At 46.8% G+C, this 124734-nt stretch overlaps 3 protein-coding genes across 6 annotated transcripts; 2 read left to right on the plus strand and 1 right to left on the minus strand.

Annotated features, from left to right (window-relative positions):
* The first annotated feature begins 20218 nt into the window (after positions 1-20218).
* Positions 20219-33653, plus strand: CDA (cytidine deaminase). 2 transcript variants are annotated; one of them, XM_044278614.1, is made up of 5 exons: positions 20219-20465; positions 23081-23325; positions 24041-24152; positions 28777-28834; positions 32755-33653. In XM_044278614.1, exons 1-5 carry the CDS (start codon positions 20338-20340, stop codon positions 32860-32862), a joined length of 651 nt encoding a protein of 216 aa, XP_044134549.1. In that variant the 5' UTR covers positions 20219-20337; the 3' UTR covers positions 32863-33653. The 2 variants fall into 2 exon arrangements, with proteins under 2 accessions (XP_044134549.1, XP_044134548.1); XM_044278613.1 differs by having other exon boundaries at positions 20221-20465; positions 23078-23325.
* Positions 33654-38431: 4778 nt separating this feature from the next.
* Positions 38432-79956, plus strand: AGMAT (agmatinase). 2 transcript variants are annotated; one of them, XM_044278615.1, is made up of 7 exons: positions 38435-38901; positions 46120-46322; positions 76840-76888; positions 77220-77415; positions 78335-78514; positions 79445-79529; positions 79722-79956. In XM_044278615.1, the coding sequence occupies exons 1-7, from the start codon at positions 38558-38560 to the stop codon at positions 79793-79795; spliced, it is 1131 nt and encodes a 376-aa protein (XP_044134550.1). In that variant the 5' UTR covers positions 38435-38557; the 3' UTR covers positions 79796-79956. The 2 variants fall into 2 exon arrangements, with proteins under 2 accessions (XP_044134551.1, XP_044134550.1); XM_044278616.1 differs by lacking the exon at positions 78335-78514 and having other exon boundaries at positions 38432-38901.
* A 14000-nt stretch (positions 79957-93956) lies between these two features.
* On the minus strand, positions 93957-121603 carry DNAJC16 (DnaJ heat shock protein family (Hsp40) member C16). Of its 2 annotated transcripts, none has more exons than XM_044282500.1 (15): positions 121411-121603; positions 114378-114560; positions 108439-108505; positions 107874-108207; positions 101968-102152; positions 101775-101879; positions 101234-101392; positions 100989-101119; positions 100689-100869; positions 99773-99955; positions 99157-99233; positions 98214-98294; positions 98041-98139; positions 97788-97955; positions 93957-96138 (listed from the first exon to the last, which is right to left on the minus strand). In XM_044282500.1, the coding sequence occupies exons 2-15, from the start codon at positions 114542-114544 to the stop codon at positions 95748-95750; spliced, it is 2328 nt and encodes a 775-aa protein (XP_044138435.1). In that variant the 5' UTR covers positions 114545-114560; positions 121411-121603; the 3' UTR covers positions 93957-95747. The 2 variants fall into 2 exon arrangements, with proteins under 2 accessions (XP_044138435.1, XP_044138434.1); XM_044282499.1 differs by having other exon boundaries at positions 121433-121602.
* Positions 121604-124734: the final 3131 nt, after the last annotated feature.

Genomic DNA, 124734 nt, shown 5'->3' on the forward strand with positions numbered 1-124734 from the left:
TGCCTTCAGCAGTTGTTATTGTTAATTTATGCATAATTAATATGCTTTATAATGTGTAATTCTCTATTCATTGTGTAACTGCACCATCTAGTGGCCGTTTACATACACTGCAGCTCTTCACACTAGAAGTTTGACCCACTTCAGCTTCCATTACTTGTAGCCTATGAACTCTAGTGACATCATCAGCCCTACACATAGCAGTCATTCACAGCCACCATTACAGAGGTATCCACGTGGTCTGGTAGTGTCCTGATCTATCCTCTTTATCTAAGCTTACAGTAGCATCGCTGATATGTCTCACACGGTTTGCATCTGTATGCATGTTGTATTATATGTATTTTCATATGTCAGACTACATTAATAAGTGCATTATTTTTCTGGTTCTCAGTTTTACCGTATACCTTGCAATAAAGACGAAGTTGGACGTTACTCCATTGTCAATTCATTGCCGGGATAAGGTTTAACTGTCTGTCAAGCTATGTACCTTCATACATAAGGAGGACAGAACAGTAAAACGGCGACTTCTTACAAGCTGGATACGAGGATCTGCGATTCCTTAAATCCTGGCCGCAGTAAAACAGCGGCTCGTACAAGCTGCATACGAGAAAATGTGATTCCTTAAATCCTGGCCGCAGTAAAACAATGGCTTCTTACAAGCTGGATACGAGAAACTGTGGTTCCTCATATCCCGGCCGCAGTGAGTCAGCAACCTCTAACAGGCTGGACCGCATGATACTGAACCCTGCAAGGTGCTACGGTGCAGCATCGTCACCCACGACAGTTGCAAGTGTGCAAACCTGTCCACAGTGTCATTATGTCGACCAGAAAATCCGAACTGTTCGAGACAAGGTCTCTCATCTAAGCTAGCTCCAGAAGCTCAAAGAGATCAGTGAGCAACTCCACAGTCGCCATTGCCCGCGCAAAAGCTGAAGCCACTAAAATCCGCGTGACATTTGCCAAACAAGAAAGACAATTAAAAATAGAGGAAGCACGCATGGAAGCAGCTCTGGAAAAGTTAACTGTGGAAAAGGAAGCTGCTGTAGCAGAAGAAGAGGCTTTGGAGGAAGCAGCAAACTCCACAAGCGATAGACTCAGCATAGTTGGGCCTGAACCTAATCATCACAATACCTCCAACACACTTCAGATTACGTCATGCAGCATGCTGAGTCAGTGGACGACCTAAATTCGGGTCCAAGAACAGCGTCAAGCCCTGCTAATGAGCCACAGCAGACTACTATCACACAACAAGTGACCCCAGCTAATCAGAAACCCTGCATTGAACGAGACAACAGTTTCATAGAGCATCAGCCCCCAATGCAACCTGCATTCAGACCTACAAATGATCGCGGTATAGTCAAATCCTTTAAGAAAGAACAAGTAGATGGCGGCTATTACAACAACAATCCACCAAACAGAGATCCAGGTATGTCCGATTTTCTAAAATTCTTTGCCCGACGTGAGTTAATAACCAAGGGGCTCTCCAAGTTATAGTTCATGGCGATCATCATTCAGAAATAGAATCAGAGACCTAGACTTGTCTGCATGTGAAGAAGTTGATCTTCTTGTCAAATGGCTAGGAAATGAGTCAGCAGAACATGCAAAGCGGATTAGAACCATTAATATTAACTACCCAAACACAGGGTTAAACATGATATGGGAGAGACTTGAGGAATGTTACGGCTCACCAAAAGTGATAGAGAACGATCTCTTCAAAAGAATTGAGGATTTCCCCAAGATCCAAAACAAAGGTTTCCAGAAGCTGAGAGAGCTGGGTGATCTGCTGACAGAGCTCCAAGTTGCCAAAGGAGACTTACAAAGTCTGGCATTCTTAGATACTGCGCGTGGTGTAAACCCCATAGTACAAAAACTACCTTACAACCTGCAAGAGAAGTGGATTGCTGAAGGCTCCATGTATAAGCAACAGCACAACGTCCCATTTCCTCCATTCTCATTATTTGTGGACTTTGTGCACCAGCAAGCAAAGACTAGGAATGATCCCAGCTTTGACTTCTCGATGTTTGACAACACTTACCCCAAACCAGGTAGGCCTGTCTCACTTCGTAAGATGAAAGGTACACCTGTTGCAGTACACAAAACCAGTGTATCTTTTTAAGACCCCTCAAACAAAACCTACAGTACCGCAGAGACTGTAAAGATCTGAACAAAAGACCCATGCAGAGAATGTCCTCTACATAAGAAACCACACTCATTGCTGAAATGCAGAGGATTTAGAGAAAAACTTCTCAGGGACCGCAAAACCTTCCTCAAGGAAAACCACATTTGTTACAGGTGGTCTTGCAAAAGACTGTACAGCGAACATCAGATGCTTGGAATGCAACAGTGAAGAGCACAATACAGCCTTACACCCCAGCTCCATACACTCTCACACCCTCAGACCAGGCTGTAGATCACGGCGGGGAGGAGAGAGACACCGTACCTCCTGAAGTAACACCCCAGTGCACCCAAGTCTGTGGAGAAGGTCTTAGTAATAAATCCTGCTCAAAGATTTGTGTTGTTACAGTTTATCCCATTGGTCATAAAGAGAAAGCGGTAAGGTTGTGCAACACGCCAGACCTGCAGGGTATGACGAAGTGAGGTCACAGTTATGGGCAATCGAGGGTACTCGCTATATTTGCGGAACCCTGGGCAGGCGCGTGGCAGTGAAGGAGAGGTAGACACAGTTCCTCTGGGGCACGCTCTGTAGATAGGGACCAGGCCTGATGGTAGTTGAGGTGCCCTGGATGTTACAGGTATTTTGTGTGCCTGGGGCAAGGTCCCTGTGGGATTCGTGACGCCAGTGCCTTTGGCCGGTGGCACGCCGGTTGGTGGTTGGAATGATGAAGGTACACAAGTATGCAGTGAACCAAACATAAACTTTACTGGACAATCCAACTTTGTACAGCAGGTGTAGCACAGTCTTTAGATTATTACAGTTCCACAAGAAGGGGCTTATTCACAAATATGGCAGGCAATAATCATGCAAGTTACACTGAGGGTAAATTCCACAAGCACTCAGCAGCAGGTTGTACTTTGACACTGTCCTTTCTAGAACTCCTACTCTGGCTTGATATCTCCCAAGGCCCGGATGCCTAAAAGGGTGGCTTATATCCTTGGTTATCTCCTTCCTCAGGTATTATACTGCTTGCAATGGTTTCTAAGTTCCTCTGCCTATCAGGGGCACTTGGCTTACCCTGGGACGCCTCCTCCCATCAGGTGGATACTGTCGGTTTCTCCCAGGAGGTTGAATCCTGCAACTGGGGTATCTCTTCAGAGCTAACTTAGGCTCTCTTGTTCTTCAGGCAAGCTGGAGCTTCTCAACAGCCTCCTGGATCTCACTAGCAGCCTGGGCTATCCAGCTGCATGTCAGGAGCAGGCTTCTTAACCTGTGTCTTCTCAGACTCCTGGCTCTGCACTCCCTCCCCCTGTCTGGGCCTGGACATTTATACTAGGGGCTCCCTATCTCCCTCTAGTGTCTGGGATGTCTAACTACACCCAACTAGGCCTGCTGCTGCATTAGACAGGGGTACATTGCATATAACAACACATTAAAACATACATTAAATGCAGAATTAAATATGACATTTCTGTTCCTTGTGAGTAGGAGTAACGCGCACACCAATTGACCCTTGTGTAGTGCCCACCCATACCTAGTGGGACACTACAGTTGTATGACATCCTTGATGATCAAAGTAATAGATCTCTTGCTAACTCGGCTTTCTTTGATATCTTCAATATTAAAGGGGTTGTCCAGGTTCAGAGCTGAACCTGGACAGCCCTCCATTTTCACCCAGGCAGCCCCCCTGACATGAGCATCGGAGCAGTTCATGCTCCGATGCTCTCCTTTGCCCTGCGCTAAATCGCGCAGGGCAAAGGCATTTTTCTGAGTTCCGGTGACGTACCGGGGCTCTCTATGGGGCTGACAGGAACCCCGGTGACGTCACCGGCACTGATGGGCGGGATTTGGCTCTGCCCTAGCCAGTAAAACGGCTAGGGCAGAGCTAAAGCCCGCCCCTCAGAGCCGGTGACGTCACCGAACACACTGCTGGGCGGAAGTTACCGCCCGGCAGTGTGTTATTGTAAACACAAGAGCCTGTGCCCTGCGCGATCTAGCGCAGGGCACGGGAGCGCATCGGAGCATGAGATGCTCCGATGCCAGGCTCAGGAGGGCTGCCGGGGTGAAAATAAGGGTATGTCCGGGTTCAGCTCTGAACCCGGACAACCATTTTAAAGGACACTGCTCTTCATATTCACTTAAAACTTGCAGAGGTATGAGTGAAGAAAAAGGCAGCTACTGGCTTCCAAATCGAATCCATAAATGGTGAAGCATCCCTGACTGTACCTACCTTGATCGAATGCAATCGGATGCCAAACAACAGAGAAGAAATTCCTACACCTGATGCAGCATTACATCATGGACATCTGAAATCCATAGCACATCTCATACCTGCACTCGACCGAGAGGCCCAAATAGTACTTCTACTCGGAAGAGATATCATAAGAGTCCACAAGGTGAGAAAACAAATAAACGGTCCTCACAGTTCTCCATATGCTCAGAAGCTTGACCTGGGCTGGGTCATTATAGGTGATGTCTGCCTAGGAAATATTCAGAAGCCAACCACAATGAATTCTCCTTACACGAATACCTTAGAAAATGGACATCCATCCCTCTTTCAGCCTTCCTTCAGATTCCTTGTCAGAGAAGCCGGCAAGTGTGCTGTATCTTGACTTAATAGAAATTGAGAATCATTCTTCTGGTGGAGACCAAGACCACTTGGGGTGCCCGGTGTTCCAGAGGACAAAGGAAGACTACAAGATAGCTCCCTCTATTGAAGATGAGGCCTTTCTCAAACATAATGGAGCAAGGATTACTCAAGGATTAAACAAACACCTGGGTTGCACCACTGCCTTTCAAAATACAGAGACGCCATCTTCCCAACAACAGAGATCAGGCCTTCAAACGCTTCCGTTCACTCAAATGCCACTTTCAGAAAAGACCAGAGATGATGGAACATTTTTTCTTATTCATGAACAAGATATTGGATAACAGTCATGCAGAAGTAGCTCCACCCCTAAAGGAAAAGGAAGAATGCTAGTACCTACTAATCTTTGGCGTTTACCACCCTAAGAAGCCAGGACAAATCCGAGTAGTATTTGACTCCAGTTCACAATATGAGGGAGTCTCTCTCAATGATGTTCTTTTGACAGGACCAGACCTCAACAACACACTTCTCGATATCCTCATCAGATTCCGCAAAGAATCCATTGCTGTAGTTGCCGACATAAAACAAATGTTCTATTGTTTCCTAGTTAAAGAAGAGCACGGGAACTTCTTAAGATTCTTTTGGTTCAAGGACAATGACCCTACCCAAGACATTGTAGTATATTGCATGAAGGTGCATGTTTTCGGCAACATCCCATCTCCTGCAGTTGCTATTTATAGACTAAGACTTTCTGCCAAAGAAGGTGAAAAAGACTATGGGGAGGACGTTAAGAAGTTTGTTGAAAGAGACTTTTATGTAGATGGCGGCTTAAAGTCGCTGCCCTCACCAGAGGCTGCAATCAGTCTACTCAAAAGGATTTAAAGTATGCTTTCCTGTTCAAACCTCAGACTGCATAAGATATCTTCAAACAGCAAAGTTGTTATGGAAGCCTTTCCTACTCAAGATCATGCCAGTGATTTGAAAGATCTAGACTTGGCGATGGGCCTGATACCCATGCAGCGCAGCCTAGGGCTCAGCTGGGACCTCAAATCTGACACCTTTACCTTTCAGGTTGACCAAGAACAAAAACCCTTCACACGATGTGGAGTCTTATCCACCATTAACAGTCTGTATGATCCACTTGGATTTCCATCCAAGGTAAGACTCTGCTCAGAGAGTTAACCACAGATCTATGTGATTGGGATTCGCCACTTCCCTCAGAGAAAGAGGCACGATGGATAACATTGAGAGACTCTCTAACGGCATTATCTAACTTATGTATATATAGGCCATATGCCCACTTGTCTCCTGCAGAGGTTCAGTCCAGACAGCTGTGCATATTTTGTGATGCTTCAGTAAAAGCAATCGCTGCAGTCGCTTACCTTAAAACTATAGACATTAAAGGTCAAGTCCAAATTGGCTTTGCAATGGGCAAGGCAAAGCTGGCACCAAGTCCTGAGCTTACCATACCAAGACTGGAACTTTGTGCTGCTGTTCTAGCAGTAGAACTACAGACCTTATAGTGTAAGAAATAGATATAAACTTGATAGTACTAGTATTTCATACAGACAGCAAAGTAGTGTTGGGCTACATTTACAATGAGACTAGGAGATTTTATGTCTATGTTCATAACAGAGTTAAGAAATGAAGAGGTCCACATAGTCTACCCAGTGGCGCTATGTACCAACTGACCTCAACCCAGCAGACCATGCTACAAGAACTATTCCAGCAGCCCACCTTAAAGATACTACATGGCTCACAGGGCCACCATTCCTCTACAAACCTGTACTTGACACTCTTGAGAAAGACACATTTGAGCTGCTAGAACCAAATGTTGATGCAGAGATTCATTCTGTACTCACCACAAGATTCAACAAGTTTTCTACGTGTATATCACTGAACAGAGCTATAGCTGGTTTGATTCACATAGCCAGATCCTTTAGAGACACACATACAAGATCAGAACATTGCAAAGGTTGGCATTAGTCATAAGGCCCATACAGTGGATGAGCTCACACAGGCCAGAGATGTTATCATCCGTTGTATCCAACAAGAGGTTTATGCTCAAGAATTTGAACTCCTCCGAAATCAAAAGAGTGTTCCTAAAGACAGTTCCTTAAGGAGACTTGACCCCTTTATAGATGCTAATGGACTGTTGAGAGTTGGAGGAAGTATTTCGAATGCGAAACTCGAGAGTAATGAATGTAATCCCATAATACTCCCAAACAATCATATTGCATCTCTACTTGTGAAATACTACCATGAGAAGACTAAACACCAGGGACGTTTGTTCACTGAAGGAGCTGGATTCTCGATAATGGGAGCAAAAACGCTTGTGAGTTGTCTTATTTACAAATGTGTCACTTGCCAAAAACTACGTGGTATGTTTCAGTCATAGAAGATGGCTAACCTCCCTGCTGACAGACTCAGTACAGAACCCCCCTTTACTAATGTTGGTCTTGACGTGTTTGGCCCCTAATCTGTCACCACACGACACACTAGAGGAGGCCATGCAAAAAGTAAACGCTGGGCAGTCATATTTACGTGCATAAGTATCAGGGCTGTGCATATAGAAGTTATCGAGTCTTTAGATACATCCAGCTTTATAAATGCTCTCAGATATTTCATTTCCGTTAGAGGCCCAGTTAAACTAATCCGCTCTGATAGGGGTACCAACTTCGTTGGAGCCTGCAAAGAACTGCATATTCCCTCAAACATTGACAATGACCATGTAGGGAAATATCTTGCTGACCGAGGCTGCAAATGGACATTCAACCCCCCACATTCCTCTCACATGGGAGGCTCTTGGGAACCTAGGATTGGCATAGCCCGCCAGATCCTTGATTCTGTCTTTCTACAACTGGGAACTTCAAGGCTGACCCATGAGACCCTCTCAACTTTCATGGCTGAAGTAGTGGCGATCAAAAATGCCAGACCTTTGACTTCAATATCCAACGATCCAGAGCATCCTTTCTTGCTCACCCCTTCCACTCTTCTCACCCAAATGGTCGGTACAGCATCTGCTCCTCCTGGTGAATTTAGTACTAAAGACTTGTACAAATGTCAATGGAGACGAGAGCAGATGCCTTCTAGAATAAATGGAGGAAACAATACATCTCTACACTACATGTCCGGAATAAATGGAAAACCAGCAAACCCAACATGGAGGTTGGTAATGTTGTCCTTGTCAAAGACTCTCAGTCAAGAAGAAATGACTGGCCTTTAGGACTGATAACTAAGGTGTTCCCAAGAGAAAATGGGAAGGTCAGAAAGGTTGAAGTTAAAGTCTGCAGGCAACATGAGCCTAAACTCTTCCTCAGACCCGTTACTGAACTGATTTTGTTGCTCTCTCCAGAGGTGACTTAATTGTGGTATCCTTAAGATACCAGGCGGGCAGTGTCATGCCTTCAGCAGTTGTTATTGTTAATTTATGCATAATTAATATACTTTATAATGTATAATTCTCTGTTCATTGTGTAACTGCACCATCTAGTGGCCGTTTACATACACTGCAGCTCTTCATACTAGAAGTTTGACCTACTTCAGCTTCCATTACTTGTAGCCTATGAACTCTAGTGACATCATCAGCCCTGCACATAGCAGTCATTCACAGCCACCATTACAGAGGTATCCACGTGGTCTGGTAGTGTCCTGATCCATTCTCTTCATCTAAGCTTACAGTAGCATCGCTGATATGTCTCACACGGTTTGCATCTGTATGCATGTTGTATTATATGTATTTTCATATGTCAGACTGCAGTACGCAGCCCTGCAGGGTATTGCGATGGTGAGGTCACGGTTACTTAGGCAAACGAGGCAAAAATGTAAAATAGAAACTGTGCTAAATAAACAATTTACATCACAAAAAGTGTAATAGCAAGTGATCAAAAAGTCACATGCACCCACAAAATAGTGCCAATAAAACCATCATCTCATCCCGCAAAAATCATACCCTACCCAAGGTAATCGCCCAAAAACTGAAAAAATGATGGCTCTCAGACTATGGAACTAACATTATTTTTTTTGCTTCAAAAAAGAAATCATTGTGTAAAAAAGTATACATATTAGGTATCGCCGCATCAGTGACAACCTGGTCTATAAAAATATCACATGATCTAACTTGTCAGATGAATGTTGTAAATAAAAAAATAATAAAAACGGTGCCAAAACAGCTATTTCTTGTTATCTTGCCTCACAAAAAGTGTAATATAGAGCAACCAAAAATCATATGTACCCTAAACTAGTACCAACAATACTGCCACCCTATCCCATAGTTTCTAAAACGGGGCCACTTTTTGGGAGTTTCTACTCTAGGGGTGCATCAGGGGGGCTTCAAATGGGACATGGTGTCAAAAAAACCAGTCCAGCAAAATCTGCCTTCCAGAAACCGTATGGCATTCCTTTCCTTCTGCGCCCTGCCGTGTGCCCGTACAGCAGTTTACGACCACATATGGGGTGTTTCTGTAAACTACAGAATCAATAAATATTGAGGTTTTTTTGGCTGTTAACCCTTGCTTTGTAACTGGAAAAAAAATATTAAAATGGAAAATCTGCCAAAAAAGTGAAATTTTGAAATTGTATCTCTATAGTCCATTAATTCTTGTGAAACACCTAAAGGGTTAATGACGTTTGTAAAAATCGGTTTTGAATACCTTGAGGAGTGTAGTTTCTACACCTTGGGTGGTTTCTATTATGTAAGCCTAAAAAAGTGACTTCAGACCTGAACTGGTCCTTAAAAAGTTGTTTTTTTAAAATTTCAAGATTGCTTTTAAACTTCTAAGCCTTGTAACATCCTCAAAAAATAAAATATAATTCCCAAAATGATCCAAACATGAAGTAGACATATGGGGAATGTAAAGTAATAACTATTTTTGGAGGTATTACTATGTATTATAGAAGTAGAGAAATAGAAACTTACAAATTTGCAAATTTTTCCACATTTTTTCATGAAGTACAATATGTGACGAAAAAACATCACCACATAAAGTGACACTGGTCAGATTTGCTGAAAATGGCCTGGTCCTTAAGGTGAAAATGAGCCCAGTCCCTAAGGGGTTAAGCAGTGTTTCCGCATTAACCATACTTCCCTAGATTATCAATTTAATCAAGTTACATTTTTTTTTACTTCTTTTATGCACTTTTAGCCATTTTTAATTTATTATGCAATCCACTGTTTTTTAACACTCCACATTTCATTATATTATTAGCCAATCATAATCTGGAAAATTGGGCCTCTTTCACATAGGCGAGATTTCCACACGGGCGCAATGCGTGAGGTGAACGCATTGAACCCGCACTGAATCCTGATCCTAAAAATTAATGGGGCTGTGCACATGAGCGGTGATTTTCACGCATCACTTGTGCGTTGCGTGAAAATCGCAGCATGCTCTATTTTCTGCATTTTTCACGCAATGCAGGCCCCATAGAAGTGAATGGGGCTGTGTGAAAATCGCAAGCAAGTGCGGATGCGGTGCAATTTTCATGCATGGTTGCTAGGAGATGATCGGGATGGGGACCCTATCATTATTATTTTCCCTTATAACATGTTTATAAGGGAAAATAATAGCATTCTTAATACAGAATGCTTAGTAAAATAGGGATGCATAGGTTAAAAAAAATAATATAACTCACCTTAATCTACTTGTTCGCACAGCCCGGCGTCTCTTCTTTCTTCTTCTTTGCTGTGCAGGAGGAAAAGGACCTGTGGTGACGTCACTGCGCTCATTACATGGTCCGTCACATGATCCATCACCAAGGTGATGGATCGTGTGATGGACCATGTGATGAACGCAGTGATGCCATCAAAGGTCCTTTACCCAGATCCTGAAGAAAGAAGAGAAACCGGGCTGCGCAAACAAGTGGATTAAGGTGAGTTAAATCATTTTTATTTCTTTTTTTAATCCCTCCAGCCCAATTTTAGTAAGCATGTTATAAGGGGAAATAATACAATCTACACAACACCGAACCCAAACATGCAGATTTTTCAAATCTACGCACCAGCATTTTATCCAGCCCAAATTAATGACGCCCGTATGAAAGAGGCCTTAGACAAACTCCAAAATGTTAAAAATAAATTCTCATTATACCGTAAAATAATAAAATTCTCACTCTACCCCTAGATGAATACTTTAGGGGGTGTAGTTTCCAATATGGGGTCACATTTTGGGGTACCTCAGGGTAACTTCAAATGCGACACAGCGCCTGAAAATTATTCCAGTGAAATCTGCCCTCCAAAAACCATATCGTGCATATGATGCAGCAGTCGACAACCACATATGGGGTGTTGCCGTATTCAGGAGAAAATGGGTAACAAATTTTGTGGTGACGTTCTCCTGTTACCCCTTGTGACAATGAAAAACTTGGGCCTAAAGTGACATTTTTCAATAAAATATGTAATTTTTCTTTTTTTACAGCCAAGGGTTTATAAATTCTATGAAAAGCATATTGGCCAAAGTGCTCATCTCACTACACCCCTTGAAAAATTCCGTAGGGGGTGTAGTTTTCAAAATGGAGTCACTTTTTGGGGGTTTCCACTGTGGGGTACCTCAGGGTACCTTCAAATGCGACACAGCGCCTGAAAATGATTCCAGTGAAATCTGCCCTCCTAAAGCCATATTGTGCTCTGCCGTACGCCCATACAGCAGTCGACAACCACATATGGGGTGTCACTGTGAACTGCAGAATCAGGGTAATAGATAATGAATTTAGTTTGGCTGTTAACCCTTGCAGTGTTACAGGAAAAAAAAAAAAGGAAAATCTGCCAAAAAAAGTGAAATTTAAAAATTTCATCTTCATTTTCCTTTATTTCTTGTGAAGCACCTAAAGGGTTACCAACGTTTGTACCATCAGTTATGAATAACTTGAGGGGCTCATTTTTGTATGGTTTCTACTATGTAAACCCCACAAAGAGACTTCATAACTGGACTGGTCCTTAAAAAAGTGGGTTTTAGAAATTTTCTTTAAAAAATGTAAGAAATGCTTCTAAAATTCTAAGCCTTCTAATGTCCTAAAAAAAAAAAGCAAAATGATGCCAACATAAAGTATACATATGGGAAATGTAAAGTAATAGCTATTGTGTGAGGTATCACTATCTGCCTAAGGCCTCATGCACACGACCTTTCCATTTTTTGCGGTCCGCAAATTGCGGAACGTAACAGGCGGCCCATTGTAGAACTGCTTATTCTTGTCTGCAAAACGGACAAGAATAGGACAGGTTATAATTTTTTTTGCGGGGCCACGGAACAGAGCAATGGATGCGGAAAGCACACGGAGTGCTGTCCACATCTTTTGCGGCCCCATTGAAGTGAATGGATCCGTACCCGAGCCGCAAAAACTGAGGCTCGGATGCGGACCCGAACAACGGTCGTGTGCATGAGACCCTAAAAGCAGAGAAATTCAGATTTAAAAAATGAAATAAATAAAAAAATTCGGTCAATTTTGGATTTTTTTTATAAATAAAGGTAAAACATATTGACTCAAATTTACCACTAATCTCAGAATGGTTTTAGATAAGTAAAAGCGTTGCAAAGTTATTACCACATAAAGTGACACATGTCAGATTTGTAAAAATCAGTCTTGTCACGAAGATGCAAAATGGCCTGGTCATTAACCACTTCAGCCCCGCTAGCTTAAACCCCCTTAATGATCAGACCACTTTTTACACTTCTGCACTACACTACTTTCACGGTTTATTGCTCGGTCATACAACTTACCACCCAAATGAATTTTACCTCCTTTTCTTCTCACTAATGGAGCTTTCATTTGGTGGTATTTCATTGCTGCTGACATTTTTACTTTTTTTGTTATTAATCAAAATTTACCGATTTTTTTTTTGCAAAAAAATTTCATTTTTCACTTTCAGTTGTAAAATTTTTCAAATAAAACTACATTTCTATATAAATTTTTCTCAAAATTTATTGTTCTACATGTCTTTGATAAAAAAAATCCAATAAGTGTATATTTATTGGTTTGCACAAAAGCTATAGCGTTTACAAACTATGGTGCAAAAATGTGAATTTCCGCATTTTGAAGCAGCTCTGACTTTCTGACCACCTGTCATGTTTCCTGAGGTTCTACAATGCCCAGACAGTAGAAACACCCCACAAATGACCGCATTTCGGAAAAGTAGAAACCCTAAGGTATTCGCTGATGGGCATAGTGAGTTCATGGAAGTTTTTATTTTTTGTCGGAAAATGATAAAAAAATTTTTTTTTTTTTTTTTTTACAAAGTCTCATATTCCACTAACTTGTGCCAAAAAATAAAATTTTACATGAACTCACCATACCCCTCACGGAATACCTTGGGGTGTCTTCTTTCCAAAATGGGGTCACTTGTGGGGTAGTTAAACTGACCTGCCAATTTAGGGGCCCTAAAGCGTGAAAAGAAGTCTGGAATATAAATGTCTAAAAAAAATTTACGCATTTGGATTCCGTGAGGGGTATGGTGAGTTCATGTGAGATTTAATTTTTGTCACAAGTTAGTGGAATATGAGACTTTGTAAGAAAAAAAAAAATAAAAAAAATTTCCGCTAACTTGTGCCAAAAAAAAAAAATCTTCTATGAACTTGCCTTGCCCCTCAAAAGTGATCATTATAGCGCCACAGAGATTTTACAGTGTTTTTGCAGTGATCATAAAAAATAATTCTGTCACTGCGGTGGGGCGGACTGAACGCAAGTGTGCGCACAAGATCAGGCCTGATCGGGCGAACACTGCGTTTTTTGTAGAGCCTGTCATATATCTTCTATATGAAAGAATCTTCATATAAAAGAGAGGATAAAAAAAAAATAGAAAAATTATATTATCCTTCAGGCGGACATAAAAAAACGCCTCTAAGTTCTTTTTATCAAGTATCTTAATTTGATTTGTGCAAGCAGTGAAACAGAGGAACAATTGTATATGCAAAAATATATAATCGTTTATTATAAAAACCAAGAATATAAAACAATACAACTGCAAAACAAATGATGAAGTTACAAAGTAACACCCAAAATGTACCACATGGTGGTATTGACACACCCCTATCTGATCAGCACAGTATGATTTAATGATTTATGACGACCAGTGTCATACTTTTAACAAACAGACTCGTATACCAAGAAAAACTTAGGATCTTCTGTTATCAAACAGGTTATAGCAATAAAACATGGATTTACAGGAAAATAACTGTTATAATTATCCCTTGACTCTGTTTTCCTATGACCAATCAAAAATATATGATATTAATATGATAAAATATTCAGCTCGGCAATCAGACTATGGAAAATAACTTTCCAAGGGTTTAGTCCTCTTTTCAGATAATGCCAGATCTTCCATTGACAATATGCATCTTTGCTAAGAGAATAATCAGCATTATGAAGGCACCTAACACTATATGTTCCCACAGTATGGGGACTCTTGGCTATATACCGAGAGAAATATCTTATTAATATCATGAGCAGTAAACAAAATATACGTTACCGGGTCAAAGGTAGACAGAGTTCAGATAGGACCAGTTCTCAAGAACTTTCCTTGTAATCCAAAAATAATAATCCAAGTTTCTTCTGATAAAGTTTTTCTTTTTGATTGGATGGATGGATCTATGGAAATATGGATCTTTTTTCCTCTCTCTCTAGTTCTCTCTTGCTACCCCGCACACGAGTAATTATCCCCCCCCCCCCCCTTATCTAAGAATCATCCCCTTTAGATTAGGGATTCCCAATCAGGTAAGATGGGTGTACTTGCATGCTAATAACACCATGATGTCATATCAACTCCTAATATGGTAAAGAACAAATAATGAAATAATATAATATTGTCCATCTGCCTCCATAAGGCACTGCGGTATTGTAAATGAACATCACAACTTTAAGCATTAAAGGGACACTGACAGGCCCAATTAGCATATTTAGTTATATATATGTCAGTACAGGTCTTATAAAGTCTATTAAAGTCATCTAAGTATCCCCCCTGTCCACCTTATAAATACGGAAATATAAAGTTTTATAACCTGCTTGTCCGGTCACCAATCTGCCCAAGGGGCGGCGTTTCATCTGAAAATGCGCCCAGCCAGCTGCTCCCAACTGCCGTTCTGAAGCCCCGCCCAACTCATCAATATTCACTTCGCTGGGCGGTGGCTACAACTCTCCATGGTCACGATCCTGCGCATGGGCAATCGAATCCTCCTGGCATCGTTCATGTCTAATCTTCTGCGCCTGCGCCCCGCCGTGGTTAGATCGCGCCTGCGTACACACCCTGCCTGGGTCCCCGAGGCCGCTGCAGCCTCTGCCTCATGCGCATGCGCCAGGCACTGTTCATAGCAGCGCTTCAGAGCGCTGCTCACTCACATCTCAAAAGGGGTTAATGATAGGTGCCCATGCGCAGGATCGTGACCATGGAGAGTTGTAGCCACCGCCCAGCAAAGTGAATATTGATGAGCTGGGCGGGGCTTCAGAACGGCAGTTGGGAGCGGCTGGCTGGGCGCATTTTCAGATGAAACGCCGCCCCTTGGGCAGATTGGTGACCGGACAGGCAGGCTATAAAACTTTGTATTTCGGTATTTATAAGGTGGACAGGGGGGATACTTAGATAATTTTAATAGACTTTATAAGACCTGTACTGACATTTATATATATAACTAAATATGCTAATTGGGGCTGTCAGTGTCCCTTTAAAATGAAATATCTAATAATATGTTCTCATGACCTTCTTGACCTATCTATATAAATCATTGAGGAAGGTCTTTTCCCTGACACTTTTAATTACCTATAATCTGGACTTGTTGGAATTGACTGTCTTCTCCTATCTTTTTTAAATATAGGTTGACTTGATGAAAATTTTATATAGCGGCTTTGATGCTTGGCATCGGAACTTGTACATTTCACTTATCTACATCCATGAATAACTATTGTTTTGAAATAACATTTACTCTTCCCAGAAAATCCAATTAACATAAACTTACTTGTTTCTATACCTTCTACAATACCTTCTAAATGGTAAATACATGGTATAACATATATATAAATCGATACATTGTTACACATAGATAACACATTATATGAATTATTGATTAACATATGTTATAAACTAAATATACCATGCAGAGATATATATAAAAAAATTATGAATATATAAATTGAACTTCATATAGCAGGAGGTGTGCCTCAAGGATATGAGACCTTATCAAGTAACCTTGTTCCCTCCAGACAGATATGTCTTAGGGAGTTGACTTACTCCTTACAGATGGTCCCATATCTTTAGCAATAACTTTTAAACACAATGTCCGTTTATGTTCACAATTATTTTTTTATTAATTGAACTTGCCATGAACTCATCTTGGCTTCCTCAGCCACATAATAGAACTTTGGTTCAGGCTGATTTTATTCTTAAAGGCAATGAGATGAGCATTCATTTTGATTATAATGTCATTAGATAATATTGTATACGTATGAAAATGCACAGCAAGCCTATAGAATATGTCCTATTCTTGTCCGCAATTGTGGACAAGAAAAGGCATTTTCTATATAGTTCTGGCAATGTGCGGATCCGCAAAATGCGGAAAGCACATTGCCGGTGTCCGTGTTTTGCTGATCCGCGGTGTCCGTGTTTTGCGGATCCGCAGATCCTTGGATCCGCAAAACACATATGGACATCTGAATGGAGCCTTACAGGGGGGTGATCAATGACAGAGGGGTGATCAGGGAGTCTATATCGGGTGATCACCCCCTGTAAGTCTCCATTCAGACGTCCTTATGTGTTTTGCGGATCCGTGGATACGCGGATCTGCAAAACACATACGGACGTCTGACTGGAGCCTTACAGGGGGGTGATCAATGACAGGGGGGTGATCAGGGAGTCTATATGGGGTGATCAGGGGTTAATAAGTGACAGGGGGGGTGTAGTGTAGTGGTGTTTTGTGGTACTTTACTGAGCTGCCTGTGTCCTCTGGTGGTCGATCAAAGCAAAAGGGACCACCAGAGGACCAGGTAGCAGGTATATCAGACGCTGTTATCAAAACAGCGTCTAATATACCTTTTTGGGGTTAAAAAAAAATCGCATCTACAGCCTGCCAGCGAATGATCGCCGCTGGCAGGCTGTAGATGCACTTGTTTACCTCCGGTTCCTGTGAACGCACGCCCCTGTGTGCGCGCGTTCACAGGAAATCCCGCCTCTGGCGAGAGGACGCACCGGCGAGTCCAGGAGGAATAACAGGGCCGCTGCCAGGACGCAATCCTGCGTACCGCAGTCCTGAGGCGGTTAAGGGGTTAAACTCCTCAGAACACCTGCTGCCTGTAATTACCTGTTGTGTGTAATTAGCGGGGGCCCAGATGAGATAGACGGAGTGGGCAGTTTTCCAAAAAGTGATGTTATACAGAGCGCTGCTCTAGTCTAGGGCACCACCTGCTCCCCAGTGTCACGGCCTATAGTGTACGAGGTGACACTGTTGCCACACTTGTGGTTGCCCGCGGCAACGTGTTGCTGAGGGAGCATGCAGTGGCAGTGTCTCGGCCTTCTGTGTGATTGCCGTGACATGGTTGCCACGCATGCTGTTGCCGGTGGTAACGTGTTTGGTATGCTTAAGTGTGCACTTCCCCTTTAAGTTGTAGCCTCGCTCTGTCTAGTGCTGTAAGGGTTAACTCCCTGACTGGGTGTGGTCACTTGGCTCTTATCTTCTGTGGTTTCCTGGCTGGAGTAAGTTGTACTTCAGCTGTGGTTGGTGCTGGAGCTCTGCTCCAGTCCAGGGTGTTCCAGCTGGCAACCATGTTCTCACAGCAACACATTGTCACCCCGTACACCATTGGCCGTGACACCCATTGATACCTGGGGAGTCCCACAGAGGTGCCGTCCAGTGTTATGTCTGTAAAGTTTCACCATTACTGGGCAGTTCTGCAATTTTCTAATATACTTGTGCAAAGGGCGCCTCCCCCCAGGGCCCTCTCTATCCCGCGCCCCAGGTGTAGGAAATGCCGAGGGATATGTTGTGGCCTAAAATGTCTCTTGTGTGTCACGGTGCTCCTACCTAGATACAGCTGTACCCCAGGCTTTGACTCCGAAACAATAAATAGGGGCGTTATTGAGGGATTTAAAGAGTTCAGACCTTGAGATGAAGTTCAACGGCAGCTTTACTTGAAAAAAACATTTCTCCAAACAGTTTCAGGCTTTGTCTTGGTTCCAGCAGGCTCTAGCATAAACTGGCAGGCAAACTCAGCTCTGCTATATCCTTCTCTCACTCTGCTGTACTGACAGGCTGACTGGGTAACTTGGCTTCTTCTTTACGCTGCACTTCACTTTTTAGTCGGACTTATCTTCAGCCAAAGAATAGGTTAGAATCCTGGCAGCTCCAACATGGAGTCTCAACCAGCACAAACCAGAACTGCCCCACTTCCTTCTGGTAGCAAGCAGGACTGGCCCACTTCTGACCAAAAGGGGGGGGGGGGGGGAATGGAATGGTGAGGTCCATTCTATCTTACTATAGCTCTGCCATGTTTCCTGTTGGTGAACCGGGCACATTGCATGAACAGTTATATAACATTATTATAAATGCACAGTGTTGAGGGACCTGGAAATTAATATATAGGTGACATAAATATTAGACCATAAAAGACAGTAGCAAGGTGCAGAAGTGGTAACACCACTCTGGGGTGTTACAGTACACTTTGTATATTTCAATTTCCCTCCTTTTTCAATATATCTGTTTGCTGTCTGTGAATGGGGGGGATCTTGTTTGCAGATCTAGCACTCCTCAGAGCAGCTGTGTCCAGTCTAGATAGGTAATCAATATTAGATTAGTGGGAGTCCGATCCCTGGCGCCCCCGCTGATCGGCTGTATGAAGAGGCCACATCGCTCCATCAGCACTCTGCCTAGGCCACGTGTCGTCACGTTCAACAGTCACGTGGCCTTGGTGCTGATCAGTCCTTTTTAAGTGAATGGGGCTGAGCTGTAATACCAAGCACAGCCACTATACAATGGATGGCGCTGTACTTAGTAAGGTGCGAGGAGCTCCAGTCAGCACTGCGGCCTGTCTTGCCTAAATTTCTTTGTAGATTTCTGTGCATATCTGCACCAAAAAATGCAATACATAATTGTGGTTTTTAGTGTGGATTGATGCGGTTTTGCCTCAGACTTCAACCTTCCATTGAAAAGGTTAAAATCCGTACAAACAATGGGACACGCTGCAGGTTTCAAAATCCGCACGGCAGGTCAATTTCCGCACGGAACGAAAAAGCAAAGTGTAGGTGAGATCTCATACCTGCCCGATCTCATACACTTTGCCGGTACTGTAATATAATGCGCTTTTTTTCTGCACGGAAAAACAAGTGTAGTCTGCAACGTGTTCAGGTAACCAAAGGGTTAGGGTGTGACCCTCATGGTGCAGCTGCCCACATGCAGCCAAGCCACGCCCACCCATGGCAACCATTGGCAGTATGAGTTTGCGGCAAACTTGTGCGCCCATTGGTTGCCGCAGGTGGGCCCATCCTTACACATCAGCAGCAGCACAAATCTGTCTCTCCTGATACTTTGTTACAATGTATCAGCGCTGGTAAAAATGTATCAGTCTGGAGTCCAAGCGGATCCGTCTCACAAATGCATTGCAATATGGGATCCGTCTCTCTGGGGTCATCCAGAAAAACGGATCTGGTATTTTTTTTTTTCACATTTAAAGGTTTGCACATGCGCAGATCTGGAAACCGGATCCGTTTTGCTGGAAAACTTGGCATTAATGCATTTCAATGCATTTCCGGCATTCTGTCAAGTGTTCCGGAATTTTGGCCGGACAAAATATCGCAGCATGCTGCAGTATTTTCTCCGGCCAAATACCGTAAGAGGGACTGAACTGAAGACATCCTGAACGGATTGCTCTCCAATAAAAATGCATGGGGATAAAACTGAAGCGTTTTTTTCCGGTATTGAGCCCCTGTGATGGAACTCAGCGCCGGAAAACTTTAACTCAAGTGTGAAAGTACCCTAAAAAGACGAGATAAGGCTGGGCTGAAAACTGCAATTTTGTAATATACTTTGTGCTTCAATTCCTCTGCGTTGTAAGATCTTTGGCGGCAGTAAGTGAATGGAAACATTTTTGTTTACTTCCAGAGGCTGATGCGTCTCACAGCTGAGGGGTCGTTACATAGTTTCCAGCCAAGGCAATCCTCTGTGAGGGAAACAGCCTGGACTACCTGCACTGATACATTGTAACAAACTATGGGGAAAGGAGAGCGATGTGTGAGGCTGCAGTGTTTAGCTCAGAGAGTATTGTCTAGACTGGATACAACTGTAACGAATATCAGCTGTGGGATGTATTAGGTCTGCAAGCAGAACGTTTGCTGTTTACTGACAACAAGCAATGATCTTGAAACGTGTAAAACTTGATTTGTTGCAGAAGCCGCAGCCACCATTGTCTTATGTGAGGTGCGACCTTCAGCACTCCAGCTGTTGTGAAACTACAACTCCCAGCATGCACAGTTGCTCAGCTGCTCTCTGAAATCACATAGAAGTGAAAGAAGAGAATGAAGCACGCTGGGAGTTGTAGTTTCAAAACAGCTGATGTGCCGGAGGTTGCTGACCCCTCCAGCCATGACTACCACCCCTATTGTTCCACGCTGCTGTTTGTGCAGTCCTGGGGGGGTCCAGGGACAGCTTAGCTGTTTGTCACTCCTCATCCAATGAGCTCTGAGAGCAGCGGACGGGCGGACGACGCCACCTCAGGTTATGCTGCTGCCTTTCCTGGGACGTCTCAGTCTGTGGCTGAAGCAGAAGGAGGAGGAAGAATCCCAGCCAGAGCTACCGACAGGTATACAAGGACCATACACTGACCCGGCATAGCAGAGCCGACCGGGGGATACACAGCCTGCATTATTATACATCGTATACTGCATACATATGACACTATATAATATATACCGCACATATATACCTATACACCGGTGTACAAGGACCATCCACTGACCCGGCATAGCAGAGCCGACCGGGGGATACACAGCCTGCAGTATTATACATCGTATACTGCATACATATGACACTATATAATATATACCTATACACCGGTATACAAGGACCATCCACTGACCCGGCATAGCAGAGCCGACCAGGAGACATAGCCTGCATTATTATACATCGTATACTGCATACATATGACACAATATAATATATACCTATACACCGGTGTACAAGGACCATACACTGACCCGGCATAGCAGAGCCGACCAGGAGACACAGCCTGCAGTATTATACATCGTATACTGCATACATAAGACACGATATAATATATACCTATACACCGGTATACAAGGACCATACGCTGACCCGGCATAGCAGAGCCGACCAGGGGATATCTGCATTTATGGATCTGATGTGGGATCTGAATAAGTTTAGGGGGTCGGTTCTGGAGTATGACTGGGTTTAGAGATCTGGTCTGGGGGCTGAATCTGTTCAAGGGTCTTAGTTTTGGGGTCTGGTTTTCCTACTAATTACAAATAATAGTAAATCATAATCAGATGAGATCTTTGCTGTCGCTGTTGACCACTGACCCCGGTAAGCAGGCTTATAATAAAAGTATTTTGGGGTTATTTAGCAGAGCGGCGCTGTGGAATATGTTGGCGCTATATATTATTATTATTACTACACCAGTCTCGTCATAGATTGGGCACATCCTCCCCCAGTCCGCGCTCCTACTTTCTACTGACTGGAGTAGAATTCAGTTGTCATTTACACCTGCAAATGATTGTAAATTTGAGGGGGTTTGGGGGTCCCTGCCCCTCCTTAGTGTCGAGGGCAGAGTGAAAATGGGGTCTTGCAAGTTTTTTTTACGCCAAAAACTGAGCCTAGTGCAGTAGCCCAGAATAAGGTACTTGCAAAACCGTTTAATGTTCTGATGTATTGCAACCAGTGCCGTTTTTAATGGATAAGCGCTCAAGCGCACAATGCACGTATTTTTTGTCTGCATCCCATCCGCATCTTTTGCAGGTCGGACTCGGACCCAGTGGGGCTGCAAAAGATGCGGACTGCACTCCATGTGCCACGTTCTGTGGCACCGCAAAAATATAGAACGTGTCCTATTCTTGTCCTAGGACAGGCATCCTCAAACTGCTGCCCTCCAGCTGTTGTAAAACTGCAACTCCCACAATGCCCTGCTGTAGGCTGATACCTGTAGGCTGTTCGGGCATGCTGGGAGTTGTAGTTTTGCAACAGCTGGAGGGCCACAGTTGGAGGATGCCTGTCCTAGGAGATAGACTTGGGTCCGCCCCTTGTTTAGGGAGTCTAGTGTTATTATCTGAGGAAGAGAGCGGAGCGGCATGTGCTCGCTCCCCAGAAGATTAGTCCTGGTTCCCAGAAAACCGCTATGTCTGAGACATTTGCAACAAGAAAGCCGTCTCTGCTCTACGGTCCTCCGGAGAGAAGGAACCAGGGGTCCACAAGCTGCATGGCTGAGCAGTGGCGGCATCTCACTGGACGGCAGCATCTCCCTCAATGGCTTCTTCTAGTTACAGAACATAGTCGTTAAAAAAAAAATTTGAGATTTTTGGATCAATTTCATGAAAGAAGCCCTTGAGGGAGATGCGGACATCCGAAGATGTTTTTGAAGTTTGCTGAGCACTGGATGTGGCTCCACCGGTGGGACGGACTGCTGCAGTCCTCGCAGGGGATGTTGGTGCTGCTTTTGAATACTCTTTCAGCATTGGAGTCAGTCAGTAAGGTATTTGCTCTTTACACACGTCCGTATGTATTTTGCGGTCCGCAGAAAACGGACCCACGCACATGACCGTATGCCCTCCGAGACATATGGTCTATGAGCGGACCATATGTCCCAGAGCGGCATGGATGGTGTGCACGAGAGCGCACAGAGTCATACTATGATGCTGTGCGCGGCGGGCCACCCACGAGACTACTGTCCCGCAGTCATATGTCTTATGAGTGCCGGGACAGGAGTCCCACGGGCGGCCGGATGCACACCGCATCATAGTATGACTCTGTGCGCTCCCGTGCACACCGTCCACGCCGCTCTAGAACATATGGCCCACTAACGGACCATGTGTCTCAGAGAGCATACGGTCGCGTGCATGGACGCTTACATCCGTGTAACAACGCCTGTCCTTGTTTGCAAAACGGACAAGAATAGGACATGTTCTGTTTTTTGGCGGAACAGACTTGCGGACATACGTATACTGAATGCACACTGAGTCATTTCCGTTTTTTGCGGCCCCGTTAAAATGAATGGTTCTGCATACGGGCTACAAAAAAACTGCCAGCGCCCCCGGATCGGTGTGTTCTCTACTGTTTACTGAAGAATCTCACTTGAACTGTAGGTCAAAAAATAAAAAACTTTTTTTTACAAAATATGCAATAAAATAATAAAAACCGCCCCTCTTTGAGACGTGCTGATATCTTCCTTGTTGCTTGTTCCAGTAGGAAAATTCAGGGTAGAATTGCGAGCTCCGTTAAGAAGATGAATGAAGATTTGGGCTACCAGGAAGACGGCGTCCTCATCAACAATGGTCATCCACACTTCGGCGAACCTGACCGCGACTTGGAGCCGGAACTGATCCGAAAACTCGTACAAAAGAGCCACGAAGCCAAAGCCTTCGCCCACTGCCCGTACAGCAGATTCCGGGTCGGAGCGGCTCTCCTCAGTCAGGACGGGAGGATTTTCCTGGGTAAATATGAAATTTTACTTATCCCTTTAAAATGTAAAGGGCACTAGCACCCCCGCCCCTTTAATACAGGAGATCCAGGGGCCCGCTGGGTGGTAGGCAGCCCCCAGTCTTCTAAAGTGAACCCCAACATCTGCATTCAGCAGATGGGACCCTTTAAAGCAGGCATGGTCAACCTGTGGCCCTCCAGCTGTTGTAAAACTACAACTCCCACCATGTCCCGCTGTAGGCTGATAGATGTTGGCTGTCCGAGAATGATGGGAGTTGTAGTTTTGCAGCCGCTGGAGGGCCGCAGGTTGAGCATGCCTGCTGATACTTGTTACATTGTTGCGCAGGATTTCCTAATAATTGTTACAGGAGACACAAGGAGGATGGGAAATGTCATAACCTAAAGCTGAGCCACATCCGTGAAGCAGTGCCGACCCTGCGATATGAGTCAGCAGCGGCCATGGCGTAATGTGTGCGTCAGACGCAAGATTCTCGTAAATCCCCTGCAGACGTGTCAGTGCAAACGTCTCCCAGCTGAGACATTTCCTGGTTTGGGTAATTGCAGCATGATAGCCCGTCACCAGTAGGGTTATCCTCCATCATCTCCTAGTACTGAGAGGTTGTCACAGCCCCTCCCATCACTCGTACCGCCATCTATAATGCCATGTTGCGGGGGGGGGGGGGGCGCCTCCATCCGTCCGACCTATATGACGCCTGATTGATTTTGCAGGTTGCAATGTGGAGAACGCCTGTTACACGCTGGGGATCTGCGCGGAACGTTCCGCCATTCAGACGGCCGTGACCGAGGGCGCCAAAAAGTTTGTTGCCATAGCGGTAGCCAGGTAAGTGACACCATGTCTGGAAACAAACTTAAGGAAAAAATGTCTGCTTTCTGGTAGAAACAGCGCCGCGCCTCTCTGCGGGTTGTGTACAGTACAGCAGCTCAGTCACACTCACTTCAATGGATATGAGCTGCAGTACCAGACGCAGCCTGTGGGTAGGTGTGGCGCTGTGGCTGAAAGAAAGCAAGAAATGTTTTATAATACCCATTTTAACCTCCTCCTCATTGTTTTAGCCTCCTTTGCCCGTTCCCAGCCTCTATCTTACTTCCTCCAGGGGGGTTCAAGGGTTCCACTAAGGGGGGCGGTGGATATATTCTACAATACTGCCCCTAGAGGCGGTCTGCCGGACCATGTATGGTCTCTAACATTTGTCAAGTTAAGGCCTCTTCTTCATGCTTGCAAAATGTCAGTACTAACTGTAGATCCGGCATTCTATTCATGAACCAGAAGGCTCAGGATGAACTTAATCGCTCTCTGTGAGGTTACAATAGATTTCTCATCTATAGAAATGAACCCCACGGGGGATGCAATCATCCAGATCTGAGCACAGGTGACCGCGGCAGGTCCAGTCCAAGGTCTCAATAAACTTTAGGGGCGAGCCGTAAATTCTTTCGTGCCGAATCGGGAGTTTTTTTTACCTCTTATCAGACAGAAAATCACAATTAAGATTTATAGATCCGTAAAGATTTTACTGATATTTTAACAAAAAGCCTGGTCACGTTATTACATTGTATCTAGCGCTGATAGGCCCCGGCCCCTGCCCCCAGGCTCACCCACCTGACACTTTGTACATTTCTGTAAATGTTTTGTTACTTTGTTGCATTCCTCTCAGGTTGAGAATAACCTCTGGTCTCCTGCTGCCACCGGAGGGGTATCACCCAGCTTTCCCCAGACCCAGAATGGCCTAATCCGGGTTACATTTGCTTGTTCATTCTATAGATCACATTCTGCTCCTGAACCAGGAAGCTCAGGATGAACAGATCAACAGGTCGCTCTCACCTAGACGATGCTGATATATAATATTTAATGTGGCTCCAAACCACTGATGTCCAAACAAAACAACTCCATAAAGTTAAGCCTCATTCCCACGTCCGTGCTTAAATCCGTAAAAAAGGTGGTCAATGATGGATCCGTGTTGGGTTTGTGTGTCCGTTTTTTGCTGTCTGTGTGTCATCCGTGTTACTGACCCTGCGCAGATGAAAAATAATTTTCAAAGCATCTCTTCCTAATGATCCGTGAAACACGGATGAAGCACCGAGGGCATCCATGTTGCATCCGTGGTTTTCACGGACCCATAGACTATAATGGGCGTGATGGATCCGTGAGCACAGACAAAATAAAGCGTGCATCCGTGCTAAAAAAACACCAGGCATATAGGGGGGCATTTACTAACCGCAGGTTGGTGGGGGGGAAAAAAAAAAGTTGCAAGGCCACGTTTTGTGACTTTTTAAATGCCCGTGTGACAATGTGGCACATTTACTAAGAATGGGTTTTTAGGCCGGTCTTATGGTAGTGTTCCCCTGTGCTGCCATTGGGTACGTCTAATTGATGAGGAGCCATGCGCAGTTCTTGTGGTTGGCATAAAAACAACGCCATAAGTTTTTCGCTAACATTTACGTGTAAATGTTAGTAAATTTTCCAGGGCTGAAGTCCTAGCCCCAGCACGGCGATGGACACGCTCCCGCCCCGCCCAACTGGCAGACATGGCACAAAACCAACAGCGCAACTAAATATTGTTGCACGTGTGGTTAAAAAAAGGGGAGTCCCTTAGTAAATGTGCCCCAATGTGTTTTTATATTTACCTAAATGCCCTTTTTGGAGCACCGAGGGGCTGGCCATAGCTCTAGGAGTACTGCTAGCACAGAGCACCGAGGGGCTGGCCATAGCTCTAGGAGTACTGCTAGCACAGAGCACCGAGGGGCTGGCCATAGCTCTAGGAGTACTGCTAGCACAGAGCACCGAGGAGCTGGCCATAGCTCTAGGAGTACTGCTAGCACAGAGCACCGAGGGGCTGGCCATAGCTCTAGGAGTACTGCTAGCACAGAACACCGAGGGGCTGGCCATAGGTCTAGGAGTACTGCTAGCACAGAGCACCGAGGGGCTGGCCATAGCTCTAGGAGTACTGCTAGCACAGAACACCGAGGGGCTGGCCATAGCTCTAGGAGTACTGCTAGCACAGAACACTGAGGGGCTGGCCATAGCTCTAGGAGTACTGCTAGCACAGAACACCGAGGGGCTGGCCATAGCTCTAGGAGTACTGCTAGCACAGAGCACCGAGGGGCTGGCCATAGCTCTAGGAGTACTGCTAGCACAGAGCACTGAGGGGCTGGCCATAGCTCTAGGAGTACTGCTAGCACAGAGCACCGAGGGGCTGGCCATAGCTCTATGAGTACTGCTAGCACAACGCCCCTGTGCTCCGTGTACGCCCCCGCCCCGGCAAATTTACTAACATTTATGCCTGGAAAAAGGCGTAAATGTTGGCGAAAAATGACTCCAATCAGATTCCATCGTTCGTTTTTTAGAACTCCTAAGGCAGTTTTCCTTTACACCAGTTTTGGTAAATCTCCTAAATTTTCAGCACAGAAGCGCGCTGTACGTCCTCTGTGATTCTGCATCCCTCATGCACATTATAGTCCGTGAAAAGCGGGGAAGCGACATGGATGCCATCCGTGTTTGGTCTCTGGTTTTCATTGGTAGGAGATGTTCTGGAAACTAATTTTCAGCCTAGCAGTGTCCGTGAAATACACGGATCCTTCACGGATGAACTACGGATGTCATCACGGACAAGCCACACACCCCCGTCACCTCTCCCGACATGTCTGTTTTAGGAAATAATTGTATGGCCTCATGCACACGACCGTTGTTTTATTCCGTGTCCGTTGTTCCGTTTTTCGTGATTTTATGCGGACCCATTGAATTTCAATGGGTCCGTGGAAAATTCGGAAAATGCACCGTTTGTCATCCTCGTCCTTGATCCGTGTGTCCTATTTTTTTCACGGACAACGGTTCGCGGACCCATTCAAGTTAATGGGTCCATGAAAAAACACGGATGCACACAAGATTGTCGTCCGTGATCCGTGTCCGTTTTGACAGATTTTTTTTTCACTTTCCTTCATGTCTGGTGATCCTCCAAAAATCAAGGAAGACACACGGAAACAAAAACGGACACGGATCACAGAACAACAGAACCCCGTTTTGCGGACCGTGAAAAAATACTGTCGTGTGCATGAGGCCTTAACTGTAGGTTGTGCTGCTCCTCTATTATCCCTATTAGAAATTTAGGAATAAACTGCCAACTGGGCGTTAACAGTTGGGGAGGGGGGGTGACGATGGCAGACTGTGCACGGACACACCCCTTTGATGACAATGGTGGCGCCCAGTTGGCAATTTATTCATCAATTTATAATAGCCATAATAGAGGAACAGCACACAGTTACGGGTCATGCACACGACCGTATATATTTTGCAGTCCGCAAAACACGGATCCGCAAAAAATACGGATGACATCCGTGTGCATTCCGTATTTTGTGAAACGGAACATCTGGCCCCTAATAGAACAGCACTATCCTTGTCCGTAATGCGGACAATAATAGGACATGTTCTATTTTTTGGTGGAACGGACATGTGGACATACGGACACAGAATACACACGGAGTAACTTCCATAAATTTTTTTGCAGACCCATTGAAATGAATGGTTCCGCATACGGTCCGCAAAAAAAACATGGAACGGACAGGTGGACATACAGAAACGGAATGCCCATGAAGTAGCTTCCGTTTTTTTTGCAGACCCTTTGAAATGAATGGTTCCACATACGGTCCGCAAAAAAAAAAAAAAAACGGACACGGAAAGGAAATACGTTTGTGCGCATGAGCCCCAATACAGTACAGATGCTCCAGAATTATTACATGGGGGGTGCAAGCAGTTCCTAAAACAGACAGGAGAGGGGGGGGCAGCTTTAATAATGGCGGATACCAGAGAACAATAGCTGCGTTTTAATTCCACAATAAGCTGACCGCTGTGAATGATTGCAGTGAGCTGACCCCGGAGATTAATGATTTATAACCGATTTAACCCTGAAGCTCCAGTTACTTATTAACCACGTACAATCCGTATCCTCCTGGTTGTCACTGATCTGTTATGACATGGAAATATCTACGGAATGTATGAACAACTGCTGTGTAATGTATACCCCGCCCGGGGGGACCTATATACAAGGACAGTGCCCTCCCGATATAAAGTGTCAGGTTTGGTAAATCATTAGGATCACAGCACTTCTGTTTCCTTTCTGCATAAATGTATAGGGTACCGTCCCTTTAATAGCCATGGGGCCATTTCTGTACTATCCTTTTTCGGTCAAAAAGTGGGGGCAGAAATATAGTAAAAACATCTTCTGTAATAAAGCAGCAAGCGGCACAGGGGTGCACAGCTGCTTCCCTCTGCTGCTGTCCCCGGTGGAGTCCTGCCTATCTGGTTCCTGCAGTACAATATACCCTCCCTCTTGTAGTAAGGGGACATTGCTGCCCTCTAGGGGCCAACTGCTATATTACAGAATCTTTTTTTTTCAATACGGATATAAGAAGGGTTTTGTCGGTGATGACGTTGTCCCTCTTTTCTCTTGCAGTGATGTGGAAGAAGAATTTATAACCCCGTGCGGCGCCTGCAGACAAGTCATGCGGGAGGTACGAGGGTTATTACTGATCAATTAATTAATTGGTCACCTGACCATATTATTCTGATTGTAGGGAGTGCACACGTATCGTATAGGGGGACGACCTTCAGCCCTATAGAAAACATCGCATTTTTCTTTATATATTCCTAATATTTGACAGTGTGTAGCCATCTGCTCTGTGTCCAGATACTAAACAATGCAGCTCTCTCTTCCCCTCTCCCAGGCAGAAGTCCAAGCACAATTTCAAGGAACAACAAACTCCATTCACCTATCAAATAAAGGTGTGGACAGGAAGCCAGTCTCTCTGTGTATTCCTATGGGAGCCTCAATGTCAGTCTCATAGGAATGAATAGAGAAGTAACTGACTTCCTGTCCTGTGTCAGTTGGAGATCAGAGTGCTGGTCACATGACACAGCTGAGGATGAGAAGGGAGGTTATAACTTACAAATACAGTCACCGGTAAGAAGATTAAAGACTATGTGTACTTTCGGAGGCAATTTATTTATATTTTTTTATGACTGTATTTTACTCATTTTGGGCTAATTTTTTTAATGGGTCTTTATTAAAAATATTGAGCAGTTCTGTCAAAAGAGTTAATTGTTTGTCTAGCTGTGTGCATCCTAAATTACTAATAGGTCATAAACACTTATGTAAGCCACATTCTTATCAGTAAGATAAGAACTGAGCAATAATAAGTGTAAGGCCGAGTTCACACGAACATGTGTGACCCGCGCTCGTGCTGCGGTCTGCAAATAGCGGGCCGCAATGCACGATCGCCGGCCGTAGGTCAGCCGCATCGGATCTCGGACCCATTAACTTAAATGGGTCCGCGATCCGCCCGTTCCGCTAAAAGATAGGACATGTTCTATCCTTTTGCGGAACGGAGGTACGGGACGTAACCCCACAGAAGCACTCCGTAGTGCTTCCGAGGGGTCCCGTCCCGTGCGGCCGTTCCGCGATTCCGGATTTGCGGACCAATTGAAGTGAATGGGTCCGCATCCGTGATGCGGAATGCACACGGAACTGTGGCCAGGTATTGCAGCCCGCAATTTGCGGGCCGCAATACAGCCACGGATCACACACGTTTGTGTGAACTAAGCCTAAATAAGGTCAGAGAGCATAAAATGAGGAGCCGTCAGATATGCTGGCTGACAGATTGAAAATTTAGATCCCTCTGTTAGAGCATCTTAGCTCTGTACAAAGAAAAGGGCTCCACATTTGTAATAAATACCCATTTAATAAATGATTTTTAGCTCAAAATGAGTACAATGTAATAATTAAAAAAAAATCCTCTAAAGGTGTACATAGCCTTTAACCCCTTAAGGACCCATGACGTACATGTACATAATTTATTTGTGGGACTTAAAGACCAATGATGTACATGTACTTCATGGGGTTCGGGCGGGTGCAGGAGCTGCACCCGCCCGATCAGCGGCAGGGGTCCGGCTGTCACTGATAGCCGGACCCCTGCTGCATGTGCCGGCATCGGTGAAATCACCAATGCCGGCGCATTAATCCTTCATGTGCCGCGGTCAGCGCTGACCGCGGCACGTGCGATGTCGGGCGAGGATCGGCGCTGCCATTGGGTCCCCGTGCTGCTGTGACGGGGACCCGATGGCATGGAAGGCAGCCCGATGCCTTCCTTAGACATCGTGGCTGCCTTCCGATGGAGAGCCTGTGAGATCCAGCCCCCTGGATATCACAGACAGGAAGCTGTATGAGTAATACACACAGTATTACTCATACAGCCAATGCATCACAATAGAGAAGTATTGGAATGCATTGTAAAGGGGATCAGACCCCCAAAAGTTGAAGTCCCAAAGTGGGACAAAAAATAAAGTGAAAATATAAAGTCCCCCCCCCCCAAAAATGTAAAGTTTCAAGTACAAAAAAAAACTTCATTTTCCACAAATAAAGTAAAAATAAATTTGTAAAAAATAGGTGGGAAAAAAAAGTAGACATATTAGGTATCACCGTGTCCGTATCGACCGACTCTATAAACATATCACATGACCTAACCACTCATATGAACACTGTAAAAAATGTTTAATAAAAACCGTATAAAAAAAGACATTTTTTGTCACCTTACATCACAAAAAGTGTAATAGCAAGCGATCAAAAAGTCATACGCACCCCAAAATAGTGATAATCAAACAGTCATCTCATCCCGCAAAAATGGTACCCTACCTAAGATAATCACCCAAAAACTGAAAAAAACTATGGCTCTCAGACTATGGAGACACTAAAACATGATTTTTTTTTGTGTAATCATTGTGTAAAACCTACATACATAAAAAAAAGTAGCCATATTAGGTATCGCCGCATCCGTAATAAATGGCTCTATAAAAATATCACATGACCTAACCCCTCAGGTGAACACCGTGATTTTTTTTAAATAAAAACGGTGTAAAAAAATAACATTTCTTGTCACCTTACATCACAAAAAGTGTAATAGCAAGCGATCAAAAAGTCATATGCACTCTATAATAGTACCAATCAAACCGTCATCTCATCCCAAAAAAAATGAGCCCCTACACAAGACAGTCGCCCTAAAAGTAAATAAAACTACGGCTTTCAGAATGTGGAGACACGAAAAAATCATAAGTCATCAAAAAGTCATATTTGGTATTGTCGCGTCCGTGACAACCTGCTCTATAAAAATACCACATGATCTAACCTGTCAGATGAATGTTGTAAATAACAAAAAATAAAAACTGTGCCAAAACAGCTATTTCTTGTTACCTTGCCTCACAAAAAGTGTAATATAGAGCAACCAAAAATCATATGTACCCGAAAATAGTACCAACAAAACTGCCAACTTATCCCGTAGTTTCCAAAATGGGGTCACTTTTTTGGAGTTTCTACTCTAGGGGTGCATCAGGGGGGCTTCAAATGGGACATGGTGTCAAAAAACCAGTCCAGCAAAATCTGCCTTCCAAAAACCGTATGGCATTACTTTCCTTCTGCGCCCTGCCGTGTGCCCGTACAGCGGTTTACAACCACATATGGGGTGTTTCTGTAAACTACAGAATCAGGGCCATAAATATTGAGTTTTGTTTGGCTGTTAACCCTTGGTTTCTAACTGGAAAAAATTATTCAAATGGAAAATCTGCCAAAAAAGTGAAATTTTGCAATTTTATCTCTATTTTCCATTAATTCTTGTGGAACACCTAAAGGGTTAACAAAGTTTGTAAAATCAGTTTTGAATACCTTGAGGGGTGTAGTTTGTAAAATGGGGTCATTTTTGGGTGGTTTCTATTATGTAAGTGACTTCAGACCTGAACTGGTCCTTTAAAAAGTGGGTTTTAGAAATTTTCTGAAAAATGTCAAGATTTGCTTATAAACTTCTAAGCCTTGTAACGTCCCCAAAAAGAATGGCCTGGATAAGTAAAAGCTTTTTAAAGTTATCACCACATAAAGTGACATGTCGGATTTGAAAAAAATGGCCGGGTCCTTAAGGTGAAATATGGCAGGGTCCTTAAGGGTTTAAAGGGAACCTGTCACAGGGATTTTGGGTATAGAGCTGAGGACATGGGTTGCTAGATGGCCGCTAGCACGTCTGCAATACCCAGTCCCCATAGCTCTGTGTGCTTTTATTGTGTAAATAAACCGATTTGATACATATGCAAATTACCCTGAGATGTGTCCTGTCCCTGACGCCTTTCACGTACAGGACACATCTCAGGTTAATCTGCATATGTATCAAATCGGGTTTTTTTACACAATAAAAGCACACAGAGCTATGGGGACTGGGTATTGCGGATGTGCTAGCGGCCATCTAGCAGCCCATGTCCTCAGCTTCATACCCAAAATCCCGGTGACAGGTTCCCTTTAATTTTACTATGGTTTACATCATACAACAGGTTAGAAAATAAAGATTTTCGTGGAAGTGCTTCTTTAAGACCAGCGTACTGTGTTTTATTCTTCCAGTTTGGCTCGGAGCTGCAGATCATCCTCACCAAGCCCAGTGGCTCCTACCTGGTAAAGACACTTCAGCAGCTGCTGCCGATGTCCTTTGGACCCGAGAACTTGAAATAAGACCATGGAATGAGATGAATATTTACCCGATGTATATAGTGTTATTTATGGGATATAGGGCTGATCCTAGAGGTAGACGGCGGCTGTGCGATCCCCCTGCGATGGGGGGGGGGGGGGGGCGGTCTCATCGTCTGGGGTCTATGACAGCTCGACACCCCACAACTCCTCCTGAGATAGGGGGCTAACGCAGCTTTCCCAGGGTCCTGAATGACTTATCTGGGGCAATAATACATCCCAATCTCCCATACTGCTGTGTAACATACACAGATATTGTAGGGCCCTATTGCAATGCGTACTATGGGCCCCCAGTGCTTTTTCTGACCGATTTACAAATTATTTTATGACGTAACAACTGCCATAAATTCACCCTGATACACCTCTGATTCCCTTCATGATAAAACTGTTTGCCAGCAGTCACCACTAGCTGGCGCTCAGTGCATAGGAATTTATACAGTTACCATTAAACTCAATGGAAGTCAGTCAGCTCCCCCTAGTGGCGACTGCAGGAAATGCTGTGGATTTATGTTGTGAAGCATAAGGAGTTTAGCGCAGGAACCTGTCTCACCACCAGCCCCATAGCAGTGGTATGGTAAGCCTTTATGGTGAGTATTTGTCAAAGAGAGGAGTAATGGCGGCCATATTTGCTACTCACTTTCAGCAACAGAAATGGCTAAGACACAGCTGAATGGAATTTCAAACCAGTTGACACGAGATGAGTCCAGGACTGATATTATTGTTATGATCTGTAATCTCCAGTGTAAAATTAAATTAATAAATCCAATATGATAATAAATGTGGCTCGAGCACCTTTCTCAAATATTCCGGTCACAATGAAATATGACAAGACTGGAAATCAAGGATGAACAGCACTCGTTAGTATAAGAGTAGTGGGTGCTTGTCTCCATGGGGGTGGTAAAATCCCCCAAAGGTAGTTGTAAACAATAAAGATTAAAAAAAATAAAAAAAACGGAGACAGCACGTCCAAACTTGTGGAATTTAATCCAGATGCAACGTTTCGGCTTACGGAAGCATGCTTGTCAAAGGCTTCCTTAAGTCGAAACGTTGCATTTGGATTAAATTCCACAAGTTTGGACGTGCTGTCTCCGTTTTTGTTTTTTTTCATCTTTATGACTGGAAGATGCCCACCAAGGACATTCTTCCCCTCCCATCACTTCTTGCCTAGTGTTCCGGTATTTGGGGAAGACAAAATGGAAAAATGTGCAGTACCAGCAGTGACCTGCAGATGTCACCTGAGGCCCAGAATCCTCACTGTATAAAGCAGGGCTCTCCATCCAGCGCTTGGTTTTCCTGGAACCAATTAATATTATAACTTGAGGGGCCACTGTATCTGTCAGGGACATGTGAAAATGGCTTAATGTGCCATAATGTGACTAAACCTCAATCAATTGCCTTGAAACTTTGCACAACCTACGTTCCAAGCTTCCCAAACCTATCCTGGAAGTTTCATGGATTTTGGTTGCCCACAAGGCAAATGAGTGACATTAAGCTTGTTTTTTGGGGATCTTAATGTGGCTTAACGTACAAAAAACAACTCAATTTCCCCCAAACTTCCCATCCTACTAGACTCTCTCTATGCCAACATATTCTAAAGATTTGGGGTCATTTGAGAAAACATACCAAAAGTTATTCACATTGAAATCCCTAAAACATTGAATGTGAACAGCTTAATGTAAAAAGAGATTAATGTACCGTAATGTACATAAATTGCCTTCAAAATTTGCACAACCTAAGGCTACTTTCACACTAGCGTTCGGGGCTCCGCTTGTGAGTTCCGTTTGAAGGCTCTCACAAGCGGCCCCGAACGGATCCGTACAGCCCCAATGCATTCTGAGTGGATGCGGATCCGCTCAGAATGCATCAGTTTGGCACCGTTTGGCCTCCGCTCCGCTCAGCAGGCGGACACCTGAACGCTGCTTGCAGCGTTTTCGTGTCCGCCTGGCCGTGCGGAGCCAAACGGATCTGTCCAGACTTACAATGCAAGTCAATGGGGACGGATCCGTTTGACGTTGACACAATATGGTGCAATTTCAAACGGATCCGTCCCCCATTGACTTTCAATGCAAAGTCAGGAGTCCCCATCAGATCGGAGTTTTCTCCGATCCGATGGTATATTTTAACTTGAAGCGTCCCCATCACCATGGGAACGCCTCTATGTTAGAATATACCATCGGATTTGAGTTACATCGTAAACCTCAGATCCGACAGTATATTCTAACACAGAGGCGTTCCCATGGTGATGGGGACGCTTCATGTTAGAATATACTGAGAACTGTGTACATGACTGCCCCCTGCTGCCTGGCAGATGCTGCCAGGCAGCAGGGGGCAGACCCCCCCCTCCTCCTGTAATTAACTTATTGGTGGCCAGAGCGGCCCCCCTCCCTCCCCAGTATTAAATATTACCAGTGCGGCGGCCTCCTCCTCCCTCCCTCCCCAGTATTAAATATGACCAGTGCGGCCTCCCCCTCCCTCCCCAGTATTAAATATTACCAGTGCGGCGGCCTCCCCCTCCCTCCCTCCCCAGTATTAAATATGACCAGTGCGGCCTCCCCCTCCCTCCCTCCCCAGTATTAAATATTACCAGTGCGGCCCCCTCCCTCTATATTTATTGGTGGCCGGGCCAGTGCGGATTCCAAGTATTGTGAGCAGTGCGGCCTCCCCTCTCCCCCCCTAATTAAAATCACCCCCCCCCCCCCCCATCATTGGTGGCAGCGGAGAGTACCGATCGGAGTCCCAGTTTAAATCGCTGGGGCTCCGATCGGTTACCATGGCAACCAAGACGCTATTGCAGGCTGCCGGCCGGGCGCTCCTCCTACTGGTAAGTGAAAGGTCTGTGCGGCGCATTGCCTATAGCACAGACCTGTCACTTACCAGTAGGAGGAGCGCCCGGCCGGTCAGACATCGCAGCTCTTCAGGTAAGTATAATGCTTGTATTTATTGCCAAGTAACCATGGCAGCCAAGACTGCAATAGCGTCTTGGTTGCCATGGTAACCGATCGGAGCCCCAGCGATTTAAACTGGGACTCCGATCGGTACTCTCCGCTGCCACCAATGATGGGGGGGGGGGGTGATTTTAATTAGGGGGGGAGAGGGGAGGCCGCACTGCTCACAATACTTGGAATCCGCACTGGCCCGGCCACCAATAAATATAGAGGGAGGGGGCCGCACTGGTCATATTTAATACTGGGGAGGGAGGGAGGGGGAGGCCGCACTGGTCATATTTAATACTGGGGAGGGAGGGGGGGCCGCACTGGCCACCAATAAGTTAAATACAGGAGGGGGGGGGGGGGGGGTCTGCCCCCTGCTGCCTGGCAGCATCTGCCAGGCAGCAGGGGGCAGTCGTGTACACAGTTCTCAGTATATTCTAACATGAAGCGTCCCCATCACCATGGGAACGCCTCTGTGTTTAGAATATACTGTCGGATCTGAGTTTTCCGAAGTGAAAAATCAGATCTGAAATAAACAGTTATGCAAACGGATCCGTTCTGAACGGATGCAAGCGTTTGCATTATAGGAGCGGATCCGTCTGTGCAGACACCAGACGGATCCGCTCCTAACGCAAGTGTGAAAGTAGCCTAAGATCTCTTATTGAGTGACGTTAGGCTCGCATGGCCCCTACTACCTTTTGTGCAGCGGCATTTAGAAATGTAAAGGATTATTCACAAAGCTAGCCGCAGGATCAGCCATAGCTCCAGCTCAGGTCTTAGTCTATCTTGAATGCGGTGACGCTTTGGGGATCCCAGCATACATCTGTGGTTGTCCAATGAGTCCCTGCACCTTGTGAGGAGGAGTAGGCTACCTCCAGGTACACCTGCATATAATTTATCGACTGAATCAATATGCTCCCATTTGGAGACTCAAATAAATAGAGCTAGGACCACACTTTACAGAGGTGCCTTGACGGTGGCGGTGTGGCTTCTACAGATTTTTGGCCAAAAGTTTGTGCAACTAAAACCTCAGCTTTTAATGTATACTGTTAAACAGGGGTCAAGTCCTGGGGAAAAAAGTGTGGGAACTCACCCAAGATCCACTGCAATTCAGTGCAACATAAAATGTAAACAAAATCTGGAATTTGCGCTATATGTCTATTCAGACATAATTCGTCTCTTTCATATTATAAGCTCCCTTATATATAATTTACTTACAGTTCTGAAGACTCAGGGGTGCTGACAGGCTTTGCCTCAGGGGTGCTGACAGGCTTGGCCTCAGGGGTGCTGACAGGCTTGGCCTCAGGGGTGCTGACAGGCTTGGCCTCAGGGGTGCTGGCTGGCTTGGCCTCAGGGGTGCTGGCTGGCTTGGCCTCAGGGGTGCTGGCTGGCTTGGCCTCAGGGGTGCTGGCAGGCTTGGCCTCAGGGGTGCTGGCAGGCTTGGCCTCAGGGGTGCTGACTGGCTTGGCCTCAGGGGTGCTGGCAGGCTTGGCCTCAGGGGTGCTGGCTGGCTTGGCCTCAGGGGTGCTGACAGGCTTGGCCTCAGGGGTGCTGACAGGCTTGGCTTCAGGGGTGCTGACAGTCTTGGCATCAGGGGTGCTGGCTGGCTTGGCCTCAGGGGTGCTGGCTGGCTTGGCCTCAGGGGTGCTGGCAGGCTTGGCCTCAGGGGTGCTGGCTGGCTTGGCCTCAGGGGGTGCTGGCTGGCTTGGCCTCAGGGGTGCTGGCTGGCTTGGCCTCAGGGGGTGCTGGCTGGCTTGGCCGGGCAGAAGGAGTGTGGGAGACTGTGAGGCCTTTTTTCTCCAAGCTGCTCCGGAAAAAAATATTTTTCATTATACCATCAATCAGACCCCCAATGTTAATCAGACCTCAGCCAATCAGACCTCAGATAAGAGCCCCATGCCTCATAGCAGCCCCCAGTGCCTCTCACCAGCCCCCAGTGCCTCTCCATCAGCCCCCAATGCCCCTCTCACCAGCTCACAGTGCCTCTCACCAGCCCATGGTACTGAAATGGACCTCAGGAGCAAGTCTGGTGTTTCTCCTACTGAAGATCTCATGCCTATCACTATTCAGCTGTTGCTCTTATACCCAGTGTCAGCCTGTGCTACTATACATCTGAGTTGTTTTTTTGTAGATTAAGCCACATTAAGCTCCCCAAAAAACAAGCTTAATGTCACTTGTTTGCCTTGTGGGTAGCCAAAATCCATGAAACTTCCAGGATAGGTTTGGGAAGCTGAGAACTTAGGCTGTGCAAAGTTTCAAGGCAATTGATTGAGGTTTAGGCACATTATGGTACATTAAGCTACATTAAGCCATTTTCACATTAAATGTTTTAGGATGTGCCTATCTGTCACCAATTGCTGCAGAACAATTCACAGTTCTGCCAACAGGGGGAGCTGTTACATAGTATCTATCACCTAGTGCTGCACAACAATTCACACTTCTGCCAGCAGGGGGAGCTGTTACATAGTATCTATCACCAATTGCTGCACAACAATTCACACTTCTGCCAGCAGGGGGAGCTGTTACATTGTATCACTTGCTCTGCTCCCCTGCAGCTACAGGTTAGCTGGCTATTGACATAAGATAACTGTTTGCTGGGCTTGGTTAAAAATACTCCAATGACCTGGAAGTGTCTCAATTTAGGGGAGGAGAGACACATTTTAGCCGCGGTCAGTCACCAAAGAAGAGGAGATCGCTGCTGCACAGGGTACAGACGACTGCACCTTGAACGCAGGGACAAGAGTCTCAGCATGGCTAAAGTAATGACCATCTGCAGAGCAGTCGGCAGAGCCATCTCCCAGGGGCCTGCTTTTGGCCCTTTCGCTCCGTGCACCCAGAAAATGCATCTACTATCATCTTCTCATTCATTTCTGGGGTCCCTGCTGGTCTGTGGGAGCAGAAAGCTCCAGTCGCCCCCTGAACGCAGGATTTCAGACACAAGGTTTAACGCCCCTCTGAGTGCCGAAGAAGTGGCTCGACCAGTTGGAGTTTGCACTATGCTGCGCCTTCCCTACCAGGAGTCTGCGGAGGGGCTGAAGGCGGCCTTTATTGGGGTCCCCCTGGATACAGGCACCTCTAACCGACCTGGAGCAAGGCAAGGAAACCACACTGTGTCGCCTCTAGAAATGACATCGCAGGACGCTTCCTATAAAGCTCGTATTTGTCTGATCTCCCCCATTGTCTGCTAGACTCTAGAGTTACAGGAGAACTCCCCCGTTCCCAATGTGCAAGTCTCCTGCAGAAGTTCCCGGCTGTCACCACCAGGGGGAGCCTACTGCATACATATTTTATATGGTTGCCATTGACATCAATAGGAGCTGTATAAGGCTACTTTCACGCTTGCGGCAGTGTGATCCGGCGGGCGGCCGCCGGATCCGCCGATCTGCTGCTGCCTGAAAGCATTTGTGAGACGGATCCGGATGCGGATCCGTCTCACAAATGCTTTGCAAGGACGGATCCGTCTCTCCGCTTGTCATGCGGACCGACGGATCCGTCTTGTACATTTTTCGCATTTTTACCGATCTGTGCATGCGCATGCCGGAACGACGGATCCGGCATTCCGGTATTCTGAATGCCGGATCCGGCGCTAATACATTCCTATGGGAAAAAATGCCGGATCCGGCGTTCAGGCATGTCTTCAGTTTTTTTCGCCGGAGAAAAAACCGTAGCATGCTACGGTTTTCTCTTTTGCCTGATCAGTCAAAACGACTGAACTGAAGACATCCTGATGCAAACTGAACGGATTACTCTCCATTCAGAATGCATGGGGATATAACTGATCAGTTCTTTTCCGGTATAAAGCCCCTGTGACGGAACTCTATGCCGGAAAAGAAAAACGCTAGTGTGAAAGTACCCTAAATGTTTTTATATATCCATTTTTTTTTTTGCAGCCTCATTGAAGTACGGGCCGCAACTGCGGCCTGTATATGGAACCATTCATTTCAATGGGTCGGCAACAAAAACGGAAGGTACTCCGTGTGCATTACGTTTCCGTATGTCCGTATTTCCGTTCCGCAAAAAAATAGAACATGTCCTATTATTGTCCGCATTACGGACAAGGATAGTACTGTTCTATCAGGGGCCGGCTGCTCCGTTCCGCAAAATACGGAATGCACGCAGACGTCATCTGTATCTTTTGCGGATCTGTTTTTTTGCGGACCGCAAAATACATACGGTCGTATGCCAGAGGCCTTAGGCTGTAATGTGTGATACTGTCTGCTGAGCTGCTGTATCCAATCCTAGTATGTGGGATACTGTCTGCTGAGCTGCTGTATCTAATCCTAGTATGTGGGATACTGTCTGCTGAGCTGCTGTATCCAATTCTAGTATGTGGGATACTGTCTGCTGAGCTGCTGTATCTAATCCTAGTATGTGGGATACTGTCTGCTGAGCTGCTGTATCCAATCCTAGTATGTGGGATACTGTCTGCTGAGCTGCTGTATCCAATCCGATCATGTGTGATACTGTCTGCTGAGCTGCTGTATCCAATCCTAGTATGTGGGATACTGTCTGCTGAGCTGCTGTATCTAATCCTAGTATGTGGGATACTGTCTGCTGAGCTGCTGTATCTAATCCTAGCATGTGGGATACTGCCTGCTGAATCTAATCCTAGTATGTGTGATACTGTCTGCTGAGCTGCTGTATCTAATCCTAGTATGTGGGATACTGTCTGCTGAGCTGCTGTATCTAATCCTAGTATGTGGGATACTGTCTGCTGTATCTAATCCTAGTATGTGGGATACTGTCTGCTGAGCTGCTGTATCTAATCCTAGTATGTGGGATACGTTCTGCTGAGCTGCTGTATCTAATCCTAGTATGTGAGATACTGTCTGCTGAGCTGCTGTATCTAATCCTAGTATGTGGGATACTGTCTGCTGAGCTGCTGTATCTAATCCTAGTATGTGGGATACTGCCTGCTGAGCTGCTGTATCTAATCCTAGTATGTGGGATACTGTCTGCTGAGCTGCTGTATCTAATCCTAGTATGTGGGATACTGTCTGCTGAGCTGCTGTATCTAATCCTAGTATGTGGGATACTGTCTGCTGAGCTGCTGTATCCAATCCTAGTATGTGGGATACGGTCTGACAGGTTTTTCCTGTGGATCAGTAGACGTCTGTTGTTTCAGGTAATGGTCACACCACTTGCCTCAGGTGTTGCTTATGGGGTCATTTAACATTCCTTATTTAGGCCCCTTTCACACGAGCGAGTTGTCCGCACGGGTGCGATGCGTGACGTGAACGCATAGCATCCGCACCCACTCATTTCAATGGGTCTGTGTTGCGTGAAAATCGCAGCATGTTCTGTATTCAGCATTTATCACGCAGCCCTGGCTCCATAGAAGTGAATGGGTGTTCAGTGAAAAACGCATTCCATCCGGAAGCAAGTGCGTTTTTCACCGATGGTTGCTAAGAGATGTTGTTTGTAAACCTTTTAGTTTTTTTTTTTTTATCACAGACGTGAAAAACGCATCAAAACGCATTGCTTCCGCGTGGAAAAAACTAAACAACTGAACGCAATCGCAGACAAAACTGACTGAAGTTGCTTGCAAAATGGTGCGAGTTTCACTGAACGCATCCGGACCTAATCCGTATCATTTGTGTGAAAGGGGCCTAATAGTTGCTTTTCCCACAATGCTGTGCGGTTTATAGCTTCTGTTTGGATCGCTGGTGTGGCGATCTCAGCTGAGTTCCTGGTGCTTCCATTGCTCCTTTGAAGTCAAGTCTTTCCTTTCCCTTCTTGTATTTTGTGTGTTGCATTTCCCTATTGTTTGTATCAGGCCTCCTGTTTGTCCTTCCTTTTGGAGGAACAGGTTGTCTCAGTTCTGACATTAGTACCAGGGTCCTATAGGGTGAGTTAGGACTAGGTATTCCTGCGTATGAACTCACCTACCTCTGGGGTCTGTTCATACTGGTAGTCAGTCAGGATTTTGGTTAGGGTTTTAGGCTGGGTTCACACCTGAGCGTTCCGAAAGGAGCGCTCTGTATGCGCGATTGTACCGGCGTTTACAATCGCGCATACAGAGACAAGCGAACGCCCATTGTCGCGCGTTCCCGAATGTCTATGTACGGGAACGCGCGACAAAACGCCCCAAAGAAGCTCATGTACTTTTTTGAGCGTAGGGCGTTTTACAGCGCGATCGTACGCGCTGTAAAATGCCCAGGTGTGAACTATTCCCATAGGGAATCATTGGTTTCTCCTGGTTGAGCGTTTTACAGCGTGTAGGAACACGCTGTAAAACGCTCAGGTGTGAACCCAGTGTTAGGGTCCATTCAGACGTCCGTAGTGCCCTGCGGATCCGCAATACACCCGGCCGGAACCCCCATAGAACTGCCTATTCTAGTCCACAATTGCGGACAAGAATAGGACATGTTCTATTTTTTTCCGGAGCTGCGGACCAGAAGATCGGGGCCGCGCTCCGGAAATGCGGATGCGGAGAGCACACTGTGTGCTCTCCGCATCCATTCCTGCCCTATTGAGAATGAATAGGTCCGCACCCGTTCCGGATATTGCAGAACGGATGCTGACCCATTCCACGGACGTGTGACTGGAGCCTTACTAGGAGGTGTCCATCTTCCTTCCCTAGTTCTCAGGCCTGATTCCCTGTTTCCCTCCCACACCGAAGCGTAACAGATACTGTCTGCTGAGCTGCTGTATCTAATCCTAGTATGTGTGATACTGTCTGCTGAGCTGCTGTATCTAATCCTAGTATGTGGGATACTGTCTGCTGAGCTGTGTATCTAATCCTAGTATGTGTGATACTGTCTGCTGAGCTGCTGTATCTAATCCTAGTATGTGGGATACTGTCTGCTGAGCTGTGTATCTAATCCTAGTATGTGTGATACTGTCTGCTGAGCTGCTGTATCTAATCCTAGTATGTGTGATACTGTCTGCTGAGCTGCTGTATCTAATCCTAGTATGTGTGATACTGTCTGCTGAGCTGCTGTATCTAATCCTAGTATGTGGGATACTGTCTGCTGAGCTGCTGTATCTAATCCTAGTATGTGGGATACTGTCTGCTGAGCTGCTGTATCTAATCCTAGTATGTGGGATACTGTCTGCTGAGCTGCTGTATCTAATCCTAGTATGTGGGATACTGTCTGCTGAGCTGCTGTATCTAATCCTAGTATGTAGGATACTGTCTGCTGAGCTTCTGTATCTAATCCTAGTATGTAGGATACTGTCTGCTGAGCTTCTGTATCTAATCCTATCATGTGTGATACTGTCTGCTGAGCTTCTGTATCTAATCCTATCATGTGTGATACTGTCTGCTGAGCTGCTGTATCTAATCCTGTCATGTGTGATACTGTCTGCTGAGCTGCTGTATCTAATCCTGTCATGTGTGATACTGTCTGATGAGCTGCTGTATCTAATCCTGTCATGTGTGATACTGTCTGCTGAGCTGCTGTAGGGGTGGGCGATATGGCCTAAAATCTATATTGCGATATAATTTTAAGCATGTGCGATATATATTGCGATATATTGTTTTCTATATTGGGGGGGGGGGGGTTTAAATATTTTTTTTTTTACTTATTAACTATTGGCCTCATTAAGGGCTAGAACCCTTGTCATATTCACCCTAATAGAGCTCTATTAGGGTGAATAGGACTTTACACTCTCCCTGCTGCCCTGTGCATAGTACACACAACAGCAGGGAGCTGACCATGGCGCCAGCCTCTTATCTGCCCCCCCCCAGCCTCTTATCTGCCCCCCCCCCAGCCTCTGATCTGCCTCCCCAGCCTCTGATCTGCCTCCCCAGCCTCTGATCTGCCCCCCTTCCCCAGCCTCTGATCTGCCCCCCTTCCCCAGCCTCTGATCTGCCCCCCTTCCCCAGCCTCTGATCTGCCCCCCTTCCCCAGCCTCTGATCTGCCCCCCTTCCCCAGCCTCTGATCTGCCCCCCTTCCCCAGCCTCTGATCTGCCCCCCTTCCCTAGCCTCTGATCTTCTCCCCCAGCCTCTGATCTGCCCCCCTTCCCCAGCCTCTGATCTGCCCCCCTTCCCCAGCCTCTGATCTGCCCCCCTTCCCCAGCCTCTGATCTGCCCCCCTTCCCCAGCCTCTGATCTGCCCCCCTTCCCCAGCCTCTGATCTGCCCCCCTTCCCTAGCCTCTGATCTTCTCCCCCAGCCTCTGATCTGCCCCCCTTCCCCAGCCTCTGATCTGCCCCCCTTCCCCAGCCTCTGATCTTCTCCCCCAGCCTCTGATCTGCCCCCCTTCCCCAGCCTCTGATCTGCCCCCCTTCCCCAGCCTCTGATCTGCCCCCCTTCCCCAGCCTCTGATCTGCCCCCCTTCCCCAGCCTCTGATCTGCCCCCCTTCCCCAGCCTCTGATCTGCCCCCCTTCCCCAGCCTCTGATCTGCCCCCCTTCCCCAGCCTCTGATCTTCTCCCCCAGCCTCTGATATGTCACCCTTCCCCAGCCTCTGATATGTCACCCTTCCCCAGCCTCTGATATGTCCCCCTTCCCCAGCCTCTGATATGTCCCCCTTCCCCAGCCTCTGATCTTCTCCCCCTGCCTCTGATATGTCCCCCTTCCCCAGCCTCTGATATGTCCCCCTTCCCCAGCCTCTGATCTTCTCCCCCTGCCTCTGATATGTCCCCTCTGGTAACGCAACGCAATGTATTAATCATTGGTGGCAGTGGCCACAGGGTCCCCCTCCTCCCCCCCATCATTGGTGGCAGTTTGCCGTTCCGATCGGAGCCCCAGCAGTGTAATGCTGGGGCTCCGATCGGTTACCATGGCAGCCAGGAGTCACGCTGCTGAAGTCCTGGCTGCCATGGTAGGTTAGTGAGCAGAGAGCAGCGCATTATACTCACGTGCGCTGTGGCCGCCGTTCGCTCCTTCTCATAGGTCTGTGCGGCGCATTGCTAATGCTGTAAGCATTAGCAATCCGCCGCACAGACAGAAGAAGCAGCGACCGCCGGCCACAGCGCACGTGAGTATAATGCGCTGCTCTCTGCTCACTAACATACCATGGCAGCCAGGACTTCAGCAGCGTGACTCCTGGCTGCCATGGTAACCGATCGGAGCCCCAGCATTACACTGCTGGGGCTCCGATCGGAACTGCAAACTGCCACCAATGATGGGGGGGGAGGAGGGGGACCCTGTGGGATATGGCCGGCACATTCATTGGTAGCGCAGTGGCCACAGTCCCTCCCCTCCTCCTCCTACTCTGTCCTCATTGGTGTTCAGCGGCAGCCGCGCACAGTGGGGAGGGAGGGACTCCCTCCTCCTCCCTCCGCTGTGCCGGCCGGCTCAGGAGAAAATGATCATATCGCGGTCCGGCGATATAGGCGATATGGCGAAAATCCATATCGTGGCCCAAATTCATATCGCATATCGCCTATATCGCCTATACCGCCCACCCCTAAGCTGCTGTATCTAATCCTTTTATGCGGGATACTGCCTGCTGAGCATGGGACCTAAGCTTACCATCTGCCGAGCCATGTGTGTAAGGCCTCATGCACACGACCGTTGTTTGGGTCCGTAAACGGCGGCTTGGATGCAGACCCATTCACTTCAATGGGGCCACAAAAGATGCCGACAGCACTCCGTGTGCTGTCTGCATTCGTGGCTCCGCAAAAAAATATAACCTGTCCTATTCTTGTCCGGGCATTTATATTGCCGGCTCCCATTCCGTTCCGCAAATTGCGGAAGGCAAAATGGGCGGCTTCAGTTTTTTGCGTATCCGCGGTTTGCCGGCCGTGTGCATGGAGGCCTAAGGCTATAATGTGTGATACTGTCTGCCGAGCCTTGTATGTAAGCCGATCAGGTGAGATACTGTCTGTGTATCTAAGGCTACTTTCACACTAGCGTTCGATCGGATCCGTCTGCATTATTTTAGCATATAACAGCTAAGTGTGAAAATAGCCTCGTACGGATCCGTCCAGACTTTCAATGTAAAGTCAATGGGGGACGGATCCGCCTGAAGATTGAGCCATATTGTGGCATCTTCAAACGGATCCGTCCCCATTGACCTACATTGTAAGTCTGGACGGATCCGCACGCCTCCGCACGGCCAGGCGGACACCCGAACGCTGCAAGCAGCGTTCTGCTGTCCGCCTGTCCGTGCGGAGGCGAGCGGAGCGGAGGCTGAACGCCGCCAGACTGATGCAGTCTGAGCGGATCCGCTCCATTCAGACTGCATCAGGGCTGGACGGCTGCGTTCGGGTCCGCTCGTGAGCCCCTTCAAACGGAGCTCACGAGCGGACCGACGAACGCTAGTGTGAAAGTAGCCTTAGCCGATAATGTGTGATACAGTCTCGGTGAACCACATGGCACTACACTCCCCATCATGGAATATTCTTTATGATTAACCAGGTTTGGACCCCGCCACATCAGAGCTGAATCCTGCATGGTGCGGACGTATAATGCCACCACTAGGGCGGCGCCATACAACTCCCTCATGGTGGCTGATATTGGAGATGTCCACGTCAATCTGTATAACCTTAAGGACAGCTGCAGGAGGATTCGAGGAGCCTACCAGAAGATCATGGCGGCTGGATGTATCCCGCTGACCCTGGGTAACATAGTAACAGTTTATAAGGCTGAAAAAAGCCCCCTGTCCATCCAGTTTGGCCTGTCATCCTGCAAGTTGATCTAGAGCAGGGGTGCACAACCTTTTTTGGTCTGAGGGGCGCATTGTACACAGGCCGATGTAAAGTGACTGGGGAGGAATGATCGCTATCACAGTCATTCCTCCTTCACTTAGTTACATTGACTATCAGTAGCACATCCCTGATTACACAGACAGATGTGCGGCACGATTATACCGCCAGTTATCAGGAGTGAGCGTCCCTATGAAGACGTGTTCCCAGTAATTGACCTTAATATATCGCTGCTGGCCCTGGAAAAATACTAACAGTGGCCCCGTTTTGTAGTCGGGTACAAATTGATGGAAGTCCGGGCCAGCAGTACCGTATTGTGGCACATTATACCGCCCCACAGTTCATCACACAATACTGCCCCCATGAGCACAAAATACATCCCCAAAAACTCTCACTGGCCGGCGGCGCCCCCTCTGCAACGTCAGCTAATTCATTCAAGCCACGCACCTGGAATCTTCAGTTCGTCCGGCTGAAATCTCGCGCAGGCGCAGTACCGCCTACTGCCTGCGCGATCCAACCGCTCCTGAGGGCAACAGCGATAAGAAGACGTCACTGGGCTCTGCGCATGCCCAGTGACACTTTTGAGGCTGTTGCCCACAGGAGCGGTTGGATCGCACAGGCAGTAGGCGGTACTGCGCCTGCGCGAGATTTCAGCCGGACGAACTGAAGATTCCAGGTACGTGGCTTTAATGAATTAGCTGACGTAGCAGAGGGGGCGCCGCCGTTAAACTAGGCTGTGGGACGATACTGCATAGCGAGGAGGCTTGCTTGGGCTCTAAACTATGGCGGGCTAGGCACTGCAGGGGGCGTCACTGGGCTCAGAGGGTGAAGAATAACGCCGCTATGGGCACCTTCAGGGGTCATTTGCATATGACACGAAAATAAGAAAGAAAACCACTGCAGGAGAGAAGGTAATTTATTACACATGGCAATGGTGAGAGCTTAATATGGTCAAACCAGGTGACAGATTCCCTTTAAAGGGATTTCCCAGTAAAAATGAATTTTTAACAAGTTCTTGCAGAATGGCCCCTGAAACCGAAGAGTTATACTTACCTGCTCCCGGCACTGATTACACCTGTCAGTACATGGCCATGGTCACATGTACCTCTGCAGCCAATCACTGGCTTCAGTAGTGATGTGGCCACAAGAAGCGTGTCACTGCTGCAGCCAGTCATTGACTGGAGCGGTGTATGTGACCATGGTCATGCACGGACAGGTGTAAAAGTGCAGGAACCGGAAGATGGAGGCAGCGGGGGCAGGGCGGCATGGAGCAGGGAGGCAGCGGGGGCAGGGTGGCATGGAGCAGGGGGGCAGGGTGGCATGGAGCAGGGAGGCAGCAGGGGCAGGGTGGCATGGAGCAGGGAGGCAGCGGGGGCAGGGTGGCATGGAGCAGGGAGGCAGCGGGGGCAGGGCGGCATGGAGCAGGTAAGTATGCATCTTCTGGTTCAGGGGCCATGCTGCAGGAACTTGTTCATAAATCAGTGATTTCCCTCACTGCAGAGGCCGTGCTCCCTGGTTATTACCGCCTCCTGCCAGTTACAGGCGCCCTGCAATAACCAGTAAGCACTTTCTCTTACTAGTGGGGAAAGCGCTTATTGGTTAACACTTTAAAAACCAGTCCTGAAAAGACACTTTTTTTGTGTTTTTGTGCAGCTGGTGGTTCGAACGGTTGTAACTTTTTTATGTGTTGGGACTACCAAAACAATTTTTGCAACAATTTTTTACTTGACACATAGGGCCTTATAATTAATTTTTTCGTTTTATTTGGGAAAAACTGCACAAAACATTTTTAAAAAGTATTTTTTTTCAAACTATAGCTCCTTATTCTTTAAATATGCAAACTGACACCAAAATAAATTATTATAATTAGTTCCCTATTTTGTGTCGGTCATTTGGTTATATTTATATGTATAGTTAGTTTCACATGAATGGGCCGATAATGGCAACGGTTTTGGTTGGTGTGGGTGTTTTTTTCTTTCTTTTTTAACTTAATTTTTAATATATTTCTGCTACAAATAATATCCCCCAAGAGGTCATAAAAAGACCTTCGGGGGACACTGACACTTTTTGTGAATTTTTCACTGTTTCCATTTTATTTATTACTTTTATTTGTATTTTAATAATATTTTATTGTATTCCTTTTTTTATAATTGGTTTATTACTTATTATTTAAATATATTTTTGCCACATAATATCACCCCCAAGAGGTAATAAAAAGACTATTGGAGGACAATGAACACTGTACTATTTTGCACTTTTTATTTTTTTTATTTTATTTGTATTTTATTATTTTTTTTAATTTTAATTTAGATTTTTATTTTTTATATATATTTTTGCCAAATAATGACAAGGGATAATAAAAAGACTGTTAGGGGGCAGTGAACACTTTTTTACTTAGCAATTTTTCCTTTTATTTGTATTTTTTTATTTTTTTATTTTCTATTTTTTTTCCACATCATATTTTATTTTTGATTTATAATTTTTTTATTTTATTATTTTTTAACTTATTTAATATATTTTTTCCACATAATTTGTCCCCAAGAGGTCACTGAAAGACCTTTGGGGACAGACATTTTTTTTGCATCTAAAGGAGCCCCAGTTACAGGGGAAACCAGCCTACGGTGGGTGCATTGTACACAGGCAGAGCTGATCAGGTCTCCTAACCCTGCAGCTCTGCGCTCCTCTGCCCCCAAGCCGGGTCCACCCTACGAAGCGCTGATAACTGCTTCTGCCTTCTCCTCGGCTCCCCCGCTGTCACTGACAGCTGACGACCCATCCTGCTCTAGAGGAAGGCAAAAAAAAACTGTGAGGTAGAAGCCAATTTTCCTCACTTTAGGGGAATAAAAAATTCCTTCCTGCTCTAATCAGTCATCAGACTATCTCCCTGGATCAACGACCCCTCTCTAGTAGCTATAGCCTGTAATATTATTACACTCCAGAAATACATCCAGGCCCCTCCTGAATTCCTTTATTGTACTCCCCATCACCACCTCCTCAGGCAGAGAGCTCCATAGTCTCACTGCTCTTACAGTAAAGAATCCTCTTCTATGTTTGTGTACAAACCTTCTTTCCTCCAGACGCAGAGGATGCCCCCTCGTCACAGTCACCGTCCTGGGGATAAATAGATGATGGGAGTGATCTCTGTACTGACCCCTGATATATTTATACATAGTTATTAGATCTCCCCTCAGTTATAACCCATTCCAGTTATTACATTAGTTGCCCTCCTCTGAACCCTCTCCAGCTCTGCTATGTCTGCCTTGTTCACAGGAGCCCAGAACTGTACACAGTCCTCCATGTGTGGTCTGACTAGTGATGTGTAAAGTGGTAGGACTATGTTCTCATCACCGGCATCTATGCCCCTTTTGATGCAACCCATTCTCTTATTGGCCTTGGCAGCAGCTGCCTGACACTGGTTTCTACAGCTTATTTTTTTTTAATCAGATCATTTTTATTTGCCTTAACACACAGTACAAAAGTACAAAACATATAAAGCAATAAACCCCTCCCTCCCCCGTGCAGTGTCCTCCGTTCCCTCGGTAAGGCCTCTTGCACACGAACTTATTTTCTTTCCGTGTCCGTTCCGTTTTTTTGCAGACTGTATGTGGAACTATTCACTTCAATGGGTCCGCAAAAAAAAACGAAGTTACTCTGTGTGCATTCCGTTTCCGTATGTCCGAATTTCCGTTCTGCAAAAAAAATAGAACATGTCCTATTGTCCGCATTACGGACAAGGATAAGACTGTTCTATTAGGGGCCAGCTGTTCCATTCCGCAAAATACGGAATGCACACGGACGTCATCCGTATTTTTTGCGGACCACAAAACACATACGGTCGTGTGCATGAGCCCTAAGTTCTAGACTTGATTCCTATCGACAGTTAACCACTCCATCCTCAGCTGCTTCATTCAATGATCATCTATGGGCAGTCCTACTTCACACCTCCCAACTTTGTAAACGAACAAAGAAGAACACTATGTGCGAATCGCACTGCAGAAAATTGTTTCCGCACTAGGCCACGCCTCTAACTCCGCCCAAAATATAACTATACACCTAATCCCACCCAGTCCCCTTAATGCCCCCACATAGTAATTATTCCCCCTTCATGCCACTGCACAGTATTTATGCCCACATTGTGTCTTCACAGAAATATGCCCAGCTGTGCCCCCCAGTAATATGCCCACAATGTGCCCCCCAGTAATATGCCCACAATGTGCCCCCCAGTAATATGCCCACAATGTGCCCCCCAGTAATATGCCCACAATGTGCCCCCCAGTAATATGCCCACAATGTGCCCCCCAGTAATATGCCTACAATGTGCCCCCCAGTAATATGCCCACAATGTGCCCCCCAGTAATATGCCCACATTGTGCCCCTCACAGAAAGTAAAAAATAAACACCACATACTTACCTTCTTCCTAGCAGCAGCAGCAGGACATCGGCTGCTCTAGTCTGTGAAAGAGGCGGAGCCGACGCTGACTGTCAGCTGGCCCCGCCCCCGCACAGACCAGAGTGTGGAGAGCCAGCATGGGGGAGGGATAATGGAACAGGGAGCTGCCAGAAAGCGGGACATACCTACCCCTTACGGGACAGCGGGACAGCGGGACAACCACTGTAATCCAGGACTGTCCCGCCGGATCCGGATGCTACTTCTCTGATCTAGGTTGACTATTCCCATGGTGTCTACCAACCATAATCTCGTCAAGTTCTGGGAGGCTAAACCAGATCTTACTATGCAATTCTCCCACTGTTTCTGGAATTTTTAAAGTCTTCCTGTTTTCAGGTAGATTCCCCTTTCCAGCCGAACCAGATGGATTACAGCCCCTATCAATTCTTGCTTGTTTGGACCAATCGATTGAATCCAATATTTCTCAACTAGTTTCCTTGAACAATACAGAGTTTTTGCTATCGCCAACCTACACCCCTCCATTACTGCTAGATCCTTAGTGTGGCCCAGACCACCAACCACTGGTTTCCTAGGAACTGCAATATTGTACTCGGTATCTACCATATTGACCAGTAGGTACCCAATTCTCTGCAGGGCCACATCATATGTATAAGATCTGCCTCGGCCTCTGTACAGCAAGGGCAGTTAGTGCTGGGTCGGATCCCCATCCTATGGAGCATTAGGGGCGTTCTATACACTCTATGTAACAGGAATAGTTGTGATCGACGCTGGGCCTCACTGATGGACAACAATGGTGTATTTTCCAGGATGGCTTACCATTGATCAGAAGTTAAAGGTCCCTCATCCTTTTCCCATTTTCCTATTGGATCTGCGATGCACGGCAGCGGCAAGGGGTCCCTTTAAGATGATATTAGATAAGTCTACTTGTTTTCGTGACGCCAGTTGCAGTAAAGCAACAAGGGCACAGGGCCCCTTTTAGTGATACTGTGGATGGTACCCAGGTGTAGGAATGCCAGTGGTGTAGGGTAGCCTATACTGTCCCTTAATGTTGGTGCACGTGTCACAGTGCTCCTACATGGATACGCTGAACCCCAGGCGTTGTCGTCCGAAGCAGAGCAAGGGGGTAGCTGATGGAGGGGATGAAGAATTAATTGAGTCCAGACCTTGTGATGAAGTTGATAACAGCTTTACTTTAATAAACGTTTCTGCAAACAGTTTCAGGCTTTGTCTTGGTTCCAGCAGGCTTTGGCATCAACGGTGGCAGGCAAACTCCTCTCTGCTACATCTGTTACTCTTTGGCTCTGCTGTGCTGACAGGATAGCTGTATAACTTAGCTTCCTGTGGATGCTGCAACTTCTCTCTGTAGTCTGACTCTGAATTATGCTATACCAGGGAGTCTCTCTCTCCTGGCTCCTGAGGCTCTTAAGCTGTGGCCTCCATATCCAGCTGAGCCGAAGGTGCTCCAGCTGGCCAGGGCAAGGCACGTGTAACCGGGACGTGCACCTGCTGCACACCCTTCCCCTGTCTACGGAAGACCTAAACTGGAACTAACTGGTCCCCACCCTTCCTGCAGGCAGTGGGACACTCCCAACAACCACAGAGGGGGGGGTGTTAGAATGGAAGGAAAGACTCCATTCTCTGTCCCTGTAGCTCTGCCATACTTGCTGCCACCTGCTGGTGAACCAGGCATATTACATGATAACATAATAGTTGCAAAATAGAGAATGCACATAGTGAAGATCCTGCAATAAACACGTATGATGACATGAGGTTAACCATAGGAGACAGCAGCCGGGTGCAGAAGTGGTAATGCACCTCTGGGGCGTTACAGATCCCCCAGACTCCTCTCCAAAAGGAACCCATAGGCAAACGAGATCGAACAAAGCTGTGGTAGCAATAGATGTAGAGACTTCCTTCTCTTGATGTTGCGTAGCATGTTCTCAGCAGCAAATGGGCATAAAAAACTGACCTTTGCAGTCCATACTCCGATTGAAGTTGCTGAAAAGACTTAAAGGGAACCTGTCACCGGGATTTTGTGTATAGAGCTGAGGACATGGGCTGCTAGATGGCCGCTAGCACATCCGCAATACCCAGTCCCCATAGCTCTGTGTGCTTTTATTGTGTAAAAAAAATGATTTGATACATGTGCAAATTAACCTGAGATGAGTCCTGTCCCTGACTAATCTCACATACAGGACTCGTCTCAGGTTAATTTGCATATGTATCAAATCGTTTTGTTACACAATAAAAGCACACAGAGCTATGGGGACTGGGTATTGCGGATGTGCTAGCGGCCATCTAGCAACCCATGTCCTCAGCTCTATACACAAAATCCCGGTGACAGGTTCCCTTTAAATATCCCCTTATCAAAAACCTGGTACTTAATCCCCTTGTGCGCCCAATCCTCAAAGCCCTCCAATTTATACACTTTCCATAAGTATGTGTTATGCCACAACGGAGTATATTTAACCTCAACCTCCTTGGTGACAAAACCTGTTACAAGGTTTAGAACAGAAATCCCACCCTTGAATTCATGAGTATACTTGAATCTATTTTATTACAGGTCTTTGAGGATAAAATTATCTCCTGTGATGAACTAGATTCATGATACCAAAGTATCCCCAGATGCCCACTTTTTTACGCTTTACCCAAGATTCATAAGGGTCCCCCCCCCCCCCCGAAAGGCTGTCCCATAGTGTCAGGGGTTGATTCTATGACCCAGAATACCAGTATCTATATCGATAAGATTCTTCGTCCCTTTGTTACCACCCTCCCCTCATATTTGAGGGATACGACGGATTTAATGTTAGATTGACAACATTGTGGTAGATGACAAGACCTTTCTGGCCTCGATAGACGTGGAGGCACTGTACACAAGCATCCCACATGAGAGTGGCCTTCGAGCCGTTGAACATTTTTTTAAATCTAGGGGCCTTCATTTTCAGGCACATAATTCATTCATTCTTACTTTACTACGGTTTGTGCTCACGCATAATTATTTCTTGTTTGAATCTCGGTACTACCACCAGTTTAGGGGCACGGCGATGGGGAGTCCCTGTGCCCCCAGTTATGCTCATCTGCTCCTAGGCTGGTGGGAAGATACCATGGTCTTCGTGGATGGGCTTGATCGATTCATTTCTCATATTGTCTTCTGGGGCCATTATATTGATGATATTCTGATCTTATGGGATGGTGATGTTGAACTGTTTAAGTCCTTTGTCCAATGTCTAAATACTAATATCATTGGCCTCTGTTTCACCTCGGAGATTGAATCAGAGAGCATTACTTTTCTTGACATTCGGATTTCCAAGATTAATGGTGAATTACATACCACCATTTATCGGAAACCAACATCTAGCAACAGTTTGCTACGTTGGGACAGTCACCATTCCTTGAGTCTTAAAAAGGGCACCCACAGGGGACAATATTTGAGAAAGCGGAGGAATTGCTCATCCAACCAGTCATTTCATATTCAGGCAAGGGATATGCAAAATAGGTTTGTCCAAAGAGGCTACCGGACTGAAATTCTTAAGGATGCGTTCCAGCACTCTCTACAAAGAGATAGGCAATCTTTACTTATTCCACGCATACACTCCTCAGATGGGGAGAATGCAATGAGGATTGTCTGAACTTTTGATGCCCAGAATCAAAAAATTCTTGGTATTCTCAAAAGGTATTGGGGAATCTTGCGATCAGACCCAGATATAAGGGATTGTGTCTGCCCTCGACCACTCATTACATATAGGAGAGGTAGGTCCCTGAGGGACCGACTTGTACACAGTCACTACCAAGCGCCTCCCCTTACCGGCATGTGGCTTGGAAGTAAAAAAACTTATGGGACTTTTAAATGTGGGAAAGACTGTATTTGTTGCCCCCTGATCGCTAAATCTACCAGTTTTGTGAGAGCCTCCACAAATATATCTTAGACGAAGAGGGATTTTGCAAATTGCAGAACTGAAGGTGTCGTCTATCTGTGTTCCTGTCCATGCCCACTTAACTATGTGGGGAAGACCAAGCGAAAACTAAGACGGAGGGTAGGGGACCATATGGGTGATATCAGGAATCGCAGGGATAAACCGATAGCAAGACATGTAGCGGAATATCATTTTGGCGACTTTAGAACTCTTCGATTCCAGGTGATTGAGCTGGTGCGGAAATCTCCAAGAGGTGGAGATTGGGACAAAAGGATTCTGTGTAAGGAGGCCCAGTGGATTCACCGTGAGTCCGCTTGGTCTCAATGAGCAGATTTCCTTTTCTTGCTTCCTGTATCTTTATACTTTAGCCCTGTGTTTTCTATATGATGTTTCCATCAGAGTACCCTAGTGAATGTAAAGGCTGGGGATCCTGCGTACATATCATGGCCAAGATTGGCTTTACTATACATGATTACCAATAGGGACTAGCTGGGTTTTTATAATCCTATTGAAACACCCAGAATATTTATCTATAGTTCTGTAAACTTGCCCCTTCAAAATGGGCACTCTGGATAGCTAGATTTGTATATCTTAGCCTTAGGAATGTATGTCATTACTATCTTTTATTTCTTTATCTTGTCTAGCGCACAATGTATTCTAGGACCGGGTTCCTCTGCTTTTTTAAGGGACTTCCGGTCTGTGGAACGCATGATGCATTCCATCTGTCGTGCACTTCACATATGCATCTCACAGGACGCCAGAAATTCTTCTCTGTTCCGGATCCTAGGAAAAACGCGAGACGCTAGTGATTCCTTCGGCATTAAAAGAGTCACCAGTTTGAATGTAAGTGTGCTCTCTCTATCTAGGTGCCCACAATGCAATTTGTTTCCTGAATCTAATGGATATGTGTGAGCAGTATTGGGTATCATACTTTGCTGCTTCCTGATTCCCCTGATGAACCACGTAGATATCGCCACCTGGGGAAACGCGTCGGGATGTGAAGTTTGGAGAAGGGATACCTACAGGTGTCAGCTACCTAGAGGTGGGATCGCCCCTTTGGGTGGCTGTTCCACATTTAGGCAGGGCTAGTGGTGGGTTATCTTAAGGAAAGTTGATCTTCCCTACCACCTCATCTTGGCTATTACCCCTGAAGACCTCCTGATCGTAGCATTTGGTATCAAGTAACCGTGAGTTATGGATCTCAGCTAATGCTGTTGCTTTGCTTTGGTTGAAGTATACTTTACCCTGATACTGTCGCCTGGTTGTTCCGCTTATCTGTTGATATATACGTGCACCATTTGTATCCTAGCGTGGGCACGGTTCTATGATTATGATTTTAGATGAATTATTTACAATTTATTTTTATTTTTAAACGCATCTAGTAAAAGAAAAATTTATTTATCCTTATTTTCTGTGAGCAGAACGGAGTATATTTAGTACAGCCCTTAATATCCAGCAAGTCTCGAACAGTCCACCACACCTTATGCATATGCTGGAATGTAGGCAGACTAGGGGAGAATAGTTTAAACGCTTGCACTATAAGCAACCCTATTATAAACCTCCTAGAGCAGGGGTGGGGACTCTCCGGCCCGAGGGCCGCATACGGCTCCCAGGATGAATTCATGTTGCCCCCGGCCCCCTGCCAGAACATATATTGAAAATGCTAATGCGGGAGGCGAGGGAGGTGAGAACAGCACTGCACTGGCTGGCCTCACCTTCTCTGGTCGTCTTCCGGCCCCGCTCTGTGTCCTGACACATACAGCGTCCAGACATAGTGCACATAGATGCGCACTATGACCTGACGCTGTGTGCTGTCAGGTCACAGTACAGCGCGGCGGGAAGAAGACCAGGGAGGAGGAAGAAGTGAATCTGCCAAGTGGCAGCGCCGTCCGGAGCTGAAGATTTAAGTTTATATATTTTTTTAAATTGTCTGATCTGAGGTCTGTTTGGATGCCGGGGGGGTCTGATAGGGACTGGTCTGAAACTAATTGAGGGGGGGAAGGTCTGGTCTGAGGCTGGGGGTCTGATGGGGGCTGATCTGAGGCTGGGGAGGGGCTGATCTGAGGCTGGGGAGGGTCTGATCTGAGGCTGGGGGGCTGATGGGGGCTGATCTGAGGCTGGGGAGGGTCTGATCTGAGGCTAGGGAGGGTCTGATGGGAGTCTGATCTTAGGCTGGGGGGGTTTGATCTTAGGCTGGGGGGGTTTGATCTTAGGCTGGGGGGGTGTTTGATCTGAGGCTGGGGGGGTTTGATCTGAGGCTGGGGGGTTTGATCTGAGGCTGGGGGGTTTGATCTGAGGCTGGGGGGGGTTTGATCTGAGGCTGGGGGGGGTTTGATCTGAGGCTGGGGGGGGGTTTGATCTGAGGCTGGGGGGGTTTGATCTGAGGCTGGGGGGGTTTGATCTGAGGCTGGGGGGTTTGATCTGAGGCTGGGGGGGTTTGATCTGAGGCTGGGGGATTTGATCTGAGGCTGGGGGGTCTGAATGGGGGTTTGATCTGAGGCTGGGAGGTCCTATGAGAGTCTGATCTGAGACTGGGGGGGCTGATCTGAGGCTAGGGAAGGTCTGATTGTGGTCTGATCTGAGGCTAGGGAGTTCTGATGGGGGTCTTATCTGAGGCTAGGGAGTTCTGATGGGGGTCTTATCTGAGGCTGGGGGGTCTGATGGGGGCTGATCTGAGGCTAGGGAGGGTCTGATGGGGGTCTGATCTGAGGCTAGGGAGGGTCTGATGGGGTCTGATCTGAGGCTAGGGAGGGTCTGATGGGGGTCTGATCTGAGGCTAGGGAGGGTCTGATGGGGGTATGATCTGAGGCTGGGGGGTCTGATGGGGGCTGATCTGAGGCTAGGGAGGGTCTAATGGGAGTCTGATCTGAGGCTGGGGGGGGGTTGATCTTAGGCTGGGGGGTTTGGTCTGAGTCTGGGGGTCTGCTCTGAGGCTGGGAGGTCTTAAGGGAGTCTGATCTGAGGCTGGGGGGAGATCTGATGGGGTCTGATCTGAGGCTAGGGAGGGTCTGATCTGAGGCTAGGGAGGGTCTGATCTGAGGCTGGGGGATCTGACAGGGGTATGATCTGAGGCTGGGGGGTCTGATGGGGGCTGATCTGAGGCTAGGGAGGGTCTGATGGGAGTCTGATCTTAGGCTGGGGGGTTTGGTCTGAGGGTTGGGGTCTGATCTAAGACTGGGAGGTCTTAAGGGAGTCTGATCTGAGGCTGGAGGGGGGGGGTCTGATGGGGGCTGATCTGATGCTAGGGAGGTCTGATGGGGGCTCATCTGAGGCTAGGGAGGGTCTGATAGGGGGCTGATCTGAGGCTAGGGAGGGTCTGATGGGGGTCTGATCTGAGGCTAGGGAGGGTCTGATGGGAGTCTGATCTGAGGCTGGGGGGGTTTGATCTTAGGCTTGGGGGCTGATCTGAGGCTAGGGAGTTCTGATGGGGGTCTTATCTGAGGCTAGGGAGTTCTGATGGGGGTCTTATCTGAGGCTGGGGGGTCTGATGGGGGCTGATCTGAGGCTAGGGAGGATCTGATGGGGGTCTGATCTGAGGCTAGGGAGGGTCTGATGGGGTCTGATCTGAGGCTAGGGAGGGTCTGATGGGGGTCTGATCTGAGGCTAGGGAGGGTCTGATGGGGGTATGATCTGAGGCTGGGGGGTCTGATGGGGGCTGATCTGAGGCTAGGGAGGGTCTAATGGGAGTCTGATCTGAGGCTGGGGGGGGGTTGATCTTAGGCTGGGGGGTTTGGTCTGAGTCTGGGGGTCTGCTCTGAGGCTGGGAGGTCTTAAGGGAGTCTGATCTGAGGCTGGGGGAGATCTGATGGGGTCTGATCTGAGGCTAGGGAGGGTCTGATCTGAGGCTAGGGAGGGTCTGATCTGAGGCTGGGGGATCTGACAGGGGTATGATCTGAGGCTGGGGGGTCTGATGGGGGCTGATCTGAGGCTAGGGAGGGTCTGATGGGAGTCTGATCTTAGGCTGGGGGGTTTGGTCTGAGGGTTGGGGTCTGATCTAAGACTGGGAGGTCTTAAGGGAGTCTGATCTGAGGCTGGAGGGGGGGGGGGTCTGATGGGGGCTGATCTGATGCTAGGGAGGTCTGATGGGGGCTCATCTGAGGCTAGGGAGGGTCTGATAGGGGGCTGATCTGAGGCTAGGGAGGGACTGATGGGGGTCTGATCTGAGGCTAGGGAGGGTCTGATGGGAGTCTGATCTGAGGCTGGGGGGGTTTGATCTTAGGCTTGGGGGTTTGGTCTGAGGCTGGGGGTCTGATCTGAGGCTAGGGAGGGTCTGATGGGGGTCTGATCTGAGGCTAGGGAGGGTCTGATGGGGGTCTGATCTGAGGCTGGGGAATTTGACGGGGGTATGATCTGAGGCTGGGGGTCTGATGGGGGCTGATCTGAGGCTAGGGAGGTCTGATGGGGGTCTGATTTGAGGCTGGGGGGTCTGATCTGAGGCTAGGGAGGTCTGATGGGGGTCTGATCTGAGGCTGGGGGGTCTGATGGGGGCTGATCTGAGGCTAGGGAGGGTCTGATGGGAGTCTGATCTGAGGCTGGGGCGTTTGATCTTAGGCTGGGGGTTTGGTCTGAGGCTGGGGGTCTGATCTGAGCATGGGGGGTCTGATCTAAGCTTGGGATGTCTTAAGGGAGTGATCTGAGGCGGGGGGGGGGGTCTGATGGGTCTGATCTGATGCTAGGGAGGTCTGATGGGGCTGATCTGAGGCTAGGGAGGGGCTGATGGGGGTCTGATCTGAGGCTAGGGAGGGTCTGATCTGAGGCTGGGGGATCTGATGGGGGTCTGATTTGAGGCTAGGGAGGGTCTGATGGGGGTCTGATCTGAGGCTGGGGGGGCTGATCTGAGGCTAGGGAGGTCTGATGGGGCTCATCTGAGGCTAGGGAGGGTCTGATGGGGTCTGATCTGAGGCTGGGAGATCTGATGAGGGTCTGATCTGAGTCTGGGGGGTCTGATGGGGGCTGATCTGAGGCTAGGGGGAGTCTGATGGGGGTCTGATCTGAGGCTGAGAGATCTGATGGGAGTTTGATCTGAGGCTGATGTAGGCTGGGGGGTCTGATAGGAGGCTGATTGAGGTGGGGGGGGCAGATCTGAGACTGAGAATGGGACAAAGGCAGAGATTAATGCCAAATAAAGAACTAAATAAATAACATTCTGAACTTAAAAATTAGACTGCTATGTTTGGTCAAAATGGCACCTGTACTATATATAATATATATAGTGCAGGAGCCATTTTGTGCTGCAAAAATACAGCGCTCTAGATTTTTTTTAAATTGAAGCGCAATTTCTGTAACTTACCCCTAAGTCCCTTATATGTTTGACCAAATATAGCAATCAAATTTTTAAGTTTAGGATTTTGTATGACCCCCGAACAATGTGACAAATATCCAAATGGCCCTCGGTAGTAAAAAGGTTCCCCACCGCTGTCCTAGAGTCATGCACTACGTCCTGGTTACATCCCTGCAGATGTTGGAGCTGCGCAGCCAGAAAGTATGTCCAAGGATGCAGCAATGCCACTCCACCCTTGTCCTTAGCAAGCTGCCGCTTATTCAGTTTAATTCTAGATACTCCTCTCCTCCATACGAAGTCTCTAAAAGCCCCATCTATCCTCCTAAAGAAGTGCCAAAACGGGAGCATTGTGCAGAATATACAGCAGTTGGGGCATTATTATCATCTTGATCAGGTTTGCTCTACCTATCATAGAAATCGGCATCTTACACCACGCCTCAATTTTATGTTTTATCCTATCCAAAGGGGGTATCAAATTGCGCTTAATATAGTCCTTAACATCTCTCATGACCCACACTCCCAAATATTTAAATTTGGCTACCCATAAAATGGGGATATTGAATAGGCTGGATGGGACCTCCCGAGGGATCATAGGCAGGAGCGCCGACTTAGACCAATTAATGGACAACCCCGAGAAAGTCTCAAAATTATCTATAATTCTCATTATTGGGGACAAGTGCTCCGTTACCTCATTAACAAACAATAAAAGGTTATCAGCATATAAAGCCACTCCTTCCTCTCACCACCCATACTTGAACCCCTGAATCTCCTGGGATCCCCTCAAAATGGCCGCCAATGGTTCTATTGCCACTGCGAAAAGCAATGGAGACAATGGGCACCCCTAGTACCTAGTACCCCTCTCTAATTTGAAGCTATTCGACATTTCATTATTAACTTTAGTCCTATCAGTGGGAGCAGCAAACAAAAGTCAGACCCAAGCTATAAAAGATGACCCAAATCCCATTTTTTTAAAGACAGCCCATAAGTATCTCCATTCTACGCTATCAAACGCCTTTGGCGACATCCAATGATAGCACCGCCTTATCAGCTAGATCACCTGGGGCCATCTGGAGATTTAAAAAGAGTCTTCTCAGATTGATAGCGGTGGACTTCGCCGGCATAAATCCGGATTGATCCCAGTGCACTACCGACTTGACTACTTGGGACAGCCGCGTCGCCAATACTCTTGCCAATATCTTGGAGAGAGACAGGCCGATATGACTCAGGCAGTTTATGATCCTTCTCCGGTTTAGGTAAAACCACAGTCGTGGCTTCATACATAGATGGGGGTTACCTACCCACTTCATAAGCTTGTTCATATACCTCCAACAGGTTAGATAGCATATCTTCTGAAAATTCCTTGTACATTTCCATAGGCACCCCTTCAGGACTGGGAGCTTTCTCGTTTGGCATTGCGCTCACCGCCTGTTGTAGTTCTTCTAAAGTAAGAGGAGCATCTAGCCTGTTCCTCTCCTCCGCAGTCCCAACCCGTCCAGGACACCCTCCAGATCCTGTTCCGTGTATGTAACCTTACTTTTATATAGAGCTTCATAAAACCCCTTACAAATCTCCAATATTCCATGTGTGTCGTCGTCTGTAGTCCTGCCCTCTGTAGTTTGTAAGCATGACACTTATGTAGACCCCTGTTAAGCCTTAGCTATCATCGCCAGCATATGCCCTCCTTCTCTCCCTCCTCCATAGTATTGCTGTTTTAGAGAAGACCGCTTATTAGCAGCCTGTTCCAAGATGTGGGCGTTGAGAGCCTCCTGTGCGGCTTTCCAAGCTCCCAGTGTGACCCCAGAGGGATCCCCAACATATGTCGCCTTATTGCTAGTCAGTTGATTCCGCGTCTCCTCTCCCAGCGCATGCGCGTCTCAAAGGGCTTCTGTCACCCCCCAAAAGTCATTTTTCATTTTTGGGCTAATTAAAATCCTTATAGTGCGATTATTCAATATATAGTGCTCTTACATTTTTCTGTGGCTAAGTTTCTTTAACCTCCTCAGCCCCCCTAGCTTAAACCCCCTTAATGACCAGACCACTTTTTACACTTCTGCACCACACTACTTTCACCGTTTATTGCTCGGTCATACAACTTACCACCCAAATGAATTTTACCTCCTTTTCTTCTCACTAATAGAGCTTTCATTTGGTGGTATTTCATTGCTGCTGACATTTTTACTTTTTTTATATTAATCGAAATTTGCAAAAAAATGACATTTTTCACTTTCTGTTGTAAAATTTTTCAAATAAAACTACATTTCTATATAATTTTTTCTCTAAATGTATTGTTCTACATGTCTTTGATAAAAAAAAATGCAATAAGTGTATATTTATTGGTTTGGGTAAAAGTTATAGAGTTTACAAACTATGTACAAACTATGGTGCAAAAAAATTTATTTACGCACTTTGACTTTCTGAGCACCTGTCATGTTTCCTGAGGTTCTACAATGCCCAGACAGTAGAAACACCCCACAAATGACCCCATTTCGGAAAGTAGACACCCTAATGGGCATATTGAGTTCATGGAAGTTTTTATTTTTTGTCACAAGTTAGCGGAAAATTATATATTTTTTTTTTCTTACAAAGTCTCATATTCCACTAACTTGTGACAAAAAATAAAATTTTACATGAACTCGCCATACCCCTCACGGAATACCTTGGGGTGTCTTCTTTCCAAAATGGGGTCACATGTGGGGTATTTATACTGCCCTTGCATTTTAGGGGCCCTAAAGCGTGAGAAGTAGTTTGGAATCCAAATGCGTAAAAATGCCCTGTGAAATCCTAAAAGTACTCATTGGAATTTGGGCCCCTTTATGCACCTAGGCTGCAAAAAAGTGTCACACATGTGGTATCGCCGTACTCAGGAGAAGTAGGGCAATGTGTTTTGGGGTGTATTTTTACATATACCCATGCTGGGTGAGAGAAATATCTCTGTAAATTGACAACTTTGAATAAATTTTTTTAAAAAGTTGTCATTTACAGAGATATTTCTCACACACAGTATGGGTATATGTAAAAATACACCCCAAAACACATTGCCCTACTTCTCCTGAGTACGGCGATACCACATGTGGGACACTTTTTTGCAGCCTAGGTGCACAAAGGGGTCCAAATTCCAATGAGTACTTTTAGGATTTCACAGGGCATTTTTTACGCATTTGGATTCCAAACTACTTCTCACGCTTTAGGGCCCCTAAAATACCAGGGCAGTATAAATACCCCACATGTGACCCCATTTTGAAAAGCAGACACCCCAAGGTATTCCGTGAGGGGCATGGCGAGTTTCTAGAATATTTTTTTTTTGGGCACAAGTTAGCGGAAAATGATTTTATTTTTTATTTTAATTTTTTTCTCTTACAAAGTCTCATATTCCACTAACTTGTGATAAAAAATAAAATTTTACATGAACTCGCCATGCCCTCACGAAATACCTTGGGGTGTCTTCTTTCTAAAATGGGGTCACATGTGGGGCATTTATACTGCCCTGGCATTTTAGGGGCCCTAAAGCATGAGAAGAAGTCTTTAATATACAGTACAGACCAAAAGTTTGGACACACCTTCTCATTCAAAGAGTTTTCTTTATTTTCATGACTATGAAAATTGTAGATTCACACTGAAGGCATCAAAACTATGAATTAACACATGTGGAATTATATACATAACAAAAAAGTGTGAAACAACTGAAAATATGTCATATTCTAGGTTCTTCAAAGTAGCCACCTTTTGCTTTGATTACTGCTTTGCACACTCTTTGCATTCCTTTTCATGAGCTTCAAGAGGTAGTCACCTGAAATGGTCTTCCAACAGTCTTGAAGGAGTTCCCAGAGATGCTTAGCACTTGTTGGCCCTTTTGCCTCCACTCCAGCTCCAGCTCACCCCAAACCATCTCGATTGGGTTCAGGTCCGGTGACTGTGGAGGCCAGGTCATCTGGCGCAGCACCCCATCACTCTCCTTCATGGTCAAATAGCCCTTACACAGCCTGGAGGTGTGTTTGGGGTCATTGTCCTGTTGAAAAATAAATGATGGTCCAACTAAACGCAAACCGGATGGAATAGCATGCCGCTGCAAGATGCTGTGGTAGCCATGCTGGTTCAGTATGCCTTCAATTTTGAATAAATCCCCAACAGTGTCACCAGCAAAGCACCCCCACACCATCACACCTCCTCCTCCATGCTTCACGGTGGGAACCAGGCATGTAGAGTCCATCCGTTCACCTTTTCTGCGTCGCACAAAGACACGGTGGTTGGAACCAAAGATCTCAAATTTGGACTCATCAGACCAAAGCACAGATTTCCACTGGTCTAATGTCCATTCCTTGTGTTCTTTAGCCCAAACAAGTCTCTTCTGCTTGTTGCCTGTCCTTAGCAGTGGTTTCCTAGCAGATATTCTACCATGAAGGACCTGATTCACACAGTCTCCTCTTAACAGTTGTTCTAGAGATGTGTCTGCTGCTAGAACTCTGTGTGGCATTGACCTGGTCTCTAATCTGAGCTGCTGTTAACCTGCGATTTCTGAGGCTGGTGACTCGGATGAACTTATCCTCTGCAGCAGAGGTGACTCTTGGTCTTCCTTTCCTGGGGCGGTCCGCATGTGAACCAGTTTCTTTGTAGCGCTTAATGGTTTTTGTGACTGCACTTGGGGACACTTTCAAAGTTTTCCCAATTTTTCGGACTGACTGACCTTCATTTCTTAAAGTAATGATGGCCACTCGTTTTTCTTTACTTTGCTGCTTTTTTATTGCCATAATACAAATTCTAACAGTCTATTCAGTAGGACTATCAGCTGTGTATCCACCTGACTTCTCCACAACACAACTGATGGTCCCAACCCCATTTATAAGGCAAGAAATCCCACTTATTAAACCTGACGGGGCACACCTGTGAAGTGAAAACCATTTCAGGTGACTACCTCTTGAAGCTCATCAAGAGAATGCCAAGAGTGTGCAAAGCAGTAATCAAAGCAAAAGGTGGCTACTTTGAAGAACCTAGAATATGACATATTTTCAGTTGTTTCACACTTTTTTGTTATGTATATAATTCCACATGTGTTAATTCATAGTTTTGATGCCTTCAGTGTGAATCTACAATTTTCATAGTCATGAAAATAAAGAAAACTCTTTGAAAGAGAAGGTGTGTCCAAACTTTTGGTCTGTACTGTAAATGTCTAAAAATGTTTACGCATTTGGATTCCGTGAGGGGTATGGTGAGTTCATGTGAGATTTAATTTTTTGTCACAAGTTAGTGGAATATGAGACTTTAAGAAAAAATAAAAAATAAATCATTTTCCGCTAACTTGTGCCCGAAAAAAAAATATATTCTATGAACTCGCCATGCCCCTCAAAAGTGATCTTTATAGCGCCGCAGCAATTTTACGGTGTTTTTGCAGTGATCAGAAAAAAATAAATTTCTGTCACTGCGGTGGGGCGGACTGAACGCAAGTGTGCGCACAAGATCAGGCCTGATCGGGCGAACACTGCGTTTTTTGTAGAGCCTATATAACATGTCCTATTCTTGTCTGCAATTGCGGACAAGAAAAGGCATTTTCTATATAGTTCTGGCAATGTGCGGATCCGCAAAATGCGGAAAGCACATTGCCGGTGTCCGTGTTTTGCGGATCCGCGGTGTCCGTGTTTTGCGGATCCGTAAAACACATACGGACGTCTGAATGGAGCCTTACAGGGGGGTGATCAATGACAGGGGGGGTGATAAGGGAGTCTATATGGGGTGATCAGGGGTTAATAAGGGGTTAATAAGTGACAGGGGGGGGTGTAGTGTAGTGGTGCTTGGTGCTACTTTACAGAGCTACCTGTGTCCTCTGGTAGTCGATCCAAGCAAAAGGGACCACCAGAGGACCAGGTAGCAGGTATATTAGACGCTGTTAACAAAACAGCGTCTAATATACCTTTTTGGGGTTAAAAAAAAATCCCTGCGTTAGGCGGTCGGGAGGTCGGGAGCTGGTTAAAAAACGCACTTTTATAATATGTTAATTACCTGGCTACCAGCAAATAGGGCGGTTACTTGCTGGTAGCCGCCGCATCCTCCTTTCAAAAAAACGCCCCCTCCTCCTGTTGATTGACAGGGCCAGCGAGAGCTCTCCTCCTTCGGCTGGCCCTGTCATCCAGAAGGAGACGCATAATCCGTTGGTGGGTCTGTGGACTCCAGCCATTGCACCGCAGCATTAGGCGTATCAAAGACGTGAACCACTCCTTCCGCCAAGACCCTCAACTTAGATGGATATAACATTGAATACGGTAGTTGGCGCTCCCTCAGGCGACGTTTCACTTCCATAAACTTTGCTCTTTTCCTTTGCACCTCCGCTCAGAAATCCGGGAAGATGAACACTTTTCTGCTATCGAGTAACTAATCCGTGTGACCCTGTGCTTTACGCAGAATGGTGTCCCTATCTTTAAAATGCAACAACTTAAAGGGGTTATCCAATTTCTGAAACAGCCTCCCCCATGTGCCGGGCCCCTAATATACTTACCCCGCTTCACACGCCACTCCTGGTCCCCGCACCGCTGCTTTTCCCTGTACACGGATGAAAACATCCGGTGTCGGGGGGGGGGGGGGGAGCAGCCAATGGCAGGCGGAGACCGGGACGAGCCTTCCTAGCAACGCGGGTGATGCTAGGGAGGCTCATCCCCGTCCCCGCATGCCATTGGCTGCTCCCCCCGACACCGGATGTTTTCATCTGTATACAGGGAGAAGCAGCAGTGGCGGTGCGGGGACCAGAAGCGGCGCCGGGAGCGGGATAAGTATATTATCTGTGAGGGGCCCAGTACATGAGGGAAGGGGGTGTTTTAGAAATTGAGTAACCCCTTTAATCACAATTGGTCTTGGGGCCCCCGGTGGTGGGAATCGGAAGGGCACTCTGTGAGCTCTTTCAATAGCAAACATATTGGACAGAGAGTCTTTTCCAAACTTTGCAGTCAGCCACTGCTCAAGACAGACCACAGCGTTTGCTCCATCGCTCTCTCCGGTATACCCACAAGGCGCAGATTATTCCTGCGAAGCCTGATTTCTAAATCGTCGGCTTTGCTCAGCAGATAAGAAACATCTTGGCCCACTTTTCCTAGATCTTTTCTTAAAGGAGGTACCTTATCTTCCAAGCAGCTGGCCTGGTCTTCCACTTCTTTAATTCTCTCAGAGACCTTCCTTAGATCATTTCTGATGAAGGACATATTTTCTTGCAGGCTCCCCATCCGAGTATTGAGGGAAACAAGTGCATTGCTGCAGTTGGTGACAGCTTTAAAGGGGTACTCCAGGAATCATTTAAAATGGCTGCCAACAACCTGTCCCAGAATGGTTGCCACCGCTTGCAGAGTTGCATAGGGGGGTGAGGTGGCAGGGCCTCACTACACACTGCACTCTGGCTCTTATATATACTACATATCAGTAAGTTCTTCTGTCAGGCTGCTCAGCCATGATGGCATATCATAGGCAGGATCACATCATTACCATCACACCCTCGCTACCCCCTAGGCAGCCCTGCTAGTGGTGGCAACCAGTCCTGCTCACATTCTAGGACAGGTTGGTAGGGGTCATTTTAAATAATTCTTAATAATTAAAGACATTAGTGATGGAAGGCTCGGTTGTGTTTTGTGCAGACCCTGCACTGCCATCATCACCAGCGGCCTCAATGTTTATTGCGGCCTCTCCAACGGCCCCCTATATATTATCTAGGCTATTTATACAGGTGGAGGTGGGGGGAGGGGATCTACCCAAAGCCCGGGGTCTCCCCTCTGTAACTCATAAGGGGCACTTGTGGGAGCCACTCTTGCAAACTGCTCTAGGCACACCGCCACCTCCACTGCTCTAACCCCCGCTCCAGTATCTTGTTTTGCTTGCACTGCAGGCCCGCTCTCCTTCTTCTCCTTCTTACTTTAGGGTGTCATGGTGGTATTGCCCGGCCTGCCCAGCCTCCTGTAAGTAATATCGCCCTTCTGGGGACTTGTGTAGCTCAGTACTGGACGGATGCAGGAGAATTTTCAGGAGACTCGTCCGGGAGAGCGAGCTTCAGCGTCCTCTAACATGCTGAGCCAGGCTACCCAGTGTTTTACCATTTAGTATGTACAGGTGACTTGCATTATTCCTTCCCATGTGCATAACCTTACATTTGTCAGTGTTAAACCTTATCTGCCACTTCTCTGCCCAACTCTCCAATGAGGGTTTCACCTAGCCTTTCTGCTGCCTGAGGCGAAAACTGAAACGGCGTCCCAACTTCCCAATGCCAATTTCTTAACCAACCCCTTCCCTCCTTGCACACGAAAGTTCTTTTTTTCGTTCCCATTTTGTTTTTTGTATTCCATATACGGACCGTATACGGAACCATTCATTTCAATAGATCTGCAAAAAAACGGAAGGTACTCCATATGCCTTCTGTTTTCGTATTTCCGTTCCGTTCAAAGATAGAACATGTCCTATTCTTGTCCGCATAACGGACAAGGATAGGACTGTTCTATCAGGGGCCAGCTGTTCCGTTCCGCAAAAAAACGGAATGCACACGGACGTCATCCATATTTTTTACGGATTGCAAAATGCTGAAAAAGCCATACGTTCGTGTGCAAGAGGCCTTAAAGACATACTTGGAAAACATCACATACAGAGCTACAAAACATACAGGGTAATACAGCACCATATACTGTGCCCACTGTGCTTCCCAATACTATACTGCAGAAACAGATAAACACACTTCTGCTGCCCCCCTATTGCCCCTACCTGGTGCTGCCTGAGGCAATCAGGAGTGGCGCCTCGCCTCATTGGTGGTGCACCCCTGCTCCAATCTATCCAGATCCATCTGTAGCAGTCTACTTCATACCTCCCAACCGTCCCAGATCCGGCGGGACAGTCCCGGATTTCAGTGGCTGTCCCAGTACAGGGGAGCTATGTCTCGCTTTCTGGCAGCTGTCTCTCTGTCCATAGGAAACAGAGAGACCGTTGACATAATAAAGCAGAGAGCCGGCATCCGCTCCCTGCTCCATCATTCCTGCCCGCTCTCCACACCTCTTGTCTATGTGGGGGCGTGGCCAGGCGGCAGTCAGCCTCGGCTCCGCCTCCTCCACAGACCAGAGCAGCCGATGTCCTGCTGCTGCTGCTAGGAAGAAGGTGAGTATGTGGTGTTTATTTTTTTTCTTTCTGTGAGGGGCACAATGTGGGCATATTACTGGGGGCACAGCTGGACATATTACTGGGGGCACAATGTGGGCATATTACTGGGGGCACAGCTGGACATATTACTTGGGGCACAGCTGGACATATTACTTGGGGCACAGCTGGACATATTACTTGGGGCACAGCTGGACATATTACTTGGGGCACAGCTGGACATATTACTTGGGGCACAGCTGGACCTATTACTTGGGGCACAGCTGGACATATTACTGGGGGCACAGCTGGACCTATTACTTGGGGCACAGCTGGACCTATTACTGGGGGCACAGCTGGACATATTACTGGGGGCACAGCTGGACCTTTTACTGGGGGCACAGCTGGACCTATTACTTGGGGCACAGCTGGACCTGTTACTTGGGGCACAGCTGAGCATATTACTGGAGGCACATAACAGAGCATATTACTGGAGGCACATAACAGAGCATATTACTGGGGGCACCTCTGGGCATATTACTGGGGCACAGCTGGGCATAATTCTGTGAGGGGGCACAATGTGGGCATAAATACTGTTCGGTGGCATTAATGGGGAATAATTACTATGTGGGGGCATTAAGAGGACTGGTTGGGATTAGGGGCATAGTTATGTTTTGGGCGGAGTTAGAGGCGTGTCCCTCTGTTTATTTAGAAAGTAGGGAGGTATGGTCTACTCTGTAGTATATATATATATTGTGAGGCAGTGACAGGCCTCATATATGAAGAGAGAAGATATGTGTCTCCAAGAACGGTGCAGGAAACCTATTAGAGGAGATGTAGGTTATATTTGCTATATTTTCCCCACGATCACCGGCCTGAGGTGAGGTGCGATAATCCCTTGGGGATAAAGCAATCCTCAGAGTGGGAGAGGGAATAGAGGAACAGAGAAGGAAGCCTGCAGAGGGCTTAGGTGGTCCCAGCCAAGAGGGCTGGGGCCCACAAGGCTGAGAAAGCCTGAGTTTGGGGGGACCCAGGGACGCCTGAAGAAGAGAGGTATTGCACGGTCAGACTCAGGAGGACTGCTGGACCATATTACCCCAAGGTTTTTTGCTGCTTCCACCAGGACTGGTGGGTTGCACTGGTCACAGCTAAGAGGCTGTCGGACCGAAGCCAAATACTGCAGTGTGAACACTGACCTAGAGGTGAGTTAGGGAGACCTCTGTACAGTGAGGGACTAGCTGGGTAAGGGCTTATTGTTTTGGTGTTAATGTAACATGCAACGGGCACCTCCCCCCAGGGCCCTCTATATATAAAACGCGTCCCAGGTGTAGGAATTTCGAGTGGTATAGTGCCGCTTAAAATGTCTCTTTATGTGTGTCACGGTGCTCCTATCTGGATACTGCTGGACCCCAGGCTTTGGCTCCGAAGCAATAAATAGGGGGAATAATTGAGGGATTTGACAGAAAGATTGAGTCCAGACCTTCTATGTAGTTGAACAGCAGCTTTACTTTGCATAAACGTTCATCAAAAACAATCTTCAAGCTTTGTCTTGGTCCCAGCAGGCTTTAGCATTAAAACTGGCAGGCAAACTCGACTCTGCTACATCTGTTTCTCTCTGGCCCTGCTGTACTGACAGGCTGACTGTATGACCTTGCTTCTTCTGTATGCTGCACTTCTCTTCGTATGGTCTGTCTCTAGATTAGGCCAGCAAACTTTCCTCCTAGCTCCTGAGGCTCTAAGATTTGGCCTCCATAGCCAGCAGAGCTGAGGGTGCTCTGGCTGGCTTGGGCACATCCAGCAGAGACATGCCCCCCGACACACCTGTCCCCTAGCAGGGGGTAAGCTAGACTAACTCTTACTAGTCCCCACCCTTCCTGCAGGAAGTGGGGCTAGCCCACTCCTCCACAGAGGGGGGTTAGAATGGGTTGGAAAGCTCCATTCTATCCAACTGTATCTCTGCCATATTTGCTGCCACCAGGCACATTACATATGAACAGTTACAAACATTAGAAATGCACAGTGTGGTGAACGTGGAATAAAATGCATAGATGACATTAATGTTAGCAGACACCGATAGAAGTCGGGTGCAGGAGTGGTAACACATTGTGAGCAGTGTTCCCTCTAAGCTGCGCGGGTGGGCGGCCGCGCAGCAATTATTGTGGCCCCGCTCACAATTTTATAATGCCCGCTCACTCAGCCTAGTTCGCTAACGCTGCTGGCAAAATGCCAGCACTTGTCGTCACTCGTCAGACTCATGTGCGTGACGGCGCCGACGTCGTCCTCGTAGTCTTGTGCGGCTCAGCACAGCGGGGCGCCGCCTACATAACGTCAGTCGTGTTCCTTCTGCACCGCACTGATGTCACACACCGCAGCGCTGTTCGCGCACTCATTGGCGCTGCGGGATTCGCGGGAGAAGGAAGGGAACTCTGAGGAGCGTGGGCACAGAGTTCGCTGAGGTAGTGGTTTTGGATTAAGTGGTAGCCTAGGCAGTTTTTCTTTCTGGTCTGAAAGAAATTGAAAGACTGTGCTGGGCTGGCGGCGCTGCTGTTGCTGTGGGCTGTGGCAGGGCCGGGGTGAAAAGGGGAGAAAAATAAGTTATAAAAAAGTCTGATAAATACCAGTGTGAATGAAGGACTGTTGAAAGGGGTTAATAACTACTGAAGGCCCTTCACAGTAGTTATTAACCCCTTTCAGCAGTCCCCCAGTCACAGTATTTATTAACCACTTCAGCAGTCCCCCATTCACAGTATTTATTAACCCCTTTCACTAGTCCCCTCGTCCTCCAGGGGTTAATGCTTATTGGCCTGGGGTTGATTCTTGCTAATGCTCGTCTTGCAGGGGATGATTCTCTTGGGGGCTGCTCGGCTCAACTGCAGAGCGCAGAGCCACCGAACTATTTAAATCCGGCGGCGCTCGCTTCATGACGTCATCGCACCAGCCCGTGCTTCCAGGCGTGCGCTTCCAGGCGGAGGATGCTTTGATCCTCCCGCCTGTGAAGTGATTGCGAATCTCCGGCGCTGTAGGGTCCGTGGCAAACAAATGCAGGGGACCCCTTTGTTCCTCTATCTTTGTAATGCTAAACATCTCCGGACCTGCTGGAGATGTTACCAAAAGGCAGAGGATCTCTATTGGTCCTCTGTCTTTTGAAGTGACCACCACTGGACATCTAGACGGCATCATCTGACGACGACGACATAGTTTTGGTCACGAATATATATATATATATATATATAGACAATTGGGGCATATCTATATATTGTGGGGATTCGCTCTGGTAGGCAGGTTAGCGGACGCAGTATAGAGGCAAAGGACCAGGCTGTAAATCACTCTTCAGTGTTTATTCACACTTATAACATAACACAACAGTCACTTTTCAGGCTTGGTGCTTGTTCACACACAGAAAAACAAAATAAAGTTAAGCTGGTATCCTGGGTGTCAGTTCACACCCGGCCGAATGCTCAGCCTCAAAGTCCACTTGCAGGATTTAAGGCGGCCTGCTTGCTTTGCCTGACACACGGTCTTCAGACCTCAGCACAGAAATCTCCAGAGCTCCACTGTCAGAGGGAGGTAATCCACACCACCTGACAGTGCTGGCTTTTTTTTTATAAGCCTGCCAAGACCCGGCCTGGAACGTGGGGAGTAGTCACCCACCCAGCACTTTGACTACTTCCAGTAAGAGCCGTCCCGGATCAGCTATTTACAGCCATACTAAATAGCAAAGTGTCAATCAGCATTAGCTGCCGCTGACACATGAAAATACCAGCTCTTACTTTACCGAGGCCAGGAACCTGGCTGGGTGACACATACCTACCAACAATGACGACCCCTTGTATGTTCCGACAATATATATATCCTGGGGGGCACATATGGCATTTGGGATGATATGAGTGTGTGTATATATATATATATTATATATATAAAAACTTCTGGGCAGCACAACTAGACCAAAGTACGAACGGAGTGCCAGAGGTTGGGGCGGTGATCCTACCACCCATGCATCAATAAGAATACCATGGCATGTCCACTAAAGTGACATGTGCTTTATTCACCAAAAATACGATGTTTCAGTTCACTCCATGGAACCTTTTTCCATTTTGAACCGAAACATTGCATTTTTGGTGAATAAGGCACATGTCACTTTAATGGACGTGTTACGGTATTCTTATTATATATATACAGTATATAAATCAAAAAAAGGCAGCACAGCCTGCAGATAAATATGGGTGCAAAGCCCACAGGGAAAAGCCAGTCCCCCAAAATTACAGAATAGAGAAAAGGGCAGCACTCCAAAATAAAAATTAAGATCACTCTTTATTCACCCTTGTGGCAGTGGCGAAGTTTCTGCTTGAAAAAGGCTCTAGTGCAGAGCCGAAACGTCGCCACTGCCACGAGGGTGAATAAAGATGAGGTGTTGCAACAGGACAATGAGCCAAAGCATAGAAGTAAGTCAACAACAGATGGCTTAAACAGAAGAAAATCCGCCTTCTGGAGTGGCCCAGTCACAGGGCCGGTGCAAGGATTTTTGCCAACACAAGCGAAGCTACATTATGGCGCCCCCCCCCCCCATCCATGATCACATCATTACCCCCCCGCCCGGACGGCCCTGGCCCCATCCATGATCACATCATTACCCCCTAATGTGTCACATTTTACCCCCCCCATGGCACATCATTCCCCCACGGCCCCCGGCCGACCCTTCCTGGCGGCCTGGCCCCATTCCCATGTCACATACAGTGACATACTCAGAGTACAGACATTTACATTGTCCCCCTGGCCCTCCCTCCAGGCTCCATCATGTCACCGTCACACAAACTAGCGCCAGAGCAGAGGCGCTCAGGCTTAGCAGGGCATGATGTGTTTAAATTTTTTTTATTACAAAACAACAATTAATATTGGGGGAGGGGGGGGGCGGTTGGGGTGTGTGACACCCCCCTTCCCCCCCAATATTAATGATTGTTGTTTTGTTATAAATTTTTTTAAACACGTCATTGATGTCGTGCTAAGCCTGAGCGCCTCTGCTCTGGCGCTAGTTTGTGTGTGCGCTAGCTAGCCTAGCGCTTTGCGCTCATCTCATCATTTTGAATTAATTTTAAATCAAATGATCATAATAATTATTATAAAATAACATTCAAAATTCAATTGGGACCTACCCTAACAAGTCCTGACCCCTGTTTAGTCCTGAAAGCCTGCCGAGTGCCAGTGTGCGTCTTCTGTCTGAAGGTCTGACTGACTCTGCTGAAGCCTGAATATATATGACTGACTGAAGAATCATGATCTGATCTAAGGGTACTTTCCCACTTGCGTTGTTTGATTCCGGCAGGCAGTTCCGTTGCCTGAACTGACTGCCTGATCAGGCAAACTGTATGCAAACAGATGTAATTTTTTTCTGCCTGATCAGTCAGAAAAATGCATTGCAATACCGGATCCGTTTTTCCGGTGTCATCAGGCAAAACGGATCAGTTTTTTTTTTTTTTTTTCATTTTTAAAGGTCTGCGCATGCGCAGATCGGAAGGACGGATCCGGCATTTTGAATGCCGGATCCGGCACTAATACATTCCTATGGAAAAAAATGCATTCAGGCAAGTCTTCAATTTTGTTCGCCGGAGATAAAACCGTAGCATGCTACGGTTTTCTCTTTTGCCTGATTAGTCAAAACGACTGAACTGAAGACATCCTGATGCATCCTGAACGGATTACTCTCCATACAGAATGCATTAGGATAAAACTGATCAGTTCTTTTCCGGTATAGAGCCCCGACGACGGAACTCTATGCCGGAAAAGAAAAACGCAAGTGTGAAAGAGCCCTAATCTGATGATAATTCTGATTCAATTTCTTGAATGCCGTCTGACTCTGCTGAATATATTATGTCTGAGTGACTGAATTAGATCAGAATTCGGTCACTCAGACATAATATATTCAGCAGAGTCAGACCTCAGACGGCAGCCGCGGCCCGCGCCCGCCAAGAAATTGAATCAGAATTATCAGATTAATTGATGATCTAATCAGATTATGAAATACAACACTTTCATTGTAGCTACTATTATCTGACCTAGAAGAATTAGGCTCATTTCAATATACTGTATGGTACAGAGCAGCCTTTCAGTATAATACAGTACATATCTATGCGCCTTGTGTATTAACAGCACATACATAGTTCCTTTCACTTGGCTAATGCTGTTAGCTGTACTCACTGTTCATCTCTAAGCCTGTAACATCTTTCAATTTCCGCAGCTGCCTGTGTCTACTCACGCCCCCCTGTGCACTGCAGGTCAGGTGACTTGAGTTGTCAGTCACTAGTAGTGGCAGCCAGAGCGGCGCGCTGCTGAGCCAATGAATGAATATCTATCATTCATCTGTGCTCATCTAGCTCTGCCTGCCAGTGCCTAGCTGCTGCTATGTTGCCCTGACTAGCACTACGAGTCCGGCCGGGCGGCCCAGCCAGCACACAGCCGCACTCGCACACACAGGAGGAGTTGCCCTGAGTGAGTCCCTGTCCCTGACTACTGACTAGACGAGCGCCGCGGCCGCCGGCCGGCACACGCAGGGTGGGCGCGGCAGGTTCAAGTCAGTCAAGTCATTAAAAAAAAAAAAAAAAAAAACATTCATGAATTCTTCCGCCCTGCGCAGGGCGCGCCCTAAGGCGACCGCTTGGTCTGCCTTATGGTAGCGCCGGCCCTGCCCAGTCAGAGTCCTGACCTCAACCCGATTGAGATGCTGTGGCATGACCTCAAGAAAGCGATTCACACCCGACATCCCAAGAATATTGCTGAACTGAAACAGTTCTAATAAGAGGAATGGTGAAGAATTACTCCTGACCGTTGTGCACGTCTGATCTGCAACTACAGGAAACGTTTGGTTGAAGTTATTGCTGCCAAAGGAGGTTCAACCAGTTATTAAATCCAAGGGTTCACATACTTTTCCCACCTGCACTGTGAATGTTTACATGGTGTGTTCAATAAAAACATGGTAACATTTAATGCTTTGTGTGTTATTAGTTTAAGCAGACTGTGATTGTCTATTGTTGTGACTTAAGATCAGATCACATTTTATGACCAATTTGTGCAGAAATCCATATCATTCCAAAGGGTTCACATACTTTTTCTTGCAACTGTATATATATGTTGTACTGTCCTCAGTAGTATATATACACAGTATACTAACCTTTAATGTGGTACAGTGTCAAATGCTTTGGAGAAGTCCAGATATATGACATCCATTGATTCGCCGCTGTCAAGTCTAGAACTTACCTCCTTGTAGAAACTTATTACATTAGTTTGGCATGACCGATCCCTTATGAAGCCATGCTGATATGGCGTTATTTGCTTATTTTCATTGAGGTACTCTAAGATAGCATCTCTCAGAAAACCTTCAAACAGTTTACCCACAACAGATGTTAAACTTACCGGCCTATAGTTTGCGCCAATCCTGTGGAACACTCCCAGTCCTTAAATATCAGAAATAAGGATCTGGCTATGACATTACTTAATTCACTTAGGATACGGGGGTGTATGCCATCTGGTCCCAGCGATTTGTCTATTTTTATCTTTGGAGCTGCGTCTTCAGACAGGACACTTTTAATGGGGAATTTACTTTTACATTCTGCATTTCGTCTGACAGTTTATTTTCCTCAGTGAGTACAGTGAAGAAAAAAATTATTTAATAGCTTTGCTAATACTGCCATGTACGGGGGGTCACTACCGGAGGTTTATGACAGAGTTTCTGTATCTTGGTTTTCTCTCGTGTAGGTGGAGACCACACCATCACTTACCCCATCCTGCAGGCTGTCGCTGAGAGGTAAGTGACCCACCTGCAGCCCTAGATGTCAGTGACTGGAACAGAACCAAGCTACACAATCCTAATAGACCTTGGGTTTCAAGTCTTCACTATTTTCAGTATTAGTGCTTGCTTTCAGTAAATTGCACCACTGTTTTTTAAAAGCCAGGGGCTGTAAATCCATCCTGACCTGATACACTGCAACAAACCCTCAGATGTATCAGTCTGGACAATTTTTTGAGCAGCAGACATCTTTCCTCTGTCCTGCTAGTCTGTTACATTGTATCAGCGCAGATAACGCATATCATCCTGGAGTCTGTTGTACTCTCTCAAAACTTTGCGTTGGTTGCAGACATGGACCCGTTGGCCTGATTCACGTGGACGCTCACACTGACACGGCTGAGCAGGCCCTGGGGGAGAAGATCTATCATGGCACCCCATTTAGGCGCTGTGTGGATGAGGGTCTCTTGGACTGTAAGCGAGTTGTGCAGATCGGGATCCGCGGTTCTTCCTACAGCCCTGAGCCCTACAAATTCTGCAGGGAGCAGGTAAGAGATGAAGCTTTAAATATTCAGTATCGTAGGGCCCCAGAGCTAAACTTAATAGGGGCCCCTTAGTGAGATTTCTAATTTCTGATTAATTAAAGGGGTTTTTAACTGATGAACTGTCCTCAGGATATGTCATCAGTATCTGATCGGTGGGGGTCTGACACCTGGGCTCGCAGTAGCGTCGCAGCCTTCTCGCAGCTCATCAAGCACGGCGCCGTACATTGTATAGCAGCTGCGCTTGGTATCGCAACTCAACCCTATTCACTTCAATGGGGCTGAGCTCTGCCTACGTCATGTGACCGATAAACGTGACGTCACATGGCCTAGGAAAAGCTGAGAGAAGATGGTGGCGCTACTACTGCGAGCACCAGGTGATCGGTGGGGGTCCTGGGTGCTGGACCCCCACCAATTATATACTGATAACCAATCCCGAGGACAGATCAGGGTTGGCCAACCTGCGGCCCTTCAACTGTTGTAAAACTACAACTCCCACCATGCTCTTCTTTAGGCTGATAGCTGTAGGCAGTCTGGGCATGCTGGGAGTTATAGTTTTGCAACAGCTGGAGAGCCTCAGGTTGGCCATCCCTGGGCTAGATCATAGGTAAAAAAAATGGCGCTCATTTATACCACACAACTGGTATAAACACATCAATAAATCTCCCTATATCGCTGTGTGTCCCCTGCGTCCCTTCATACAGCACACGGCAAATAGGAATTTATACAGCTACCATTGAACTCAATGGCAGTTGTAAAATCTCCTTGCACTGAGCTTCCTTTAGTAGTAGTTTCAGGAAAATACCATGTATGGTCAGCGCTAGGGCCCGCTCTCTCCGGACCCCACAGCAGTCATGTGGCCTGCCTCCATGGTAAGGACGCCATTGTGTTTCTGATGACATCATCGGTCTCCTGTTTCTTGCAGGGTTTTCGGATGGTGTTTGCTGAAGATTGCTGGTCTAAGTCTCTGGTTCCCCTCATGTCAGAAGTGAGACAGCAAATGGGAGACAAACCGGTCTACCTCAGTTTTGACATTGATGGGATCGACCCTTCATTTGCCCCTGGGACGGGGACCCCAGAGATCGGCGGCCTGACCACACACCAGGTAGGACGCGGTCAATATAATTGTAGTGTTTGTTCTGATGGTTTATATATACAGCCTTGTCCTCCAGGCCCCTCCCACTTATAGAGGCTCCTCCCTCTCACACTGGCAGATTAGTTACTAATGTTATCTTCCCAGGTACTGACTTATCTACAGCAGCCGTTCTAAAAGAAGCAGAGCTGCAGTGTAAAGCACAGGTAGATGAGAGGATCCTGAGCCTGTGATGAGACAGGAGGTGACTTTCAGACTACATGAGACTCCAGTAGGCATTGCAGCTAAGCTGGAGTCACTATTCATAGCTGTGCCCTAAGGGCTTATACACATCCGTGTTCTCCAGAAGCAGAACACGGATGCATTGATTATAATGTGTTTATTCACATGGACCATATGTGAGTGGAAAAAAACAGCCACGGGCACTACTTTGAACAGAGCACAGGTGGTATCCGTGTTCACACTGTTATCCACTGCATAGAAAATTGAACAAAATGTAAAAAAAAAAATCCATTTTTTTTTATTTCAAACAGCCACAGAGTTGAAGATAAGGCCTAATAGAGCGGTGCTGTAGTGTAAGGCATGGAGGAGGTACAGAGCAGCAGCTTGAGCCCCTTGAAATGCATGTGGTGGATATCACACTGAGACTCCAATAATCAGTGCAGCTAAACTGGAGTCACCAATCGCTGTGGTCCCCTGAAGGAGCAAAGCTGCAGTATAAAGCACAGGGAGGACAGAAAATAACCCTAGGGGTAGTAGTGAAACAAAAGATGGATTTAAGACTAGTTCAGACTTCAGGGTATCAACCCAGGTGGCATTTTTCATAGATCCAAAAATCTGTCCCCTGATGCTTTGTGGCAGGGAGTCATAATAGAATTGTTAACCCTATATGAGATGTCACAGTGCAGCCACTGACCGTCTGATGTATGTCTATGTGATCAGGCCCTGGAGATTATCCGAGGAAGCCGCGGCCTCAATCTGGTGGGCTGTGACCTGGTGGAAGTGGCGCCCATGTACGATCTGTCAGGTGAGCGAGACGTCACTTAGAACCCAAAATCAGCACTTTATCCCACCTAATGCACAGCAGCGGAGCATGCTCGGTACACACCCACTGCTGAACCAGCAGGGGGAGCAGTGAGATGTGAGCTGCCATGTGCACAATATTCGCCACATGCTCCGCACCTTGATATAAACCCTCACCCTTTATCCGTTTTCCCAGGTAATACTGCGTTGACGGCCGCCAACCTACTATTTGAAATGCTGTGCGTACTGCCAGGAGTCCAGTCCTACTAATTACCAGCGGATGAGCAGAAGGTGGCGCTATGGCCGGCGCAGCACTATGAAGTGCTTTTTACGCTGTGGCATTAGAAGAATTCTGATATCTCTGACTTTTTGGTCTAACCAGACTGTCTATTACTCTGTAATTCCTCTAGCGCCGTTCTATGGAAACAGTAGGTTTAAAGAGCACAGCAAATGCTTGAAATAACTTCTTTATTAACTTCAAATTTTCTTCATATATAACACTGCCGCCTCCGCAGCAGATAGTCCATGTACAAAACACGTGTTGAATAAAGTATCATAAAATGGCGGTATTCTGACTCCGATTGTTGTAATAGCGATTTATCCCTAGTGAGACCTGTATAAGCAGATATAATCACTGCGGACAATCCTTATCAGATAGCTTGAACTCACCAACACCGAGTTTATTCTTGTAAGTTTTTTTTTTTTCTGTAAGCCAGATACAGAGTACAGCAGAACAGATGGATTCCGGTATTGTGCGGTCAAAAGATGATGCTTTTTGTAAGCTTACATGAGAATACATGTATACCTTGTGCAAATGCCGGGAGCAGTATAAAGAAAAAGGAAGTGAGGTACACAGAAGGAGGGATGGAGCAATGAAATGAATGACATATATCACAAACCAGAAAAACAAGTGCATTACTAAAAACAGCCACTAGATGGCAGCATATAACCAAATATAGAATAGCATATTTATTAAACTATATAGATTTAACTGTGTAGCAGCACAGGTGGTATGCATAAGATGGTGGTTCAACTGTTCAATCTTGTCATTTAACAAAAAAAGGGTGTATAGATTTCTCTCTTCAGTATCTGTACTCTCACTTTAAGTTATTTAAGCACTTTATGATCTCTGAGAGGTATATCTGAAGTTAACCAATAGTTCACTTGCTCTATGATCTGGTATGAGCAGTTTGTATGCAATTAGTTTGGATTGTATAGCTCAGTAGTTTTTGTATGGTGGAACTGTAAGTAAACATACATATAACCAGTTCAGTATACAGTTCTAATCACTATATTAACAATAGGAACTTATATAACTGTTTCAAATACCGATTTTGGCCTCTTGCTTCCATAAAACACAGCTCTTAGTGGAGTGTGTGTCTGTTCAACTCCTCTCTCTTGTGAATAATGATTCCAGCAGCATCTACTAGGGGAATTTCCCACACAAGCTGTGTGTGAGGCTGGCTGTGATTGGTCTAGACTCCTGCCCAGCAACAACAGTTACCTCTATGCTTTCAGTTGTTTCTGCTGTGTCATTGAGCTTACCTCACATCCATATAATGAATCTTAAAGGCATATTATCTTTTATGCTTCTATGAGCACAATATATAACAGTTATATGACATCCAAACATGAAGTCACTGTAAATAACTCTGCTTTTGTCTTTAACACACAAACATAGGAACTGTATAAAGGCTATTGGCAGGTTTAGCTATATAAACATATAAGCTATACTAGCAACCTAGGACAGGTCTTAGCTAAAAATTACCTATAATTCTATGTTCTTAGTGGTAGGACTTAAAGGGAGTCTTTCACCTAATCTGAGCGTTTTAGACCGCTCAGATCAGGTTATAGACTCTTTAACCCTCATTACGATCATACCTTTGTCTTATGTGTCCCTCGCCCAGATAATGAAAATAATACTTTTTAAACTTATGCAAATTACCTTCTGAAGGTGCCCAGGGGCGGCGTTACTGGGCGATGTGCCCAGAAAAACACACCTCCAGCCGGCGGACGTCACGAGCGGCACCAGAGGACGGCGGGCTGGGAACTGGCCCGCACCTGCACACTGCTCTGCCCATTATGGGCAGATGAACAGCTTTTCATATTGCGCATGCGCCGGCCGGCTGTCTTTAGTTGGCCGGCGCATGCGCAATATGAAAAGCTGTTCATCTGCCCATAATGGGCAGAGCAGTGCGCAGGTGCGGGCCAGTTCCCAGCCCGCCGTCCTCTGGTGCCGCTCGTGACGTCCGCCGGCTGGAGGTGTGTTTTTCTGGGCACATCGCCCAGTAACGCCGCCCCTGGGCACCTTCAGAAGGTAATTTGCATAAGTTTAAAAAGTATTATTTTCATTATCTGGGCGAGGGACACATAAGAGAAAGGTATGATCGTAATGAGGGTTAAAGAGTCTATAACCTGATCTGAGCGGTCTAAAACGCTCAGATTAGGTGAAAGACTCCCTTTAAACATGAATTTGAGGAATTTTCCATCAGCTTCTGTAACGCTCCAAGGGGTGTGGACCCGCTGTGCCACTTACCGGTTTGGCTTTGGGCCAAACTTGGGAGCGGAATCTAAGTGTTCCCCTGGTTTTCATCCTTTAGCCCACTCCAAGATGCGGAAGCTGGTCTTAGCTGCAGGCGAGACACCAGGTCGCTAAAGCAAGAGTGGTTCCGGTTAAGTGGCAGCTGGCCGAGCAGGCCAGAACGCCCCAGTGCAAGCACTAGGGATACAGGCAGGTGGAGCAAGCTGTCACTGGATGGAAGGAGCGCAGCAGCAGAGTCAGATGAAGCAGAGCTGAGTTAGTGATTTAGCAGAGCTGAAGCTTTTAGAACAGCAGCGCTGAATAGCTCAGGTGCAGCAGGGGTAACAAGCTGAACAGCAGACAGAGGCGTGGTAGACAATGCGAATCATACACTTCAGGGCAGCGAGGCACAGGAGGATCAGGCAGAGACAAGGTTAGGATACAGGCTAAGGTCGGAAGCAGGATATCAACACAGGAACAACAAGCTGGAACCTTCGCAGTAGAAAACTACAATATTGCTCAGGCATCACAGGAAGGGGGAAGCACCCTCATAAAGGTGGTGCCTGGCCGGGATTGGAGAGAAGGTGGAATCAGGGGTGTGCACGAATCCTTAAAGAAACAGGAGGCGTGCGGCTCCTACAGGGTGCAACTGAAGCTGTCGCTGCCCGCAACAGTGCAGGAAAGCGGGTCCGGAGCCTGCAGCGGAGAAGAGGAGCCTTGTATGCAGTTCGACTGAGGTACATAGCAGGATGCGCTGTACGCTGGCGGCTGCCATTGCTACAGGTTCTCAACTTCCAAGTGTCTTTTATCACTCTCAAGTAGAACGACTAACTTCTGTGTAGGACGTTCTAACTCGAGTGGAGTAGTGAGATGTTTTCCTTTTTTGTCAAGTTTTGAGTCTCCTATTTGTAACAACACTCTTCTTACTAGTTTGTCTTCATCCTTTTGAACTTCTTGAACTTTGGCCAATTTCCATTGACTTCTAGGTCAATCTTATTTCAGAAACTTGCTTACTGATGCTGAAAAACAGCTGCTGTCAGTTCAAGTCTTGGTATTGTCTGAATACTGGTAGGTGCAACTCTGGCCTTTCCCATAACCAGGGCACAGTGTATCTTTTCTTCTCCTATTACTCTGATGTAGGAGCACTGACCATAACCATAACTACTGGCATCTGAAAAATGATGAAGTTCTATTTTCTTGTACTTTCCGAAATCATGAGGTACAAAACATCTGGGTATCTGAACTTCTCTCAAGTTTTGCAAGTCTTTTATCCAACTCTCCCACCTAGGCCTCAAATTTTCAGGTATGGGCTCATCCCATCCCAACTTCTGTCTGGCTAATTCTTGCAGTATTTCTTTTGCTCTGAGGATTACTGGGGCCAAGAATCCCAATGGATCAAATATGGAAGCCACTGCGTAAAGAATGGTTTTTCTAGTTGCAACTTTTTCTTCAATAAATACTTCAAAGAAGAACTTGTCGTTCTCTACATTCGACCCCAATCCAAGTACGTTCTGAACTGGAAGATGATCATAATTGAGATCTACAGTCTTCATTGTTGCTGCACGTTCCGAGTCACTGATGGATTCCAGTACCTCTCTGTTGTTTGGGATGAATTTGTGAAGGCGCAGGTTTCCTCTTGCGAATAACTCTTGGCTTTCTTTCACTAGTTTGCAGATTCTGTGGACTCTAGACCTATAAAATCATCATCTACATAAAAGTTTTTCTTCTGAAAATTTGCTAGTGATGGGAGTACTTCCATGGGGTTTCTCTCTGTGCCTTCGCACCGCAAAAAAAATAGAACTTGTTCTATCTTTTTGCGGTGTGGACGGATTACGGACCCATTGAAGTTGAATGGGTCTGGATCCGTCTGCGGAATCCGCACAGATGGTACCCATGCATTGGGTACCGCAAATTGCGATCCCCAATGCACAAAACAGATGTGTGCAAGAGGCCTTATGCAGACACTTCTCCATCGCTCTCAAAGCCTTTCCTGGCTCCGTGATACAGTGCGGTGCTTCACTGAAGTCTATGCGACTTTCCTGAGCATGTGCTGTCAGGTGCATGCATGGAGTTACCCAGTGTGAATTCTGCTTCCGTATGACTCTGGCACCGATGACGAACCTTTTACAGACCGAGCGCCCAAACTGCAACCCAAAACCCACATATTTATCGCAAAGCGCCAACACAGCAATTTAACCTAAATACTACAGTCCAATACAGTAAATATTCCATGTACTTTATCACTTACCTATAATAGCTGCCTAAATTCAGTGCACCCTGCGCTGATGAATGGCAGGAAAAGTCTCAGGCATATTGGTACACCATAGACTTTTTCCAATGTGCGGGTGCCCACAGAGAGGGCTCTGAGTGCCATAGGTTCGCCACCACTTCTCTGTGGCGTGTTCAGCCAACAATGGTGCCCTTTACTTAGGCCTATTGCGCACAACCGTATTGCTTTTTCAGTGTTTTGCGGTCTGCAATAAATGGATCCGCAAAAAATACGGATGACATCTGTGTGCATTCTGTTTTTGCAGAACGGAACATCTGGCCCCTAATAGAACAGTACTATGATTGTCTGTTATGCAGACAATAATAGGACATGTTCTATCTTTGGACGGAATGGAAATACGGAAACGGAAGGCATACGGAGTACCTTCTGTTTTTTGCGGATACATTGAAATGAATGGTTCCATAAACGGAACGCAAATGGAAAAAAAAAAAACGTTTGTGTGCTTTAGGCTTTATAGAGGTGAGTAACCAAACCATGTCAGTCTCAGCTGTGTCCACTCGGCTGCATGTTACCTTCCCGTCAGGATAGCCTTCGCTCACTTAGAACGTTACTGGTACAATCACCAAAATGCCTGAGGAGTGGAGCCTCAACTCTATGATATTCGCTCACATAGCGAAGAAGAAAGATAAAGCTGGGTGCCACGGCAAAAAAGAAAAATACTAAGTCACTCTCACCATGCTCTAGCATCAGGCGATCAGCCGGGAGGAGAAGATGGTGTATGTATTCCCACCACTACCGTAGGTGCCGAAAGAGGAAGATTCTGGAGGCGCAGATAGAAGCCATAGCCATTCTCCTGTTCTGGCCTCACAGGGCCAGCTTCTTGATTCTGTGGTCACTCTCGAAGGGCAGGTACTGGAGACTGCCAGGTATTCTGGACCTCCTTCTTCCTCAACCACATCCTGGAAGCACTCAAGGTGCAATTCACCACCAATAATAGGATGCAGTCGTGTTCAAGAGGCCTAAGCCATTGGAATATTTTTCTCTCAGATTAATAAAAAAAAAATTTTTTTTGATAGTCGTCATCACCTCTGCAAGACATATTAATGACCTACACAATCTGTCGCACAAGAAACTTTATCTCGGAGCTCTCAGGGATTGTCTGGTTTCCTACCTAAAGTTCCATAAACTAAGAATATTCTCCTGTTTTTTGTTTGCAGATCCACAAGGTCAGAACAGGAGGAATGGCACTGTCTTGGTGTCAGAAGGGCTGTCCTAAGATAAAAACATGAGGCCCCGTTTCTTCAACATCAAGGGCTCATCAAGTTGATGTGGAAAAAAAATAATAATGGCACCAGCTCAATGGATCAGGGGCGCTATGAGTCTCTATAGTCTCCTCTTCATGTAAGAGTGCACCCTACCAGTTCCACTGCCATCGCCTTGACCGAACTGAAGCATATTCCACTGAAACAAATTCGCCGCATTTTTCGCCCCTAAAGACGATCCTAGGTTTTAGAGGAGGAGAATAAGAAAAATATATTTTTCATTAGACCTCAGATCATCAGGCCACCAATGTGACCCCTAATGTTAATAATACCCCAATAAGACCTCAGCTCAGACCCCAATGTGAATGACCCCCAATCAGACCTCAGATCACATAAAATAAAAACTCAACTTACCACTCCTGGTCTGGACGCCGCTGCCGCTCCTCACCTCCAGGGCTCTCTCTTCCGTCGGTTGTGCTGTCACAGAGCGCCCTTATGCTGTGCGCAGCCGACGGCAGAGGACCAGGAAGCGATGAGTACAGAGCCCAGGGAGCGCTGCATTCACCGCTTCCCAGTCCTCCGGTACTAATGAGTGCTTCCATAATGGAAGCACTCATTAGTATTCGCCCCATAAGACACAGTGGGGGGGTGCATGTTTGGGGTGCAAAATACGGTAAGTTCTTCCATATGTTCAAAATCTTTCACCTTTAATGAAGAACTACAGGCTAGACAATCTCACTGCAAAGGGCTCTAATTTTGACAAGAGTGCTTGAAATGGCGTCTTCTATTCCTCGCACTTAAACATTGCTTTACAAATCCTATTCGTGGTTGTGCTGCCACAGGGCATCCTAGAAAATGAAAGTTCGCTTACCGAAATTTTCGTTTCCTTTAGTACGTAGGCAGCACAGCTTTCCCTCCCTTTAAGGCTAGTTTCACACTAGCGTTAAAGTTTTCCGGTATTGAGTTCCATCATAGGGGCTCAATACCGGAATAAAATACTTCCGTTTTGTCCCCATTCATTGTCAATGGGGACAAAACTGAACTGAAGGGAACGGAATGTTCTAAAATGCATTCCGTTCCATTCCCAGAACGGAGAAAAAACCACAGCATGCTGCAGTTGTCTTTCCGTCCTGGGATGCAGAGCAAAACGGATTCGTCATGAACCCCCAATGCAAGACAATGTGGACTGATCCGTTTTCTCTGCCACAATAAAAACGGCTCCGTCCTCCATTGACTTTTAATGGAGTTCAAAGCGGATCTGTTTTGGCTATGTTAAATAAATGTTAAAGATAATACAACCGAATCTGCTCATAACGGATGACGGTCGGTTGTATTATCTGTAACGGGAGCGTTTTTGCTGGATCCTGCAGGATCCAGTAAAAACACTAGTGTGAAGGTACCCAAATAAATGTAATATTGCTCTATAAAAATACACTGCCTCCTTCCTCCTGCTCAGCCTTATAGGGGCCATCGTGATTGGTTAATTGAATATTACTGCTTATGGACCTTTCTCCTTAGTTGTACCTAGGAGGCTTTAACCCATTAATGATTTTGCTGTCTACAGACTACAGGAAATGCAGCGCTGGAGTCCTAGGTTCGAATCTGACCAAGGACAACATCTGCATGGAGTTTGTATGTTCTCCCTGCGTTTGCGTGCGTTTCATCCGGGTTCTCCGGTTTCCTCCCACACTCCAAAGACATCCTGATAGGGAGCTTAGATTGTGAGCCCCATTGGGGACAGTTTGATGCTATATAAGTGCATAAAAAAAACATTTCAGTAAAAAAAAATATATATATATATATATATATATATATATATATATAAAAATCGGTTTTGCTCCCATTTTGCATGAGCTGAACTCAAAGATCTGAAACATTTTCCACATACACAAAAGACCCATTACTCTCAAATATTGTTCACAAATCTGTCTAAATCTGTGTTAGTGAGCACTTCTCCTTTGCCGAGATTATCCATCCCACCTCACAGGTGTGGCATATCAAGGTGCCGATGAGACCGCATGAATATTGCACAGGTGCCCACAATAAAAAGCCACTATATAAGTATATGTGAAGTGAAAAGAAAACAATACATGGTTTTCAAAATATTTAATAAACAGAAATCTGTATTCAGCCCCCTGTACTCTCATACTCCTAAATAAAATCCAGGGCGACCAACTAGTTGCCTTCAGAAGTCACCTCATTAGTAAATAGAGTCCACCTGTGTGTAATTTCTTCTCAGTATAACTACAACTGCTCTTTAAAGACCTCAGAGGTTTGTTAGAGAACATTGGTGATCATACAACATTATAAAAACCAAAAGGAACACACCAGACAGGGCAGGGATAAAGTTGTGGAGAAGGGGAAAGCAGGGTTAGGTTATAAAAAAAAAATATCCCAAGCCTTGAACATATCACGGAGCACTGTTCAACATCTGGAAATAGAAGGAGCTGGGCACAACGGCAAAGCTACCAAGACATGGCTGTCCACCTAACCCGACAGCCCAGGCAAGGAGACACACATTCTAAATCTAACCCTGCACATCACCCTGAACACACCATCCCCACCGTGAAACATGGTGGTGGCAGCATCATGCTGTGGTGAGGCTTTTCTTCAGCAGGGACAGGGAAGCTGGTCAGAGTTGATGGGAAGACAGATAGAGCTAAATACAGGGCAATCCTGGAGACTGCAAAAGACAAGAGACTGGGGCGGAGATTTACCTTCCAGCAGGACAACTACCCTGAACATCCAGCCACAGCTACAATGAAATGGTTTAGATCAGGGATGCCCAACCTTCGGCCATCCAACTGTTGCAAAACTTCAACTCCCAGCATGCCTACAGATATCAGATTACACCAGGGCATGGTGGGAGTTGTAGTTTTACAACAGCTGGGAGGGCTGCAGGTTGAGCAACCCTGGTTTAGATCAAAGCATGTTCATGTGTTAGAATGGCCCAGTCTCAGTCCAGACCTAAATCCCAATGAGAATCTGTGGCAAGACTTGAAAATAGTTGTTCACAGACGCCATGCATCCAATCTTACTGAGCCTGAGCTATTTTACAAAGAAGGATGGGCAAACACTTCATCCTCTAGAAGTGCAAAGCTCGTAGAGACAAATGTAACCCCAAAGACCTGCAGCTGTAATCGCAGCGAACGGTGGTCCTACAAAGCACTGACTCAGGGGGGTTAAACACAAATGCCCCACACTTTCCAGGTTTATATTTATTATTAATTTTGGAAACCATGTATCATTTTCTTTTCACTTCACACATACTTGATACTTTGTGTTGGTCTATCCTATAAAATCCCAATAGAATACATTTAGGTTTGTGGGTATAACGTGGAAAAGTTCAAAGGCAAAGGGTATGAATACTTTTTCTAGGTACTGAATATATATGTAAAAAAAATAAAAATATATACACACACATACATGCATAGAGTATCTCACAGCAGTCAGTCCACCCTTCACATTTTTGTAAATATTTTCTTCTATCTTTTCATGGGACAGCACTGAAGATCTGACACTATGTACAGTAGTCAGTGTACGGCTTGTATAACAGTGTAAATTGGGCATGTCCTCAAAATATCTTAGCACACAGCCATTAATGTCTAAACCACTGGCAAAAAAAAGTGAGTGCACCCCTAAGTGAACATGGCCAAATTGTGCCCAATTAGCATTTTCCTCCCAATGTCAAGTGACTCATTAGTGTTACAAGGTCTCAGGTATGAATGGGGAGCAGATGTGTTACATTTGGTGGTATCGCTCTCACACTCATACTGGTCACTGGAAGTTCAACATGGCTCCTCATAGCAAAGAACTCTCTGAGGATCTGAAAGAAAGATTTGTTGCTCTACATAAAGATGGCCGAGGCTATAAGAAGATTGTCAGCACCCTGAACCTGAGCTGCAGCACGGGGACCAAGACCATACAGCGGTTTATCAAGACAGGTTCCATCAGAACAGGCCTCGCCATGGTCGACCAGAAAAGCCGAGTGGACGTGCTCAGAGGTTGTATGAGTGCTGCCAGCATTGCTGCAGGGGTTACAGGGGTGGGGGGTCAGCCTGTCAGTGCTCAGACCATACCATACTGCATCACACTGGTCTGCATGGCTGTCATCCCAGAAGGAAGCCTCTTCTAAAGATGATGCACAAGAAAGCCTGCAAACAGTTTACTGAAGACAAGCAAAATAAGGACATGGATTACTGGAAACCATGTCCTGACGAGACCAAGATAAACTTATTTGGTTCAGATGGTGTCAAGCGTGTGTGGCGGCAACCAGGTGAGGAGCACAAAGACAAGTGTGTCCTACCTACAGCCAAGCATGGTGGTGGGAGTGTCATGGTTTGGGGCTTCAGCTGTGGGGAGCTACAGTTCATTGATGGAACCATGAATGCCCACATGTACTGTGACATAGTGAAGCAGAGCATGATCCCCTCCCTGCGGAAACTGGGCTGCAGGGCAGTATTCCAACATGAAGACCCCAAACACACCTCCAAGACGACCACTGCCTTGCTAAAGAAACTGAGGGTAAAGGTGCTGGACTGGACAAGCATGTCTCCAGACCTAAACTCTATTGAGCATCTGTGGGGCGTCCTCAAACGGAAGGTGGAGTAGCGCAAGGTCTAACATCCAGCAGCTCCGTGATGTCATCATGAAGAGGTGGAAGAGGATTCCAGTGGCCACCTGTGAAGCTCTAGTGAACTCCATGCCCAAGAGGGTTAAGGCAGTGCTGGAAAATAATGGTGGCCACACAAAATTTTGACACTTTGGGAACAATGTGGCCATTTTTTACTTAGGGGTGCACTCACTTTTGTTGCCAGCAGTATAGATATTAATGGCTGTGTGTTGAGTTATTTTGAGGGCACACCAAATTTACACTGTTCTACAAGCTGAACAGTGATTGCTTTACATTGTGTCAGTGTTTTCCCATGAAAAGATAAAATATTTACAAAAATGTGAGGGGTGGACTCACTTTTGTGAGATACTGGGTATATACAGCTGCATGAAAAAGTATGTGAACCCTTTGGAATTATATGGATTTCTGCACAAATTGGTCATAAAATGTGATCTGATCTTCATCTAAGTCACAACAATAGACAATCACAGTCTGCTTAAACTAATAACACACAAAGAGTTAAATGTTACCATGTATTTATTGAACACACCATGTAAACATTCACAGTGCCGGTGGAAAAAGTATGTGAACCCCTAGACTAATGACATCTCCAGGAGCTAATTGGAGTGAGGTGTCAGCCAACTGGAGTCCAATCAATGAGATGAGATTGGAGGTGTTGGTTACAGCTGCCCTGCCCTATAAAAAACACACACCAGTTCTGGGTTTGCTTTTCACAAGAAGCATTGCCTGATGTGAATGATGCCTCGCACAAAAGAGCTCTCAGAAGACCTAAGATTAAGAATTGTTGACGTGCATAAAGCTGGAAAGGATTATAAACGTATCTCCAAAAGCCTTGCTGTTCATCAGTCCACGATAAGACAAATTGTCTGTAAATGGAGAAAGTCCAGCACTGCTGCTACTCTCCCTAGGAGTGGCCGTCCTGTAAAGATGACTGCAAGAGCACAGCGCAGACTGCTCAATGAGGTGAAGAAGAATCCTAGAGTGTCAGCTAAAGACTTACAAAAGTCTCTGGCATATGCTAGCATCCCTGTTAGCGAATCTACGATACGTAAAACACTAAACAAGAATGGGTTTTATAGGAGGATACCACAGAGGAAGCCCCTGCTGTCCAAAAAAACATTGCTGCACGTTTACAGTTTGCACAAGAGCACCTGGATGTTCCACAGCAGTACTGGCAAAATATTCTGTGGACAGATGAAACCAAAGTTGAGAAACACACAACAATATGTGTGGAGAAAAAGAGGCACAGCACACCAACATCAAAACCTCATCCCAACTGTGAAGTATGGTGGTGGGGGCATCATGGTTTGGAGCTGCTTTGCTGCGTCAGGGACTGGACGGATTGCTATCATCGAAGGAAAAATGAATTCTCAAAGTTTATAAATACATTTTGCAGGAGAACATAAAGAGGACCTTTCATCGGTCCAAACATTGTGAACTAAGTATCCTGACATATACAGCGTCGCCCAGGGATCTCACTGCACTTACTATTATCCCTGGGCGCCGCTCCGTTCTCCCGTTATGTCCTCCGGATTGTTCGGAGACTTGGTTATAGTAGGCGGAGTCTGCCCTTGTTCTGCTGGGCGGCGTCTCCTTCTCCTAGGCTGTAGCGCTGGCCAATCGCATCACAGAGAAAAAAACTCCCAGGCTGTGAGCTCTGCGCTGCGATTAGCCAGCGCTACAGCCTAGGAGGAGGAGACGCCGCCCAGCAGAACAAGGGCAGACTCCGCCTACTATAACCAAGTCCCCTAAGTCTCCGCCTACTATAACCAAGTCCCCGAACATACCGGAGGACATAACGGGAGAACGGAGCGACGCCCAGGAATAATAGTAAGTGCAGTGAGATCCCCGGGCGCCGCTGTTTATGTCAGGATACTTAGTTCACAATGTTTGGACCGATGAAAGGTCCTTTTTAAGGCCATCTGTCCACCAGCTGAAGCTCAACAGAAGATGGGTGTTGCAACAGGACAACGACCCAAAGCATAGAAGTAAATCAACAACAGAATGGCTTAAACAGAAGAAAATATGCCTTCTGGAGCGGCCCAGTCAGAGTCCTGACCTCAACCCGATTGAGATGCTGTGGCATGACCTCAAGAAAGCGATTCACACCAGACATCCCAAGAATATTGCTGAACTGAAACAGTTCTGTAAAGAGGAATGGTCAAGAATTACTCCTGACCGTTGTGCACGTCTGATCTGCAACTACAGGGAACGTTTGGTTGAAGTTATTGCTGCCAAGGGAGGTTCAACCAGTTATTAAATCCAAGGGTTCACATACCTTTTCCACCTGCACTGTGAATGTTTACATGGTGTGTTCAATAAAAACATGGTAACATTTAATTCTTTGTGTGTTATTAGTTTAAGCAGACTGTGATTGTCTATTGCTGTGACTTAGATGAAGATCAGACCAAATTGTGCAGAAATCCACATCATTCCAAAGGGTTCACATACTTTTTCTTGCAACTGTATTATAGTAGGGACAAAGGTGGCTCACTTCTATAGCAGAGTCTAGAAGGACGATTTGCCATAGTCCACATGTCTTGTAGTTCTGGGTGTACTATAACACTGGACACAGCTTTTAGGTATTGATCAGCTCTCCTCAGGATCCTATTTATAGGAGCCTCAGTTGCAGCTATTGACCAGAAACCAGAGCTTCTTTCACCTGAATACACTGACCCTTTCAAAATTTATGAGCACGAAATGCCAAAAAGTGTGGCAACTAATTTATCAGGAAGATCATGCAGAATGCATTACCCAGCAGGGGGCGCCACTGTGCACACTCCACACCAGCAATATTCTAGTTGTGTCCACCCTAGCTCAGTCACATCCATACATTTGGAATACGTTCATATCTGTATAATGGTATACACAAGGCATTCACCAGAGCCGATCTTGATCTTGGACTATTATCTGCTGTAAAACATGAGTAGTTGAGTAGTACAACAGATAGAGTCCAGATCACTCCCCAATGCCCTACTGATAGGCCATCAATGTCTCATTTAAAGGGGTTTTCTGAGACTTTAATACTGACGACCTGTCCTTTAGATTGGTCATCGGTATCTGATCTGCCGGGGTCGGACCCCTGCTGATCAGCTGTTTGAGAAGGCAGTGGGCTCGCAGTAGGCCAGTGACGACACATTCATCGGTCACATCGCCTAGTGAATCGGGCTAAGCTGCGATACCAAGCACAGCTGTTATAAGTTGTATGGCGCTGTGCTGGGGAGCGGAGGCTGCAGCGCTCACAGGAGCCTTCTCACACAGCTGATTGGCGGAGGTGCCGGGTGTCGGACCCCACTGATCAGATACCGATGACCTATCCTGAGTCATAATGGTCATACTTACCTTGAGTCACTTCTGATGCCCGCACGGCCACCACTGCATCTCCCCGTCGCACAGATCAAAACATGCAGTGACGGAGAGAGAAGCCAATAGCAGGCCGCAACAGGAACAAGCCTCCTGCGGGTGACACTAGGAGGCTCGTCCCTGTACGTTTTGATCCGTGCGACGGGGAAATGTAGCGGTGGCTTTGCGGGCATCAGAAGCGACGCAGGTGCAGGGTAAGTATGACAAGTATAAGGGGTTGGACCCCTTTAAAGTCTCGGAAAACCCCTTTCATAATAGCCCATGCTGGAGTATATAGGCAAAAAAAAATTAAAATGTGCAGAAACGAAACCTAAAGGAGATCCCTGCTTCTGGCTCAGGTCCTGTACCAAGCGCATCAGTTCCTTTGACATTTAGCCCCCCCACTACCCCAGTCTCTATAACACAACATGGCATATACTTCACACAGTAAAATAGTTTATTTCAGTTTCCAATGCAGTAAATATATTAAAACAAAAAAAATATACAAATGACGATAAGTTAAAATAATATAAAAAACACTATTTAAAATAAGTTATTTTCTCCCTAGAAAAAAAAAAAAAGTGCAAACCGATCGTCCAGACAGAATTTTACAGCATTTTATTGATTTTTCTATATTTCACTTTTTATTCTGTAAATAAAGATCTCGGCACGGGGCAGTTTAACCGTTTCAGTGCTTCAGGAGTAGGAAAATATCGTGCAATGCAGCAATTCCAGACAACCTCTTCATACCATGGACCTTGCAGGACTGACAGACGTGCGCTATGCCACAGGGACGGAAAGAGGAAAAGGGGGAGGGCTGTAGGCATAAACTACAAGGAAAGTGAACAAACCCATTGGAAACATATCAGCCCCTATGAAATGTCTGCAGGCATTACTAACTGCCGTTCTCAAGCTGTCCACTTGGTGGCAGTAATCGCTACAAGTGCAGTTTCCCAGCATCCGGCTATTGATTGTGCGCCGGTTCAAGGAGCCATACATGTGAAATATTGCTAGAAACTAGAAAAATAATGGGGAAACATCTACAAGAATAAGATTAATCCAGGCATAAGGAGCGAGTCCATGGCTCCCCGGAACTCTCCATACATGAAACACAGATTTTATTAACCTCAACCTGACCGCTGATAACAGAGAACACAACATGATAATATGCAGCTTTATACTCAGGTCAAAGGATTTTGGACTTAAAGGATTCGGATGTTATTGCAGGGCCATAAAGGGACCCCAGCAATGAATAGGTTAACAATCTGCGCATCTCATATTGTCAGCTTCATTCCACTGTGACAAAAACTTTGGCATTGAAGATGAAATACACAAAAAAAATAATAATAATTGATTGCAGATAAATATGTACCCCCCCTTCCCCAATGACAGGAAGAATAATAATCTACATTCACTGGCTGTGTACAGAAATGTAACGACCGGCTAGTCTGTAATATAACGCTCTTCTATTCTTATTGGGTGGCAGCTCTGGACGGATATTCTAATTCACAGGCCATTGTTCCTTGATACAAAGAAAATTCAGTGTCGCAGTGAGATTCTGGGTGAGGCCAAAGGTGGCGTCGCACGGTTGTCAATAACTGACACACCTACGGAACTTTCTTTAAAAAAAAAAAAAAAAAAAAATGGCTTCGTGATCACGTGGCGTCTCCAGGATCGGAGGAGATTCATCTATAATGTATCGATGTGCGTCTCTTCCCGCCCACTTAGTGCCTTATTGCCAAGTCCATGGTTGACCTCAGAGCTAAAGAAAGAATCACGATTGGACACAGCGGCCACAAATGGTGGCGACAGCGGCGTTTACTCACTAAGGACCTCTAGTGGTCGTCGTCGTTAAAGGTAAATGAGCTGCTGGACGTCGCTGTGGGGTTAGGAGATGGAAAGAGAGTAAAGTTCAGGCTTTCCAGAACTGCAGATTTTCATATCTGGATCCTTGGAGGCAGCTTAAAGCTCTTTGATGTAGCTGAAGAGAACTTAAGACATAAGCAGGCAGTATCTGATAGAGTCAATGGCGTCATCACGGAGCGCTCGCTTCATGTATTTAAAAAAAAAAAAAAAAAAAAGCGAGCTTCCCCCACCCCGCTTCCACTCATGCTTGACCCAGGCAGGATTGGATGACGCAATAACAGCATGTAGGATCCCGACGTCAAGGACAAACATCTAAAATGTTCACAGTTTCATCGGACTGGATGCCCCCCCACCACCTCCATGTAGTGTCAGTCCAGCAAAGGCCAGGAGGGGATGTAGAATCTCTGTAATGAGCCCTCTAATAGACGCTCCATCCACAGCGATAGCTTATTTAATTTCTTTTTGATGTGGCCCGCCCCAGAGCCTAGACAAATCTTCCTTAACGAGTCCCCGCTGGGAGAACAGACTTCTCCCTCGTCCGAGAGCTTCTCGTCTTCCAGCGTGGACTGCGCTTTAAAGAGACAGAAGTATTTTTTGTGTCCATTCAGAGCCAGCACGTACCCGGTGTAGTCGCGCTCCAGGAAATGCTCGTCGTACTGATAGGCGATGGGTGCTGCGTCTTGAGCAAACTCCAGCAAGTACTCCAGCCACTCACGGTGCTTGTCCAGGTTCAAGAAGGAGAAGTGAAGGGAGCTGCTCCTGTGATGGCAGATACGGGGGTGTTACTACATAGATGTGCATTATACAGACGCTTCTAGCATAGCCCATCAAAAGGCCGCGCATGTGTCATTGGAATGTGTCTGCTGAAAGATATATACACGTGGAGAGGAGCTGAACTGGTCATTAGAACAGTATTAGTGCCCTGTGATATCCTAGCAGACAGCCTGTTGTGATATCCCAGAACATCAAACCAAATGACAATCTCCGCTCTGCTGTATATGGTTATATAGGGTATGACTGCAGGCAGAAGCAGCGTCACAGCAGGGGCCTGGTGTAGGGGCCTTGCCATACATAGCCTGGACTGTAGAGGTCTGAAATTACCAAAGTGGTCATCAATTACTTAAAGGGGTTGTGCCAAGGTTTCAACTCTTCCCTGTTGCCACAGGATAAGCCACTCCACATTCCCGCTAAACTCACCTTCTGGTCCTATCGAGATGAATGTAGTGTTAGCACGAGTACTCTGCCCCCGTCTCCATTCATATGGAGAGGGGCAGGCGCATGAACAAGACTCCCTCATATTGCCTACTCTGTGGATAGGGGGATGTTTAAATATTAGCACAACCTCTTTAAAGATTTTCTCCACCTAAGGCCTCATGCACACGGCCGTTGTTTTGGTCCGCATCAGAGCCGCAGTTTTGGCAGCTCGGATGCGGACCCATTCCCTTCAATGGGGCCGCAAAAGATGTGGACAGCACTCTGTGTGCTGTCCGCATCCGTTGCTCCGTTCCGTGGTCCGCAAAAAAAAAAACAAAAAAAAAAAACACATGTCCTATATTCTTGTCCGCGCTTTGCGGACAAGAATAGGCAGTTAAATTAAAGGCTGTCCATGACGTTAGGCAAATTGCGGAACGCACACGGACGCCATCCGTGTTTTGCGGACCGCAAAACACAATGGTCGTGTGCATGAGGCCTAAATGTTTTCTAGAAAAATCAGATTAAGGCCTCATGCACACGACCATATGCATTTTTACGGGCTGCAAAGTACAGATACCGTCCGTGCTGCATCAGCATTTTTTTTTTTGCGGGCCCATTGACTTTAATGGGTCCGTGGTCTGCGTTTTGTGGCCAAGTATAGGACATGCTCTAATTCATTTTGCAGAGCAAACATATGGATGCGGAAAGTACACAGATGATCCATGTGCTTTCCGCATCCAGCATCCATAAGGTCTACACTGCAAAAAAAAAAAGTGAGCAAAACGCGGACCAGGGACCCAGTAAAGTAAAAAAAACTACAAATAATAAAAATTAGGATGACACAGGGACTGCATCCGCATTTTGCGAATCGCAAAGCTGATACGGTCGTATGCATGAGACCTAATATGGCAGCCCAAGATGGCTGGCATCATGTGCACTCTGTCAGTTTGCTTCTCGCCTTCTCAGCTGTTAATAAAGGGGGCAATTGAGCCAGGCAGGGTTGTCAGGCAACGAGCCAACTGCAACCAGGCTGAAATGGCACTGAACGGAGGGTGAAGACTTGGTTAAGAGGTCTGCCAACACCGACAGCCAACTCCTCACAATCTCTTACCCCTTAAACCAGATTGTTACCAGAAATAACTTTCACATGGAGAATTTCTTAACTGTCAGTGGATGCATGAAATTGTCCCATGTTCACACTGTGCTGCACTCACCCAGTAAAGGTATATACTTCTTGGGCAAACCTCTGCAGCAGACTAGCCTTGGTGGAGCTGGAGAGGATGAGGACAACGTTCATGTGGCCCGGGCGCAGCCGGACGAGGTTACTCATATAATTTACATTTGTTAATTCCGTCACCTCCACAAAGCCTTTCTTAGGAACCCTGCCAGGAAATAATGTTGGCGTCAGTCATGGAGGAGAAGTATTAATTCGCTATTTCTAAGCCCTGCCAGGCACCACCAGCTTACCTGGTATTCTCCTTGGTGAAGTTGGTCTCGCTACTCTTCTCCTTGTCACTTGGCTCTTCTTTATCAGATGGAACAGAATCTCTATCATCGCTAGAGTCACTGACGGAGACAGATAAAAGTGTTATCCCTAATACCATGGGAGAAGTCATGGCGCCCAGAAAGTGAACACTTACCTGAACGCCTGCACTATGACCGTCCCAAAAAGGATAAAGAGAGCCGAGAAAATCAGAGACAGCAGCGGCATCATCTCCCTCCTGTAGAAAGGGTCACATTTAGGTTCGGGGGTTAGTAAATGTCATCAGACCCTGAACACTGCACAGATTCCTTTCCTTACCTGCGACTACATGTCCATCATGGCAACCAAAATGGATAGGCCTTTGGAGGTTTTAGTCCTAAAAAACCCATTGGCAACATGCACAGTATATAGACAGCGCTGCCACCAAGGGGTCTGCCTGCACCGCCGCCAGTGGGTGTATAATACAGTGCCATAGATATCTCTGATCCCAGTCAATTAATCCCTTACATTTCAGTCAACATTAACCACGGCATCTATGTGGTTAAAAAGAGCGAGGGTGCTCCCTGCCACCCTATCACTCCTCTCAAAAGGCTATTGAATGGTAAAGTTTCGTATGGCAGCCAGCGACCTAACCCTGCCCCCCCCAATTCTGTAATAGCACACTCAATAGGATGCCTCTCATTGTTACTACTAGAGAAGTATTACAGTGTAATATAAAATTAATCAAGTTAGCATATGCTTTAAAATGTTTCAAAATATTTAGGAAAAAAATAAATTAAAAAAATCATCAGATGTGAACACAGACTAACAAATTACTAATTCGGAATTGGCGAGTTTTTTTCCAGCATTACTAAAAGTGGTCCAAGCATTCCACGTACCCTAAAATGGTGTAATTAAAAGATACAAATTGCCCGGCAAAAACACTCAGTTGGCTGGAAAAAAAAAAAGTTATGGTTGTCAGAAAGCAAGGATGAAAAGAAAAAAAAACCAAAGAAAATTGCCAGCTCTTGAAGGTCAAGGGGCTAAATAAAGTTATGGTTTTTGAAGTGCAGATTGTTCCGATCGCCTTCTTTCTGGGTTTAGTACCCGGTAAGACTTACCAGTTATTATGCAGGACGCTCTCCCATACATCCGACCAGTAGTCAACTGCAATGTAGATCCAGCGCAGGAAGAACACCTGACAAGAAAGATAAGACATAAAGCCATTTATCAGCAATGCGCAGCGGTACGGGATTCAGAGGCCACAGAGATCAGTCTTGCCTCCCACTGCAATCACACAATCATATTTCCGGTGTGTTGGATCCGTATTTTTTGACAATCGCATTTATTTCTATGGGACCTCAAAAAAGTCATACAAGCCACAAATTATAGATTGTCCATATTGCAAACAAGAATAGGCATTTTTTCAATGGGACTGCGAAAAGCAAGGGACGCACAGAGAATGCATCCGTATTTAGCAAAAAGGATACAGCTGCCTGAATGCCACCTTACAGGAATCAATGAACTTGCTGGTCCAATTCAGCAGGTTCACTATGAACAGGGAGCTATCCCAGTATGTTTAGGAAGAGACATCTTATGCAGTACCTGCCCATTTACGCACAGGTCTGACAATCCCCCGCCAACTGACCCCCTAACCCCGCCAATTAACTGAAAAGCGGGTTACTGATCACTGGTGAGAAAGATTTTTCTACCTTCATCCCATGCACATAAACCTACCGGTGCGAGCTCATCGTTCAGATCAGTCAGAATGGTCTCAGAAGACAGGAGGCTGGGGTCTTTCCTCAAGCGGTCTAAGAAATCCAAGAGAGCAAACTTGTTCTCCTCACTGCCACTCCAGGCGCTGGCCAGGGTCCTGTGCACGATTCTGCCAGCCGAGTTCCGTCTTTCAAGTATTGCCACCTGCCACGAGTATAAATTAGATTATAAATGTGTAATAGCAGCCCAGACAACAGGAAGATTCAGCCATCAACCCTTCTACTATGATACTACAGCAGGCCACTGATCTCTACAGAGCAGAAGGCATCCGCAGACGGACAGTTTCGTGTTTCTGATGCACAGTAATCAACAAACTAGCTGCAGTTTTAGGCCTCACGAACACAAATCGGATTTTGCGGTCTGCAAAACATGAATATGCAAAATAAGGCAGACCCCAAAATACATACAGTCGTGTTTGAGGGCTTAAAAGGGGTATTCCCATCTGAGACAGTGGGGGCATATCGCTAGGATATGTCTCCATTGTCCGTTAGGGACCCGCACCTATATCGAGAACGAACCAGGGAAGGTGGTGGCCCGGAGGACCCTGGGTTTCCCCAGGTCCGGCCACCACCCAGCGCTCTCCCCATAGAAGTGAATGGGAGCATACCGCGCATGAAAGGCCACCGCTTCCATTCATTTCTATAGGGCTGATGGAAACATCTGAGCCAGTGTTTGCCTATTTTCGGCAGTCCCATGGAAATAAATGGAGGGCGTCTGCACAGGCGCAGTGTGCCCTCCACCATTTTTTTAGGGCTCCGTTCTCTGTGCGGGTCCTAGAGGTGGGACCCGCACATATCAGACAATGGGTGCATATCCTAGCAATATGGCCCCCATTGTCTGAGATGGGGAAAATCTCCTTTAAGCAGGCGGTACATACAGAGGATTCTCCGGGCTTTATATCCTCTCCAAGCAGTGAGATGGCGAGCTCTTGTTGGCGTTCCTTGAAGGCATGGACAAATCGAACAGTGTCCTTGGTGTTGGCCGAAGCAAAAGCCAGGAAGGAGTCATAGGTTTTCTTGAAGGGTTCCCCCTCCCCAGTTAGCAGGACGACACAATATCTGCAAAGAAAAGAAAAAAACAGCAGAGTGAAGTTCATTAACCACTTATATGGGGGTCAAATAACACCTAAACTGTCTTTTATTTACTATTACAGTATGACCCGAGCAGTGACATGTACTTGCGCTGACGGTGCGATTTCCTCACAGGACACAGCTCCTGAAATATCTTCTGATTAGTCAGCCTGGCTGCTAGGAGGAACTTGTTGGTAGAAATGAAGTCATCAATCACTTGTTTCTTCATTCCTCGTGCCTAGAAAAAAAAATAAAAAGAAGCTTCCATTTAGTCCAGACTCCAGTCAGGGGTGCACCCCCCCCCCCCTCCCCCAACCCTGGTGCCGCATAGTAGCCTGGCACCAGAACGTACCTGCACAACATCAGCTGGCTTGTGAATGTGCTCTTTGAAGACCAGCATGGTTGGGGCGTACATGTTAATATTGTACTGGCTGCTCATCTGCTCCGTCTCCCTCTGGCCAAGGTCCACGTATCCGAAAGACAGGTAATCCTTATAGGCAAACGCCGTCAGCTGCCAGAAACACAAAGTATGGTTCCAACAGGGAAATGAAAGGGATTTTCCCACCATTTTCCTTCCTGCATAGCTCCGCTACGAGACATCAGATTAGGTAGGGAAGGGCAACACAGCCCAATTCATCTGGATGCAATTCTCTGCGCAGCGAGGGATGCCCAACGGAGCGCAGTGCCTACATTCTCCAGACAGGAAGGCGTCCCAGAGGTCACACCCCACCAATCAGAATGTTAGGGCACAGCCTAGTGATATGCCATAACACTAGAAGATGGGAATACCCCTTTACGGATGAAACATCCCCTGTAATATTCTCATATATACTAGAAGTAGACGTAGTATAATATAGATAGCGCGTGAGCGACTCCTGAGCATTGGCCCTTACCTTGTAGATCAGTGGGACAGGAGGCATCTGATCAAACAGGAGCACGTGGGGCTTATTCTCCTGCTGCCAATTGGATAAGAACCGGATGTAGTTTTTATCTGTGATCTGGAAGAGAGAACAGGTGGATGTTGGAATATGTGAGGGGCTCCCGGCTATATCCCATCCAGTGGTCTCCTGGAGCAGTGGGCCTCACCTTGTCCACTAGATTTCCCGGCAGTAAACTTTCCACAAAGTGTCGAAGATTTTCCCGTAAGACGGCATTGTGAAAGAAGGAGATCTTCCCATTAATCACTCCCAAAATGGACGGAGTGCTGTGTGCACCGAGATGGTGAGCCAGCCGCCTCTCGTACCCAGCATGCACCACTCCTATGCCCACACCTGGAAGGACATATCTAACATTAGCCACATAAGGTACTGGAAAGACTGAAGCAGAAACTGCTTATCTGATCTCTTCTCCATTGCCAGACATCAGCAGACTAGTGAGTGCAGCTCTGGAGTATAATACAGGATGTAACTCGGGATCAGTACAGGATAAGTAATGTAATGTACACAGTGACTGCACCAGCAGAATAGTGAGTGCAGCTCTGGAGTATAATACAGGATGTAACTCAGGATTAGTACAGGATAAGTAATGTAATGTATGTACACAGTGACTGCACCAGCAGAACAGTGAGTGCAGCTCTGGAGTATAATACAGGATGTAACTCAGGATCAGCGCAGGATAAGTAATGTAATGTATGTACACAGTGACCGATTCTAAACTGTTAAATGGGTTTTAACTTTTAATCAACATACACTTCACCCCTTTCAGCAGTTGGCCAGTTTGGCACCAGCATTTTAGGGGGGTTTTTTTTCCTCCCTTCCTTCCTGAGCCATAATTTTTCTTTTTCGGTCAACACAGCCATATATTATTAATGACTTTAAATCCAGAGGAAAAAAAAGCAGTCTGGTTTGAGAGCTGCACTTATACAAGCAGACAAACTACGCAAGTTTGTGAGCATTCGTGTGTTTGATTTCAAGTGTATGTTTGTATTAAGTGTGTGACTTTAGATTATGTGACTTCAGATTCAGGGACTTTAGGAGGGGACTACAGTAAGGCTACTTTCACACTCGCTTTTTGGGCGGATCCGTCATGCAAAAACGTATCTGTTACAATAATACAACCGCATGCATCCGTCATGAACGAATCCGTTTGTATTATCTGTAACATAGCCAAGACATTTCCGTCGAATGTAAGTCAATGGGGACGGATCCGTTTTCTCTGACACAATCTGGCACAATAGAAAACTGATCGGTTTTGATCAGTTTTGTCAAGCGAACAGCAAAACACTGCAGGCAGCGTTTTGGTGTCCGCTTCCAGAGCGGAACGGAGACTGATCGGAGGAAAACTGATGCATTCTAAATGGGAAAGGATCCGCTCAGAATGCATTAGGGCAAAACTGATCCGTTTTGGACCGCTTGTGAGAACCTATGACGGATCTCACAAACGGAAAGCCAAAAACGAGAGTGTGAAAGTAGCGCGAGTCAGATTCTTATCACTATAATGTATTTTTTCTCTTTTCTTGCGCAATCCCCATTTAGTATGTGTTCCATTATTGACAGTGCAGTCCAGTGCACATCTTATCTAATGTCTGCAGTCCTGGAACAGCCGTTTGAGGGTGCATATCAAAATGTGAGCACATTTCCCGTTTGGAGTCGCATATCGTGTATCTAACCGGGCGAGTATCAACACTGAGAAGTAAGAAAAAAGTTTGCTGCTCACTGAGCAGGCGCTATATGGGGTAGATGTGGGGGAGGGTGGTAGCGAGGAGGCTCAGGAAAGTCAGGTAGGTAGCTGGATAACAGTTAGAAAGCAGCGTAGAGGGAAGAGTGCCAGGGAGGCTAGCCCTGATCTGACACACCCCAATAAGTTTGCACGGTTGGCAGATGAGGGGGATGTCGGTTCAGGGACGGCACTGCTGCAGCCGGACACTTCCTCTGCCAGTCAGGGGAATGTCAGCTCCAGTAAGCAGGGGACCAGGAGAGCAGGGCAGACAGGTGCTGGTAGTGGGAGACTCTATTAGGGGTACAGATAGGGCCATCTGTCACAAAGACCGGGATCGTCGAATGGTGTGTTGTCTTCCACAATGTGTCGAACTCGAGCGCCAGGATCGGGTTGCCAGATTACTGTGAGGGGCTGGAGAAGACCCAGCGGTCATGGTCCATATCGGAACCAATGACAAAGTTAGAGGTAGGTGGAGCGTCCTTAAAATTTAGGTGACAATTTAGGATTTAGGTCAAAATCTAATTGTAAGAGGTACATACCATATGGGAATACAAGGTTAAGGAACAATAAGAAACCAAATGTGGATAAATAGAACTGTAAAGAAAGCAATAAATGACAAAAAGAAAGCATTTACATCACTAAAACAGGAGGGTAGCGAGGAAGCACTGAAAAACTATAAGGATAAAAATTGAATATGTAAAAAAGACATAAAAGCGGCCAAACTAGAGACCGAGAGATTAATTGCCAAAGAGAGTAAAACTAACCCTAAAATGTTCTTTAATTATATAAATGGTAAAAAGTATAAATCTGAAGGTGTCGGCCCTTTAAAGAGTAATGAGGAGGAAGTCGCAGAGAGCGATGAGGAGAAAGCTAAGCTATTAAATATTTTTTTCTCCACTGTATTCACTGAGGAAAATAAACTGTCAGATGAAATGCAGAATGTAAAAGTTAATTCCCTATTAAAAGTGTCCTGTTTGACCCAGGAAGAAGTACAGCGATGTCTTAAAAAGATTAAAATAGACAAAAATCGGCCGGACCAGATGGCATACACCCACGTATCCTAAGAGCATTGAACGGAGTCTGTCACCACAATTTGCCCTTATAGACCACTTACATAGCACTATAGCATAACTATAGATCAGTCAAACGGTACCTTTGTCTTTTTGTTTGGATGTTTACCAGGGGCAAAAACGGTGTAAGTGCCCAGGCCGCTCTGCCTTCTTCTCACATAACCCTTCCCCAGCCTGTTGCTTGGCCCGCCCTGTAAGCCTCTTACGTCATCCAGTGTACTGGCCGATATCCCGCCGGCGCATGCGGACTGTGATGACCATTGTGGGCAGCAGCATCATTCCATGCAGTGCGCATGCGCCGGCGGGATATCGGCCAGTACACTGGATGACGTAAGAGGATTACAGGGCGGGCCAAGCAACAGGCTGGGGAAGGGTTATGTGAGAAGAAGGCAGAGCGGCCTGGGCACTTACAGCCCGAACGCCACCCCTGGGAACTTGTGAGCCCTCATTTACATATGAATAAAACTCAGTTTTTGCCCCTGGTGAACATCCAAACAAAAAGACAAAAGGTACCGTTTGACTGATCTATAGTTATGCTATAGTGCTATGTAAGTGGTCTATAAGGGCAAATTGTGGTGACAGACTCCCTTTAAGTAATGTCATAGCCAGACCCTTATTTCTGATATTTAAGGACTCTATACTGACAGGGAATGTCCCACAGGATTGGCGCATGGCAAATGTGGTGCCAATATTCAAAAAGGGTCGTCCAAAAACAGAGCCCGGAAACTATAGGCCGGTAAGATTAACATCTGTCATGGGCAAACTCTTTGAAGGTTTTCTAAGAGATGCTATCTTGGCGTACCTCAATGAAAATAAGCAAACAACGCCATATCAGCATGGCTTTGTGAGGGATCGGTCATGTCAAACTAATTTAATCAGTTTCTATGAGGAGGTAAGTTCTAGACTTGACAGCGGCGAATCAATGGATGTCGTATATCTGGACTTCTCCAAAGCATTTGACACTGTACCACATAAAAGGTTAGTATATAAAATGAGAATGCTCGGACTGGGAGAAAACGTCTGTATGTGGGTAAGTAACTGGCTGAGTGATAGAAAACAGAGGGTGGTTATTAACGGTACACACTCTGATTGGGTCACTGTCACTAGTGGGGTACCTCAGGGGTCAGTATTGGGCCCTATTCTCTTCAATATATTTATTAATGATCTTGTAGATGACACTAAACTGTGTAAAGTAATTAACACTACAGAGGACAGTATACTGTATATATACTACTGAGGACAGCATACTGTATAAATACACACTACAGAGGACAGTATACTACTACAGAGTGATCTGGATAGACTGGAGGCTTGGGCAGAGAAGTGGCAGATGAAGTTTAACACTGACAAATGTAAGGTTATGCACATGGGAAGGAATAATGCAAGTCACCCGTACATACTAAATGGTAAAACACTGGGTAACACTGACATGGAGAAGGACCTAGGAATTTTAGTGAACAGCAAACTAAGCTGCAAAAACCAGTGCCAGGCAGCTGCTGCCAAGGCCAATATGAGAATGGGTTGCATCAAAAGGGGCATAGATGCCCGTGATGAGAACATAGTCCTACCACTTTACAAATCGCTAGTCAGACCACACATGGAGTACTGTGTACAGTTCTGGGCTCCTGTGAACAAGGCAGACATAGCAGAGCTGGAGAGGGTTCAGAGGAGGGCAACTAAAGTAAAACCTGGAATGGGTGGACTACAGGTCCCTGAAAGATTATCAAAATTAAGGTTATTCACTTTAGAAAAAAGACGACTGAGGGGAGATCTAATTACTATGTATAAATATATCAGGGGTCAGTACAGAGATCTCTCCCATCAGCTATTTATCCCCAGGACGGTGACTGTGACGAGGGGACATCCTCTGCGTCTGGAGGAAAGAAGGTTTGTACACAAACATAGAAGAGGATTCTTTACGGTAAGAGCAGCGAGACTATGGAGCTCTCTGCCTGAGGAGGTGGTGATGGTGAATTCACTAAAAGGGTTCAAGAGGGGCCTGGATGTATTTCTGGAGCGTAATAATATTACAGGCTATAGCTACTAGAGAGGAGTCGTTGATCCAGGGAGTTATTCTGATGCCCGATTGGAGTCGGGAAGGATTTTTTTTTCCCCTTAAGTGGGGAAAATTGGCTTCTACCTCACAGGGGTTATTTTGCCTTCCTCTGGATCAACTTGCAGGATAACAGGCCGAACTGGATGGACAGGTGTCTTTTTTTCGGCCATGTCACCATTTAATGAAATGGGAACCAAAAAATAATAATAATAATTTGTGGAATGGAAAAAAATAAATAAAATCATGCCATTGTTTTCTGGGTACAAATGACATGACGACCTTATTCTGAAGGGTCAGTACAATTTCAGTGATACCACAGTTTTATAGATTTTACTATGTTTCAAACAAGTTATTTTTATAGAAAATATTTTAAAAAATAATAAAATTAGCTGTTTTGCCATATTTTGAAACCCATAACTATTTCAAATTTTTTTTTTCTATCAACAGAACTATGTGAGGGCTTGTTTTTCATGGACAGAGCTGTCGTTTTTATTGACATTTTGTTCATTTTCCATTATTTGAGGGGAGGCGAGGTGACCAATAACTGCAATTCTGACATTGGGATTTTTTTACACCGTTCACCTGTGCAGAATAAATAACATGATATTCAGATGATTACAGATGCCACAATACCAGTTATGTGAGTGGTTTTAATATGCCTTTCCTTTATATGATATGAAAAAAGTCTTTTTAAATTTTTTATACTTTTAAAAACTTTCTTAACCATTTTTTACTCCTATTTTTTGTCCCCCTAGGCCTGTGATAGCTAACCTCCGGCACTCCAGCTGTGGTAAAACTACGACTCCCATGATGCCCGTTTGCTTGGCTGTTCTCAGAACTCCATAGAAATGAATGGAGCACGCTGGGAGTCATAGTTTCATCACAGCTGGAGTGCCGGAGGTTAGCCATCACTGCCTAGGGAATTTCAACATGTCATCCCGTGACTGCTGGTCCGATGCACTGTTTCTGTTTGGCCAGTGAGATGTTGCAGCCATTACTGACTGCAGCATTTAAGGGGATAAACAGCTGCAGGCAGGAGTCGGCTGTGTAACCCAGCTGGCAGCTGCTGTGTATGGAGCGGGCTCCGCTTCGGAGCCCTTTCTGTACATTCTCTTTGCATCTATGACATGCATGTACGTTGCGATCTGTATAGGGGATAACGCAATAGAGGAGCAGGGAGGATAATGAACCCAAGAGCCAGCACATACCTAACCCCTCCAACTCCTGCACCACCTCCTTCCACACAGGTTCGATGTGGATGCAGCTGAAGCACCAGTCGGAGGTGATCTTGATGAGGTAGGGCTTGCGGAAGCTGTCGGGGACCACCTCGTTGATATAGTGGGAGAACTGCAGGAGGTACTTCTCATCAGTGGAATCCCTGCGCTCGGAATTAAAGGGGAAGTGGAAGAACGACTCGTCAAAGTAGAAGCTGTCGTGGAAGTGACGGAAGTGGTGATGCTGCTGCTGCTGGGAGTAACCCTGGTTATCTCCTACGTCTCCGAAGCGGTCATAGTTTGTCCTCTTCTCTTCGTTTGAAAGAATCTAAAGGATCAAAAGGTTACAGAGGATTAATTCTACCAAGTGCAAATGTGCCATATATACTGCGCAACTTGTTAGCTACATTTACGCTCCTGAGGCTTTCGTGACTTTAAATGAGGACCCCCCCCTTAACATGATGTGAAGAACCATGGGTGTCCATCTATGCTGTACTGAAAGGACTTGTCCCCATCGACCAGCTATAATAATTATCCCCCCGATCAGACCAGTTCACACCTCATAGGCCTTGCTGACTTGGATAAATTTGTCTTCTGCTCCCGGGTTCTTGTTTTTATCAGGATGCCTAAAATGAACAAGACATTTATTATAGCATATAAGACATTACATGCTCCAATATCCATGTATAAAATGCACAAAAAGAGGAAAGGAACTAAGGCTATAGTTACACACTAGCGCAAAAATGATCCGGCAGAGGAACGGCCTGCAAGAGTTCATCATATCAGGCATAGCCAGTTGCTATCTTTCCCTGCCGGAGCCCACTGACTACAATAGGACCCCAAGGATTCGGCCAGATAAAAAACACTGCAAGGTAGTTGCCAGGCCGAATCGCAGAACTAATGCCGGAAACAGGCCGGATTCCCATTATAGTCAATGGGGCCTGGCGGTGCTCCTCCAGTTTCTGGCTATGCCTGATGCGATGAACTCTGGCGGGCTGTTCCTCTGCTTGAATAGCCTGCCAGATCATTTTAGAGCTAGCGCAAGGCATGAGCCAGCTGTGGGGAGATGACCCCATTAAGCACAGCAAGCCCTGTTAGAATTTACCACAGTGTAGTGCCACTTTCACCATCATCTACTTAAAAGGGCTTACAGGACTTTTACATTCAGACAATGGGGGCATATCACTAGGCTATGCCTCCATTGTCTGATAGGTGTGGGTCCCAGAGGTGGGCTCATAAATGCAGCGGTCAACGTGAAGGAGGGCGCACCATGTATGCACAGCAGCCCTCCATTTGTTTCTAAGGGGCCATCGAAAACATACAAGTGCTAACTCCATAGAAGTGAATGGAAGCGGTGGCCAAACAAGCACGGTGCGCTCCCATTCATTTCTAGGAGGATTCCGAAAATAGCAGATCACGCTGCTCAGCAATTTTTGGCAGGCCCATAGGAATGCTTGGTGGGGACTGACCCGGCACTGCCGCCCACCACTTTACTGGCTTTGTTTTCGGCTGCATTTACGAGATAGGTGTGGGTTCCAGAGGAGGGGCCCGCATCTATCAGACAGTGGGGGCATATCCTAGCAATATGCCCCCAATGTCTGAGATGGGAATAGCCCCTTTAATACTGATTGTGCCAGCTGCCACTACAACCAGGGAAAGCGCCATACATTGTGTAGTGGCCATGCCTGATTACTGCAGCTCAGTCCCATGTAAGTGAAGGGGGAGAGAGCTGCGGTAACCAGACATGGCCGCTGCTCAGAGCCGTGTCTAATTCACTGTGCGCTCTGCAAACAGCTGATGGTGCTGGGAGTCTGGTGTCTACGTCCTATCATTAGGATAGAAAACTAGCATGGGGGGCTATCAGTCTCCACATTGTCATACATAGCATCACATTACACCCGCGAAACATGGGGGGGGCTGCAATCCCCGTAGTGTAAATCACTACATCCTTATTAGGGATGAGCGAATCGACTTTGGATGAAACATCCAAAGTCGATTTGCATTAAACTTTGTTCTAATACTGTACGGAGCAGGAGCTCCGTACAGTATTAGAATGTATTGGCTCTGATGAGCCGAAGTTATTGCTTTGAGACGTTTCGCGAGACTTCGGGTAATAACTTCAGAAATTCATTAGTACTCTAAAAAAAACATTTCAAGGTACCGCTTATAACCGAACCTGAGTTCGGAAAAACAAGCTTTTTGTGAAACTCACCTGTAAAATCTCTTTCTCGCGTAGTTCATTGGGGGACACAGGACCGTGGGTATAGCTTGCTGCTGCCACTAAGAGGCGACACTAGGCTGAAAAGTGATGGGTATAGCCTGCAGGGGAGGAAGGCTCTCAGTCCAGCCCTGGAATGAGCAGTGAAAGAACCACCACCATTGGCTTGAGGTGACGTAGACATTAATGATATCTGAAGAGCCGACGACCGAAGGACAACAGTTGTCAGAGCCACGGACCCTTATTGGTAGTAAACCAGAAAGAGGCCAGAACTAAAGCTCATTCCCATGTGAGACTGGCGCTCTACAGAATCTAGTGGTAACGCGATACTCCGCCTGAAGGGGAGGCCATACAAGCCCCAAGAGTAATGCTCACGCCATCCTCCAGCCGAGGAGTAGGCCACACCGTAGAAGTCACTGATTCTCGTGTTAGAGGAATCCGTTGCCTGACGAAAGAACTATGTAGTAGGAACCTTAGCATGTAATGGTGACTCAAACACCCCTCGTGCGGTAGGGGCTACCGCATGCTCTGCCAGCGTGGACATGAGGGGAAGGTCTGAGGACATCCAGTAGAAGTCCTGGTATCAAGCTGGCCCAGTTAGTAGAGCTAACCTTAAACCCTCCACCTGAAAAAGGGCGCTGAACAGGAGCAACTGCCAAATTAGTACCAGGGTAGAACCCCTACCTGAGAGGGGCTGTCCCGCTACAGCGATTAGGAGCATCTAGCCCTAGCGTAAAGACTACCCTGCGAAGGAGAAGACGTTGTAGTAGTCACTGCGGAGTGCCAGCATAACACCCTCACCTAGATAAGGACAGTGGTGGATGAAACATTCCGGAGTCAGTGGAATATTCAGCTTGCTGGATCTTGATCACCGTACCCTGTGCAGTGAGACTGACCTGAACGGTGGAGGCTCATGGGGATGGGGAGTCTCTAGGACACATAAGGCTGGATGACTCCCCTGAGAGCACAAAGACCGACATTTTTGTGTCTCCAATAAGTGCATGAAGAAAGGGATACAATATGGGAGTATCCCTAGTATCCAGTGACGGTATCCATATGCCACTAGATGGAGAATATCAGGCACCAGCGCTACCGACTGTTGCCAAGGACCACCTGTGAAGGCAGCCAAGTCATCTAGAGACGTGGCGTAGTTGAAATACAGCATGCAAAGATGCATAGCGATTCCCCCGTTAATGGATCGTTTGTAGCGGGTAATGCCATAGGAAGTATATGATGGCAAATGAGAGATGGAATAGCAACCAATGGTAGCGCAATCCCCCGGTTAGGGAAGGGGGTAACGCGATAGTCAGAACCGCAATCTATGGAAGTGTAATTACCCACTCAATACAGGGGGAAAAACCTACGGTAAGCACTGCGCCCAGTGGCAGTGCAAACACTTACCTATGATCGGGAGTAACATATCCAGTAAGTACTGTAACCCGAGGCAGTGCAAATACATCACCCCTCGAAGGGGGTAACGCACCTAGCAGGAACTTGCATATGACGAGTTCTGTACTCTGTGGGAAGTGCCATTATCCCAGCCCAGTAAGGGGGTAATGCGTACGTAAAACTGCGACAGCAGTGAGAATGCCATAATGCCACCTATACAAAAGGTTAATGTATGCTGACGATACTGAGCCCAGTGGAGCTTCAATTCCGCCACTCACAGAACGAGGGGCACCTATGGCTGGCATTGAGACCAATGCTAGTGCGGTCAGTCCACCTCAGGAAGGAGGCAATACCCAATTAAGCAATGTATCCAGTAGAAGTGTAAATAGTGCCTAAGGAAGGGGTTAATGCATACACCAAAACCGGCTAGCACGGACGTAATCTTGGAAAAATGATCCGGATTCATGTCAGAGTCCGAATAACTGTCCTGCTTCGGCCAGCTCGTGCGCAGTTGCACCTCTCAGCCTCTAGCCCATGGCTGTTGCAGGCTGTGGCGGTGTTGACATAAGAACCAAACTACCAGTAGGTGGAATGGAACTAAAGGTCTGCTTACCGGATTGCGCAGACGGTGCTCTATTAACCACACGACCCAGGAGGGTGGATTGGGAACTTCCAGAGGTCCTCCGCTGTGTTGCGCAGGAGGAGAAATATCAAACAGCCGCCCCCGAAGGGTGGATGGGAAGTTTCAGTTGTCCTCAACTGGATTTGTGCAGTTGGATATTTGTGCAGTTGTAGTATTATCAACCAACCGGCCTCAGAGGGCGGATTGGGATCCTTCAGATGTATCCCACTGGATTTACACAGTTGGAGCATTATCAACCAAACGGCTTCAGCGGGTGGATTGGGGATCCTTTGGATGTACTCCACTGGATTTACGCAGTTGGAGTATTATCAACCAAACGGCCCGGAGGGCAGATTGGGAATCCTGCAGATGTACTCCACTGGATTTGCGCAGTTGGAGCATTATCAACCAAACGGCCCAGAGGGCGAAATGGGAATCCTCAGATGTGCTCCACTGGATTTGCTCAGTTGGAGCATTATCAACCAAACGGCCCAGAGGGCGGAATGGGAATCCTCAGATGCACTCCATTGGATTTGCGCAGGTGGACCGTTATCCACCAACGGCCCGGAGTGCGATTGGGAGAACTGAGAGAAGTCCTCCGCTGTCTGGGATGGGGTACAGGCCCAGATGGTACACCAGACAAGGTGATCCTGCGGTGATGTGGGCTGAGGAGGGCAGGATCTGTATGGCACAATTATTATTTCTATTTTTTTTTTTTTTTTTTGGTGAGGACCTAGCCTCATATGGAGAGGAGGTCAGGAAGGGCTGTATACTGCAATACTAAAGCACATTGTGCCTGCAGATAGAAACCTAGAGTAAACCGGGGCCTTAAAAAGGTGGCTGTGCAGGAAGGGTTAAGCCGCCCAAGGACCGGGGCGGAGCCAGCAGGCTCCCGGGGAGATTCGCGCTAGAAAAAAAGGATCCGCCCCCCCCTATACCTGAGGGAGGAAGTTGCGGCCTAGAAGGCCGCAAAGCCAGGACAAAATTATCACGCCGGCCGACTGGGACTCATCGCTAGTCAGTACAGAGCGTACCTGGATCGATGTCCGGAATGCGGCCGTCTGTGTTCACTGGCCGCGTAAGCCCATCGAGGAGTAATAGCGTGGCCGGAGGTAAAAGAAAGAAATAACTCAGTAGGCCCGAATAAAGCCGGGGCCTAGATTTTTTGGCGTCCGGCAGACTAGGGGATCCGTTCTGCCTGCCCTCCTGGGACAGCGTAGCGGGCGCCCGAAAAGGAGCCGGCGAGAAGAAGCGTCGCTTGGCCGACCGGGAAGCCCACCCGGTCGGTCGGAGAGCGGGGGTCCGGAATAGGGCGCCGAAGGCGCCCGTTTGGTGCGGAATCCCCTTGAATGCTCCCTCCTGCTATGTCTAGATCGGGAAGGGGTGGGGAGATAGAAAATAAATATGCCACCGCCGTGGAATGGGATTAACCCTTTCGTACTGGGGTGAGATGGGCGACGGGTGGAGGATTCGCTACCCCCTTAAGAAGGCGGCCATGTGAGGGGGACAGGGAGGGACAGTAATACTCACCTGTCTTCATCTGTGTTCTTCACCCTTAGTCTTGTACCAGCAGGGCCACCCCACGACCGCTGGCACCAGGCATCAGGGGTCCAAGCAGAGAAGGGCTGAAGAGGAGGTGGCCCTCTTGCTGGCGGGAAGCAGGGGAGCGAGGCTGCCCTGGTCCGCTTTGTCTTCTCGGGGGGGAGGCAGGGGGGTGGAACAGGCAACACCGGCCAGCCTCCCAGGGAGACAGAGACGCATGCGAATCTGTGCCCCTTAACCTAAAGAAATAAAATAAAATAAAAACTAAATTGTAAAAGAGCCACCCTGCTAAGCAGGGAGGTCTGCCTCCTACGACACTAAGCTAAAAACTGATATGCTCTCTCCAGGCTGGAGGGGGTATAGCCTGCAGGGGAGGAGTTATCACTTTTCAGCCTAGTGTCGCCTCCTAGTGGCAGCAGCAAGCTATACCCACGGTCCTGTGTCCCCCAATGATACCAGCGAGAAATGTATTTTTACAGAACAAATTTATGAAGTTAATACCCAAAGTCTCCGATGCAATAACTTCGGCTCATCGGAGCCAATACATTCTAATACTGTACGGAGCGCCTGCTATGTACAGTATTAGATGAAATTTTATGGGAATCGACTTGGGATGTTTCATCCGAAGTCGATTTGCTCATCCCTAATCCTTATATAACCGGAGTGACAAACGTTCTGCGTTTCTACATTGGCGCCATTTACTGATCCCCTCGTGCACTGTACCCACCACTCTCTGGCGAGTTTCTTGTAGGCTTTTTTAATATCCGCTTGGTTCGCCGTCCGGCTCACACCCAGAACCCGGTAGGGGTCAAAGTCAGCTGCCGAGAGGATCTGGAGAGCGAGGAATAGAAATACCAGAAACCGCCAGAGGAGGCGCAGTCTTCGGTGGCCCATATCTCACACTGTTTTACTGAAAAAGAGAAGACAATATCGGTGACAAAGCTGCAACGTAGAAGCTCAAACATCAAGGCCCCGATTTATCACCCACTCCAGAACTCTGGCTTCAAAAAGTGACAAAATGGGGCTTTTGCAGCTTTTTGGACATACTTGCACAAGAATTTTTGCAACTTAATGCATGTTTTTTACACCACTCACTCCAGTTTTGATATATGGGTGGCAAAGCGGATGTGGTTAGCTATGGTTTAGAGTTGCACTCCAGATTTACACTTTTTTTCCCAGGAGGAGGGTGGAGTGCGAAAACTTCTAGACAAAAAAGTGTTATTCTTAAACTGAAGATAAATTTATCAAACAAAACGTGACATCTGATAAATGTGGCATCAGGTACTCCAACGCAGGCTCAAGCAAATCTGCCCTTATGATAAATTCCTCCCCATGTCTCTACTCCAATCACACCCAGAGCTGCATTCAGGACAGTTTTATTAAAAGGCACAGATAAGGGCTCATGCACACGACCGTATGTATCTTGCGGTCAGCAAAACACGGATCAGTGTTTAAAAAAAAAAATAATAAATCCATGTTGCATCCGTTTTTGTTTTGCAGATCCATTGTAACAATGCCAGTCCTCGTCCGCAATACAGACAAGAACGGCACATGTTCTGTTTTTTTTTTTTTTACGGAACGGACCAGCGGACGTACGGAAAGAGTGCACACTGAGGCATTTCTGTTTTCTGGAGGGACCCACTGAAGTGAATGGCTCTGCATACGGGCTGCAAAAAAAATTAAAAAACAGAACAGACACGGAAAGAAAATATGTTCGTGTACATGAGCCCCTCTAGGAGCCCTGCTCAACCGGCTGGCAGCAATGAGAGGGGTCGATGCCCCTTAAGAAGGATGCCCTGTGAACCCCTTAAGTGGTCCGCACTGACAGACCAGGCTCATTTATCAAAACTGGCGAACAGTCTTATTTGCCCATAGCAACCAATCAGAGCTCAGCTTTCATTTCTTAATGTATTCTGAAAAAATTAAAGGTGATCTCTGATTGGTTGCTTTGGGGAAACTGAGGGAGTTTTCCGGTTAGACAGTTTTGATAAATGAGGCCTATTGCTCGGGGGAGGTGGTAGTTCTGTAGATACAGCCAGGGCCGCCATCAGGGGGGTACAACCAATACCCCAGTAAGGGGCCCAGACCCTGGGGGGGGGGGCCCGGCCAGTTCCAAGAAAAAATAAATAAAAAATCCCCCCCCCCCCCATTTGTCAGTGACTTGAGTTGAACTTTATTGCATCGCTAGAGGGAAACCGCTCAGTCTGACCTAGCACACAATAGCAGAGCCGCTGGCAGCAGAGAGGGGAGGGGCTCGGGAGGAGTGTAATCTGATCCTAGAGTGGAAGCTGCTTATGCCAGCCCCTCCCCTCCCCGCCCACCAACCAATCACCGACCAGAGCTGAGGCAAGGCAAGCACTAGCAGCTCTGAGTCACTGACACAAGTACAGGGAGTCCAAGAATCGAATGAGTCACAGGTTAAAAGAATCTAAAGATCCGACTGCTTGCAGCGTTTTGGTGTCGGCCTCCAGAGCGGAATGGAGGCGGAACGGAGCCAAACGGATGCATTCTAAACAGATCCTTATCCATTCTGAATGCATTGGGACAAAACTGATCTGTTTGGGGCCGCTTGTGAGATCCCTGAAACAGATCTCACAGGCGGACCCAGAAACGGCAGTGTGAGAGTAGCCTGTGCCGCATACTGAGCTGAGCTATTTCAAAGGCTCCAAATTATTTATTTTCATATTGATCCTTATGTTGTCTCCTTGGCTCGGCAGCTCTATGTTGTGTGGTCTTTGCTCGGGGGTAAAATGCAAAGCTGTTTTCTGGATTATCCCACAGGGCCAGGATCCTCCATCACTTATTGTTATTAACCCCTCCCTTGCCGGCCCACCCAGCTCTATTTAGCTTTGTGTTCTGCTTTGAAAAAAATGGTTAGGCCATGAAGGGGTTAATTAAGTGTTGGAGGGGGTGGGGTGTGTTATTGTGCATATTGTGTTTGGGATCCATTTAACAAGTTTGACCAGTTGGGTTTGAGAGTGGTTGAGATCCCCCATAACAGTGTGTCATCCACAGGTCCCCCATAACAGTGTGTCATCCACAGGTCCCCCATAACAGTGTGTCATCCACAGGTCCCCCATAACAGTGTGTCATCCACAGGTCCCCCATAACAGTGTGTCATCCACAGGTCCCCCATAACAGTGCGTCATCCACAGATCCCCCATAACAGTGCGTCATCCACAGATCCCCCATAACAGTGTTCGTCATCCACAGGTCCCCCATAACAGTGTGTCATCCACAGGTCCCCCATAACAGTGTGTCATCCACAGGTCCCCCATAACAGTGTGTCATCCACAGGTCCCCCATAACAGTGTGTCATCCACAGGTCCCCCATAACAGTGTGTCATCCACAGGTCCCCCATAACAGTGTGTCATCCACAGATCCCCCATAACAGTGCGTCATCCACAGATCCCCCATAACAGTGCGTCATCCACAGGTCCCCCATAACAGTGCGTCATCCACAGGTCCCCCATAACAGTGCGTCATCCACAGGTCCCCCATAACAGTGCGTCATCCACAGGTCCCCCATAACAGTGCGTCATCCACAGGTCCCCCATAACAGTGCGTCATCCACAGGTCCCCCATAACAGTGTGTCATCCACAGGTCCCCCATAACAGTGTGTCATCCACAGGTCCCCCATAACAGTGTGTCATCCACAGGTCCCCCATAACAGTGTGTCATCCACAGGTCCCCCATAACAGTGCGTCATCCACAGGTCCCCCATAACAGTGCGTCATCCACAGGTCCCCCATAACAGTGCGTCATCCACAGATCCCCCATAACAGTGCGTCATCCACAGATCCCCCATAACAGTGCGTCATCCACAGATCCCCCATAACAGTGTGTCATCCACAGATCCCCCATAACAGTGTGTCATCCACAGATCCCCCATAACAGTGTGTCATCCACAGATCCCCCATAACAGTGTGTCATCCACAGATCCCCATAACAGTGTTCATCATCCACAGATCCCCCATAACAGTGTGTCATCCACAGATCCCCATAACAGTGTTCATCATCCACAGATTCCTCATAACAGTAGGTCATCCACAGATTCCCCCCATAACACTGTAACAGTAAACCTTGTGCTTTTAAGGTGTTTTTTCTTAAATGTGCCGGGGGAAGATTGCTAGGGCAGATTAGAACAGGTAGTGTAGTTGGTGTTAGTGTGGGGTCCTGCTTAAAAGAGTCGACCTTGTCGTGGTAGCAGGCTTCATATTATTTGGTCAAAAATTAATTCCTTACTGAAATCGCTGATTATCACTTTTTACTGTCTTTGTAGTTGTAAAAAAATAATGAAATTGGGGGTAGGTCCTTGGGGGTGGAGGGGAGGTGGAGTCAGGATGGATTCTAAAGGGGCGGGGTAGGAGGGGGGGCCCAGGCCTTGAGCTGTGTAAGGGGCCCCAAAATTTCTGATGGCAGCCCTGGATACAGCCACCATGAGGGCCATCACAAGACTTTCCAAAACTTTGGAAAGGCAAACCTTGCAAATTATCCAATCAAGGAAATGGGAGGGAAGAGGAGGGGTCATTGCAAAATGCTGAGTGACAGGGAGTGGTGTCATTACCCAGGAATGGGGAACACTACTCAATACTACACAATGTCAATGTGCCCATCTAGGAGGTACCCAGCAGAATTAGGCAGGGATTGCTGTGCAAATCAGAATATGGACCAGCAGCGAACCTAAAATTTATGGGCGCTCTGACCGGTGGTCTGTGGCTATGGAGCCCTGTACACAGGGTGGCCCGGGACCTTTTCATCACAGCCAGCAGGAACTGTTACAGTCCTCTTCTCCATGGTAGGTCTTCTGTGGGAAAGGACCAGGTGTGCGAGCACATCAGGTGCCCATGAACAGTTTACCGGTTCTCATTGATTGGACCGCTTGTGGTAGCTCCCAACCACCGCGTACCGGGAACACCCAACAAGACTGGCCATTTTGCAGACCCTCTCGACATCACAATGTGGGGACGGACGCCCGGTACAAGCAAGTTTATGCTTTACAAGAAGTCGCATGCGTCATTCTACCTATCGGTCTCTGTAGAGTCTGTTCGGTCCCTGCAAGAACGAAAAGACGTCATCGCCGATCCCAACCGTTTAACCCCTTAGATGCCACGGTCAACTACATCAGCGGTATCTAGGCAGTTAGAGCGTGGCAGCGCTCTCTGTCACTACTGCCCCCAGCAAAGGCACACTGCCATTGAGGCCGGGGTCCTAACAAAGACCCTCAAGGCCTGCCATGACTATGCCTATTGGACTGTGTCGCAGGCTGAGCCTAAGGCAGGGATGGCCAATCTGCGGCTCCCAACATGCCCTGCTGTAGGCGGAAAAACGGAAATGACTCTGTGTGCATTCTGTATCCGTATGTCCGCAGGTCCATTCCACGAAAAAATGTCCTATTCTTGTCTGTTTCGTGGACAAAGACAAGCATTGTCACAATGGATCTGCCAAAGAACGGATGTAACACGGACGTCACATGGATGAGAACAGGTTTTTTTTTTTTTGCGGAGCGCAAAATACATACAGTTGTGTGCATGAGCCCTAACAGACAAAGTGTGCCAGTGCATTGTAAAAGCCATGTCTACTTGTAGGACTAAAAAAAATAAAAACAAAAAAAAAAAAACCTAACTATTAAAAGGTTCAGTTTAATGAAAATAAATAAATAAAACCATTTTTCCATGAAATTTGGCTTTATTTTTGTACAAGTGGTAACAAGCATATGGCACAGGCCCCAGTGTGGAGGTATATATGTCGGCGTATACAGGCACCAGTGTGGAGGTATATATGTCTGCGTATACAGGCACCAGTGTGGAGGTATATATGTCAGCGTATACAGGCACCTGTGTGGAGGTATACCGGTATATGTCGGCGTATACAGGCCCCAGTGTGGAGGTATACATGTCGGCGTATACAGGCACCTGTGTGGAGGTATACCGGTATATGTCGGCGTATACAGGCCCCAGTGTGGAGGTATACATGTCGGCGTATACAGGCACCTGTGTGGAGGTATACCGGTATATGTCGGCGTATACAGGCACCAGTGTGGAGGTATATATGTCGGCGTATACAGGCACCTGTGTGGAGGTATACCGGTATATGTCGGCATATACAGGCCCCAGTGTGGAGGTATACATGTCGGCGTATACAGGCACCTGTGTGGAGGTATACCGGTATATGTCGGCGTATACAGGCCCCAGTGTGGAGGTATACATGTCGGCGTATACAGGCACCAGTGTGGAGGTATATATGTCTGCGTATACAGGCACCAGTGTGGAGGTATATATGTCGGCGTATACAGGCACCTGTGTGGAGGTATACCGGTATATGTCGGCGTATACAGGCCCCAGTGTGGAGGTATACATGTCGGCGTACACAGGCCCCAGTGTGGAGGTATACATGTCGGCGTACACAGGCCCCAGTGTGGAGGTATACATTGTCGGCGTACACAGGCCCCAGTGTGGAGGTATACATTGTCGGCGTATACAGGCCCCAGTGTGGAGGTATATATGTCGGCGTATACAGGCCCCAGTGTGGAGGTATACATGTCGGCGTATACAGGCCCCAGTGTGGAGGTATACATGTCGGCGTACACAGGCCCCAGTGTGGAGGTATACATTGTCGGCGTACACAGGCCCCAGTGTGGAGGTATATATGTCGGCGTACACAGGCCCCAGTATGAAGGTATATATGGCGGCATATACAGGCATCAGTATGAAGGTATATATGGCGGCGTATACAGGCATCAGTATGAAGGTATATATGGCGGCGTATACAGGCATCAGTATGAAGGTATATATGGCGGCGTATACAGGCATCAGTATGAAGGTATATGGCGGTGTATACAGGCATCAGTATGGAGGTATATGGCAGTGTATACAGGCATCAGTATGGAGGTATATGGCAGTGTATACAGGCATCAGTATGGAGGTATATGGCGGTGTATACAGGTACCAGTGAGGAGGTATATGGCGGTGTATACAGGTACCAGTATGGAGGTATATGGCGGTGTATACAGGTACCAGTATGGAGGTATATGGCGGTGTATACAGGTACCAGTATGGAGGTATATGGCAGTGTATACAGGTACCAGTATGGAGGTATATGGCAGTGTATACAGGTACCAGTGAGGAGGTATATGGCGGTGTATACAGGTACCAGTATGGAGGTATATGGCGGTGTATACAGGTACCAGTGTGGAGGTATATGGCGGTGTATACAGGTACTAGTGTGGAGGTATATGGCGGTGTATACAGGTACCAGTATGGAGGTATATATGTCGGTGTATACAGGTACCAGTATGGAGGTATATGGCAGTGTATACAGGCACCAGTATGGAGGTATACGGCGGTGTATACAGGTACCAGTGTGGAGGTATATGGCGGTGTATAGAGGTACCAGTATGGAGGTATACGGCGGTGTATACAGGTACCAGTGTGGAGGTATATGGCGGTGTATAGAGGTACCAGTATGGAGGTATACGGCGGTGTATACAGGTACCAGTGTGGAGGTATATGGCGGTGTATAGAGGTACCAGTATGGAGGTATACGGCGGTGTATAGAGGTACCAGTATACAGGTATATAAGACTATATACACATGGACTCTATGCAGGCCTGCACATACATACAGCCATGTCCCGGTATGTTCCCGGTGCGGTCATGGATGTGACACACGAAGGGAGGAGAAAGGCTCCGGCGGCTTCAGGTGACATAACAGGACATGATGTAACCCGGCGGCGGCAGCTGACGGCTCAGGCACTCACACAGGCGGCGGCCGCTCCTCACCTCCTGCCCCCGGCAGTAAGCGGTGTCCTCCCGTGTGTAGGGCCTGGTCCCGGCTCCGCTCCCCTCCGTTTCGCTCCTTGCTCCCGGCTCACAGCCCCATTACGGCCTGGACCTCAGCTCACACACGGAACCGGAAGACAGACAGCAAGACCCGCCCACCAACCTTCACCGAATCGGGTGACTGACAGCCGTCTTCTCCAATCAGCGGCCGCCATCATTGACAGGCAGCCCAGTCTTCCTGTCAGCATTGCTATGGATACCCGCTGGAGCCCGCCCCTGACGTCCCACGTGATCCCTTCCCTAGCGCCCTCTGGTTGCTATAGCAATGGAGCTGACACTTCGTTTCTTCCTTGTTACCTGCGCTGTAACTTAACCCCTTCCTCCCCTCCAGGTTATCCATTGTCCCCAACCTTACGCCCTTCCTCCCATCTCTATTTTATCGTGTCCCCAATCCTAACCCCTTCTTAACTTCCTCCAGGAGTGTTGGAAGCTGAGCTCCGGCTGCTGTATGCGGAGGGCTAGGACTGCTGGGCTGCTGTGTTGGATTTACCATCAATGTCTCAGCCTGTAACCTCCTAGCTGCCCCCTCTTATCTCTCCTGAAACACTCTGTGCTGCTGTGGACTCTGCTCCCTGCGTTATGTCACTATCAGCCTGTAACCTCCTAGCTGCCCTCTCTTATCTCTCCTGAAATACTCTGTGCTGCTGCGGACCCTGCTCCCTGCGTTATGTCACTATCAGCCTGTAACCTCCTAGCTGCCCCCTCTTATCTCTCCTGAAACACTATGTGCTGCTGTGGACCCTGCTCCTTGCGTTATGTTGCGATCAGTCTGTAACCCCTAGTTGCCCATCTCATATCTATCCTGAAATACTCTGTGCTGCGGCAGTTACCTCTTCCATGATGTTACTGTTATGTATTAGTCTGTAAATTGCTAGTAGCCCATTACATATCTCTCCTAAAATACTATGTGCTGCTGTGGACCTTGCTCCCTTCATTATGTTACTGCCAGTCTGTAACCTCCTAGTTCCCATTCACACACTGCTCCTTAAATATTCTGTGCTGCAGTGGACCTTACTCCTTCCAGTATGTACTCTGTCTGTAACCTTCTAGTTGCCAGTCACATATCTCTCCTGAATTACTCTGTGCTGCTGTGGACCTTGCTCCCTTTATTGTGTTACTCTCAGGTTGTAACCTCCCAGCTGACCAGCACACACCTCTCCTGAAATATTCTGTGCTGCTGTGGACCTTGCTGCTTCCATTATGTTACTCTGTGTCTGTAACATCCTCGCTGACCAGCACATATCTCTCCTGAAATACTCTGTGCTGCTGTGGACCTTGACGATTACGTTACTCTCAGTCCGTGACCTCCTAGTTGCCTATCACGTATCTCTCCTGAAATACTCTGTGCTGCGGTGGACCTTGCCACTTCCATTCGTCTGTAACCTCCTCACTGACCAGCGCACACCTTTCCTGAAATACTCTGTGCTGCTGTGCACCTCGCTGCTTCCATTAAGTTGCTCTCAGTCTGTAACCTCCTAGTTACCCATCATCACATATCTCTCCTGAAACACTCTGTGCTTCTGTGGACCCTGTGGATGCCCATTATAGTCTATGGGTCTGTGAAAAAGCCACGGCGCCACTGACGATACAACACGTCGACTGGCGCTCGTTAGGTGGCATCGCCAATATGTCCCGGAGGATCAGCACACCTCTGCTGAAATACTCTGTGCTGTAGTGACCCTGTTCTTCCACTGTGTAACTCACACGCTCCTGTCCTGAAATACTCTGTGCTGCGGATGCCCTGCTCCTTCCAGCAGGCCATACACATTAAAGGGGTTTTCCGGGATTTTAATATTGATGACTTAGGGCTTGTTCACGCGACCGTGCTGTGTTTTGCGGTCTGCAAATTGCGGATCCGCAAAACACGGATGCCGCCCGCGTGCCTTCCGCAATTTGTGGAACGGAACGGACGGCCCTTTTTAAAAATGCCTATTCTTGTCCTCAAAACGGATGCGGACAGCACACGGAGCGCTATCCGCATCTTTTGCGGCCCCATAGAAGTGAATGGGTCCGCACCCCAGCCGCAAAAAATGGGCCTCGGATGCGGAACCAAAACACGGTTGTGTGAATGAGCCCTTATCCTCAGGATAATCAATCTCAGATCGGGGGTCAGCTGGTTGAAGAAAATCCCGGAAAACCCCTTTAATGTTGCCAAAAACTACAACTCTCAGCAGGCACCCCTCGGAACGCCCATGAAAGCTGTGGTTTCCTGACAGCTGGAGCGTCGGAGGTTGCTGACCCCCCACCTAATGTGTACGGGGGATCTCCTGACTCACAGCAGACGGGGAAGATAAGGATCGAGCCCATAGATTTCAACATGTCCAGTCCTGTGCAGAACACCTGCATGCTCGGCCGAGTGTGCACCTGTGCAGGGACATTGGGGGAATAGCTGCAAGCCAAATGATTGTTTATGGGTAGTGTCACATTTGTATTTAACGGATCACCGGATCTGGCATTGGCGGATACTGCCGTTCACTGCTGGGCCTCTCTGTCTATAATGGGATGCCGAAAACTGGCTCTTAGGGCTCACGCACACGACCGCAAGATCCGCAGATGACATCCGTACGACGTCCTTGTTGCATCCGTTTTTTTTTGTGTGGATCCGTTGTAACAGTGCCTATCCTCATCCGCAAAACGGACAACAATAAGACATGTAATTTCAGTTTTTTACAAGCCCCATTGAAGTGAATGGTTCTGCCTATGGACCTGTTAAAAAAAAAAACGGAACGGAAACGGAAAAATAAAATAAGTTCGTGTGCATGAGCCCTTATGCTGGAAAGCAGCCGGATCCCATTATACTCAATAGGGTCTGGCTGTGAATATCCTGCTCTGCCGGATCCGGCAGGCTGCGAACCTATCCTAAGGCCCGTGCGTGCACACTGCCGTACGTGTTTGGCGGTTTGTAAACTGTAGATCTGCAAAATATGGATATGTTGCATCCGCATTGTTTTTTGGGGACCCCTTGACTTCAATGGTCCAGATTTTGCAGCCAAGTACTGGACATGTTCTATCTTTTTGCGGAAAATACGGATTGCGGAAAGCGCACGGATGATCCGCGTGCTTCACACATCAATTTGTCCGCTACGCAAAGAGATAACATATGTCCACAAAATGCAGACCACGGAAGTCAATGGGTCCCAAAAAAACAATGCGGATGGCGCAAGGAACCACAATTTACAGACCGCAAAAAACGGATACAGTCGCGTGCATGAGGCCCTAGTCTGAGACCGCCAACAAGATCA

Source organism: Bufo gargarizans, chromosome 2 (genome assembly GCF_014858855.1).
Source record: "Bufo gargarizans isolate SCDJY-AF-19 chromosome 2, ASM1485885v1, whole genome shotgun sequence".
Lineage (NCBI taxonomy): Eukaryota > Metazoa > Chordata > Amphibia > Anura > Bufonidae > Bufo > Bufo gargarizans.

What these genes read in the sequence shown, in the direction of transcription:
- DNAJC16 (XM_044282500.1), bottom strand. Translation starts at nt 114,544, where the DNA reads ATGGGCCACCGAAGACTGCGCCTCCTCTGGCGGTTTCTGGTATTTCTA. An exon ending in CGGGAAATCTAGTGGACAAG is followed by an intron (nt 101,880 to 101,967) that starts GTGAGGCCCACT and finishes TCTCTCTTCCAG; the next exon opens with ATCACAGATAAAAACTACAT. An exon ending in TGAACGATGAGCTCGCACCG is followed by an intron (nt 99,234 to 99,772) that starts GTAGGTTTATGT and finishes CTTTCTTGTCAG; the next exon opens with GTGTTCTTCCTGCGCTGGAT.
- CDA (XM_044278613.1), top strand. Translation starts at nt 20,338, where the DNA reads ATGAGCTCTGAGAGCAGCGGACGGGCGGACGACGCCACCTCAGGTTAT. An exon ending in CCAGCCAGAGCTACCGACAG is followed by an intron (nt 20,466 to 23,077) that starts GTATACAAGGAC and finishes TGCTTGTTCCAG; the next exon opens with TAGGAAAATTCAGGGTAGAA. An exon ending in GTTGCCATAGCGGTAGCCAG is followed by an intron (nt 24,153 to 28,776) that starts GTAAGTGACACC and finishes TTTCTCTTGCAG; the next exon opens with TGATGTGGAAGAAGAATTTA.
- AGMAT (XM_044278615.1), top strand. Translation starts at nt 38,558, where the DNA reads ATGGCTAAAGTAATGACCATCTGCAGAGCAGTCGGCAGAGCCATCTCC. An exon ending in ACAAATTCTGCAGGGAGCAG is followed by an intron (nt 77,416 to 78,334) that starts GTAAGAGATGAA and finishes TGTTTCTTGCAG; the next exon opens with GGTTTTCGGATGGTGTTTGC. An exon ending in GCGGCCTGACCACACACCAG is followed by an intron (nt 78,515 to 79,444) that starts GTAGGACGCGGT and finishes CTATGTGATCAG; the next exon opens with GCCCTGGAGATTATCCGAGG.